Raw genomic sequence first — 144,179 nt, 5'->3', positions numbered from 1 at the left:
CCAGGGCAACAAAAAAGCTTCAACAGGTACAACCACAATAAAAAGAAAATTAGGGAAATGTGGGCTCTCTCCAGAAGGAAACCTGTTACCTGGGGTATGGAGAAGGCTGAGGTACTCAGTGAGCTCAGACTTCACTGGCTACTGCTCCAAGCACATCACCCACATCAAAGGCAGGGACTGGGAGAGTGAAGGAGATCAGGAGAAGATCAGGTTTGAGTCCACCCAAGGCACCTGAAGGTGCACAAGGCCATGGGACCTGATGAGATCAATGTACAGGCCCTTAGGGAACCAGCAGATGGAATTGCTAAGCTGTCCATCATATATGAGAAGTCATGGCAGTCCCATGAGGTTCCCACTGACTGGAAAAGGGGAAACATAACATCCATTTTTAAAAGAGGGGGAAAAAGGAAGACCCACAGAAATACAGGCCAATCTCACAGCTGTGTCTGGCAGGATCATGGGGCAAATACTCTTGGAAACTATGCTTAGGCAGATGGAAAATAAGAGGGTGATTTGTGATGGCCAGCATGGCTTCACTAGGAGCAAATTTTGCCAGAGAAATTTCATGGCCTTCTATGATGTTACAATGTAAAGTTATTTTCTTGTTCTCTGTTTGAATTTTGCCATAAAGACAACACAGTCCTCTCCATGTGGTTTTCCTGCCATTTTTTCCCCTAGTTTTCTAGTCTGCCATCTGTTTCTTCTCTCAATATAGCTGAAAACATTTTTAGTTCTCTGCTTCTTCCATATAGCTCTTTTAAAGAAATCTCTTGCTATCTTGCCACTGCCAGTCACTTATCATCCCCTGAGAACTCTGAGGTTTCATTTTCTTTTTGCCTCCAACTGTCTGTCCTTTCTTACTGTTCTGCCCAATGAAACCCTTACACTGACACTGACTAGTGAAAGGAGGGGAGAAATACAGAACAAAGAAGGTTATTTGCAATTTACTGGAAACTTGAATCATAAGGAAAAAATACACATGCAAAGGAGTATATTATAGCCAGGAATCGCTGCTAGTCCAACTCAGCACACAACAACCAACGCATTGCAAAACCAGAAAAGCCACTACACATGCAACTATTTAAAAAGAAGTCTGAATCAGTCAGCTTTCTCAACATGACTACACAGAAAGGCAATGTTGTCAGGCTGCCCCAAAGTTACAGCGATTCTGATCCAAGAAAAGGCTGGAAATGCACTCAGAAGTCAAGCATGCTCCTTGAGAGCACTGAGTCATACCACCCTCCCACTGGCAAGAAGCTCTGCTGCCACTTTCCCCACCTCTACAGGCTGGTTTTGGGACCTGGCAGCTGCTCCCACGCCCAGAACAATACCCCATCGTGCCACAGACAGCTTGCCATTTTGCAAATTTGGTACATTTTAGTTCTGCTTTTATGATGCAAAGGTAAGTAACATTTGATAATGGATTGAACTCAGAATGACTTCATCTTCAACTGTCACCATACATTGACTCAGCAACTGAAGAAGGACAAGTGTTTGTATGAAAAATTATGCAAAATTGTGACTATCATTAAATGATTATATCTCTGGGAGAGAGAAGTCACATGTTTTTGATTTCTGCATTTATACTATAAGCAATTAAAACAATAATTGTAATTCAGTCTGAGTATCCATATCCATTTTATAAAAAGCAGAAATTCAAAAGCAGAATTGATGTTTTGCTGTTGAAGATGGAAAAATCCATTATCAGGCTTTCATTTACTTTATTTAAAAATAATTTAAAATCCTAACACATAGTAGAGTACTACACCTTGAAAAAAAGGACATTGATTTGTAATCAGCTATGAACTTCTTCCCAACTATTTCCAATGAGCTACTGCATAAAACAGATCTAAACTGTGCCCTCCCTTACACACTGTTCCCCCTGTTCTCTATTCCAAGTTTAAGCAGTTTAGAGTTAATGGTGTCCCACAGCATAAGTCTGTATTTTAGGACACCAAATCAGGTTAAAACCACAGCAACAAGTAGACAGAGAAATTATCTAACAGCAGTGCTACTGAACACTGGTTGCTAAATGCAGACCAGGCATTAAGCATGGGAGAGGAAAAAGTACAAGCTTGGAGCCCTCATTACAGATTCTGCTTATTTTGAGAGGAGCAGCTTAAAAATTCAAACTAGGAAATCATGTTGGAGGGAAGGGAGGCTTTCCTGAGTCCAGCAGGGATCCATGCTCAGGCTCATGCTGCTCAGTGTACTCAGAAATGACCTGGAAAAGCAGTAAACCCTGAGCCTTCAAGAGCTCCAAAATCCTCATAACTATAAAGACTGGCTACAACTGACTGAAGAAGGACCTTGCAGAAAAACAGAAGACAATAAAATAGCAAAACCAAAAGTCAAACAAAAAATAGCTACATAATGAATTGTGAATTCGTTGCCAAAAAAATCTAGAATGAAATACTGAAATTATGTTCACTATTTAAGTTTATGATTAGACCAAAGTCAGTGCAACACTCATTACTGAAAAAAAACCCAAAAACTGGGAAAACAACACAGAAACAGAAGAGGATTTTTTTAAATGTTTATTTTATATACATATCTGATATTTACAGTATAATTCAGCTGCACCTGCATCTGGTGTGTAATATTTTTCCTCCTTTAAAAACCTCTTTTCTCCCCCAAATCTCAGAAAAAAAGTGTACAGCCACACTGGGAAACAGTTTTGAAAACAATCTTCCAGTTGCCTCTTTTTTCCCATGTATAGAAATTGTTACTTCTCTGATTATAAACAACGCATATAATTTTAATAGATGGCTTTCTAAATAGACAAAGGTCTAAAAAACTGGCTTTAGGATACAAATATTTTCTTACTAAAACTCACCAAGAGCCATGATGAATTAATAGAGTCCAACTTCTGTTTTCTCAAAATGATCATATTCCAGGGAAAAAAAAAAGAAGTATTTTCTTTTCAGTATTCCCTCTCTTGCAATACATTTAGCACTTCTATTATGCAGAGATACCAATTTTTGCTCACATGTCTGACAAAGGGACTGGAGTAAGCATTAATCTGGAAATTAATTTATATTAAGTTGTCACCATTAACAAGTCCAAACATAAAGACAGCTAAATGTGCTTGTGCAGAGACTTCCTAAATGCAAGAGAGACCAACATCAGCCAGACACACACTTACCATTCCTGACTGACTGTAGCAGCAGCTCTCCTAATCAGAGAGATGAATGGATACGCAGTCTGTCAGAAAAGGGAACAAAGACCTGTGGCTACAGGCAAAAAGCTCCCTGCTCACTGGGCTAGGAAGCTTAATTTGCATTATTCGAAGCAAAACAGCTCTTGTCAGGAGGTTTTTGACCACCCATTCTCTTTTACTTCACAGTGGAATTAGGTGATATTATCTATAGCTAATTGTTTGGATCCCTAGAACAGGCTGAGCAAGCAGTAACACAGGCTGGGCCACACTGGTTTAATACAGCTTTGCAAAACAGAAGGCTAGATCATCACCCTGCTCACATCCCCAGCATAAAACAAACGTGTGTCCTTTTCCTCAGAGTGCTGTGTCAGCCTCTCCAAGGAAGGACAGCATCCAGGAGGATCAGACTCAGCATTAGGACTTAAGCTTTCCAGAGCTGCCAGAGCAGCGGTTCTGCCTCTCCAGGTGGACTGGCACTCCTGCTTTCAGAGGAGACAGCTCAGTTTATGTACTGTGAGAGATGGTGACAGCAGAGAACTTGCTAGACATCTGCTGTATTTACCTCAGATCTGCTAACTCACTGCTTAACAATTCCCTGGCAATTTCTGGCTCGTTTGTACCCATGAAAAGAGCTCTTTTTCATTTAAATGAGTTTATGGGGTAAGGTTTCCACATGGTGGAGGCTAGCAGGTGTCACTCTGAAGGTGTATCTATTACACAGGTATATGTTTACCCCTTCCCTGTATCAGTCCAAAAAAAAGGAAATAGTTTCTGACAGGAGGACATGAAACCTCCCCTTTGCATCATGCTTTGTCCTAGGCTGTGGCACATGTGCTCTGCAGGCTGCTCAGCTTGGCCAAAAGGCAGCACAGAGGGTAACAAGGAACCTGCTGGAGAAAAAAAACCAAGCCAACACCTGTAGCTGAACAGGCACAGGAGAAAGGGGCATCTCTTCCAGCAGCACTGTCACTCCAGGAAGCAATCACTGCTGCTCCATCACAGTGCTGTTCCACACCCATTCCCCTCCTGCTGTTAAATCCAAGAACCCCCACTAATCCCACCTATCCAAGAGCAGAGGTTTAAAAGCCATGCAAAACACCACTGTGTCCTTGACCAGGCTGTCATCTAAGAGCTGAGAGCACAATATCTCCAGGATTAATTCCTGCCTGCTTAAAACTGAGGGGTCCAGGGAAAGCTGAGCTTTGCAGGAAGCCATGGGCTTTTCCAGCTGCTTCCTTGGTATTTAAGAAACATCAAGCTTCATACTCCATTTGTTATTTAATCTGTTTGTACGTAAATTGTTGGTAATCACTTAAAAGGAGCTTTTCTTAAGGTGCCTTCCAGTCAATTTTTACCAGGAATTATTACCATCCTAAAATTCTGAAAGTCAGAATCCACTTTTCAGGTCTCAGAAATAATCATCATTCCCCCACTGAAGGGCACATGAGCATCTATCTCAATGCTCCCTAGAAATGGCAGAGGGAGAATACTACAGGAATTTATCTTCTAAAAGGACAGGCTCTGATTATTTCCCTAACATCTAAAGTTCTTATGGCCTGTGGCTTTTGGGAGCTGTACTTTGGTGCTCAGAGTACAGAGTTCCACAGAAATGACAACTAAGCTGATGGGCAAAGCATCTAGTTGTACTAAGAGATATAAATACAAGTCACAGAATACAAGAATTTTATTATTTAAAATAGAAAAAATAAACTATCTACACGCAAAGTACAAGTTGGGGTTTTTTTCTTGCATATTTAAGTGCAATACTAGCACTTGACAAGTGCTAAATTTTTTTTTTCCCTCTTAAGTTTCTACTTTTTCTTCCTTGGCGTCTATATATTAAATTGTATGTACAATTCCTTGCAATGCAGGAAATGCTGCCAAATGTTTCCCTGGGAAAAACCCTAGGGTGATAAAAGTTTGGAGGAAATCTGGTGAACAAACCAGATGTCAACATATTTGCATGAAACCAGGCATAAGATATGTGAAACAGAAAAACTGAAATTACTCTGGGGGGACACAAAGGCATCCTTCCAGTTAAGTCTGTTAATAGGGAACCCTGGCTGCTGAGTACATCCAACAATTCAGCTTTCCAGCAGGAAACATTACCACTGTCAGAGACTTTCTGAGCCTCTCTGTTAGGGAGTGCCATATTTCAGGCATTCAGAGCATAAAGCAATGACAACAATGCAGAGTCACATGAAGTTGTTCCACACCAGCTGTGTAAGTTTCCTGAAATCTCATTCACCTAAAGGTCAAGAACTTTTGGTACTGTACATATGAGGCCTTTGAGAAATTATTTGGAGTTCAAGTGCCTGTAAGATTTTCCTCATGATTCATTGCAAAGCCAACACTTGACTGACTTGCTTGGCAATGTGACACGTTATCCACATATGTTCTGCTATGCAGGAAATGCATTTGGTTTTTTCTGCGGGTTTTGGAACCAAGTAGCCCCCTGACTTAGAAAAAAACTTCATGGAGGTATGATGGACTACAGCAATTTCTGATTTTACCAACACAAATTAGATTGTTTGTAACAATCCTGACTCACGAAAATATCCACCTTGAAAGTTACTTAAAAAAACAATCAAAATTCGGATTTTCAATTCATATTTTAAATCAAAAAATTGAAGTAATCTAACCTGAAAATATAAAGGATTTGGAAAATGGTATTCTGCCAAGCCTAATCCTAATGTGCTTGGTTTTAAACATACATAACCCAGCAAAATGTAGCCTCTGGCTTAAAAACAATCCTGTATTAAAGCCATAGGTAATCTGTCTTACATAATGCTATTTGCATTTTGTAAATCCTGTTAAAAATACTTGTGACATCAAATCAATGTCTTCTAATCGCAAATGCAGCATCCAAACCAGGACTCACATAGTAGACTTTTATTTCATGAAAAGTCTTTGTAGCATTTGTGGTACACATAAACAGCACAGTTGTATGAACTGAAGTTTAGTATTTTAGTACAAATATAAATTAAATTAGAGAGTTATCATCACTTATCCTTGGAAATTAAACTAGAGTCTAATATTCCAGTTTGGTGAATTACATCCATGGGATGTGATGACAAAACAAAGTTTTGCCACTAATAAAACAGATAACTTTATGGTAGGGAGTTAATACTAAACCTTTTGCTAATTCACCTCATCCCACTTAAATTCTGAACAGCAATGTAGTTTGTAGCATAAAAAAGTCGCAGAATGTAGGCAGATATCCAAGTACACTGCACAGGCCCCAGGTGAGCCTTAGAAGTTCCTAAAGAGTCAACTTCACTCCCCCAGCTGTGCACACAACACATATTCTGAGCAGATAAACACCTGGCTTTGGTTTAGTACTCTACAGCTCGCTAAGTAGATGTGATTAAGCACCTGAAGTCTACAGAGTTCTCTTGAAGAGCTGCAAAAGTCAGATGTGGTGGGGATCACAATTCCTGAGAAGCACAAACAGTGATAATTCTGCTGACCTCCTCCTCAGCCAGGTGGCTGTGGCACATATTTAATGATTGATGGGGGATCCATCATCAAGCTCCCCATAAGAAGGGCTGATTGAACGGGGCTGCTGATGGTTTATTACAGAATACAGGCTCACTGGAGAGTACAATCTGGCAGCCTTTCATTCCCTGTTGCACAGGGGTTCAGGACAGATGAAAACTTTCACATACCATGCTCTAGGTCCTGGCAGTCAGAACCCAGAACACAGAACTGACTGAGATCCCATGAAGCCCAGCAAAAAACAAAAAACCCACAAAAACAAAACCCCAAACCAAAAAAAAAAGCAAATAAAACATAAACAAACAAAAAAGCAACCAAACAAAAAACCCCCAACAACAAAAACACAACAGAACCAGGATCTCCACTTTTTCTGTGACCCAGTCACTAGGAAAAAAAATGTTCTTTTTCCAATACTCTGAAACATTTGTCCACAGAAGAACAGCAGACAAACTTGTTCTGAAATGGACAGAAGACATCAGAATAATTTGAGTAGTTAAGGTTGGAAAGGATTTCTGGAAGTCACCTGGTTTAAACATTTGCCTCCCACTCTGCTCAGCAAAGGAACAAATTCAAAGTTAGATACAATATCCTAATGATTCCTTAATGCTTTTAAGGAAAGACAGACAACGATTTCATTGGACTGGTCTTCAGTGAGTTCTTATTTTTCAACAAGGTGCAAAATGCTAAAAACAAAGTTCTGTTGGGCAGGTCTACCCCATACCAGATAGTTCAGATTCTGGTACAGCTGAATTTAAGTTATGAAGACAGGATTCCACTTTATTATCCATAAACAGACAATGAACACTATGTTTACGGATATGTTCAATTATTGCAGTAACATTTGTCAGAAAAATATCCTGGAGTCCAACAGGGGTCCAAGCCCTGCTCTGGTTCAGTTTAGTCTGATGATCTCTTTAAATTTGAAAATACAAGTGCTGCATGTCCTACCAAGTCTGGCACACACTCAGCAGAGTAACAAGTACCCCAAGGTCTCATCTCCGATTGTAGCTCAAAGCAGGTGCCTCAGGGAAAAGGATACATGTGTGGCAGTACCCTCCCAGCCTTCATCACCTTCCCAGTGCCCAACTCTACTGCTATATAGTCTTGATGAAGTACTAACATTTGTACACCATGCTGTCATCAGGATAAAGGCATCCCATTTCAGAAGCTATAGCAGGCTGTTTGAAATATTACATGCTGTTAGTGGCAATGGCTGTAAAGTTAGCAATTAACACTAGCACAGAAACCACTTAAGACATAGTGTGCTTCCAGGAAAACAGCACAACACCACAGAATTTTTCCAGAAAGCTTGTAAAATGTGTATCCATTTCTTTATCCTGATTTTACTACCAAATTTTGGTCTAAACCAATATATTCTATATTGTAGCAAGATATACAGAATTTATAATTATGGAGAAAAATCAATTTAAATTCAAAACACTATACAGTTACCACGGCTGTATCTGTGTGCACACCCAGCACACTTACTCACCAGCCTCCAGCATGGACCAGGAACTGTTCAAATGAAATACCTCAAATCAGTCCCTTGTAGCATTTGCACAGCATGATGACTGAATAAACTCTCACCTGCCTTTATAACAAGGCAGCTGATGAACAGGACCCCTTCAGCTGGGAATAATGGACAGTCCCTGAAGTTTCCCTCGGCAGCTCCAGCTGTGCACAGGCCAACTGGAGCTGCTTGCAAGCATGAACAGCATTCCCAGAGACTCCCTCAGGCAGCTGAAACTGTTCCTATTTACACGGCAATCTCCTGTAAGAGACTGCAAGACAGCCAGGAAATACAAAATGGAATAGAGTTTATGGCAAACTGAAAGAAACAGATCATGCATAATCAGCAGAAAATGTTTTGTGGAGTCTCATTTAATCCAGACGAAGAGACTTCCACCACCAGGTGATAAAGGACCATCAAACCCTATCCAAGAGATTAGATTCCTCAAATGAGCATTACTCAACACAACAGAAACGAGTTGATTACCTTTCCCATTCACTCTTTAAACAAACAGCTGTCTGACTGTGCAACAATATTAAGAAAGTTATTTGGAGACAAGGGATTACATTGTCTTTTTCAAGGAAACACTATGGTCATCTCACAGAATTTCTCAACACGTTAAGCCTACCTCATCTGCATCTCTGTTGCTTCCTTAATGGTTTCCAAATTTAGGATTCTGGTGTAGTCCCTAGAAATACTTGTTTTATCAAAGTTGCAGTGAACTAAATGACAGCAAATTATCAAAAGCCCAATTCAGGCTTCAGAACAATCCTAGAGGTATCATTCCCATTTTACATAGATGGTGGACCAAAAAAAGCCAGTAACACTGAGATTTTAATGTAATTTTAAAATAATGACACCAGATGGAAAAATAGAACTCCAGTCACTCCAGCTATTTCTGAAATAGCTGAAGTGAATTCACTGCAAATTCCTGCAAGTACTTTAAATTACTACCCAGACAGGATCAGAACTGTATTTCCCAAGTGAAGGTTGCACCTACCACTCGCATCACAGGTTCTCAGTCAGTCCAAGCATGATCAGCTTCACAACTCTGGCTTCTCAAAAAACCCAGCCATCACAGACAAGTTTGTTCTTAGTCTGATTCCTCCATATACACTGTTAGGCAATTCCAACAGTTTTCCTATTCCTTAAAGACCAACCATTACTGCTTTGAATGACAGTGATGAGCAGCCGTAATCCCAAACACAGGTTACACCTTAGGACCAGTGGGGGACCAGTGCTGATGTGCAAACACAGTCACCACCCCAGAAGGTGTCACTCCCACCCTCATTTCCTTCCCTACAAGCATAGTTTTATTTCAGTTATCCAAGGCAGTAAAGGATCAGATAATTATTAGAAGTTTAAAAAAGCCACAGGGATAACACATGCATGCACGGAGTAAGTTACAGAACTCTCAGCAGTGTAACATGCCAAGGAAGTCACCTGGACTGTTGACTATGAATTGACACAAATCCCTTCACTAACACTGACCTCAGATCAGACAGCACAGTACAAAAAGTTACTCTCCTGCTCTCTTACCTATGTTTGCTCACAAGAAGTCAATTTGGGGCACTTCTACATTTATAGCACAGCTAATACATAGCCTGAAAAATAAATAGAAATAGCCTTGGCAGAAATCACAGCTTGGAGAATCAACATAAATACACATAATGGAAAGCTCTTTATTTAAAATTATTGTATGATGATACTTCTAATGATTGCAACTTGCCAGTGTAACATTAAAGGTACCACCAGTTCCTGGGACAGTTGGCTGGATGTGCAAGGGAAGCTCCACCCAAACCCACCCCCTGCTCAAAGTATAACAAAAATGAATGAAATCTCAAAACTCATCACCTTTTGTCATCAAGCTCTGTACCTAATCAGTAACTTCACTACAACAGAATATCATCCATTCATGCTGAAGTCAGTGAGGATAATCTGGCCATGCTGGCTCTCCAAACTCAGTATTAGTGGCATTGTCCTCAGCCATCTGCAGGATATTATATTTTCTTTACAGTATAGTTGTTAGCTTTCCAGTACTGAAGCTACTAAAGTTATTCAGAATTAAACTAGTTTAATCTAAGCTTTCCTTTCCACATCACCAATAAGATTAATCACCTCAAATGCAGCTTCACTAACAGCAAAGGAAACTTTTGATGAGCAAGGTATGCTACATGAAGGGCTTCTGAAAGTGGAATACTTATGCTAACCTGTGTCTTTTCACACAGAGTTTTTAAACTGTGGTATTGAACACTGACATCATAAAACAGCAACAAAAGTCACCAATATGAATCTATTTAGTGGAGCAGTATTTAATATTCTTGAAAAGCATTAAGTGTTAAAAAACTGTACTGCATAATACCCATCAATTGTGTCTAGAAGCTGTAATCATACATTACAATCTCATTAGGACTGGTAATGTATGGACAGAGAGCCACAGTCTCAAACAACACACAGAAATTTGCAAAATAATTTTATACGAAAACTCAGAAGTTATTAGACAACAAAGATTTTAAGATACTTCAAAGTCTGACCATTTGATTATATTAAGAATGTAAGCCTTCTTAAAAGGCAACTGTAAGTTTTACTTTACATTTCTGTGCCTACTAACACCCAATTGCACTCAGAGTAAGATTTACATACTAATTACTTGCCTATGCCTGAATAGCAGGTATTTAAAAATCTATCACTGGATGGTAGAAAAAGCAATGAAGGGATAAAGAAGAAAAGGGAGTAAAAAATGTTGCTCTTCTGGGTCCTACTTACAGACTTGCAAGTGTTTCATTTTGGGCTCTGCTCAAGCCTTTGTTAGAGGATTAGTGTTCAGAAATTGAATTACATTACTAAGGTTGAGTTACATTTTCAGTTCTGTCTGAAAAGGGATGGGTTGTTCTTTCCAATGATATTCAGTGTTAAAAATTACCAGTATCTCTATTTCCCATAGTAATATTCAAATGGCAATATACTGCAAGTACTGAAATGTTTAAATTCCAAGTCATATTTCAAGGCCGTCAGTTCAATACCTTTCATAGTTAATTATAAAAATAAATTAATATTAAAACTGAGGAGAATTACTGAAATTATAATCAAACACTTCCTAATTCCACTAATCTGAATTCTATTTTTGAAAAGGATCAAAAATTAAAGTAGTGCACTAGCTCACCATAACTAGTGAATTATAAATTATTTCCCATTACCACAGATATTTATCTTTGACTAATAAAAGCAAATATTCAACTATTTTTAAATATAATTGCAGAAACAGAAGCCTCACTCCATCCTCTCTACTATCCAGGATAATCCAGGCACTCAACTTGAGGGATCATTATTATTCTGCATCTTCAGAGAGATATGTTATTGTACTATTTTGCAACTTTCATTCCAGTGTTCTGTCACAACTCAGATGTGTGCAGAATAATCACTGGAGCATAGATCAAGACTGTCACAGAAAGGTCATTTTTACACTTGTGAGCAGCAAGTAAAGGAACAGATGAACAATCTTTAGGAAAAGAATCTTACAAATCTTTTTTTCAAACTTACTTCTTTACTAATTCAGACAATACTTCAGAGTTTTGAGCACCACTCACTAAAACTACAGCTTGAAGTTTTGTTTTAGCAAACAAGAAATCATAGTACCTATTTGTATGTAATTAACCAGGCTTCTTCTCTTTGCTCTGTTTCCCCTCACTTTATCTTCACATTTTCTTCTGGTTTCAGCACTTTCTTCCTTTTCTCTCTTCCATTTCAATAAATATGTCTTTCTATTGACAGTCAAACAAGGAAGCTAACTATTAGTTTGCAATTTGAACTTTCCCATTTATAATAATTTTTAAAATTGTATTGATTTTCTTTAGCTTGCTGTCTTGAGTACGATTAGTAATTGTTGTGCTGTCTTTCAATACAATCTCAGTTAAACTAAGCGGGTAGGGGAATTCACAGGAATGTCTGACTCTTAGGACAGCTTCACCTCAGGAAAAAAACCACACATAAATGTCTGGATAACATAATGAACACAACGACTAATCTTCCTACTAAAGTGAACTTTGGCATTGGCCCTGGCAGCCACTTAACTTCCAACAGATTGTGATGCTGCAGATGCTCTCAGCAATTGTGTTTCTGCCACTGTATCCAAGGGATAGAATTGAGCCCTTGTAGAGAGCTATCAAGCCTCATAACTTTAGCCACTTTACTTTTTTTTAAGGTGCAAAAATCAACCAATTATTGACTGCAACTCTGATTTCATTTTCAGTTGTGTTTTTAGGTTTCTAGACATGGGGGATGGGGGGAAGCTACTACACATTATTCAACTGAATGAGTTATTAAGATTTGTATATTCATATTTAATCCCATGATACCCTTTCAGATGTCTGATCCTGTCAATTCTGGATGTGACGAGAAATCTACTCCTGTATTTCAATGCCAAGAAGGTGAGAAGCTTGTGAATGACATAAAACTTTAGTAGTAAAAAGTACCAGCATAACTGGTAGAGTTGAGACCCCCAGAGAGCAACCAAAGGTCTTTTAAGACATTATTGTAAAAAATATTGTGGCTTCAAAACAATGGGTTAAAGGCTTTTCTTCCCTCACAAAAGCAGTCTAGGTTTTTGAGGAAAATAATTCAAAGAAAAGACACTATCACTGTAACTTGAGACAGTGCATGAGCAGTAAAACCCAAAATATTCACTTACTTTAATTAAACACCTACATTCCTATCAAGTAAGCTAAGTAAAAATTACTAGACATCATTTTTCACTAAAATCTACACTATAGCTTTCCTGAAAAAGGCTACTTTATTGAAGCATTTAAGGTCTGTAATATTAAATACTTTCCATAATACTCTGAAGAGCAAAATTACACACTTTAAAGGACATATATATTATTAATAAAATAAAACTACATGCAAATCCTGGGGTATATCTGGGAAAACATGAAATTTAATTCAGAGAGATTCTTTATTCTTTTAACTACAAGGGAGAAACTATTGAGAAAGGAGTCTACTTTTCATTGCCAAATGGAAAACATGTTTAAATTAAAATTACTGGACTCAATATAAAGGCAAATGAGTCGAGTTAAAGAACTCATTATTTACAGGTCAACTGCATGATCTGATGAACTACTCTGACTTCCACTGCAGAAATACAAAACCTCAGGTGAGTTCTAAGCAGACATATTTACTTTCATCTTAAACACTAAACAGTATTATATTTCTGTCCGTGTATGAAATTTTGTGCCTTTTCACTGTTTTATTTATTCAGTCATTATCTCATTGGATTTTTATAGGCATAGACTCCTTTCTAAGGATTTTGGGTTGGAGTCATTACACAGTGTCTGCCCTCTGGTGGTCACACTCTTCTTCTATGTTCCAAAATTTTTATCCCTTTTTAAGTTAAAAATGTACTTCATACAACTACCACCAACAAGGTCTAATAGATATTTAGCTTTTAGTCTCCTTGGACTGGCTTGCTTTCCAGTTAGCCAACTGTCTACATTTCAACTTTATCATGCAGAAATAGCTCACGTGTAAGTTAAGACATTCCTCGTTTTGTCCCTGTCTAGAACCAAGTTTAGATATCATTTTTTAATTACTCCAGCAACATAAAAGAAGAAAAACAGAACTGAAGTTTCAATTTACTTTGAGATTATAAGTTTGGTGTTGTCTGGGAAAGATGTTAGACTTCATAATACATTGAAATATTGGCTACTAGACTCCAAGGTCCATAAACACATTAAATGCTTCTGAGGGAAAGCAGGAATATTTGAAAGACTATTTTCATATTACAGGTGTCAGAACTGCACTGTACAGAAATTTCTATAAAGACACAATCACTACAGCAGGAAAAAAGCACACCAAACTATACATAAGGTACATACAGCTCCAGTATGAATGGTGAGTTCCTTCACAAGCCCAAAGGTGTCCCAAACACCCTTGCAGTACTACTGAGACTGAGTTGCAGCAGTAGTGATAATTCTTATCTGCCTTATGCCCTAACCAATCCTAGGCCAAGGAAATAATAATGACACCTGCAGCAGAAAGAAGCTTGGAGGACTTTGGATTGTCTGTAAGAGCCTCAAGGACATAACACAGAACCACAGAAACACCACATTGGAAAAGGACTCAAGGACCTCTGGTTCAGCTTTTCTTGGCAAAAGCACAGTCTAGACAAGACATGCCAAAAGTCTGTCCAGATGCATCTTAAAAGTGTCCAGTGTTGGGGAATCAACTGCTTGCCTGGGGAGATTATTCCAATGGCTGATTGTTGTCATTGTAAAAAACTTCCTCCGTGGAGAGAACACAGCTCTTCACAGCAGCTGGACCAGAACACAAAACTCACAGCTCCAAGACTCAAGAATGCCTGGAGGCTTCAGGGTATTCGGCACTGCACACAAAACCTACATTTTTGTTCTCTTTTCATGAAGAGCTCTCTCTTGCAAACTTACTCAAATCTTGCACAGTTTTGAAAGGATGGGAAAGGAAAAGGAATATATTTTGCTTTTCTGAGCTTCAGTAGGAATTACTAAGTCAGAAGAAATTAAAAATCAGTAAAATGGCTAGCACAGCCTATCAACATCTCATCTCACCCAATGGGAAAACTGGGTTTTGATTTTTTTGTTGCCATGTAACAAATTCCACAAAATATACCAAATTCAGCTGATCTCACAATTTAAAAATTACTCCCATTTCAAAAGAGCACCAATAAAAGAGGATTTAACTTTCTATTATTTATTTAGCTTTTCCAGAGACCACTGGACTGATCTACAGGTGGTGGTGGGGCTGGGTGGAGGGACTCACAGCTTACTTAAAGTGGCAGTAACCAAGTCACTAAACCTGTTTATCACACCCAAAGAAGAGCTGTGGCCAAGCTTTCCTCTTCCTGCTATCACTTGAAAATTCTAAGAAGGAATGCACATCAAGGACCTCCTGCATTCTGATTAGAGATATGAACAGCAGGAGGGTGGGAAACTCTACGTTTTAGTCCTTCTAAACTGGAGAAACAGCAAAGAGAACCATTGATCTTGTTACAAAGAGAAACTCGTGTACAAGCCTACTGATGAACACCACTGAACTTTTAAACATTCTTGAAAAGTGGTCTTTGTTTTTCCTTGTCTTTTGAATTTTGTTGGTTTCTACTACCCTGCCCATGCTGCAGCACTCAGTGGGGAAGGCTCCCCTTGGCAGGCCCTGTGCTCTGGTCAGTTAAATCCATGGAATTGTCCTCCACCACCAGAACTGTTTCCTGACTCCAGGTCTGGCGCTGAAAGGCTGGCTCCTGCACTCACTGCTTGCACACCACCTCTGCAAATACACAGACACACACACAGCCCTGCAGGGCTGTCACATTGTAAAGGCAATAAAGGGCATTGTAAAGGATTCTTCTCCATGAACCCTCGAATCATGCTGGACAAACACAGCAGCACTGAAAACACAGAGAAAAGAAAGTTTGAAGTCAGGGGCACAGATCAGAAAAAGACAATCCGTACTCATGTATAAACACTGTCATGTCCTCACTTAGGTAACAGTCTAAAGGAAAATGGTATTTTTTGGTTGGCTGTCCAGAAAAACCTAATTAGTGGACAAAGACTAACTCATGCTATTGGGAAGTTATGGATCAGCTTTTTTTCCCCCCTCAAACAGTAACAATTACATACTTTAAACCCAAGGAAATTAAAAGCCATGTATACCTAGTGATGCAGAAAAAGTATAAGGGCAACTCAATTCCCATTGGGATGCATCCAAATTCAGCAGTCTTACATGAGTATTTACAGAATTTAGAGAGACAACATCTGTACCAATTCTGTCTGATGTAACTGACAATTTAGACAGCTAGTTCCTTTCTAATGAGGCTGTTTTTTAAAGTTATCACGTCCTCATAACTTGAACTAGCCTTTTTTTTTTCCTCTCTTGGCTATTTTTATGCATCTGAAATGCTCTGCATCAAATGCTGCTTTTTTTATATAAAGTTTAGTTGCTTAAAGGAGAATGGGGGTACTGTGAGCTCTTACAGAAACATTTTATAATTCAAGCTGTTATGCTTCCATACTAAAAAGTTAACAAGGGGAAAGCTGTAACCACATTATGAATTGAGCCATTTCAAAACCAAAACAGTGTAGGAAAACAGTGTATTCACCAAATGAATGCTAAGATACATCCCAATTCATACAGCAAACCAAAAAAAAAATAGATTGAAAGCTTCTTAACAACAGTTAATAGAGGATCCAGATGAACATTTCTGCACTTATTCAACATCTACTAGAAGGGAGAAGCTAAAGATCAATCCAGAGGAGTATTTGCAATGCAATTAGGCTAGACAAGTAAGCCTGAATGTATGCCAGCTGCAGGGGTCTGCCCTTAATTCACACAATCAAATGTCTAGTGTGTCACACAGTGTCTAGCATCAGTATCTCTAGTATTAAAAGTCTCATCAGATATGCACTTGTTTACTGAGTGTCTAATCAGGGTCTGAACACATATCTAGCTGTACCTTCTAGCAGTCTATATGCCAGTCCATCACCATCTGTCAGTTAAAGCTCCCACAGACAGAAAAAAAATCAATCCTAACAAATGTGTTCCGTGCTCAAACTAAGCTATCATTCACATTTCAATATAAGACTTGAATTCCTTTTCAGTCTTCTTCAACTCTGACCCAGCTCTACCCCCTCCTTCACTGAAAAGGGCAAAGACAACAGCCCAGCAAGTGGGACAGGCAAAACAGACCTCCTTTGTTCACTTTTTCCCTTTCAGTTTTCTATTGAGGTAAATAACTGAAAGCTCAGCCAGCCTCCAGTAGCTCAGAAGAAAGCAAGATAGCCAGCTTGCAACTATCCCTTCCTGGTTAACAAACTGCAGGACAAAACTTACGGTGCATCATGTAATCTTATTATTGGAGATTAACTCCTTACAAATTCCCTTAATATCACATTTATGAGACAGCATTCATAAATGCAGAAGTTGCAATGTCCTGAATACTGAATTGAATAGGCAATACACACACTTACCAATTTAAAATACAACAAATTATCACTGCAGAGAAAGTATTTAAAAAATTCTGTTAATACTATCAGCCCACTCAGGAAGGCAAAATCAAATTCATTGCATATTGCCCAACACAATACCTCCTACATTATTCCCTCAGCTTTCATTACCAAGATATACTTTGCTCTGTATGCCTTCCCATTTTACCAATTCTGTTCATAAAACATGAAGAAATTAACAAGTCCAGTGAAAACTGAACAGCACAATTTCACTAAACTGTGTCAATATAATGGAAGTTAAGTAATCACAATTCAAGGTGATTTGAGACAGATTAATAAAACTACAGAATAAGAGCAATTTCACTGATGCAGTCAAAACAGATTTAATTTTTAGGCTGATTCAGCTATTTGAGCTCAATCAAAATGCTCAAAAAATGCCAAACCCTTATTGTATTCAATATCATTTATATCCAGATACCATGGCGAGTCATTTCGCTAAAGCAGGAAGAACAGGCAACTTGCATTACCTGACTTGAAATTGGAATCCTCAAAATAAAGTCTGACAATTAGAGAGACATCTCATTAACCACAAGAAACTCTTAACTTGGTTACTAAAGCTTCTGCTGTCACCTTTTTGAGCACCAAAGAGAAACACCACAGTGCAACAAGCTAGCAGGAGGTATCAGTATGCGTCACTGGATTTATTTCATTTTCTTAAAATAAAGACCATTAAAAACAGCCAAATTTTCTAATTACAGCCTTTTTTGTCAAACAAGCTGTGGTATATATAATAAATAATACACTTTCTCCAAGAAGATATGGAACAGTATCTAAGGCTCAGATTCTGGTGATCTCATTCACCTTGAACATTATTACTTTTGAATAATTCTGCTGAGGCCAGTAATGCTAAGGACAGAGCTAAGATACTATTATGAGTATGATTAAGATGCTATTAGGAGTATGATTAGTTGTGGATTTATCTGTGAGTTGTGAGGAAGGTTTTAGCTCCATCCTTAGCACCAGCTGGTGCACACTGCTCCACCCTCCGATGCGGTGACACAACTGCACAGTCTGCCTTTAGCTACCCTGCCTTTGCACAACCCAGAATGTGAACCCACCCAATGGATCCCAAGCTCTGTCCCCACCAAGCAGCCTTCTGGGTTTGCTTCTTTACATTCAATATTCTCAGAATGTAACACTTTCCCAGTTCTATACTGATTCAGTCTGACAGCTAATTTTAGACACACAAGAGAATTTCAAAGTACTTTGAAATTCAAATAAGTAACTTTCACAGACTTCAGCATCACACTCATTAGGAGCTCTGGTCACTTGCATTGCAATTTCTATTCAAAACTAAACAAATGCCTGAGGTATAGACACACAAATGATAACATCAAACACATTAGACAAATATTAAAAAGGTGCTGCACCTGTAAGTCAGTTTTCTGATTTCGAGGTCCTTTGAGCTGTGTAACACTGAACTACCTTTCTCTTTCCAGCTGATATCTTTTGCCAAAGAACAGCAGCAAGACGGCCTCTTGGCATATAAGCTGCTCTCAAACCCAAAAGACAGTTCAGATGCTTTCTGATGTCGTACAGTGACCTGTTTTATGCACAGACCCATATAACTACTATCCATAAATTATCATATCTATTACAATAAATTATGGGACATGTCAAAATTATTAATAGTGCACTTATTGGATACAATAATTTTTTCAGTTTTCATCTACCTTTTCCACAATATACTTAAGAATCAAAATCAGACAGAGAAAGAAATGCATAAAGAACATTACAAAAAAGAAACCCAGGTGTTTGACACTGGCTTTTTCACTCAGTAGGAGGTTGTTTTGAATAAACACACAAAAGCTAGACCTTTAGGGATAAAAGAACATCACCTCATGATCTATAGGTTTCACTGCAGAGCTATATATCAAATTTTCCATTGTTTTATCCAACTGCACAGAGAGCTAAGCAACAGCACTCTTTTCACAGAGTACTTGTCAGTATGGAACAGGCTTATTGACTGGGCTGAAGCACACTATGATCTTAAATATTTAAACAGCTTGGCATTATTAATCAGGTACTGTTTACACTTAGACTCCAAAGCCTTGGTTTAAACACATTTCAGACTTCAAAACTAACACATCTATGCTGAAGACCTCAGCGTCAGCTGAAGGTTTGGTTAATTATTAGTTTATAACCAAAGACACAAGCACACTCGGTGCACAGACCTCACCACGATAGTCTGCATAAATCGCCTTCAAGAAGCCAAAATAGGGAAAAACAGGAAAAGTCCTTAATTCAAACGCACTGTAGCTATTTAATACCTAAATAAAATCGCAACTGTGAGGAGCCGGGAAAGAAAAAAGAAAAGTACGGGCGATAAATAAAGGCGCAAGAGCCGAAAGGCGGACGGCGGCAGTTCAGCACCGACAGCTCCTTCCCCCGCACACGCCCGGCCCTCGCCCCCGCCGGGTCGCGCACGAAATGGCGACCGAGCCCGCCCGGGGATGGCTGTGGGCGCGCCGCAGCCGCGGAGCCCGGCCCGGCCCGGCCCGGCCGCCCGGGAGGTGCCACCGGCCGCCGCCGCCGCAACAAAGCCCCGCAGCGGCCGCCGCGGCACCGGGCGGGCTCAGCGCTGCCTCCGCGCCCGCCCCCTCGGAGCAGCCCCGGCACCCACGGAGGACGGGCGGCTCCTCGCTGCCGAGCCGGCGGTGCGCGGGGATGGATGTGACACCGGCGGTGTGCGGGGATGGATGTGACACCGGTGATGCGGGGAGATGTGACACCGGCGGTGTGCGGGGATGGATGTGACACCAGCGGTGCGGGAGGGATGGATGTGACACCAGCGGTGCGGGAGGGATGGATGTGGCACCGGCGGTGCGCGGGGATGGATGTGACACCGGCGGTGCGGGGGGGATGGATGTGACACCGGCGCGACAGCGGGCGCGGCAGCTCACTGTGCGTGATGCGCGGCGCGGTGCCAGAGACGGCCCGGTCGGTACTCACGGGAAGGTGCGGCCCCTCTGCCCGGGAAGAAGAGGGTCAAGGGAGTAGTCGCGCTCCTGCTGCTGCTGCTCCGGCTGCTGCCCGCTCGGCAGCCCGGCGAGAAGAGCCGCGGCGGGCGCGCTCCCGCGCTGTCCCCTCCCCTCCCCTCTCCGCCCCCGCCGCGCCGCGGGGAACGCGCGCTCCCGCGTGGGGTGGGGGGGGGCCGGGGAGGGCGCGCGCGTCTGCGCGTGTCGCGCCGGGGCGGGCGCGCGCGCGGCGCGGGGGCCGGGGCGGGGCCGGGGCGGGGCGCGGGTCGCTCGCACCTGAGGGGGCGCGGGGCGCGTCCATCTTGGGCATCCGTGCCTCCTGCCTCTGTCGCTCCCTGCCGCCGCCGCCTCGGTTAAAAGCGGAGTGGAATCGCCACACCAGCACCGCTCAGGGGCTCCCGGACCGAGCCAGCCCTGAGCCTCCCCAGCAGCGCCCGTGTCCGGCAGGCCCCCGGGCCCCGCCTGTGCCTCCCCCGGCCGGGGACAGCCGAGCGCTCCCCGCGGCACCCCCGGAGCTGCCCCCCCCCCCCCCCGGCACGGGCGGTGTTTTAAATAGCCGCATTATTTTAGCCCGGCAGTGCCCCTCTAAATAGATGGTTTCAGCGAGTTCCCAAACTGGAGACAAGGATATTAGTTTACACTCGAGAATTGTCCTGTTGAACTCGTTAAATTTGCAGTTCACAAGTTCAGGAAGGCGGGCGCTTGGATGCGATCCCTGAAAGGGAAGCTTTGCGTGACACCATTTGGCGAAGAGTCGGGAACGGGGCTTATTCCGAGTAAACCTTTCTGCTGGGCGCGCCTCTCACAGAGCTCTCCCCTTTCACGTCAGTTCATTTAACGAACGACATCAGAAATTATTTTAATGTAATTTTGAGTCTGCCATGGGCTGTGCTCAGTATTGCTCAAAATTAATCCAACTATATTTTTAACATAGCAAATGTGATTAACTGCTGCTGCTGAATTTGCCTTTGGATCAGCCGCTGTAGGAATATCCATTGTGCAGTGCAAGGTGGCAACTTTCGCAGTGGTTAACCATTATATATTTCAAGGAACAGCTCTCAAGGTGAACTCTACAGTGATAACTTAATAGTGCAAAATGCAATGCCTAAGATGAGCAAATAGCCCTTACTCTGCATCTCTGCACAAACCACATTATGGCTCTGGCAAGTTAAATCTGAACATCTGACCTTCTGAAAACAGCACTTGAGATGAATAACAGATTCTGTAAATGATATAGCACATAAATATAAATATCCAAGGGTTAAACAATAAGTCAGACATTACTGCTTCAGACTTTGGAGATATTCAAACTCCTATCAATCTGAGGCCAGGATATTAATGTCCGAGACCAGAATATGCAAAGAAGATTAGATGAATGTGAAGAAAAACCATTTTATATAGAGAGATGTGTTCCAATGTCTTTTAATTTGTTTGCTAACATTTTCTTTTTCGCTATACAATTCCCATGTTTCCAGCTGATTTATTTAACTACAAAAACACTACAGTCTAAGTAAAGGTGCATAAATGTATATACAGATGGCCTTAAAATGCTAGGATAATGCCTGAATTTTCTTCCATGATATTGTCTTCCATCAGGAGATTGTGTAGCCACTCCTGGCTTTGTGAAAATATAGGTATAAAATGCAGAGAGAAAGCTGAGAAATTATCTGTCTGTTTGCATCCCTGATTGATTCCAAAGGCAACATGGTGAGCCAAACTTTCAGGAGGTTGACTGCAGAACTGCAGGACACTTGAGGAGAAAGATCTGGGTTGAAAGTTTACCTTTCTTGAAATGTAGGATCAAAGATCTGGTCAGTATTTGGGTGGCCAGCCTACAATTCTTTATAGGCACAAACCACTGGGCTATGGCAAACAACTTGGTGGAAATTTGACCACAAGACCTATGTAAATGAAGAGATTTTACTGTTGCAGGGAGGGCATAAAAAACAACTCTACCCTGAGATAATAAACAGCTCTGCTGATGTATGGTGAAGCTGTAGTGTTGTAGTTGGTATGATTACACCATTGTGATTCCCCTCAGAATTTTAAATCTATATTTTTTTATATTACATAGATAAACAGATATACACATTCAATAGCACAAAGTAGATCTTTTGAAATTGTGGCATAATGATTAGAAAACAAGTAAATTCAAAGGTTTATACAGCTAGGAGCTACTGGTGGTGGCTTCTGCTAGTCTGGATGGCTGCTACCCATTCTGACAGTAGGATGGTGGCACCAAGTAAAAAGAAGCAGGTGAGCTTGGTGATATAGAAAACAAGGGCCATTATGATAAGCAGAAGTTTTATGGCTGAGGGAATATTAGCTTTCAGAGTTCTCTGCGGCCTTGCTCAGTCATAGTCATAATATTTATGTCCTTTATAGTCATCATATTACTTTTTGTAGCCTTTCTTCTCACTTTTTCTGCTGCAATTATATCCATGGATGGGCAGTTCCAAGCATACTCTTAGTCTTCATTTTCCTTTTTTACCAACCTTGATTTAATTAGCTATCATCTTCTGCTTTCTTCTGTACTGACCTGTTGGAGTTATTGTAGTATTTGTTTAGGGAAGCACTGATCAGGAACACAACACATTTATTTGAAATACAAATTGATTCACAATTGCAGTATTGTGACAAAGGAAAAATATCAAAAACTTGTCTGTGATGGGTATCAGTTGTGATCTGGATCTTGAAGAGTGTTTTTAGGAAGTTACAAATAAAATACTCAGAGAAATGATACTTTGGTAAAGGCTAGTGTCATTGTAAGGGACCCCTGGCTGGGTGATAAGTTACATAGACTCCATGTATTTACAGAAAGATCAATAATGTTTATTAAGAAACTTATATTTTTATACCCCAGCTTGCTACAGGTGGACCTAATTGGTCCTCCAATCTAAACACTATCACCATTGGCTAATTAAGAAACCACCCTCGGGTAAACGAATCTCCATAACACATTCCACATGTTCACAATACCAGGTGTAGCAAGTTAAGATTAGAATTGTTTCTCATTCTTTTCCCTGATCTTCTCACAGCCTTTCCCCAGAATAATGCTTGGGAAAGTTGTGTTTCTCTCTGTGGGCATAGGGCTGCTGTCACAGGCCAGTGTTAGCTGAAAATAATTCTTTGACATTTTCTTCCTAAAGCAGACATTTAAAAGGGATGTGGCAAGACATGTTGGGTTGTTCATCTCACCTAACTTTAGATGTCTACTATGTGAATGTCTGCATCTGAGCTAGTCAGTCTCTCCATGAGCATAAAGGGAACCAGAAATAGGCACTTCTAGTGTATGATTCATCTAAGCTATTTTAGATGTCTACATTGGAATAAGCCAAGTTGCATCCTAGAAATGCCTGTTTCTCTCCGTTGGCTGTAACAGGACCAGCGGGTGTCTCATTTAGCTGTAAATGTCTACATTGTAAGAGTCTGCATGCACTCAGCTGAATGCCATCCATGTGATTTTAACATGAGTTATCCCACTGTCCCACTGTCCCACTTGTTCTGAGGCCATACAATGGTGAATGGAGCATGGTGTAGCCTGCAAAGTACTTTACAAAGTAAAAGAGTGAGACATACTTCACTGAATGTATTTAAAGCCAATTAAATTTAGACTAATTATATTCAGTAGATTTTGGGGGCCCCAATCAAACACTGAACAACTTTTGAGATTAATTTAAATCTAGTTTATTTATGGGCACTTCATATTTCTTTTGGAGGTTTTTTTGATACTATAGTAGTAAAGTAAATGCACTTAACTGCTGGACTAATACTCTTCAGAAGCTGGTATTTATTTACTACAGCAGCATAAAATTAGAATATTTCTAAGTAGAAAAGAGACCAAAGACAAGCTCAAAAGCTTAAGTGATAATGTCTAATGTTAAAAGCAGCACTTTTTGGTAACAGTAACAAATCAGCTTTCACAGAGCACCAGGCAGAGGATGTGTTTTGATGTAAAATATGTTGAGAACTAGGGTAGCAAGAGGATTGTACAGCAAAGGCATTGCACGGAAGTGTTGTGATGTGCTGTCAACAACTGAAAAATAATTTAAAGCTTCAGAGCTATTCTCTCAACAGACAATTTGTGACTAGAGTTAGGTACTTCCATGTCCAATTCATAAGCTGTCACCTAGATTTCCCTTACAAGAAACCAGAGCTCTCCTGGAAGCCAAGAAGGCTAGCAGACTAAGCCAAGAGCCAGTTGGAGACAGCCACATGGAAATGCCGTGGTTTGAATCATGCCCGTGTAGGACTTATGCTACAGACCAAAGCTGGTGGCAAATACTGCCAGGAATTCACAGGGCAAAAACTTCCTTCAGGAATTAGATGCTTGAATGAAAAATGAAAGAACATGATCCTGTTCTTTGAGAAGGAGGTGGAGAGGAGGAACTGTTGATGCTGTCACCTAGCACATCTTTCATTAGAGTGCTGATAAAGAAAGCGGGGACTCTGGGCTGAGTTGGTTCTTTCACTTAATGAGCTTCAACTTCTCAGGCCACAAACTTTACAAAACATCTGAGGATGAAGGTAGAGTTTTCAATCCACCCTTACTGGATAGCTAAACACTGAGAGCAAGTAAGATGACACACATAAAATACATATCACACAAGCAAGAAAAGTGTAATTGATGTACTTGGCTGTTTAGGGGGAAACTTGATTTTAACTCTATGTCTAGACATATTTTACTGATTTTTTTTTTGGTGTCTTCTTTGTTGTTGTTGCTGTGTTATATTTTTAAGTGGCCTCGGTTGTCCCCAATAGCTTGAATGTCTAGGTTGTTCCTTGACTAATGATTAGAGTATTCTCTCTTGTGCCTATGAGTATTTAGTAATTCCATGGAAAGTGAAGTACCTTCAGGAGAGATGAGAACATAACTTTATTTAGAAATACTCAATTTCTTAGCTGCTAGTTAGCAAAGGCTGGGAAAAAAAAAGAGTTAAGCATGTCAAACACCCTGAACAATTCTAATTGCAGGAAGACAGTTCCAGCAGCTTGGTTTTGTGTCAAATTTAATCGATCAGGTGGATGTTCTCTGAGAATGCTTAAGAGATCAAAATTTTCAGGTAAAATGGAGAGATGAACTTCTTACATTTCCAGATACCATCATATGCAGACAACAGTAGTTTTGTCCTTGCTGAAGAGGTGATTTCAAGGGATATAAAGGACCATTGGAACGTGTCAGAAACTTGAGAGAGAAAGGATTATAAAATTTGTATTTAATACAAATTTTCTGTCATATTACAGAAACTACATCTTTTTGTGACAGCTGTGTTCAACATGGTGAAATGGCTTAAAGTCAATGGAAACTTGATATTCATTTCAACAGGACCTGTGTTTTATCTGATATATAAATAAAGGAAGGAAGTCCTTCACACGCAGTGGGATTAAACTGTCTGCAAACACCAAACACTTTCTGTATGTATAATTAGACTTCACATTTTTCCATTAGAAGAGGTTGGCTGAGACAGTTAAAAATCTCTCAGAAGCATAACTCAAGATTCAAGGTTCTTGAAAAACTACTCCACAAAGATCAAAAGTCTACAGACACAGGCAATTTGTCCAAAGGACTTCTAAAGTATTGAATACTAAGCAGCTCCATTTTCAAAAGCAGGAGCCCAAAGTCAAGCTTGATGTTATGATTTAACCTGTTTCATCCTTCAGCAAAGTGTCTCACATGTTAAGAGACTTTGTCTTCAGTGGAGTTTTATTCCATTATGGAAATGTTCCAGGAAGAAATGCCAAGATTCTGGAAATGCCTAATAATAGCTATTAGAGCTATAACTCTTGCTTTAGTGAAACTTTATTCCTATCCACCAAGTATTAATGCATTTCTTTATTGTGCATATCTGTAATGTGAATGAACTTAATGATTTTCACATACACTCACAAAAACTGAGCATGTATTGAAGTCTTTTATGATAACAGAGAAAAAGAGAAAAGCTGGTGAAAAAGTAAGGGCTGCTCCTTTTTCCAATACATGAACATAAATTTTGATCACATGTATGAGCCTTAGAAAAAAGGTAAGGTTTTGCCTGGGAAACTGAGAACACAGAGAGGGAAAAATTTGTGAAAAATTCTGTCAATTAAGTCCTTTTGAAGTTATCCTTTAGTCTTGAACTACAAAAATACCCAAAGGGCTCTAGTAACTCAGGATACACCTTTTCTTTAAATCTGCTGTAGCTTCTGAATGAAATTAGTTTTAAATTACAAACACATCATTGCCCTAATGGCTTATGTTTGGATTTCTTTAGCAGTGAGAAAATCTCTGGATACATTGACTGGCTCTGCAGCAGAGGGATGTCAGGTCATGGTCCTTGTAGCTTTCTGAAGCAGAACAGTGAACAGTCAGCTTTATTTTTTTTTGCATAATCAAACATATTCCAAGATTTTCTTGGTCACCATATTAGGATAAAAATATATTTTTAAAGGTACAGAAAACTACCATTATTTCAAATGAAAGGTTTCACTCTTCATGGTTTTATTTATGGTTGTTCAAAATACCACAGAAAAAACCTGATTTCTGACTCTGAAAATGTGCAATTCACATTGACAAAGCACCCAAGGAAGGAGGAAAAGCAATCCTTGTGCAGCCCATCCCCTCAGTTACACTGAGTACTGTTGTGTGGTGTGCGAGTATTCTCAGCTTTAAATGACACTGAGATTAGTTAATAATTCCTAGGGTCTGTCATAGTTCAGGCACAAAATGGTGTTTAGAAGATGTGATTGATGATCACTGGAACAGGCAACCGATAGCCCTTTTGAAACCAGGAAGAGGAGCTGAGATCCCATGGGAATATTCTAGTTGTATGGACCTCTAGGTATGAACTGGGAATTTAGAAGAGTTCAAGAAATCTGCCTCAGATGAATAAAATACTTCAAATTACTCAGAAAAAATATTGCTGAAAATGGTAATTAGGGAACATAAGAAATTAATTAAACCCAATGCATTTGTGCATCACAAGAAATGTAATGACACACATTTAACAAAATAAAGGAATTTTAAGATTTTGAAATGCTGAGATTTTCCAAATGCTGTCAGGTACCTTACTGCTAGACATAATTTCCACATGCTTTTGAGGTTGACTTGAGATGCAACAAATTTGCAAAAGTCCTGTTTCATGTGCAGTGACAGCATCAACATAAATAGAAGGAATACCTTTCTTCTATCTCCTCATTCCTAACAGAAAATTGCACTGGTACATAAAAAGCAAGTGGAACTATTTACTTTTACTATTCTGCCTCTAGCAGATGGACTTCTGCTTGTGTTTTTGTATTTTGTTTAATCATTTCCAGTTCACGGTTTATTGGCATAGCATTCCTCAGTACAGCACCAAATGCTTCATTATGTCCTCTTCTGCTTGATCCCCCTAACCCTTTGCCCTTTGCCACATAGTCCCTGAGCTTTGTTATTTTTCCATTCTTTACTGGTAAGAGTGTATCATTTTCCTCTCACAAAGTAGAGGAAAGCTACACAGTTTCTAAGAACCTGGAAAAAGAGAAATTTCTCTGTCTCACTACTTACACTTTACTGGAAGAGCTATTATCACATACAGCAATTATCACAAAGTCTGGGTATCTACCATTTCTGTGGGTGTGTCACTCAAATACACAACACCCTGTAATTATGATGTATGATCCCTGGTGTTCACTCACTGGAAGTGAGCCCCTTTTCCCATTTGTGTTCTAAGACAGACAGTCTTTCATTCTGTAAATACCCTTGCTCCTTCCAAAGTGCTCAGGCAGGGCTCACATTTAGAGAATTATCACTCACCTCTTCCAGTGCCAGAACCTGCTTCCCTGCTGCTGTGATGCTGACTGCTACAGGAGTCCAGCAGTTTCCTCAGCACAGGAGTTCCTTTGAGTATTTTGAAAACTTTCAGAAGCAAATTAGTGTAGCTACCAGCTATATGGTCTCAAATCAGATGGCTGAAGTGACCACAAAGCACAGACTGTGTAATAATCCATCATTCACCAAGAGTTGTGAAAATAGGTTTTCCTGGTTTACTCAAACTAATACCAACTGGAGTTTTTTTCTGTTTTTTTTTTTTTTTTTTCATTGCCAAACAGTTGGGGGAGGGGATTGTCCCATTCTGCTCTGTGCCTGCAGCCTCAGCTCCGGCACTGTGTGCACTTTTGGGCACCACAATATAAGAAATATATTAAGTTGTTTGAGAGCATCCAAAGAAGGGCAGCAGAGATGGGGAACAGTCTAGAGGGGAATAGGGGAGGCCTCATAGCAACTTACTGCTTCATCATGAGGGGAAGAGGAGGGATGTGTGCTGATCTCTTCTCTCTGGTGATCAGCCATAGAACCCGAGGGAATGGCATGAATGATTAGACTGGATATCAGGATAAGGTTTCTCACCCAGAGGGTGTTTGGGCACTGGAGCAGGCTCCCCAGGGAAGTGATCACAGCACCAGCCTGACAGAGCTCAAGAAGAGTTTGGACAACACTCTCAGGCACAGCGTGTGACTCTTGGGGCTGTCCTGTGCAGGGCCCAGAGCTCAACTTCAAGATTCTCCTGGGGCCTTTCTGACTCAGCATAGTCTATGATTCTCTGATTACTTCAATAATAAAGGCAGAGTGGAAGCAAGCCTAAAAATGTAAAACGTTGCTCCTTGGTGCTGGAAGTCCCAACTGGTGATGAGCAAAGTGGTCTAGGCTGGCACTGGCTCTCACACATGTAGCTGGCAGACTCTGATGACTCACCAAGAGGCAATGTGGGTCAACCAACCTTAGGATCTAGGGAACTGATTCTGTGATTTTTAAATCTATGTATGATCTTCTGTCACTGTAGCTATGTGATAATGATTTTCTCATTTCTTGTATCATCTGTTGTTCTAAGAAACATTTGTGCTCTGCTGAAAGGTTTAGAAATGCTGTAACACTGACATTTTGAACTATTGCTTTTTTTTTTTTTCCTGTAACACTTTTATCAGTTTATGTTCTATGGCAGAAATTCAAGAATTAACATGAAGAGAGCTATCTTAGGCAAGCCCACTCTTTTCCAGAAATAAACAGAGGAAAAGATGAGCACAGAGGTTGTTCTATAAACCATTTACAATTGTTTATAACATCAGCATTGGGTTTCAAAATTAGGCATGTGATCTTTAAAGACAGTACTTTACATCACAGCATTAGAAGTAGAAGGGTGTCAGAAGTCAGACAAGTTCCACAGGGCAGAGCTAAAAAATATGAGTTCTTCAGAATGGTGAACAATGACATAGAAAAAAATTGATCTATTTTGAGAAAGAAAAAGGGAACATCTTGAAACAGTACTCAGGTAGAAATTCCTACAGAAATGCTATCATACCATTTACTCCCTAGGGGAGTAAATCCAGACTTGGATTCCCAACAGCTATTGTTCTAGACCTTGAAAGCAAGATGAGAGTAAGGCAGGATGGCTTTTCTGAGCCAAACTTTAAATCCTAGACATCTTCACCATGATGAGGAAGGGCAGATGCAGTTGAGTGCACAGCTGACTACTCGCCACCATCTTCCAAGACATCTTGTTTTAGTAATGAGACATATGCTTAGAGATGAGAGAAGACATATACCTGGATGAAGATGTAAAACACTGACATTGAGCCTTCTATGACCTGATTTGTTGACCTTCACAGCAGTGACTACAGAGCAGAAGTTAATGCTAAAATACAGGCTAGCTGCAGCAGTTATTGTTTAAACAAAAGGAAGGCTGCAGTGCTATATCTCTATAAAGCTATTTGAGCATGTCTGCATCAGATTAGAAAATTAACTGCATTCAATCATTTTCTAATCTGTTGTTTACTGTTGTGGAGAAAGGGTTTATGAGATTCAGTGTGTTTGTTTTTACAAATACAGTCTGACAAGGTGACTTACCTTCTGAAGAAGCTCTTTATTCTCATTTCTTGTTAGGTAACTAGGGAAGAAAAGCTGTCCAGAAACTGTCATAAAAAAGTACATATTTCTGAGCACCTAATTAGAACTTTTCTACTTTGAACAGGCTTTGGCTCTGCTTTGTGCAGTTTCATATTCCTTCATTATCTTCCCTTAGAAGGCCTCTGGCTGCATCCCTAATGCTTCCAGGCTGTGGAGAAAGACTCAGCTGTTGTCCAGAGGGTCCACGTTCCTCAAGGAACACGACTTCACCATTTTTGCGGTCAGAACACCTCCTTGTGCCTCCTTGTGCAGTGATTTGAGGCTGCCAGCACATATTCCATGCCCCCTCCATGAGGTGTGCTTTCATAGAGCCACAGATAGCACTTCTCTGAAAAAGCATGGCAGCACAGGCACGTATTAGGACCAAGTAGGTTTCACCACCACCACCAGCAGAGTGCCCTTTCCCATAACAGAGAAATAAATTTGGAGTAGCAGCCTGCCTATCCCCATGTCACCCCATGGTGACAACCAAAGTAATCTAAGTGGTTTGTAGGGTTAGCAGAGCAGCATCTATGCTGATCCTTTGGGTTGTTCAGGAAACACTCCTTTCCACACACATGGAAAGACAACCTGGTCTAATAGCCCTCAGCCCAGCACTGAATCTGGCTTGGAAAATGTGTTGTCTCGTTGTACAGTAGCTTTCTCTGGGACAGGAGCTGGCATGGGAGTCTTCTTTTCAGGAACTGTCCCAGGCAGAAAGGAAAAGGCTTGTCACCATCTTCCTGCTAAGAATAGCTTCTTATTTTACAAACATCCTTGTATGTCAGCTGGGCACTTGATACCAGCTCTGTTAGGGATGTTCTCCATAGAAAGGTTACTAGAACAAGGTCAGATGGATTGCTGTCAGATGGATTTTATTTCTTCTAGAGACTCCACACCTTTGAAGTGCTTTTGCAATGGGGAACTTACCATTGGAACCTTCTGCAGAGGGACCTCTTGACACTATTAGTCTCTCACAATGCCTTCAGGGTTTGACATTCTAAGCCCAACTGGAAACCAGACATTTCAAGTATTTTGGGACCTGAGAACTTGTCCTTTCCAATGCTTTTAGTGACTTCGAGCTGACTGTGAGCTATTTTGACCATGGAGTATTGTTTTCTGAGGCCTAGCTGCAAGAGCTTCTTCTTTACAAGGAGCTATTGTGAGGGAGGAAAGCAAAGCCATTGTGTCCTCGATGGTAATAATGAACTAAGTCTTCTTCCTCATTATCTCCAGATGGAAAGAGAACTATCTTGTTCTGTATGCTTTCTAAAGGCCTGACTGGTCAGAAAGACCACTAATGTGAAGTGGCTTCAGCTCCAGTGGGAAGGAGGAGTATCTGTTGAATGCCCAGTTGCTGCCCGTGTCCAGCAGCTGCAGTGTCCCGTGCCAGCAGGGCCATTTGCAGGATGACCAAGCTCCCATGCAGCATGAACAGTGTGGTAATTAATGATGCTCTTTCTGGGCATGCCACAGTGACAGCACCTCACACCAGTGACCAACTCATACTGACAACAGACAGCAGCAATCGCACAGTCATGATCTAATGCATGCTGGATAAATGCAGTTCAGGAAACCAATCTCTTTTTTAACAGTGTTTCTTTTAAGTGGAATATGATGCACCTACTGTAAATGTATTGGTTTGAAAAGAGGTAATGTTTTCCTGAGAGGCTGCAGTATGCTAAGCCCTGCATAATGGATGAGGAAAAGCTTTCCATTTCTCTCTGTCTGAAGTAGATGCACTCTACAGACTGGGCATAAAATATATGGGAACAACATCATGTTGGAAGTATTTTGTCTTGTTTTTTTCTTTACTATCTCCAATATACAAAACCATATATATATATATATATATATATATAAACCCACACAATAAACAGCTGTCCAGAGCACACTTGCTTCCTGGCAATCTCATCTAAGTTTTCCTTACTAATCTGCAGCTCCACCCAATGATTTCTGACATATCTAGTACAAATTATTTAAAACTTACTCTGCTATAGAAATATTATTGGCTTTCCTAATGTATTCATAACCAGATTGTTTAGACCTGCTTGGAATGGACACAGTGCTCAAGTTTGGAAGTTATGGCATGCTTATGTCTTAGTAGATTCTATAAGGAAATGCTTTGAAGTCAGATTTAGCAGTGTCAATGATTTTGCCCTTTGACTCCTCATATTAAGCAGTACCTGAAATACCTACCTTTCCTTGTGGGACAATAAAGACATGCCCTACTCAGTCTGTAAACTTTCCAACATTCCTGTTTTTATTTTTTTTTCTTAGCAATATAGGTCCTGTTGTCCCATTGTTAAAAGTTTTCTGACTGCCTGACTCACTTACCTGAAAATACATTCAAATGAGGTTTACAAAATGACAGGACCATATTTCTGGTTTCCACAGACCAGCCAGTGAGGAAGCATGGAACAGCACCTTTTGTCAAAATGATACCCTGGACACATGTCAGATTTTTAAGGAGTTACATTTGGGGATTTGCTATCCAAATTTTGAGACATTCTAGAAGACCATTTCCCTGTGGTATTAGTGTGATGATTATAATATCATTCAATTACAAAATAAGGGTGTAAGAACAAAAATCTGTTCCCTTTCCAGTTTCCAAGGTATTTAAAAAGAAAAAAGAGCTTTTAAATGCTAACAGCATAACTTTGCTGAACTCAGCATTGCACTTCAAAGGTATTAGTTATCTTTCCAGTTTGTTTCTGTGGTTTTATGTGAAAATGTTATATTACAGCTTCTTCCTGAAAGGTAAAGATATCAAAATGCTCCTGTGTACTTTTTATGCTATGGCAACAATATGGGGAGATAGCTGTTAATGATATTGATAAAAGAAACTAATAAATAAAATTAAATCATAAATAAAAAGCAAAATTGAACTGTTTCCATAATTAACAGGCACGTACTAGGAGCAGACACAACTGCAGCTATGGGAATGAGGAGGCTGAGCAGCGAGCACGGGAATTGGGGGCAGCACCTCCTTGAGTTCACTGCTCAGCAGCTGGAGCAAGGACAGAGCCTACTCATCTTGTTCCTGCAGATGGAGGAAGAGGCATTTGGCATGCTTATTTTTCTTTGTAAATGAGTATGACTGCACCAAGAATATATCTTACTTCTAGCAGCAAACTGTCCTTCAAACAGACCGATTCTGCAAGGTCTGAAAATCTGACTCCTTGTTTAAGCAACCAAGTGAAAAAACCCAAACAACTGAGTTTTCTATCTTGCCTTATGCAGTTGAATGTAAAAGTCTATGGGTTTGTATCACAGCCAGCCTGGGTGCAGTCCTTAAGCTGAAAGATGAGGCCTTAACACATCCTCCCCTGCAACAGATTATGTTTGTATTTAATACTTGTCATTCTGAGAACAATCTTGTAATGTAAGTAAAGTAATTTTTACATTACTTACTTTAATGTAAGTAATGTAAAAGTTTGTTCACCCAGCAGAATATAAGTATTTTAATCTCTGATGAAAAATTAATGTGACCAATAAATAGTAAGCACATACCAGATTTTTCTTTCACCTTTCATTTGTCTTGTATTACTTCAGCCTGTATCAGCTCCCTTTACCAGCTCAGCAAGAAAAGCAAAATAAATGAAATACAAGTAATGGATCAAAGGCAAGACATAATCCTTATTTATTAGAACTAAAGGGAAGAAGCTGTTAGACATTTCCACAAGCCTATGGATTCTGTTATATATGAGGGATTAATGAGTTCTCACCTGCCATATAGGTTAGAGGGATTCAGTTGGCCATGGATTGTAGGCACAATGCATTATAGAACCCCCTCCAGGAGGCTGATTTCTAAAATTTACATTAAATCAGTTTCTTTTGCTCTTTTGATTCTGTGTAGCCATTCTGTAACATTGCTCCAAACACGTTTAGCACCTTCTACTTTCAGGTTAAATTTACTTTCTAAGTTTGAGCACTTTTGGTATTATGCAAGTGTTGTCCCTTATCCTGTCATCTTTTTCTTCTTGAAGTATTTTTAAACAGCAGCAGGTTTCCTGAATCGAGCCCTTGTTTTGCTGGATGAAACAAACCACACTCTCCTAATCTTCCTTTTGGCAGCCCTTCTTTGCATCTGTTTTAGTCTGAATATCTCTTTCTCTAATAGCACTGACCAAAACTATAATTATAGTCAACTGTGGCTGCCTGCAGCTTCTGCAATAGAATCAGTATCTTCATTTTACTGCTAATGGACACTGACAGGAAGTAGCTTAAAAGTGACATTTAAAAGTTTATTTTCTTTCCTTTGGTAGTGAAACTTCCTTCAATTAACATCTCCTTCTGCATAGATAATTAGAAACTAAGAGGTGACCTAAGAAGGCATCTAAGAAAAGCTAAGAGGCTTTTCTCTTTCTGACTTTGCATAAAGGAAGATTATTTTATGCCTATTCCTTTTAATTTCCTAGTCTGGACTCTTTCTTTCTGCCTTTCAAAATCAGAGCAAAGACATTTTGTCAATTTTGCAAATATGATATTTTCACTTTCTCAACTGAAGCCTAAACTCATCACAGAACAATAGAAAGGCTTGGGTCAGAAGAGACAACAAAGATCATCTTTAAGATCATCCCCATTGCTGTGGGCAGAGACACCAATAAAGTTCCTAATTTTATTTCCAGGATACAGGCACATTTTTAAATGTTAACACTCATCTGGTCAGACAAAGCTTGTAGTCGCCTCTGAATGCAAAAGTTACCTAGAATGCTTATCTACTTACTGTCTTCTTGTGATTGCTTATTCTAGATTCAAAACTCACACTTACCTAATTTTTTCAGGTTTGCTTAAATTTTCCTGTCTGGGGAATTCTCTGGTGCAGTGATACAGTTATTTTAGTAGCTGTGACTGCTGAGTCAATTTCAGTTTTTTAACTGGATAGCCCCACAGCATTCCCAGGGGTACTTTTTCAAAGCAGGATTCCTTTAACATGATGTTCTCCAGTAGAGTATTCCTTCTGCAGTAGAGCATTCCTTTTCCCATTGTTAACATTTTTATTCTTCAGAGGCACATTTTTCATTCTAGTCTAGTCTCTTCTCAAATCCATGTTGCACTGAAATCATATTGTTCAAAGTACTCATGATCCCACCTAGATTCATCTGTGAAGAGAATTATCATGTTCTTCAGGCCATCACAAGGATCACTTAAAACCTGCTTGTATTTGACCCAGTGCTAACTCCTCTGCTCGCTATCAATAAACCCCTTTAATTTAATATCCTGTTTCTTAATTAGTCAGACCTCATTCCACTACAGTTCTTATTCCATTTTCTGCTGTTGAAGTATCATGCAGTGTTCCACAGCCAATGCCTCAAACTTCCTGAAAATAATTTCACTTTATATAGAGTGCCACAGGAACACATCCATAGTAGTTAGGATTTCTGACAAATTGCTGATTTTTTTTTTTTTGAAGAAACAAAAAACTAATTACAGCTCAAGTGAAATACCTATTGCATCTCCACATTTTAAAATGGTTTACAGAGGAGAAAAAACTCATTAGTGCCTGATGACAGGCAACACTGAGGATCAAGTTAATTTGAAGGCATTCAATATAAGCACCTTGTGAATTAATGTACCATAGAGGCCTAAAACAGTCTGAATTAATTACTCTATAGCTCAACTCATTTCCACATGTACTTTTAAAAGCCACGCTTAAGAAAAATTCTGTTATGGCAATAGAAGGGAAAAAGGGGTGAATGAAGATACAACAGCAGCTTCCAGCAAAAACAGTATCATCACAAATCCAGATCTTACCCTATTTGAAATAAAACCCTCAGAACATGAGGTTTTATTTATTTAAAGAAATTAAATGGAAATGTTATCATTTTGTTCACTAAAGGTACATGTTTTCCTTAGATAATACTTGCCCCAAAAAACCATGACTGAAAACTTACGAATTCAGAATAATGCCTTTGATATCTCATGGATGATGCTGTGACTTTTCTCTTTGCCAGAGGAGTGTGCAATGTGTGTTATTACATGAGACCATCTGACACTGTTTGTTTTGACCTATGGTGCAACACGGTTTAACTCTGTACAACGTACCTCTATCAGAATAATGCTGACATTTCTTTTTTATATGCTTAAATCATCTCACACCTATGGGAAAGGTTTGATCTCATTATTCCTCTATTTAGTTCTTAGCAATTGGAATGCAAAAGTGTCACAGACATATTTTTATGAAAATCCTTTTCTTAGGATTTTTTCCTGCTGAGAAGCTGAGAGGTTTCAGCAACAAAATGTAAACAATGGTTATCTGCTGCTGCATCAGGGGTGTCTGTGACTGGCCCACCTTGAATGTTCACAATTAATGGCCAACCACGGCCCAGTTAGCTTGGACTCTCTGTCCGAGACACAGACCTTTGTTATTCATTCCATTCTATTCTTAGCTTAGCTAGCCTTCTGAGATGAGGCTTTTCCTTTTATTCTTTAGTAGTTATAATGTAATATATATATAATAAAAAAATAAATCAAGCCTTCTGAACATGGAGTCAACATTTTCGTCTCTTCCCTCACCTGAAAACGCCTGTGACCACTGTGACAGAAAAGGGAGGCTGTATAAATGAAAGCTGGATTATGATCATAAATCCCTGCCTTGTGTGGCAAACTTAAGGAGAGAACTCAGGATGAAAATCTGAGTAAAATGGCCCAGGTCAAAATTAAAAAACATATCAAATTAAAGAAAAAAAGAAAAAGAACATATCAATCAAATGTTTTCTTGCACAGTCAAGAATATAGATGTAGCACCTCCAAGGATCTCAGCTGTCTGCCTCATAGTTCCTTTCCAAACTGCAGCCTACTAACATTTTCAATGTTTTAAAACAAGTACAGAAGGTGAGTATCATAATAAATGTTATTTTTAGTAGACAATGACAGGTGATTAGTTCCAAACAGCAAAGTGACAAATGCACAGATTTTGGTGAAACTGGATGCTTTAGCTACTGCATAGAACTTACATTTTGTCCAGTCAATATCTCATGCACTGTAGCTGTCTACAAGACAAACATTCCCCCAGACACCTGGAAAACAATCTTATTAACAGGTATGTGCCAACATGTGACAGCAGCTGTGTCTACCTTAAATTTCACTGAACTGTTTTGAAGAACTCCCATGTACCTTCCTGTTGTTGAAGATGCTGTTTGAGACACTGGCTTGTCAGAGCTCACAGCATCCCTCACGGCATATGCAGGAAGTATGCCCAAAGGAATGGGCGATAGGCCTGGACTAAGTTCCAAATGTTAACTTCACAGCTCTGACTTTATTTCAGGAGAATGCACATATGAAAGTTAGAAGACAAAAAGACATTTATATAATTTGATGCTGCAAGTTTTAATTTTCTTCTTGACTAGAGCTACGCCTCAAGTCTGGACCCAAAATTTAAGTTTCCCTAAGAAACTTTCTCATTCATATGAACTATTTCAATATTTTATTTCCTTTATCCTGTAACTGGAATAGCTGCTTAAGTGAAGTTTTGGGGCTTGGGATTACTTTCAAATAAAGAGTTAATCAATCTGAAGTTATTCCCATAAAAACAATAAGCAGAAAGTTCTCAAAATACCAGTTAATGTTATAATTTAATAGGCCATTTATAGTCATCCAAACATTTTACTCAATACTGTTATGTACAAAATCCACTAAAATAAAAAAACAAATTTAAATGTTATCTTTCAGATGTAAAAGTGCAATTAACACAGGCAGAGTTTTTGCAGGAATATTACATTTCTATTAAATTCACTGCCTACATAAGAGCCTAACAGGTATACTGCCTACACTAAAGTGAATGAGGATTTTTTTAAAATTAACTTTGAATAAGCCTGGTAGTTGATAAATAAAGGTTTCCTGCCACAATCATAGCACATACACCCAAAAATGCATTGCACAATTGTTTCCATAATTTTCAGTTTTACTGACTTTAGAAATTAAAGTAGAGCAACAGAAAGATTCATTAAGTTCCAAGAGTAATTGACACCTTAAAACCTTGTAATGAGTGTGCACTAAACAGCCATTCTGAATGGCTTTCCCCGGAATCCTGATAGCTTTCCAAAGATGTTATCTACCGTGAATCAATGTTCTGCCTTTACAGTACCAAATGGATTTTCTGGAACAAGATTTACATTTATCTCTCATGCATTACTTATTCATAATTTGGAAAGAAACGGCAAGCCTTCATACATGTCAGCCTTTAATTTTAACCAGTCCTGAAACCTCTGCAAAACTGATTTTTCTTGTGTTAATATTCTTGCAGCTTTCCTCAGTTTTTCTTCATTTCGTTCTAAATAACGAATTCCATCTGTCTGCAGCTGATTGAGTTTCTCTTTACGGCTTTCATCCAGAGGTATGTCTTCATTCATAAGAGGGTTAAATCTGAAATAACTGTCTGGAGGTAACAGTGCATCCAGCATGGTGTGGACTTCTGTATGGAAAACAAATGAAGAAAACAGTTCAATTCACATGAGAGAATCAAACAGTCCTGCAAGTGATCTGAACAAAAACTGCTCTGGAATGACACAGTAAGAGTAAATATGTGCTTCTTTGCTGAGTAAACATTTTTCTACCACTGCCTCATTGAAACCCTTTTCTCATTAGAGGACTTGTAAATGACCTTGTAGCTCTGTTTACTCTGGAAAAGATTCATCTTTTATTCCAAGACAACTTCACTGGTATGACAATTAAGCGAGCTTTGTAGCTATCTAGATTTTTAATTACATTCCGTTCCTTAACAAGAGCCTATCCTGAAGAGCAGGAATGTAACTTCCATATTCCCATTTCAGGATACCTGTGATTTGTTACACTTAGTACTAACAGAAGTAGGTATTATGAAAACAAGTATGTATTATGAAAACAGGTATGTTCTTCTGCAATCTCAAAATAAAAATATATACAACTAAAGCTTTATTTTGTTTACAACTATTAATATTTTTTTAATATATTGCTACATATTTGAGGCTTGAATTTAACATGCATTTAATTTAAAATATTCAAGTTCAATTATGTGACTTCAGTTAACTAGTAAAATAAAAAACTATGTAATGCATTTATATATTCTTTTTTATAACCTGCTTCTTTCTCCCTTTAGATCTTTTTGTTGGCTCACTTACAATTCCATTTCTATCACTTCCTTCAGCATTCATTCTATCTTCTTTGTATTCTTAATGCGTTCCTCCATTCTTTTAAACATTTATTGTCACATAAAAAGTTTGAAGTGAAAAAAATATCAGGTATAAGATAAAAGCAAAAGATTCTTGTAAATCTGAAATAATCTTGTCTTGGCCTCTCCTCCTGCAAATTACTCAGCTATGTTTGTTCTTGTCTTACCACATCCAGTCTTTCTTGCCCTATTTAATACTCTCCCTTTTTTCCTTTGTAATAGAAGTTCCCATTTGCTCAAATCTACTCTCTTCTCTTTCAATTTCTTTTCCTTTGGTCTCTACAATGAACTTTCCTTTCTTCATTTTCCCCCTCAAATTTCTTGCTTCATTTTTCAGCTGCAATGAAACTTTCTGATAGAAAGTGGACAGCACATATTGCTTCCCACAATTCCCACTGCCTTTCCACAGCTGTGCAAAAGCGAAAAGGCAATCCAAAATCTAGTTTTCTCCTACTAGTGACAGTCAGTTGACAGAGACTATACAGCAAGGGATCTAGACCATAAGACCACTTCTTGTTCCCTGGCTTTTTGCAGTATCACTTTCCTTTCTAATGGGAGGGGGAAATTATCTGTGTATCAATATTTCCTGTTTACAAAAATAAAACAGATGTAAACTGCTAGTGACAGAGTTCCAGTATACTTCTATTTAGGGACAGAATTTATTTTAGAAAACAGATGCTTGGCTCTTCCTGACAGCAATGGAAGTCATCAGCACTGGAAGATACAGTACAGTCCTTGGAATAGTACAGGTATAAAAGCATATTTTCTGAAGGTGTTGAAAATAAATGTTCTATATTAACTACTAAGCATTTCTACATTATGGGAAAAACAAATAAAATTAAGAAAATATTATTTTAAAATGAATTCCTGAATATGCCTTTTATCCTAGAGCTCAAGTAAAAATATTTATCCTAATAGTAATACTGGTACTAAAACTATACACAGTAAATTTCAAGGAGACCTGCTTCAATTCAGTTTCATGGGGCTGGTAGAGAAGAGAAGAAGAAAGAAAAAAGTTTGAAGATTGTTCTCTGAATTGGAGCTATAATTCTAAGAACCATAAATAACATTGAAGACAGTCACAGTACAAGTATATCTTAAGACACCAACCTTCTGTATCAGTTGCACTGTTGATAACATTCGCCAGTTTGGCTTTCAGACTGGTGTGTGTGACGTTGGTCTTTACCTCACTTTCATACCGCCCAGTGCCCAACGAAATCAGACACTGCAATGGAACATTGGGCCAGAGACACTTGCACTCGTGAACTGCCAGTGCAGAAGGATTGTTCAGGAGCAGACCTCCATCCTGTAAATCAACAAGAAATACAAATATTGGTACTATACATAATATATGGTCACAAAAGAAACTGCAACTGTAAATTAAACTAGCATAGCCCTAATATACAAAACCAATGAAAACTCGTAAGCATTAATTTCCAAGTTTTGTGAAATTGCACTTGAATCTGTTTGTATGATAAAGCATTCCTAGCTTGGCCTCCCAGGCACTGGCAGAGCAGCTGATGGGGCTGTGGTCAGTTCTGCTGCATTATACACAAGTGGTATACTGAAACAGCACTGTTCACTGGAATCTCTAGAGAAGCTATGACTTCATTTTTGAAGACCTTTTCAGTAAGACAGATACACATATTAACAATTTCTTAATCAAAAATCTGCCTCTTGAAATGCTTATTAGTAATATTACATGGAAATTTTCTGTAACAAAACCCAAATCACTACCTGAAGATTCCAAAACAAATTAAAAAGGAAAAATCACAAGAGCTAAGCTTGGCCAAACCTTACTTTGTAAACATAGTCATTACACAAGATGCTACAGCTTTGATTTAAGAGTTGGAAAGTCATTTAGGTTGGAAAGAACTTATTGAGCTCATCTGGTCCAACTGCCCTGCTCAAACAGGGTAAGGTACAGCATGCTGCCCAAGGCCATGTCCAGTTGGGTTTTGAGTATCTCCACAAATGGACACTCCAAAATCCCTGTGTGGGATTTTGTGTTCTAGTGTTTGAGCACCCTCACAGTAAAATATTTTTCCTGTGTTCAGATGAAATTTCCTGTTTGCATTTACACCATAGTCTCTTGTCCTACCAGTGGGCCCTACTGGGAAGACCACAGCTTCCTCATCTTTTTTCCCTCCCACTCTTGACTGGTACACATTTCCTTCCAGAGTCTTCTCTTCTCTTGGCTGAATAGTCTCAGCTGAATCAGTCTCTCCTCACAGGAGAGTCCCTTAATCATCTCTGTGGCCCTGAACTGGACTAACTCCAATGGACTCATGTCTCTATTGTACTGGGAAACCAGAGACAGCACTCCAGATGTGGCCTCAGCAGTGCTGAGAGGAAGGGCCATCCCCCATGACCACTGGCAGCACTGTTGCTAATGCAGCCCAGGATGCTGTTGGCCCTTTTAACTGCAAGTGGGCATCACTCATGTTGAGCTTGTTGTCCACCAGCACCGCAAGGTCCTTCTCTGCCAAGCTGCTTTACAACTCAGTGCAATGAGGCTATTCCTCTGTATATGCAGGGCTCTGCCTTTCGCCTTTTTCAACTTCATGAGAATTCTTCAGCCTGTTGAGGTCCCTTTGAGTGGTGGCCCAACCATACATGTAACAGTCATTCCTTCCATGCTTGTATCATCCACAAAATTCCTGCAGGTATCCCCTGTCCAATCATCCAGATCATTAATGAAGACACTAAATAGAATTTGCCCCAGTACAGGTACACCTCTAGTGTCTTGTTTCCAACTGGACTTTGTGACACTGATCCCAGCTTGGGCCTAGTCATTCAGCTAGTTTGTATCCACCTCACTGTCTCTACCTAACCCAACTTTGTCAACTTGTCTCTGGTATTATGGGAGGTAAGTGTCAAAGGCTTCACGAAGTTGAAGCATCCAACGCCTTCTGCTTGTCTGCCAATTGCAGATGGCTGCCAGGATTGCTCAATCACGATTAAACTACTTTATAAATCCATGCTGACTACTCATGAGCACCTTTTTGTTCATGACTTTACAAGTCCTTTTCTGGAGGATTTCCTCTATCATCTCCCAAGGGATTGGGACTGAAATCAACAAGCCTGAAGTTCCCCAGAGCTTTCTTCTTACTATTCCTGAAGACATGAATGGTATCTGCTTTGCCAATAGCCATGATCATTTCAAAACAATCAAGTCACAATGGCATAGACCAGCTCCATCAGCACTCACAGGTGCAGCACATCACACCTTATGAATTTACATATGATGAGGTCATTTAACTGCTCCCTAACGTGACCCTCCTCCCCCCAGTACAAGTCCTCCTTGCACCAGACTTTTACTCTAGCTTTGGTCCATCATCAACCAGAACAGCTGCTGCCACCAATGCACTTGAAAGATCTCCTGGGTGGCTTGAGCTCTGCTGTACTGTCCTTTCATCAGGAATCAGGATGATTCAAGGTCCTGTCAGGACCAGCCCTGAGGATAGCCCTGAGGATATGAGGCTTTTTTAAGTTGTCTGAAGATCAGACTTCAGCCCAATACTACTAGGAACAAATGCTACTCTGGAATTGAGGAGAGACATCTTTCACTAGCAACATTTTAAAAGTGTAGGTGATGAGGCTGGGATAACATACTTCAGGAGTAATAAGAATCAGTGTTAATGACAGTAAGCCTGAGAAGCATTCAGACAATGAGATTTTGATCCACCGAATCTCAAGAAGTACATTCAGCACTTCCTGGAAGTAAAATGACACTCACTCCAACCAAGAAGTAGATGAATTTGGAATTTGAATTAAACAGAATTTTTTTTTTTTTTTTTTGCTGGGAATCCCTTAAAACCGGCAGTTACAAAGGCAAAACTTAAACTTGAGAACATTACCAATAGCACAGATGAAGAGAGCTGTATCCATTCAGAATCCATACAAATAAGTAAAGTATAAAAGAAAGAGTATTTACTATAATAGGTATAATGCAAGCACTCCCTATATTCTGAAGTTCCCTTTTCTGACCATATCTGACCATCACATTACTAAAACAACAAGGAAAAGCAACTCTACCCAGGAATAGCTTAGAATAAAAAAGGTTTTGGATGAAAAACATTTTATAGAAACTCCTTGTAACTACAGCTGTGCTAGATAAGTAAAACCAGGATTACTGAGCTTAGTTTTTTGAGTTTGCTTTCTTTTAATTAACCTTTCATTTCAACCTACAAAAAGCTCTTTGAACCCTCTCTGGATTATATCCGCCTTGCTCATAACATTAAATACACTGCTAACATGAATGATCTCTCCAGTGCCTATTATCCTTTGCTCATGTTTAGTCTAGAAAACTAAATACAAGGATGTTTTTGTCCTTTATATAATTCCCCATGAATCTTTATCTAAAATCTTAATAATTATTATAGTGCTGCTTAATTACTTCTTTAAATCCTAGATTTAAAACAGGCTTACAAAATAATTTCCACTGATACTGTCAATATAATTAAACATGACTGCTACACCATGGGAAAATTCGTGTTATCAGAAGTTTGAGGGTATACCCTTATACTAGAATACTACAATATTTTTGTAACGCTGACAAATAAAAGATCAAAGGAACATAAAATATACGTACCAAATGTGTTTGTAATGATAACTAATGGCTTTGTGTGATGATTTCCATATTTAAATGTTCTCCAATTTAGGTTAGTTGTAATGACAGTAAATTCCTAATGATTTGCAGTTTAGACACAACTTCTAGTATTTATACAGATAATAGACACATGTCAGTTTTTGAAAGTTAGAAGCAGGACTAAGAAAGGCAACTGACTTGTTTCTTCTCCTCCAAAGAAATTATGGGTGATAGTAACCATGTCCTAATCAATACTTCAAATAATATTACTCTGTTAAAAAGCAATGTACATCACACTGCTTTTGCTTACAATGACCAACTACTAAAGGAGCAAATAATGCTGTTAGTTAAACTGTACTATTAAGGACTTGGTGAAGGAAATACTGCAGTAATTTATTTAAATCTGCAGCTCCAGAAACAATACAGCTTATTATGCAAAAAGCTGAAATTCTTGTGAAAAAGTATTTTCACCATATTAAAAATTAGCTATGATTTCATTTATGTGCATTCAAAGAACATGTAAACAACAAAGAACTTTCCATTCTGAAAATTAAAGAACATAAACTAACCCTTCTGTTTCTGAATAATTCCTCTAACTTCATAAAACTGGAAAAAAGCCCATCCCAAGATGGGCTAGAAATACAGAAATATGAAAGCCAGATCTAAATATTTAAAAATTAATTTTAAGAAATCATGACATATCCTTCTCCATGCTTGTCCTTAAAACACATGAACAGAATTCCCAAATGATTGACTCCACAGTTTTGTACAAAAGATACTGAGATCACAAGAAACTTCACTGATCCTTGTTTTGGAGAGCTGCTAAATCTGCTGTCTAAATTTTTTCTCATTCTGTTGAATTTATTCTATAGCTATAAAATACTATATAAATGCATCTAAATTATTTATAACTTACTAATTACAATACTTTATTGTAAGCATCGGGTTTTTAAAATATATTTATAAAAAAACATTAACCAAAATGCAATAAACATAAATACTGAGTGATGGTCAGTAGTATGGAATGTCTTGGTAACTAACAAAAGCTTTCTCATCCATGCTAGATTCCATGAGCTTTCCTGCCACTCTGAACTTCCGTGCAATTAAACAACTGGAAGTAAACAAGGCAAATTTATCTGATCTATGGCTACAGAGATGCAACATCAATCCCTGTTTGTCTCAAAACAAAATAATGAAAACAAAATAAGGATCTTTATACCACATATGATGGTGCAAAAAATCTTGTTGATATAAAGTGATATTTTCACTTTATACTATAAGCTTCAAGCTACAATTCAAATTCTACAAAGCATTGCTAACTTTATGCACAGCCCTAAACCTTTTTGGTTCCTATTAAGTTTAGCAGTTCCTCTTGGACAGATGGAATGTCTTCAATGTGTCACTCCTTTCCTCTATATTGTTAGCTATGCCCCTATGGAATGGTACTGCCTGTGTGCACACAGAGTCCATACAAACAGAATAGTCAATAATTTAGACATTGTTGACATACACTGGGTCTAAAAGCAAAACCAATAGATCAAGAGAAGTGCTTATCCCTTTTTATTCAGTATGCACAGGGCCAGACTAGGGACAGATACTTTGTACAGCTTTGGACACCCACTTAAAAAACACTGAAGAACTGGAACACATACAGTAAAGAAACACTAAGATGGTTTGGGGCCTGAAGCACATAACATACAAGACGAGATGCAGGGAAGTAGGTTTGCTTACCCCGTTGAAAAGAGAAAGCCAAGGAGGAAGCTAATCACAGTGTTCCACTATCTAAAGCAGAAATACCCAGATTCTTTCAAAAAGTACAGAGTAAGAGCTGGAGCATCTGTGGAAACTCCATCCTTTGATATTTTCAAAACGAAGCTGGGCAAAAGCCTGAGCAACCCAACCCACCTTTGAGGTTTAGCCTGTTTTGAACAGGAGGCTGGACCAGATAACCACCTGAGGCTCTCTCCTCCTCCTCTAGTTTTCCTAAGGCTCTACTCTATTTAAAGAAATACTGCATGAATCACAGATGTACGTAATTTTAGCTGTTAAACAAAATTACCTCTCAAAATCTATTCTTATTAGAATTTGAATTTTGTCAGTCCAGTCTCAGTCTTGTGGAAAATGCAAAATTTGTAGTGCAAGGAGAGGTTCCCGTTGCCCATTTAAGAAAAATGTCTTCACCAGAAAACATCAGAACACACTGAAGAGGGAAGTGGTGGAGTCACCATCCCTGGAGGTATTTAGAAGACATTCAGATCTGGTACACAGGGATGTGGTTTAGTGGTGGACTGGGCAGTATTAGGTTAATGGCTGGACTTTGTAGGTTTTTTCTAACATAAATGAGTCTATGATTCACGCCTTGCAATCTTTAACAGAAAGGGTAACTTACAGGAACTCTACAAATGACTAAACTGTTGACCTATATCCACAACAGGTGGAATTGGCCCAAGCTTTGATTCAGAACTCAGTGTTGGGCAAACAGGGCAGATCCCTTTTTTCTTTCTGTTCTCTCATTCTTGGATTAACTGGCCTTCCCTACATTTCACCCTCTCTTCTCATTTAGCTAGATCTCAATCCAATTGCAAACTCTCTTTTTCACTTCCCAAACACACATTTGTCATCCCTTCCTTTCTCTGCTGCTGTGCTCAGTGCAGCAGCAAGTGCCAGACACTGCTTCATCTGCTGAACTTTGCAAAACCATTCTACACTTGAGTCGACTTAATTTGCTGGCAGTACACCAAACACAAAGTGCTGGAGTAGGAATGCTAATGCAAGGAGATACTAGAAAAGGGGGCATAACTCTCCTGATGTCATCAGGCAGGCAAGCAGCAAAGAAAAAGGCTTCTTAAAAATTTCTAAATAAAGAAAATAGATATTTCTAAGTTAAAAATAATGGAAACAATCAAGTAAGTTAATATTAAAATGGAACACAATAATAATAGAACTGCAAAATTGCTAGTGATAGAAAAGCAGTGAACTCAGGGACTGTGACATTGTTTTCAGTCTTTTGTCAAATGCTTTTCAGGTGGTAAATATGCAGTTGTTCTGTTTTATTTAATATCTTATTCCCAGATGAAGCCAATGAAATTTTTTCACATGGATTTTTTCACAAAAATTCCTTAATACAACAGTAGCCATATTTTTAGAGCTTTTGGTAGGTAACAAGGAGTCTAAAGCTGTAGCTAGTATTTTTTATCAGTGTTTTGATAGTTGCAAAATGATCAGGCAAGGCTCCCCCCTGTTACTTGACTTACAGATCTTCAATTATTTAAAGCAGGAAAAATGGACCTTTTGTAAACAAATGCTCCAATAAAAACTCTAATGGAGATACCCTGCTTGCACAGTTCAAGAGGTAAAGAAAGGCCTGGTTAAATACTGTGAAACAGATGAGTGCAAATTCTACAGTCAGAAGGAAAAGAGACTGGGAAGTCTGCAAGAAAGTATTCCAGAGCACATGGGAGCCTGGTAGCAAAGGACTTTCTGAAAATCTTGTCCTATTTAAATAATTATGGTGAATGGGCATGAAGTCACCAGTGACATACTTAAGTCAATACTTTGAAAACAATTATTTGAAATTAAAATACTAAAATTCAAAAATTGTACTATACTTTACCATGGGAGAGCAGTTGTTTCTCACAAGAACATTCTCCACATTCATAGGCTCTCATTGCACTTCCTAATTCTGTCAGACTCAAGTTGAGCCTTGTAACTGTTCTGTATAACACCTTGTGTGCTGCACAGTTTCATTTAAATTATCCTAAACTTTGTGAATAAAATAATCTAGCACTGAATGAAGGATATATAGTGTATGAAAGCCAAGTCTGAGATTTGGAAGCTGAGTTTGTTGGCTCCATAGTAACCACTTCACCTCACTGCCTATGCAGACATGCTTTGCATTTTAGTTCACTCTTACAGACTTGCTCTGTTGTTTACTTTCACTGTCTTTGTGAAAAAGCAGAGACAGAATTAGTACAAAGCTATCACAGGACAAGACAGGCTAACACTCTGAGTGGACTTCTGAAAAGTATTTTTTAAATTGTATGCTTAAAGTCAACATAAATATCATAAATATGCAGCCTAAGGATAAGTCTAGTTGCTGCAACTGAGTTCGAGTAGTTGCTGCACAGTAATAAGGGGTTACTTCTTAGAAAAACTAAAATAGCTACTTTAAAAACATTTACTCTGTTTCCCAGAAGTAATGGGCAAAATCATTCTGTAAAATCATCTCAATACATTTATGTATGTAGCAGCGAACATCCTCAGAGTAGAAGACAGGAATGAGAAAGGGGAGAATTCTTTCACTACCTAAGGTAAGTAAGGTCCATCAATCCAGGCAACTTCAAGATTCACATCCCAGCCTACTCCTCTCACTGCTCTGGGCACCCAGTGTCATTATGAAAATGTCAGTAATTGTACCCTAAGCTTCAAGGCTTGCTCAGTAAAGCATCACTGGGCTAAAAAGTTACAGTTTTTGACAAGTGCTTTGTGAAAAAGAAATCTATACATTCAGATTAAACTGTACAATAAACTAGCTCCCTATAGCTTCAGCACAAACATAACCTTTTCAATAATGATCACTTTTCAATACAAAGATTAAGTGATCATGCTGTTCTGTTGCATATATACAAATATGTTTGAAATATACATGAATTATGGCTTTCTTCTTGGGAGTAATCAGTCGGACTGATTGCAGTATTACTGAGGATGAAACTGGTGAAGAGAAGCTCCCAGTAAGATAGGCAATCTTTACTTTCCTTGACAAACTATTTGGCAAAATATAGAAAGTTTTATAAACATGAAACAGGACAGAAGCAGAACTGTTTTCATCTTGCTGACAAACAATGGATGGTGGTGTCAATATTTCTAACAAATCTCTGTCTAAAATGTACAGTGACCAAGAACAATTAGATTTTGCTTCATTCTAACAGTATGTTCCACTTCGCTGTTTGAGTGAGAAACTTATTTAAATAACTTCAGTCATTTTTTATAAAGCACACAATGACCTACAGTTGTCTTCTTATACAAATATTTAATCCAATTTATTCAGGAAGATTCACCCTTGCTTTATAATCATGCTGAGAAGCAGACTCCTGGGGTCAACTACATACAATTATAATATATTCTGCACTATGCTGATTCCCAGCAGAGGCCCTAATTGGTGACAGATATAAATGCCATTCTCTTACACACCAAATTTCTAACAATTACAGAAAGAACCAATTCCCTTACTTAGGGAGAGCCAGAATGCTCCTTTAGATTCCTGAAATAAGCATCTTGTGCTCATTATTTTCAAATGCTGTCTCAAAATCATGATTTATGTTTAAATAAAAAAAATAAACACTTAAGTTACTAGAAAAATAAACACTTAAGTTACTTGTCATAAAGAGTGCAGTGAAAAAGGGATTTCCCTTGAACTGGCATTGGGAAAAATTCTAGAGAAAACATTTGTACAGAATATGAAAATTAGATGCAGTGGCATTTATATTATTGAATGACACCAATATTAAATTTCCATGACTGCATTATTTTAAATTCTTTATTTTTTAAAGAAAATATGAAGGTGCACTAGCTGTATCTCCTGCCACAGCAGTTACAGAGAGACATGATACTAAGATTACATGACAAAATGTAAAGAATAAATTCAATAACATTTGAAAATTTACTGAAAAGTTTCTTTTTCAGTTCAACTGTTTTGCCATACAGTATTTATAACTTTTCCCCCTAAAAAATAGCAACACCATAATACAATTGGCATACACCCAAATGTCATGATCAATGCTTCCGAGAACTGCCAATACTATTGCTCTTAAATGCAAAATATTTGATAATATATTTTACATTCACTAGAATGAATGCCTGGCTGAGGTTGACTTCTAGGTGATTATCTTGAATTATTAACTCATCCTAGTGAGTCTATAATTCACAGAAAATGACCTGCTGCTCTGAAGACATCACTGAATTTATGGGTGTATGTCAGATACGGAAAATGTATCCTTACAGGGTACTGAGGAAGTTTGCTAAATATTAGTAGACATCATGAAAGGAAGAATTGTTTGGCAATAAAATATATTGTCAGAGATTTCATTAAAAGCATAAGTTGTGCATGACAGATCTAATGACATTAATTCTGCAGCTCAAAACAGCACAAATCATAAAAATAGTATGTATTTTAACCATGCTTCCCAAATGATGAATTGGCTGTGATAGTGATATTACAAGCAAAGATCAGAGTGTGTAACCTAATAAAAACTGGGCCCATGGCTGAACCTACACTGACCCCAGACACAGGCCCAAACTCAGGGTCTCTTATGATACCTTTGAAGCACAGGTAAGCTAACAGTACAGTTAAAAACCCCAAAACCAAAACAACCAACAAGATCCCCCAACCCATGGGTCTGAATAAAATGCTATATTCAGATAACTCCAGGATACTCAAGTCTAGAAGTTTTGTCCTTGCTGACAACATTCAAATTAGGAAGCATGTAAATACTCTATATGCTATGGCAGAATATACTGGACTAAGGAGAAAGCTGCACCAAACAATTACATTAACATGAAACCTCTACAACTGAGCAAGGAATCCCAGATATGGAGATAGCCAAATCTTTGTGAAATGTGACCATGTTAAATTTTCAAAATTTCTAAATTCTTTAAATTTTATTTCCCAAGATAACAATGAAAATATTTAGACTCAATACATTTTTACATCAGTAACTTGATCAATGTTATTGTTATTACATATTGATATTAGTTTTCTTAATTAATTGGTCTACATTTTTAGCTGCTAGCTTATTAAACAACAGTAAAATTTCAGGAACTTCAAAATGCATTGAGAAAAATACAGAAAGACTAGCAGTGATCCATAGAGAATATAGGTGGCTCATTATTGGATGTATCAATTAAAAATGTTACTTAAAACATGTTGGTCATTCATCTGTTCAAAACCATGTAACTAACAATCAATGCTGAAAGCTAATTCTACAGTCAACTGTCAAATCTAAATATATTACAGACTCCACTAATTTCTACCTTTCACATTGCAATTTCAAACTGAAATTGGATTTCCAATTATAGCCCTTTATTTATAGAATTATGCAAGCTACCTAAATTTCTTAAGACAATTTTATCCTTTACATGTTGACTCAAGCATTACATTTCATTTCACTGCAACTGAAATGTATGTTTGCAGCTAAAGGATTTGATCTTAAAATGGACAAAATGTATGAGATAAAGTGAATTCACTTAAGATAACTGCTATGAAGGATTCAGGATTTGGACATGAACTACCTAGTTCCTGTATCCACAGTGGGGGCAGGTGGATGGGGAATAAGGACTGAAGGAAAAGTTCTGCACTTTCTCAAGTCCCCTAAATTAAGAAGTGCATGGCTAAATGACAAAATACAGTTGGTATCAGAATCATCATGAAAAAGCTCTGAGTAGGGAACTAATACACAATGATTTAAACCACCAACATATAAACTGCAAGGCAACATATAAAGGCAAGTGCAATTCTAATCTGTATCTTCGCCTGAATAAGGAAACACATCATACTGTTAAGGTAACACGGGTTCCAGCCTGACCAAGTTAATGCCTCTGAAATTTGTTTCTGATTTAGAAGTGCTAATTTTGACTCCAATATATCATTCAATGTTGTGAAATGTGTCTTGGGTCATGCAAAAATCACAATGAATAGTCCACTTGCAAGAAGGATTACTCAAAATGCAGCAGGTGCAGCGGAAGACCATTAGGATAAACAAGAGAACAGAGCCTGTTCTGAAAAACTGAGACAGACTCATGTATTTAGACTAAGAAAATTTTAAAAAAGATGACTGTCTTTATATAAGCATCAGACACATTAAGCACCAGACCACTATATACATCAAAATCAAGCTTTCCTTGAGGGAAGAGGCAAAAGTTTATCAATAACCACACCACATCCTTGGGCTTTTATTTGCAATGAACATCACAAGGCTATTTTCTTTGGAAATATGGCTCCATTTAAGTCCATGTGACAAATACACAACCTAAGAAAATGAAAACTATAAAGAACGGAAAAATTTTTCTTTTTGATCTAAGAAATAGTGGCTGCAACATCAGAACATGAGTGTAGAACCTAGATTGTCTGTACAGAGCTTACTGAATGGACTCCGTTCACAATCCTCCACTCTACGCAGCCTCCTCTGACCTTACAAGATTTGTTTTACAGCAAATATTAGCTGGTCAACAGTGTCGCTGAAGATGGACTCAAAAGTCTAAGCAAAAAAATAGTTAAATGATTACAGCTTATTGAGAGCAAGGTTTTGTTTCTTCTTTTAAATAAGCCCTCTGAAGACTATATTAGGAAAAGATCACTCTGAAACAATTGAGATAAAAATTAGAATGCTTCCAAGTTAAATGCCTAAACAACAGACACACTCAATTTCATTATACTAAACAAATCTGCCAATAATATGTCACTTAGCAAGCCCCTGCAGGGAATCTTACAAGCAGTCTGCTCTGCAAAATACCACTGGTACAGTAACCACAGCAATTTCACAAAGGCTGGTAAAATGCACAGTGCACGTCCACCTTCAGAGCTGTTATCCAAACCTATGGAATCCATAAGGGAGAAAGAAACACAGATACCCATGTAACTTACATGTGCCAGTAAATTCCCTCTTCCTTAAACAGTAAGCAACACTGCCTTGATTGCTGTAGGCAAACGTGCATGGCAAAAAGTAGACAGAGAAACAAAGAAAGAGCTGATTCTATCATTGTGAGAACAAGATACACCTATTAAACTGCAGCCTGCATAAGCTCTGGTGCATACTGATCACCGTGGCATATCCTAAGAATGAAAAGAACTTCAATGTGACCTATATTCTATGTCTTCTCAGAGCCTGGGAAGCACCCTGGAATCTAATTTTAAAAGCTACCATGTAAAACCAATTAGGGTAGGGTGCACTAAGTGAATCACTTTTGAAGGCCTCTCCTGTAACAAGCTATAAGGATGAATTGGCTTTACAGATTTGTTACCTAAAAAAATAAAAGTTTGAAAAATATGTAGAAACCATGAATTATCTTTTTCCAATGAAGATGTGACTTCAAATTTTAGTTATAATTATTGTACTACATATATTTTTTTATTTTTAGGTTGTATTCTCATCATATATCCTGTTACATCTGCTTTATTAAAACTCCACTAACAGACCAGGTGCCAATTTAACTGCTTTACTATCTGATCTTGCTCAAAGAAAACACAGTTATTGGAGCAATATTATATATCAACATCAGCACTATAATAAATGGAATTGTAATACAACAATGGATTCATGGGAAGCCATCAAGAAAAAGGTGATCAAGTCCTTTGCATTCAATTCGGTGTATTTTATTTGAGAAAAATATGTGGCTTTGTTGAATTTACCACCATCACATACACAATCCCTGCTGCCCTTTGAATTAATCCTGTGGGACGAATTTAGTTTGTACTGTAAAAGCTATTAAATGAAGTGTGCATAATGATTTTCTTAAATTCTAAATTGCTCCTTAATGAATTTAATTAATAATTTCCTCAGCATACTTTATTGTCTACTGAAGTGACATTATTGAGTACCTCAAATATTTTTCACAGTACAAGAAAAAAAAAGGCAAAAAGGATACAAGATAGATACAAGAAATAACACCCCTCTGAGGGAAGCAGAGGGGGAAAAATGTCACTGGATGTAGCAGGACTGAGGTTAAGAGCATTCAGTACTTCAAAAATACATTTTAGAATAAAGGAATTAACATGTGGCAATACAGCTTCTACAATGTAACATCATGATTTGGTCTCTCTTAACTCGCAGGGTTCCTGGAGATGTTACAGGGATTAAATCCCTTTGAATGTTAATGTGCTCCTCTTTTGAACCACAAAGAATATTAAATCCTACTCCCCTCATCTACCAACAGCTGCAATGTTTTTTCTTACTTGACAGAGCAGAACCAGATAGCATGGCATGATTGACCCAAATGTAAATATTGCTGTTTGCAATAACTGATGGCTTTTTGCAGAAATTTAACAAACCAAGTCAATAGCTCACCTGCAGCACAAATAAATGTTCAGGCACCTAGAAACCTCTTTCTAAAGAATGACATCAGAAAAACTGTAAAACTGATTTATTACCTTATTAACAAAATAACATGCTTTGATAACACTGAGAGTGCCCAGTACAGGAAATCCAAGTGAAATGTTTCAGTGAAAGGGCATGTATGTGCACACAAATACACACTCACATGTAACTCTACAATTATGGAAAAGCAAGTCAAAGCCAACAGTTCAGTTCAGCCATGACTCCATCACAGACATCTGGAGTCATATCCAAGAACTTTAAGAATTCATCTCAACCCTATACATAACTCTCATTCAGCTACTTCATCCAGTTTGTGAAAGGACTCTGATTCTAATAAAAGCTAGATAACATAAGACATGAATATGCAGGATGACTATTAAAAAATCCACTAAATTTCCATTATCAAAATAAGTATTTTCACACATTTGAAGAGTCTTCAGCCAGATGAACTGCTAGAGTGCTTCTCATTCTCATTTAAATGCACAACTGAAAGCTAATATGGAACACGGTCTCTATATAATGCCTAAAGAGTCACAAACTTGAAAGCTAGGAAACAAATATTGTACTTAGTATTCTGAATTTTCACATACATTTTGGATAACTCTGTTCTTGGAATTGTTTAGAAACATCAACACTTCAGAGGGAGGCTATATATAAACTAGTAAGAAACTAGCACAGTTAACGTTCAGAAAACAGATTATGATGATTAATGGAAGTTCCCAGTCAATGAAAAAATTCTTAAAACACCATCTTTCTGACACTATACTGCAATTTTGAAGCCTTTGGCATAAATTATTATTTACACTTAATGCACACTGTGCTGATGCCCTTTTCAAAAATCACAGTACTATCAAAAACATCTAACAGTGTTATGCTTCATTTATTCATGTAGTTCAAAAGCAGTTCAATCTGTTAGGCAGGGTACATACAGAAAAGAGCAACAATTTCCCTATACGCTACATATATACTACTGGTCAAGGAACTTAAAATTACACTTGCAGTGCATTTTCAGAATAAAGAAGCTTAACAAGAATCTACTATTCCCATATTTATGATAGGAACTATAAGAACAAAGAGTTACCAATATTAACATATTGGTAAGAAAGCTATTTTAAGAAGGAATATGACTGCATTTGGGATTCTATTTATTTCAAAATATATTTATTTAAAATATATTTATATTTATTTATGTATTTCTTTCAATTCATGTTGACTATTTCAGCAGAGGTAAAACTCTTGAATATCTTGCTTTTTCCTATGAGCTACCATTAATTCCCAGGAAAATAAAAGTAGCAGTCTGCTACATGCACAGAGGCTCCTACCCCAGGGTTAAAACAAGGCGATTCAAGGTTGTTTCAGAGTGTGCAGTGGATTTATAATTTCTGCTAGAAAGCTGCATGAAGACAGTTATGGAGCATTTGCCTTGTAGTAACTTGGTACCTGGACATCCAAGTACCCCCCATACAAATCAGATAATTATGGAAAAAAGATGTGGCAAAAAAAGTGATAAGAAAAATGCAATCTGGGGAAAGAAATGCATGTCACACATGAAAGGTGGTTTCTATAAGAACTCAAATACATTTAAACATTCCTGGCAGGGGAGAAGAGATTTTTCAGATTATATGAAAAAGTTTGAATCCAGAAATTTAGCAACTTGTTCTACTACAATAAACGGCTTCAGTACTGAGAACATATTTAGTTCTTTACGGCTGACAAAGGTGAATTACATCCTAAGCAGTAGCTTTCAATAATTACAATACATAAAACAGAGAAGAATGGTGAACTTGGGAAACAGGGTTTGTAAGGTCAGATGGAAGGGCTTTGTCCAAAGACTCTGGAGTAAGGAAAAAAATGAGTAGACTTTATTCCAGTTCTGTGTGTCTGAAAACACTGAATCTGATCACTAGTGACACCAATTATCCACTCCCTAGTCCAGCAAACTGGACTTAAAAGTGAAATAAGGACCAGCCTTACTGCATTTCACACAAGTCTGGCAATTCAGAAACTAAGTTAAGATGAAGAACTGTGTAAAGCACTGTGTAGAAGTTGTAAAATCATGTTGTTTATTTAACTATCCTTCATATAAAAGCACAGATCAATTTCCAAGTACTTTCAATTCAAGGAAAGAAAGGGTGGAAAGGTGAAAGAGAAAGAAAATATGGAGCAGCTTGGAACAGCTCCCAAGGCTAAAGCAGCTCCCTTTCCAGTTTTGCTTGTCCAGATGGAGGATGAACACACTTCAGGATTTCAAGCAGTGCTTTGGCTTGGAATCTGATGTGTTATTCCACTTTTAGTTCTAAAAACCTGCCAAAACTTATTTGCTTATTTCAGATAGTAGTTGATTAAAATGTTTTGAGGCTAACAAGATGCACTGTACCAGGAAGGTTGTGGGGTGCAGTCAAGGGAGGGAGGGAGGGAGAGTGTCCTAAATGAAAAAGGGAAACAATAAAATGAAAGAAACTTCAGAGTCTCCCTTCCTGAGCCTGAACCTGAGCCCTTCCCCTTCACCCCTTAATTTCTATGCAGCTTTTAGATAGCTGAATTATTTCATCACCTTATAAATGTTGAATCAAAATATGGAAATATGCTGTCTTTATTCAGATAAAATTCTAGCTGTTTGTTTGCTTGGACACATGGTGTTTTTTTACCGCCTCTTAATCTAATGAATTTTTCTCCATTTCATCTTACACTCATTTATCTGTTAGCCTTTAAATTTCAGTACTACTCAAGAACATTACAATGCTAAGGATATTACACAGTGTTCTAATGGACACCATCAGAAATTCTGTAAGTGATCCAGGTACATCTTATTACTCAAAACATGCTACTTGTTTTCCAGCATTTGAGACTACTGCCATCATATGAATTAATACAACAGAAATGCAACAGATGCTTCCATTAAACTCAAGTGTCAATCCTGTGCTCTCTTTGTTGAAGGTCTCTGGTTCAGTCACCCTTTGTAGTCTTTTCTGCCACAGATCTGCATCAGGTATTTATTAAAATAAATACTAATAGTTTTTAATTAGTATGCATTGCAAGAAGTATTCTTTGAAAACCTGAAGAACAGCAGAATAATACAGGGGCACTGGAGGACTAAAACCCCATGGTTAAAAAACTACTAAAGAAATTCATTTGCTTTGTTCTTTACTTATCAGGGTCACCAAGAGAGGCTGTAATATAATAAAACAGCATGCAGTGATGATAGGAGACACTGCTTTATCCTCAAGGGAATTTCTTTTGCAGTTGTCCTCTTGGTTTAATCTTACTTCTGTGGCATCTCTTACTCTTCTTACTAGCTTAGAACTAGGGTAAAGCTGAATAAGCTATCAATGGAAAGAATTAAAAAGTAGACCATAAACTGAATTTGTGCACTAATAAAAAGAATGCTGAAGTGTATCATCAGTTTTTTTCACATTTTACAGTACTGTTAGATTTTTAAGTTACACCACCTATTTAGTGAAATAATGCTCAGCAAAATACCAGTTGCAAGCAGGAAGTCAGAGGCAATTTACAACTCATATAAGGTTTCATCCCAGACAGAGAAGAAAGCAATAGCAGAACAGCTTAGGTTTGTATTGAGAAGACTAAGATTTTTAAGCCTTTCTAGTTCTGTAAGGGCTATAGAAGCTAAAAATATCTTTTCTTACTCCACCTGTCCTAGATTTCCTTTGTACTACCAACTCATATGCTTAGTTTTGATTCAGAGATTCAGACCATGTTTTTTCTCAGGTGTAAAATTGGAAAATATTTACTCAAGGAGAAGATTTCAACTTACCTGATGAAGATCACTGCCCAAAACATATTCCTGGAAGTAACCTGGTGCAGCAGATGATGCTCTAATTGCTTGCCACAGCTTATACTGACAGCCTCCCATATAATGGGACTTAATGCCAGGAAAATGGTTGTAGTTTCTAAACACAAATGCTTTCAGTGGTGTTCCCCTGTTTACAATGGTGCTTACTGCAGCTACCTAGCAAATGAGGAGGAAAAAAATTAGTTATATATGATGATAATAACCATAATATGAGAATGAAAGCTTCCCACCACATGAAATTCAATGTATACATTAATGCACTTTTGGAATCTTACTCAGTTCATTATTTATTTACATTTTTTAATGTCTAGCCAAATTTTAAAAGGGAGTGTAAAACACAAACAAGAGACTCAAATCCCTAAATAAAACGCTATTTTAAACCTTTAATTAATTGTTTCCACTGGTTAGTCTGTTTCTACGAATATCTACAATATTTAAACAAAATGCAGGTGTCAACTATGTGATTTTTAAATACTTTTCCTTTTGAAATAGTATTTCATTCTCAGAAGTCTGTAACCAGCAATACAACACTACCATTAAATATGCATGTCAGAACTGTCAATCCATTTCTTTCTCCAAGAAAATGATTTCTTCATATTGCAACCGGAGTTAAAAAATTGTAGTAAGAATCTCTCCTGCACAAGAATCAAAGTCTTTCAAGGCTTTTTTGTAAAGATACTAAAATGTCAGTAACAAAAATCACATATGTTCACCTAAGTGAAAAGGCAAAATGGTATTTCCATTGAAAAAAACCCAACTATGACAACAAAAAGAATGTATCTTACAGATCTAATCACAAGGAGAAAGTACATGTAGTGATGGATGAGTGTTAGAATGTGCAAGACCTTTAGAGGTGATGCAGCCAGCCTGGCTGGCACTGCCAGAACAGCACTCTGCAGCAGCCAAGTGGGTGCTCAATTCTATCTTGTTTACTGTTTTACAGAGTAGGGTGTTTTCATGAAACGTTACTCAACAGCACAGCTGATGCTGTGATATCACTGTATGCATTTTCACCCTTCATCTACTTCACTTAAATAATTTTATTCACTGTAAATTCATCCTCACAGAAAACAAAAGTGTAACTTCTACATTACAATCCAAAAGCAAAACTGCCTGATTCATCCTCCATCATTTGATGGAGGAAGTTTCCTGTTTTTATCAAAAGGAGGGTTTAGTTCTAAGCACTACCAGTAGCAGTAAGAAAAAAACTTCAGAAAATAGAAAACTTATTAAAAGGATGCTTTCATTTTTGACAATACCCATATACACTCCATGATGCAGTCTATGTTGCAAAGTGCTCAGCACCTTCTGGAAAAACCCATCTTGTAATGAATTTAGCAGCAGCAGAGCACAGAACTTTGTGTTTTATTTTGATTTTGCTGTGCCTTGTAAAGAGTGCCACCACTGACAGCACTCTGAAGAGATTAGTGGGAACAGCTAGTTTCAGCTCTATTTATATTCACATTTTATTACTGAAGAACATGGAAGGAAGCCAAAGATCCCAGTTCAAAGATAACTTTCAAGTCAACACAGGATAGCTGCTCTCTCAGAAAGCAACATACCACACCAGCCTTTTCATGTCCTTGTTTTAGACACGGACTAGGAACGCAGTCAGTAAGGCACACGTTTCTATGTTTAGAAAAATGGGAATATCTTCCATTTAACAGTAAAGCATTGAATATAGTGCTATGACACCAAAACACCTGTTAATTACAGATTGTTCTGAAATATATCCTATTATATTTCGCTTCTTTCTTCACACCCTATCCTTCACCAAAAATAAAATACCCTTGCTTTCTCATCTTTCACTCTCATGCTGCTGTATGTAACACCCCTCCTATGACTTAGTGCCTTTTCCATCAGATAGGAAGAGATCTTGGGGCCCAAGAATGTGAATGGAGAAAACCAGGTACTCCAAACAAAGTGAGAAGAAACCCTGCCCTCTTCCAATACAGTAACACAGATCACAGCTGACAGGACGGAATCTCCTGACGCTAGAATTTTTACATGATAAAAATGAACTTGGCGCAACACCAAAATGTTGACCTAGTATATCTATGCTTACAAGTTTTTTAAAATCTCTGCAATATATTCCAACTACAAGTAATAAAAATACCAGAGATTGCTGCCAAAATTTAAGAACCTAACTAATTTTTATCCTTTAAAAGGATGGGTTATCCCATATAGAAGCCTGACAGGCACTTCAACACTCATGCTGTCTATCCAATGTTCTTCTAGGTATAGAATTTATTCAGAACTCTTAAGAGTACTTGTGAAATATACAATTAGTATTTACCTTAGAAAATTAGTACTTACCTTTGGACATTTGGACTTTCTAGCAGTTTCAATCATAAGATTTGAGCCCATTTTTTCTCTAAAAAAAGTGTAAAAAATTCAAAATGCTCCATCAATTTAGCATGAACAAGACAAACAATTTATCACCTTTATTTCTGAGACCTTTGCATTTAAAAGAACCAATGTTTGTATTTCAATTTAACAATCCCATTTATACAAGTGACTTCAATGGACCGACACTTCAAACCTTCTAGCCTGCTGGAAGTAAGTCTGAAGAGTGACTGAAGAGGTCTTGATTCAAATTACCCAGTTCACATACCTAAACATAAATCATTACGATTACTCAACTACATAGTTAGACAAAATACTTTACCACATTTACAAATCAAAAAGTCAACATCCTTATTAAGTGGTTCTACAGTAATGAAAAATTACTCTTCTGTAGTTACAGAAACAAAAGCTGCAGAGAGAAAGATGTGATTCCATAAGATTTAGAAGAAAGTTAAAACATCTACATATAGTCTTCCATAACAGTAATCCAATATGCATTTACCATTCCTTTCTGAGGTAATATTTGTTCACATGAATACATTTTCATAAATCATGCTAATGGTCAGCACTGTAATTTCTCATCATATCAGGGTCAGTATTCCCATTGTTAACTAGAAGATAGTCCTTCTGCACAGTAGAGGAGACTGGAGCAAATTTGCATACTAGTCAGTGATCTCACCTCACCACCTACTTCAACTTTGATTTGCTTGCAATAAAGGTATAAAGGTATAATAGAGAGTGGGTGGTCACCAGTAATTATTCCAAACAGGCTTTCCTTTAAATCAGCAAGCTTTCTTCCTCCCAAACACTGGTGGTGCATCTGTCTTACTTTGCAATTATGGTTTTCTATACTGCCACACTTTTAAAGTAAAGATATTCCATGTGCTGTTACTGTAAGATCATTCATCTACAGCTTGCACCCATGACAGGAGGGAGTAGCACTTCCACTGCTAAAAACAACATCTCTATCTATCTACTCAGGTCAGAAGACAAAAGGAGCTTTAAAGGCTGCCATAGCAGCAGTCCTCCATGCAGACAGTAGACTGTATGTGCAATTAGGACAATTTGCTCTTCTAGAGGCTATTTGTGCTCGAAGGATGGCTGCATTCATGTCCTTGAAGGGGAGGAAGGAAGGCGGACAGGTTCCAGTCCTACGATGGAAAACTCCTGCTGACACAATTCTTGTACCTGTAGCACAGTTTTGTTTTTGCTTTGATTCTAGTCTCAGAATCACCAGCCAGAAGGGGAGGAGTGACATCTGCACTCATTAACTGATTACAGAAGGAGATGAAGGCAGACAGAACCATGAAGTAGGAATAAAAGAAATGGGACTGACAGAGGTGAGATATCAAAGCCATCTACTGATTTGCATCACTTTCATCTATTTCTGCAATGTCTGTATTAGGTATTTTTCCCAAACCCTGAATGCAAAGATTAAAAAAATGCATAAGCAATATCCTCTGCTTAATTATGGGAACCATCAAACTGAATAACTACCACATCCTGTTTTCTATGAAGGCCAGAAAGTGATACTCCAGAGCAGGTACAAGAAATCCTTTCAACTACTGTGCAACTTCAGACATTACAGTCTGAGGAGAAAAGTTTAGTATCACCTCCACATATAGTTTAATTCTGTTGCTACCATTAATACTGTAATTGCATATTAAATAAATGTATTTGTCTCATATTTGTATTGTTTAATATTCTTTTATGAAGTCACAGCGGAAGTAATTCCACAGTTTATTCACATACTGTGTTAAAAAATAAAGTGAATAGTCCCCTGTCATTCAGGGGGACTACTGAATAGCCCCCCTATTTCATTCAAAGAAAACTGGTAATTCTCAAGATGCCTTACTATCTCAAATTACCACTTTAACTCATTTGCTTTTGTTAATGATAGACACTTAATGTGTGCTGTCTTTAGGCCACTGGTTACTTTTTCCCCAATCTTGCAACAGAAATATTCTCTAAAATGGGGAAAGTAGGACTGTAAATAATATTTTAAATGAAACTGTATTGTAAATTAATATAATGGCACTATATTATTTTATGTATTTTCAATCTCAACTGTCACACACTGAATCATCTTGTCTGACCACAAGCATACAGATGTTTCATTAAACTGCCCGTGACAACCCAAATCACTTTTGATATTAAAGTTATTTTAAATCCTGTAAGCATTTTACATTTTTCCACTCATCAGTTATTATGCCATCCTGTTTTTCCATTTATCTACTTTGTGTCTGTCTGTGACCTATGTCCTCTAGACATGACCTACTTAAACAACGAGTCTCTTTCACAAACATTGCTCTTTCATTGCTTCAAGTCACCAATATTGCAACACTTATTTCAATATTGTTATGAAGAACATATTGTCAACCATATGCTGGAAGAAACATTCTAATGGGCTACAGCAGTGATGCAAACATTTTGGACAAAGAGCACTCAATGCAAAAGGCAAAACTGTAGCTTTCACCCTCCTCTAACAGCAACAGTAGTACCAGAAAACTATGACATCTTTACCAAATCCACAGAAAAGACTTTCATACCATGTGCTGGTATGGAATGTGTTACCCATCTAGTGACTAGAGAGCAGTGCCAATTTATATTTCACTCTGCAAAACAAATACTGAAGTATTATTACTTGTATTCCCAAACACATGCATTATCCATTTTCCTACCAAAAGGGAACACATAATTTTTATTCTACACTTCATACAGTGACTGCTTCTCAAGACTATAAATTCCCAACATGAGATTTTAGCTAGCTTGTGAAAACTCCTAGCTGCTCACCAAATTTCTCCAGTAGTTTCTTAAGACAGCATGCAAGAAGAAAATTTTATATGTCAACAACAGTCAAAAGAAAAGAGAAAATTTGGAACTAAAAGCCAGGTTCTTACAAATGTATTCAATACAGCATTATATATACTGATATGTTGTAAGTAAAATCTTCTGCATAATGTAAATCATTAAAACCAGTCCTCAAATTGCTACTCAAGAAATACATAAGAGTTAAAACAGACATACATAGAACACATGAAACCAATTTCCTAAAGTACTCTGAATGAAATGTGAGTTAACCAAAATTAGTTGTCATTTTCTGAAATGCAAGTTATAATATACCCCATGAATGCACAGAACATTAGACGGATGAAACATCAACTTAATTATTTTCTGCAAGAATACCTTCTGACAGACAATACCACCACTGATATTGTGGTAGGACTAAACACACATTACATGTCTGTACACTGTCAATGGATTGTCTCTATTTTAAGCAAGGCTGACAAGTTACCATTTAAACTACAAAAACACACACAGCACAAGTAAAGCTTTTAAATTCAAAACAAAGCGTACAGCAGCTTCCCCATGCTGTAACAATGTTAGACTGGACCTTCAATATTGCTGTAAAGAGATACTATATAACCCTACAAATCCCTTCTCAGCTCCAGGCCCCCACACCACAGGGAAGCCTCTAGCAATCCCTTCAACAAAATGTTGTGCAGGCATAGCATCTCCCTTCAACATTGCAGGTGACTAAGAAGTTATTTTTGATCAGCACATTTATTTTTTAGTTTACTCCATGGATAAGATATTAATTGCCTGCTTTTGTCTATTGCACAGGAGTAGAGTTCTTTACCTCCCTCATGTGCTACATGGAGCTGCAGAAAAACAATAGTATTTTAATTAAAGCCATGTAAAATACTTTCACATTAGGTTATTGTGACTTTCACAAGACTTCATTTAATTGGGTGGGCAATGAAATGAGGGAACACAGAGAAAAATCCAATTTCTAAAAAAACACCTTTAGATACCTGAGAAGAAAAGCTAATGATATTAGTTTGATAAATGTATTTATTTCTAAAAATACACAAGAGCACAGAGAAGAAGTGCTTAGAAGCTTGTTTTTCCACTTCATCAAAGAAGTAAGAAGCTTAAAATTCAGACACTACTGGTATTCCCACTATTATGTCATAAAAACTCTTTTAATCCCATAAAACACAGTAATTGCATTCCCAAAGGAACTTGCTATTACTTATCAGGAGGAACCTTTTACCGTTTTACATTGTCCCTCAGAAAAGATTGTTCAGTTCTTTCAGTGGCAGGGTCAACTTATGCTGGTTGGGAAGCTATGACATTAGCTTGCTAAAAATGATAAACAATTGAACTATCAATACAAACACAGATTAATAAAACTAGGAAATAAAACCTGTAATATAATAATTCTTTCTAGTGGCTTTTCCTGAATAGCCATCAATGCAAGTGAATACACTTCACAGGCAACTCTGACACTGCAGATAATTTTTCACTGCAACCCTTACAGCTCATTTCCCTTTCAAAGAAAGGGGCAATGGACAAAGGCCTCCAATATAGCAGCAAACATTAAAAATCTCTACTACAGCATATTATTTCATTTCTCACCAATCTCCTTTACTAAAAAGGGCACAGCAGGTGGTTAGTAAAATTTGTAGTAAATCTGTAATGAGTCAGATCTAACAAAGCTTGCAAGCATACAGGAATATAATCAGAAATCAGTGCAGTAAAGCTTACTTTATTCCCCAGAAACATAAATCATTACATTAAAAAGCTTCCAGCATCTTGGTAAATATGAAAACAGCTATTTCAAAAGAATGAGTGTATATGTTAATCCCTTCTAGTTGTTCTAAGAATCTGCACACCAGTGAAGCAATAACAAAACCAAATGCACTCAGTCATTGCACTAATTATTTTTTATCTGATTATCTTTTACTTACTTGAGCATTTTTTCCCATATATCACTGTCATAGAAGGCGTGGTTCCAGCCCATTTTGACTGTTCCAACAATGACATTCTGCTTAAAAACATCTGATCCTAACTTATGGTACAGCTCTTCACAATCATCCAGGGGGATATGGAACAACCCCAACATAAAAGCTAATATAGCTCCTGAAAAAAACAAATATTTTGCAATATTACAAAAACGTATCCTGGAGTAAGATTACAAAGATGGATTACCAGTTAATGTAGTTCATAGGTTAACAGAATATCTGTCTTGAAACAGCAAGACCAACTGACATTTATTTCACTAAATTCCTGCTCAGAGATCACAAACCATGTTTTAAAAGAACATACACAATACAGAAAAAGTCAATTTTCAAAAACAGAAATATGAGAAGTTAAAACATTGTATTATTTAATTTTGCAGATTACAACAAGCATATGGCAGAAAGCTAATGAAATCTACTACTTTACTTGGAAAGAGAAATGAGTAAGAGAAATCTTTGCTGTGGTACTAAAAATTTATTAGGAGCATTATTTGCTACCATGCAAACTCTTAAGTCAACAGAAAAATATTCTAAGAAAATTCTGCAAAAATAAAGGAGATTCCAGTAGTTTGGATTACATTTGGTTCCAACCATTTATAATCTAGTTTCATACATGCTGCCATCTAGTGTGTCCCTAACAAAAATTATGACCTACCCTTGCAAGAACAAAATAACAGCACTCAAAAAGCATTGCTGCTAAAAACCCTTAAAAGAACTGTGGAAAAATACAATTAATGCATTATTACAATTCTCAAATATATTAAATTAAAAGGGACACACAAAACTTTAAATCTAGTTGTGCCATACTGTGAGAACATGTAATTAAGAATCTGAAAAAAATCATGTGTCCTAATTATTTCTATCTGGAAATGAATGCCATAGGCTTGAATAAAGATAATTTTAAAAGGTGCCAATTTTTAAAAGAGTAAAAATACAATGCATGTGCAGAAAAAAAACTACATGCAGGAAGTTACAGAAGGCTTTAAAAGAAACATGACTTCCAAGCCCTCTTTCACTCTCACAGTGCCCACCAAATGCGATAGCTGAGCATTAGTGGATTGATGGTCTCAGTTTCTTAAAAGGCAGCTCACGGCCTTAAGGCAACCTGGGCCTACATGACACAAAGTTTCATCACACTTGACACAAAGTTTCACCGAGAGAAACAATCTCAATTGAAAATCACCAGACGCCTGTATTCAACGCAGACTTAACACCTAGCAGCAGAGAAACACCATTTTCCTGAGTCATGCAAATCCTCTGCCACATTCTCTTCTTTAAACTCTCCAGCACCAGTTCTGCAATAACATACATTTGCTGTTTTGGTGAGCAGATTCAAAGTATGCAGATCATTGCAATGATCCTTCTCCGTGACTGCCTGCATTTATACCCTCTGATCCTCCAGTGAAGAGAAGCATGGCAAAGATAACTACAAAGACAGTGATGCTGAACTCACAGCAAGGGCATTTCCAAACTTTAAAGGCAAAACAGCTGAACAATAGCAAGAAATACAAAAACTGCAGCAGAAAAAAGAAGTATAGTGCACAAGAAGCATCCTTCCTACCATTTAATCCATCACTCTTGTAAAGCACAATTCATTCAACTGCAAGACTATTGGCATATGTACTGTCAATACAAACAGAACTGCCAGCAGTGCTGACAGACATGCACAGCCTCACCCAGACATGTCTTTCCATTTATTATTGCAAACTGGACAACTGCAGACAAAAACTTAATTGTGTAAACAAAATTTAAAAGAATATGCTAAGTACTTACTAGCAGTCATTCAGAAATTCCAAAATTTGAGGAAGAATTAAAAACCAAGTTAGTTCTAGTGACAGTAGTGGGAGTAAATTAAGAACACAAGGCCTTTCTACCCAAGGTAAAACACCTTTATTCAATAAAGACAACACTGGAGAAGTGTTTTGTAGGGAAACCGTCTTCCAAACAAACCACTTACTGCTACACTAACTAATGAAGGATTTATTTGGAAGAGCATTAAAAACATAAAGCAGGGAACTATATTGTGGCTACAAACAAATTCTGTCTAGGAGACCCAAACACTCTTCTCTGCTATTTTTAGTCTATTAAGCAAATCTCTTGAAACATACTTCACCTACTTAGGGTGATCTGTGTTTAATATAGCTTTTGATCGAATATAAGTATGACAAAAAAATTGAAGAATGTGGGTTTCTAAAGGAAACTGAGCTAGTAAACTACAGCATACCTCCTATGTTAGAAAACATACTTGTGCTGCTACTGGTCTAACAATTTCTGAAGGAGATTACTGTCTTTAAAGGAGAAACTTATGCTTTGGAGTCTCCTGCTTTCTAGGGAGGAGTAACTTATCACTGAGTCACAAGTGTAAATAAGTCTGGGTGGGGCCTGTAGACACCATCTAGTCCAACCTCCTGTTCCAACAGGTATAATTAGAATAGGTTACTCAGGACTTGTTCAGCCATCTCCATGGACAGAGATTACAAAGTCTGAACAGGCAACTCTTTCCAGTGTCTGACCATCCCAGCCAACAGACAAGTTGGCTTTTCCCTTACTCCTGTACACCTTAAAAATTATTCTAGATCCATCTTCTCTTTATTTTCCCATTAGCTGAACCAGGATAAAGGCCCACCCTTAGCCTTCTCAGGGCCAAATAAACCTGGTTATTGCACTCTCTCCTTTACATGTCATGAGCTCCAGCCCCCAGGCTCTCTGCCAGACGCACCCAGTAGAAAAACACACCCAAAAGATTAATGGTTTCTAGAGGAGCCCATAACAAGACCTTTGTGGCCAAACAGAGACACTACAATTGTTGGGTACATTCTCATCTATGCAAGCCAATGTAGTCAGCTTTCTTTGCTCTAGAGTACAGTGATGACTCACAACCAACCTGTTCCCAACAAGACCAGGTCCTTTCCTGCAAAGCTGGTTTCCAGGCTGTCAGCCCACCTCAGTCAGAGGGCTTTGTATTTGGCTTTACTAAACCTGCCAAGCCATTTCTCCAGCCTGTACAGACCCATATGAAGGGAGGACATCACAGCATCGACCACTTCCTCTAATTTAGATCATTCAAGATCTTGCTACAGGCACATTCTGTCCTTCTGGCAGATAATTAATAAAGATGAAACATTGCTGCTAACTTAATAAAGGAAACATGGCTGACTCAGCACCAGTTCTTGAGGACTATTACCTTAGCAGTCTGTAAAGCTCCATAAATACCTATGATAACTGTTTCTATGTGCAAATTGAAGATTTCACATAAATTGAAAAAATAACAAATCAGTTTAAAGCCAAAAGTTTGTCATGAACTGTCCAAAGTTCTTCTTCAGAAGCAAAAAGACTCTAGAAATCACAAATGTACTTTCTCAGCTTACATTTTAAGTTAGAAACTGAAAAATCTCTATTTATTCTCAGATGTTGATAGCAAAACTCCAACTTGTGACTAAATAATTACCTGTGCTTACGCCACAGATGTAGTCAAAAAGTTGATGAACCGGCTTTCCAGTTAATTCTTCTAGTTTCCGTAGAGTCTGAAGTGCAACTAAACCCCTGAAACACAAAATTCCCCTTCACATACAATGGCAGTCTTATCTTACATAGCTCTAATCATTTTTCAATCACCTTTAGCTTCATTATAACTAATTGTAATTGAATAACTGCAACAGTAACAATCCTGAGTATTTCAGGAAATAAAAGAGTTGCAGAACACAGTTGAAACAGAATGATGAATAATAAATATGAATGACATACTCAGGCATACCAAAAATAATATTCAACAGTTACAGTCATATTGTTTTACAGCAAAGGCTTGGGAGGTGATCAACTTCTGTGGATATAGACTAAGGACAGATTTTAGTTGCATTCCCACTACACAGCACTTAAATTTGGTCTTAACAAGGCTATATAATGCCCCTTGGGGCATAGTATTTTCCAGTATGAGGTTTGCTTGGCCTCAATTCAATGTATCTGAAATAATGGGAGAGATTAGTTAGAGACCATCAGATTTGTGTTTCTTTATCACAAAACAGTATCTGGAGTGCAGCAGTGTGAACTCTGTTGGGATAGAGTGAGATAACTGTGTTTGGCAAAATGAGCACCAAAACAAACACCATTCAAGCAGAAATGCATAGAAAAACAATACCCATCCCTTAGATAGTCAAATGTGACAGAAAGGTAACTCATAAATTGCCTCTTTGGGCATTTATCTATCAAAGAAAGACTGGAATTTTACTTCTAGTTACAGCATGAAAAAGCTTACAAGTATGTAGTACCCCAAAGTTTTACCTTGTTCCTCCTCCATCAATGGTGAGGATTCGAATTCCCCAGCCTTTCACAGGGTCTGTATAGCCAATCAGAGCTAAAGTTTCTCTAACAGCAGCCTGAAGACTTTCATCATTAATCTGTCTCAGTCGCAACAGGCATGAGATTAATTTTTCCTATTGATAAATACAAGGATATTTCATTCTAATCATATGTTTAAACCAAAAGAATCCATTCTTAAATTTACTAGCATAGCATTAAAGCACAGAAGTAATATACCAGTTAAAGTTGGAAGAAAATGTCTTCAAATCTGTATTTACCCATGTTTTTCTCTAACAAGGGAAAGAAAGGATGTCAATATTATGCTGTACACACCTCATTGCTATAGTAACTACCTATCAGAATTAAACAAGCAAGATGTTATGTAAATATTTTTAATAGCTAGGAAAGCTACATGTACCAGTTTTGTTTTATTGACTTGTTATCACATCAGCCAAGTGCAACTCGAGTATGAGGCACACCAAGTACAGGCAAAACCCCAGATTTGCTTAGTAACTACTGCACTGCTTCAAAACAAGAAATGTCTTCTAAGTACACTAATACCATAACAAAATCTAAAATGCTTTCCCACACAGAGTATTTTTTAAATGGACATTGCCACAAAGATACACAGCATTGCAATCAAAATGGGAGTAGTGAATACACTCTTCCATAATAAAGTAATTCACATATATTTATGTGAATCCCTGACCTATACCCTGCTCAGATGATTCATCTGCCCTGCACTCCATTCCCAAAGGCTACTTCTTCCAGAAATTCTACAATCTGTGTCACAGGTTTGTCACATCTTGTGGAAAAAGACACAAGGTTGACAAATGCTGTGATTTAGCTAATACTTCTAGAATAGTCTACCACCCACCTCCAGCCCTCTCAATGCAGGGAAGAAAACAAGTAGGACTAGATTGCATTAACTTATTTGACGGTTCTTCTGCCACCTCTCTTGGAAGAAAGCATGTAAACAAGCATGGAAAGTACTGTGCATTTACAGAGCAACTGTACAGCACATTCCCATTTGGGTAAACTGCCACAGGGGACACCGTGTACGACCTTTATCTACCACTGGAAAAAGCTATACTTCCTATCCACATGACCATGTCGTATGCTTCTAAATTAAACACTGCAATCTTAACAGCCTTTAGCTAAACTCACAGTAGCTTGTATATAAATCTGCTTCAAACAGCTAAAAAAGTTATAAAAAGAGACACTCAAACTACAATCCTTGCAAACAGGAAATATGACTAGTCCACAAAAGCACAGAAGGAAGTTTTATGTTGTTCTGTATCAATCATTTGTCAGATTGATTTTTATGTAAGCATAAAAACTGTTGGCACCTTAATTGCAACTCCTCTGCTCTCTGGAAATTCTAGAAGATGATAGGTCAGTTCTTCAACCCTGTTGATGCAGACTTTTATATTAGCAGATCTCCGCAGGGCTTGAACTAAAGCTCGAGTCCTGTTATCAATACTCACTCTTGCAATGATCTAAAAAGACAAACAGACAACATAAAACTACTCTGAGAAATGTGTAAAATTTGTCAAGACTAATTTCCAAGTGTTATTTTAAGATTTCTCAGAAGCAATGAACAGCATGTTGTACTAGAGAGCTCCTATAGATTCCAAGTAAGCACTGCTAAATTGTCAACAAAAATCTTTTGATTCTTTATTTAGTAGAAAACAAAATCAAGTTTACAGCAAGAATACCCCAAACAAATAGGTCAATATGTTTTCAGATGGACTTTCAAGGCAACTCTCTGTATTTAAACCATTAACAAACCATAAACTGTAAAATTACTGTAACTACAAAAAATACCACAATTAGATCTGTCTGTAATTATGGACTCTATGCATATATGAACTAAATATATGTACCTACAGCACACACACACAGAGGTGTGTATATATACACATACTTAACAACTCTTCATATATAAACTTGCATAAACTGATCTATACCTGCATAAAACACTGAATACTTCAACACAGATGTATCTATACCTACTTTTAAGTACATATATATGTTTATAAGTTTACCTATAGTATGCATAAATATAGATAAAATCTATATCATTTTATATATGTATTCATTTATAAAAGTGCACAGAATGAATCAGAGAACAGTTTGGGTTGGAAGAGGCCTTAAAGATCATCTAGTTCCAACCTCCCTGCTTTGGGCAGGAACACCACATATATACTTATATATAAGTATATGTATGTAAGTATATATATGGGTATATACTGATTTACATAATTAAATGTGTGCATGTCTATGCTTAAATATAGGTATATACACTAGTGTAGCACATATACACACTTGTATAAAATATATAGGTATATACAGTAGTGCAGCACATATACACACTTGTATAAAATGCACACAGAAATAATACATAAATTAACACAAAACAAAGACTTGCCTTTTCTCTCTGAAGAGACAGATGCTTTTCCCTCTCTTCTGCAGTCTTGGTCTCTTTTGCTTTGTCCTCATCACTCTTCTCAGACACTTCTTGTTCCTGCTGTTTACTCTTTTCTGGTGGAACAACTTTTGTATCAGATCTTAACTTTGGAACCAACCCTCCAATATAGCTGTCGACAAAAGCTTGTACGCTGTTACTGGGATATGAAAGAAAGTCTGTAAAACTTTTTTTAGTGGAAACTGGGAGAGCAGTATTTGTCTTTTCAGTACCCAAGATCTCTGCTTCAGGAGCTAAAGTGCCTGCTGAATTCACTCTCTTTTCTTCGCTTGTTACAGTATTTGCTGATGAATCAAGCTTATTCCTCTCCTCACTTTCAGAGTCCCGTAATAAAGAATTCTTTTTTCTTCCATGCTCCATAACAGAATTGTTAAAGTAAGAGTTGATATGATCAGCTACGAAGTTGTAAGTCTCTCCAAAATTTGTAGAAAAGTAGCTTACATGAAAAAGGTGGCTTTTAGTAGATGCTGAAACTTCTGGGGTATCTTGACAAGTGCCGTTTGTACCTACTAACACAGATTCCAAGTTTTCACTTGCACAAGTGGATTTCTTTGCAGGGCCTCTGTTGCAATCGTCCTGAGTTTTGACATCTGTAACTTGCTTATCATTTTCTAGATTTGTGCTGATGTTATTTGCATCTGCACTACTTTTATTTGCTTTACCCAAAGTACCTGAGTGGGACTTTAATCGAGCTATCCGTGACACCAGCTCACTGTGAGTGCCAGACACTGCCTTCGAAACAGATTCTATGGTACTCTTAATTCGTGACATGCGAATGCTCACCCTGGCAAGTCCTTTAGAAGAAGAAATTAAAAGTTTGGAAACTCTGTAATATAAAAACTCATGGCTACTAATGTACTTGTTATACCAAAATGTTCTGCTTTTGGCCCAAGGCTGACTTGTATGAAAAACTCTCAGGTGTGCAGCATGATTTGTCCTCCAGCAGGCTTTAGGTCTACAGAAACACAGGTATTTGTTTCTCTGCTTCCACCAAAGACTTTTTGGATTAATCAAAAAGAATAAATATGCATCCAAGGATAAATGAACTGTCATAACTTATAAATAATTGCACTTTTTCTATGTTGCTTTCTACTTCATTCCAAAAAAATATATGTCAATAAGTAAGTCCCGTAATGTAGTGTTGTCTGAAAAAGAAAATAAACAAAACAAAAATTAAAACCAACAACGGAGACCCCAAACCAGAAACAAGTTAAACTAAAATCACAGAGGTGTTTAAAACAGATGAAGCTTCTGTATTATTTTGGTAAAGACAGATAAACATTCAAATCAAATAAAATAATCTCATGGGAAAATCCACTGCTCAAGACATTTGGTAGCTCACCCCATCATTTCAACACAGCTCACCCCTTACTCCCTAAAGGACAGTTTAAGCTCATCTTGAGCAATATGTGATACCTCTCAAAAGTACTTAATGACATATAGAAAATTGATTGCAGTTTCATCAGCAAATTATCTTGTGCAGACACAACGTTTCAAATGTCATTATATTACCACCCCTTAGCAGAATACCTCACAGGGGAGAAGTGACACCAAGTGTTGATCAAAGTTCAACAAAACGTGCCCATCCTAAGAGCCAAGGGTAGGCTATACTCCTTACTCTGCAAAGAAAGGTGCAACTGGTGGAGCAGCGTTTCACACAGCACACCAGAGTTGTGCTGATATCGCAGGAGCAAAACCATTATTGGCCGGAAAAGCAAGCCCAAGCTTCTCCAGCGCCCGTGACAAACGCCGAGAAGGGCAGCCAGGCAGGCACGCAGGCCAACTCCTGGGCAGGCCGACTTCACAGTGAGCGCGGAGGCGAAGCCCCGCCGGCAGCACCACCCTTACTTACAGTCTGCTCTGCCTACGCCGTGCCCGTCCCGCCGGGTGACCGCCGCGCAGCCGGGCTGCGGGCCCCAGGCCGGCCCGGGCTATATAAGCACGGGGGCGCCGCCTGTCCCGGGGGCAGGCGCGGCCGCTGTTCCTGCCTTGCGCCATTTCCCCGAAACGCAGCCGAGAGCGGCGTTGTAAACAAGCACCGAGTCCAGGCCCCGCTGTCCCCGGCCCACCTCCCGTTACACGAGCGAGCCCCGCGTGCCCGGCACGCGCTCATCCCGCTCCCCCCCGTCCTCATTTGCCCCACGACTCGCTGGAGACACGGCCCGGCCCGGTGGCGGCGCGGCGCGGCCCGTGCCGGAGGCGGTACCTGCTGGACAGCGGCTCCCGCCTCCCCCCTCTGCCCGGGCCGAACGACAGGCAGGGGCCGCGCCCTCGCGAGCGGTGCCGCCCCGGCGGAGGGGCGGGAGGCGCCGGGGCCCGGCACCACAACACCCGCGGCGGGCGGCACTGCGCCTGCGCCGCCCCGCGCGGCGGAAACAGCTGGGGCGCGCGGCAGCGCCCCACGGACCGCCGCCGCAGCGTGGGGGGGCTCAGGGGGTGACGCGCGTGACGCGAGACGGCTCGCGGGGCGGGGCGGGGCCGGGCTGCGCGAGGTCGGGGCCGGGGCGGGGCTGCTGCGCCTGCGCTCGCGCCGGGGCGGGTGGCGACGTGCGGCGCGGCACGCGGAGGGCGGGGCGGGGTGGTGCCGGGCGCTCGCGGGGCTGCTGAGGGCGGGGGTGGAACTGACGGGGAGCGATATCCGAGCCCCGGACCGCTGACAGCCCCATCCAGCCTCCCTTTGAGCACTGCCACGGTCAGGGCATCCACATCCTGGGCAACCTGTTCTGGTGCCTTTCCACCCCCACAGGGAAGAATTTCTTCCTACTATCTAACCTCAGTTTCCCGTCTTTCAATTTGTGCCCATTTCTTACTGTCCTGTCACTATAGTTTCTGTCCTCTCTGCCTTTTCTGTCAGTCCCCTTCAGGTACTTGAGGTCCCCATAGAACCAGAAAGCAGCCCGCACTTTCTCAGCCTGTCCTTTTAGGGGAGGTGCTCCGGTTCCCTTACCAGCTTCATGGGCCTCCTCTGGGCTTGCTCCAGGATGTCCATGTCCTTCTTATGTTGGGAACTCCAGAGCTGGGTGCAGGTGGGAGTAGAGGGGCAGAATCCCGTCCTTTCGTGCTGCTGCCCACGCTGCTTTCGGTGCAGCCCAGGACGTGTCTGCCTTTCAGGCCGGGCACAGCGGAGCAGGTTGTGCCCCACGCTGCTGTCAGCGCTGGGCTCTTGATCCGCACCCTGTGCAGTCACTGGGAGCAAGGGGCTGGGAAGAGGAGGGTCCCTACCCAGCCTTTGTAGCTCCTCTGTGCAGGTGCCTTGGGAATATGCTCTCCCCGATCTCCTGTTTAATGGTTAGGCAACAATGACAGCATGTTTTTCATCGGTTGGACAGCATTAGGGGGCACCTTGGTCTTCCCCAGCTGGACTTCAGAGCAGCAGCAGGCCCTGAGATTCCTGCCTGCATGGCCCGCTTGAAACACAGCTTTAATGAAGTTGCTAAAACTTCAGGTGTCCACTGTAAGAGAGGATGGATGCACTGTGTGCTCAGGTGGGACAATGGAGGCCTTACCATCAGGGTTAAGAAGGTCATGTCACACAGTTTCATATCCCAGTTGTCTGCTTCTGTTCTTCCTCACAAATAAAGAAGTAAATTAATTTTCTTGCCTTGAATTTTATTCCTCAAAGGAAAATTTATACTCCTTACATATTGTAATTTTTATCATGTATTTTTTATAAATTGCACAGGTTAAATTCGCCACATCTCCCAGAGCAGGACATCCCTATCTGGATATCAGGTGCCCACCAAAGTCACTCTGTCACTCACTTCCTCAATTGGTCAGGGGAGAGAAAATAGAACAGGTTTGTGAATTCAGATAAGGACAGAGAGAGATCACTCACCATTTACCATCATGGGCAGAACAGACTTAGTCTGGAGAAATTAGTTGAATTTATTACCAATCAAATCAGAGTAGGATAATGAGAAAAAAAAAAATCAAGTCTTAAAACTTTCCTCCTACTCCTCCCTTTCTTCCAAGCTCAACTTCCCTCTCAGGTTCTCTCCCTGCTCCCCATACAGCAGAGCAGGGGGATGAGGAATGGGTTCTGCAGCCAGTTCAACACATACTGTCTATGCCACCCCTTTTTCCTCAGTGGGAGACTTCTCAACTCTTCCCCTGCTCCAGCATGGTGTCCCTTCCACAGGAGACAGTCTTCCACAAGTTTCTGCAGTGTCAGTCTTTCCCACGGGCTGCAATTTTCACAAACTGCTCCAGCAAGGGTCCCTTCCACAGGGTCAGTCCTTCAGGAACAGACTGCTCAGAGTGGGTCTCCTGCAGGTTCTGGCAGCAGACCTGCTCCTGCTGGGCTCCTGTCTCCATGGGGCCACAGGTCCTGCCAAGAGCCTGCTCCAGGGCGGGTTTCCCATGGAGTCATAGGCCGCTGCCTGCTCTGGTGTGGAGTCTACCAGGACCTGCAGGGAATCTCTGTTCCAACACCTGGAGCACATCCTTCCCCTCCTTCTTCACTGACCCAAATGCCTTCAAAGTTGCTCCTCTCACGTCTTCTCATCCCTCTCTCCCAGCTGCTGTTGCACAGAAACTTCTACCCTTTCTTAATATATTATCAAAGGAGCACTACCACCATTGCTGATGGGCCCAGCTTTGGCCAGTGACAGGTTCATCTTGGCGCCTGCTGGAACGGACACCACTTGATGATTTTTGCAGAAGCCACCCCTGTAGTCCCACTCCCCATTCTTCCCCACCAAAACCTTGTCACATTAACCCAATGCAATAACAATTTTACACTCAAGGCATATCACTTCCTTGGTGAGGCACTCAGTGACCACAAATTACTCACAAGCCATGTATGATTAGGATCCTTTTGCACATTACAGTGGCAGTTCACACCCAGGTGCTCATCTGTTCCCTATTAATGTTTCCAGAGTTGCTGCGTTCTGTCCTGTTCTGCTGGTATGGTCTGCCTGCCTTGTTTGTAGATTACTGCACATCCGCTTGTATTATCCAGGGGTGGTATCCTTACATTTTCAAGATTTATCTAGTCTTCTTTAATTTTTCACAGGATTTCATTATATATGCTTAAGCTTATTTTTAAACCAAATACTTCAAACAGTAGTGGGGTCTGCCTTAGGTGCCAGATGCAGCTAAGCAGGGAGGTTTCACTGCCTCTGGTGTGTGAGTTACTTCATGTAAAAGCCTGAATGCTGTTATGAGAGCAACACAGTACAGATAGTTTTAGAATGTGTAGCAGTGTCAGCTTTAGCAGCTTCCCTGGGTGCGTTTGCTCTCCTGTAAGCCCCAGGGCTCTAGTGTGTTTGCCAGTGTGCTGAACCGAGTGTCATCTCATCAGATGACTTAAGAAGCAGTCACCCATCTGAAGCCACAGTCTGAGCTGGCTTTAAGCAGGGTGGCTTGCTTTCTTACAGCAACAAAAGCTAAGGCAAAACAAGACCTACAACTTCAGTAAGAAGGAAGTTTGGACATGATAAGCTTCATCCTGCCAGAGCACATCCTGCCTCCCTTTGACTGGCAAATAAGGTATTTGAGCTACGAGGCAACTGATCCCTTTTAGCTGTATGTCCTTCCTTAATAGTCACACTTTATCCCATAATCTCATTGTAAAATTCTCTCCTGTGCCTGCTCAGACATTTGCCTCACCACTGAGATATGTACAATGAATAGTGTGTTGATTCACACCTTTACTAAGGAAAAGATTCAAGGATTTCACATTTCTGGCCCAATCACAAACCCATGTGTTCTTGCCATATTGCTCTCCCCAAGGATGGGCAGACCTGTCTGATCTGGCATGTTCAGAGGTGTGTGATCCATCAGCTTCTCAAAACAACCATGAAACAATACAAAATAACTGAAAAACACTGGACAGGAAAAGATAAATATATGTATTCCCAGGCACAAATTTTGCATCATCTCAAATGTTTTGCCAATTTAGTATTCACTTTACTGTAGTCATGACATTAAGAAGAAATTATCTCAAATATATTTAAAAGATAGATTGATTTTATAAGCTCTCTTAGTAGTCAAAGATGAGTTCATTGTGTTTGACTAAATACCTAGTTTTTAGATAAGAGAGAAGAGTTCACATGTGGTATTCAGTCAGAGGCTACCTCTGTAGTTGTTTTCACTTAATATAGATATAATCTCATTTAAATGATTTGGAAATATATTTAAATTTTAATAGGATGTATATAGGCTACTTGAAAAATACTTCCATTTCAGTATTTTCCCTGGAAGTATCAAGAGAGAAATCTGTTGTTGTTGTTATTATTGATGGGTTTTTGTTGATCTCTACTAGGTTGCATACCCAGCACTCAAGCTCTCTCAGAGTGGTCCCATGAAACATGATTGTATTCAGTTTAGGACAATACTGAGAGTGGTTTGATTTTAATGCATTTATTCTCTGCTATTAAATTCCAAAAAATCAAAGGCTTTCAAAACATTTCCTCATTATACCTGTTACTACATGATTTTATAGGTAGGATGAAAACTTGTAAATCAAGTTACACATCAGTTGTGGTGAATCTTCCTGTTTTAAAGAAAGAGAGTTGTTTGGTGTACGTGATTTTTGTCATGTTATGGCCAAAGTATTGTGGTGTCAAAAATTCAGGTGAGTTACCTGTGTTCATTTATATGCATGCTATACTTTTCAATGCCATTAATTATTTCTAACATTCATAGTTGTATGTTTGTCTTGGACTGCTGCTTGGAGGGAAAGTCATAATGGGTTATGAGGCAGTTTGATAAAAATTGGATATTTACCAGAAATAATGGTTCCAAAATTTGTCAGTCTAGGAATCTCACTCTTGATCTATGAAATGAGGGAGTTTTTATTTTGAGAAAATAGCTTTGCACATACTCTCACTGTATGTTTGATAAAAAGCTATTATATGAATAGCATTTTTATATATAGCATTATTTTCTTTTTACTTGTCATATTGTTTATGGATGGTATTTTGAAAATATAAAACTATCAGCTAAGAGACTCAAACAAATTTTAAAAAAACCCAAGTATTTCAAAGCACTGTGACAAGTTAACATATATTAGTAGAGCAGTATTCTACTAATAATGGTGTAGAGGAAACATTGTTTTGTATTTTCATCAGCATAATATGACATGGACAGAAGCTAGCAAATATTTTAGGCTTTGCAAACACACGTATTCTGCCTCTTAACACTAGATGGCAGACAAAAATGGGAAAACATTTCATTGTTTTCAGGGATAGAATATTGAATAGTTAATTGCCAGCTTGAATGAACATTCACTGAAAACTCCCGAAGTAATCAGAATTAAGACAATTGAACACGTGCTTGTGACAGCATGGATCTTTCTGCAACCTTTCATTTGAATGTGTTTTTTGGCAAAAACACTGAAAATAATCAAGTGGAACTTTCCTGCATTATTTTCATATTGCTTTTTTATCTGTTACTTCACTTCAATATTTTGCTCTTTTCAAAGAGCTGAAAATTCTAGAAGCCTTAGAAAGGGTTAAGCAACTCAAATAAAAGAGAAATTTAAAAAAAAAAACCTGTCCTTGCCAGGTAGTCACATCATCGTGAAATTGTCTTCTGTAAATCCAAAGAGCAAATGATGTAAGACTTTGATTGCAGCTGCTTAGTATCTTTGACCTGCTTCAGTTACCCAGAGTAATCAGGCTGCTTTGCTCCTTATTGTCATTGAATCTTAGACAATGTATAAGTAACATGTTTGCTAAGGGAGCAACCCTCTTCATAGAATATTATAGTGTGCCAAATATTATGTAAACAGTTCACCTAGAAGCCAGTGAATATTTTGTATCGTTATCCCCTTCCTCTCTCAGATACATCCTCTAGAACATAAGGGTCAGAATCCCCAAGATTCTGAATCTTACTCTAAAATGTCAGTTCTCCTAGCTAACTGTGATGTGCATACACAGTACTAGAACTGCAACAAATGCCACCAAATCCCACCTTGTCGTTCTTCCTCAGTGTTTGATTTCCTGTGTCTACACTGCTCACAGCTGATGGTCTCTGCCCTTTTGTGCATTCTAGAAATCTATCTGCCCAAAACAAGAGTATGCCAATCAAATAATTATAAACTAGATATGAATAATGTAGTTGATTACTTAGAATTTAAAATTCAGACTTGTGTTGGAGGTCATACTATAAATTCCTCTTCAGCCCCCTGTGATTATCATAAGAGTGATTCTGTCACCTTTCATCACTCAGAAAGTGACAGATGTGAATTTTGTTACCGCAGCATCTGGTTGAGTGTGTGATTGTGCAAGTGTTATGTTGCCATCTTATTGCAAACATTCCATACCTTCTTGGTGATTTCTCATGGACATCTCCTTGCAGCACTGACCCCTTCTTCCTCACAGCACAACCAACAAACTCCATCTCTCTCCTCACTCAGCTAACCCACTCGTTTGTAACACTCTTCTTATTGGACACAGCTGTGGCCTGTTAAGGGCAGGCCTGTTCCTAATTTTTGGTGATTAGTGCGGCTGCAGCTCCTCAGGTGTGAGACTGCCTTCTGCACTAATCTCTTACATTCTATCCCTCCACAGTGTCACCCAAGGTTTTTTTGTGTAAATGGAAGGAGATCAAAATGCAGGATCTCTTTAGGTCTGCTGGTGTTAATTCACTGTCCATAGTGTTTGCAACTGCTTGCTGAGTATTTCTGGAGACACTGACTGTCATTTTTATTTACATTGTCTTTTAATTAAATTATTGATGTGGCTGATCTTTGCTCTGGACCTCTCTGTATTGTACTAGGTACCATCTTAGCATTTTTTCCTTTAACAAAAAGCTATGTTTTTAATTTCATATTTGTGGAAAAAGTGCATTGTTATTCTTTATCAAAACCAGTTCATCATAGTTCCTTCTCCTAAAGTTACACATATTTCTCCATTTTTCTTCGCTCTGACTAGCCTTGGTGAAGCTGATTTTCTGTCAGTTGCTTTCCACGGCCCTGGTGGCAGGTGAGCTATCAGGCCATTTAACACCCTAATAGAGAACCCAGACTGTCTGGAATGCTGAAAATGAAAAAGACAGTTTTTGACAGAAGCCTGTGTAACTGATTTATAATTATTTATTTCTGTCTTAAAATAGCCTGATGGAAGTTGTACGAGAAAGAGTAAAAGCTCTGTACTCTATGGGCAAACACTTTATTAAAGTTGCATGACACTTTACAGCAGCAATAGGAAAGAAGCATTACTTAGAGAATGGCTTACAAATTGTGGAAGATAATTCTAGCACCATAATAAGAACATGAATTAAGCAAACTGGTTCCAGGCTTTGGACCCAGTAGCACCCTCACTCACTGCTGTCACTTACAGCTGTAAAATCAGAAACTTACCTAGTGAATGAGGTCAGCAATAGCAAATAATAAAGTTCTTACTAAAACAGGTTTAAAAGTTATTGTTTCAGATGTAATCTCCCTAGGGATTAAAAAGAGGCACGTAGTACTCTGCGTAGTTAGTGGTGCTGGTTTGTGGTGAGTATCTGGGATGTGCCTAGTTACAAGTCACAGGGGGCCCATACGCATTTTTTTCCCCTCTGGCTTTCATTCCTGTAGCTAATTCCTACTGGAGGATGCACTCAATTTAGAAAGGTCTTGTTCCAAAATATTGCCTAACAGTAAGTATAGATGTTTGATGTGTTGCAGTCCTACATTCTAAGGCTGTATAGACCTGCATCTGATTTGATGTAGCCTTTAGTCTTACTGAAGCAATACCCTCTTCCTTTAAATACACAGTAAATTTACTCATTTGGGAAATGAACAGAGTTTCTTATAAAGTGGCAGACATCCAGGTCACGTGTGAGCAGGACAGCAGTGTTTACACGCACATAACACATGTACACCAAACACAGATGTGCACAGTTCCCTTCTGGTGTATAAACAGCGCTAGCAGGACAAAATATTGTCCTGTATTCATTATGATATTGATTGGAAAAGTTAAGGGTGGTGTCTAGTTCATCTTGACTGGAAATGGATGAGATTTCGGGTTGTCCTGACATTTTCTATAATCTTTTGGCTTCACTAAGAGCTCTCCTTCCTGACCAGAAATGATTTTGTCTGAATCAAAGCTTAACTCTTTCTGAGGAATAAAGTTATTGATGCTATTTGTCATTTTGTGTCTCCTTGTGGTGACAATGGCATTGGTAGCTGCCTACACTGCATGACTCATTATATGCTGTCTGTAATAATGTCTGTGATGTATTTGTCTCTGTCTTCTCTAGGCACATTGCCTTTAGATGCAACTTTTTAATTATATAAGGTTGAGGTGTACTGTTAAGCTGGGTCCAAAGAACCTTGTATATTAGTATAACTACTATGCTAATGGTGGGATTTTTTTTTAAAGAATCCAGAACTGTAGGAGATTGTACAGCATCACTAAGGTGTACATAATTTTAGTTCAGTAAAAAAGACTTACAGCACAGTAGTTTATCCATCGTGTTCTGGAAATAAGCAGAATTACATTAGTGAAAAATAGGGACCTACCTTGCTGTAAATGCATCTGTGCTACAGGCTAAGTATTGAACAGCATTAATGTGTAACTGTTACTAATATCCTGTAGGAAAGAATCCATTTGCTATCCATTGCACTACTTCCAGAAGCAGTTCTCATAAAATTTTATGCTACTGATATGTATTTACATTACTTAATACATCTCCTCAAATGTAGTCTCTAACAATAGGGCAATTTCAATGCAATGCTATAGCGACTCATTTTATCTACCCCAGAATATACTACTAAGTAAGTATTTTATGTAAAAAAGTATTAAGAAGTAAATGTTCCTATCATCTTCTTGGTAATTGAGTCTTTTACTGCACAGTCTAGCCCTTTTCTCCCTATAAGGCCTATGGAAGCTCTTTGTACATTTTAATGTTTGAAAGTAAACAGAATCACATCAGCAGTAAGGAAATATTTTTTGATTTCTCTAAGATTCTCTAAATATGTAGCAAATCATGCAAAGGTTTGTTTTTCTTAGTTAGTTGGTTTTCATGACTTGTCAAGTGCACTAATGATAGTCTACTAGCTCTTCACATCTGCAGAATCTTACTGAGAAAAGAGGCAGACCTGGGTTTCTTACATCAAAAGCAGACCGCAATATTTCCCACTTGATCTTTTCGTAAATAGGAACATTTTAGAACTTGCTTATCCATTCCAAAGTAAAAGACTGCAGACCTCTTCCTTCACAAGTTGTATTTAATAAGTAATGTCTGTCAAAAATTAAACAGTTTCTGAGTTTTAGAAACTGGTTGAAGGCATTTAACCCTAAAATGCATATATTCCTGCTTCCACATATATTCCTCACCTGACTTGGCAAAAGTAGTCTGCAATGCACTGCAATTCATGCAGTTTTTGGAAGGCAAAGATTGTGATGGTACTTGACACACACACAGGTCACGTGGAATTCATAGGTCAGGGGAAGTGTTTGCTCCCCACCAGCTCAGCACACCCCACTCACCACATGTGGAATAGTTCCTCTGGAGCTCCTGCCCAGGAGAGGTGTTGATGAGCATGAGTGAGCTCAGCATTGCACTGTGAAGATGATCAGAGGGCTGGAAGATGTAGCCTAGTGGGGGAGGCTGAGTGAGCTGGGCTTGTACTCTGCACCAGGGGGTGCAACAATAAAGAGGATAGTAAAATAGCTGTTTCCTTAAGGTAGGGTAAACCCCTGAAATATGGGTAGTGAGGAAATCTTAGGTCCCTTCCAATGCTGGGAACTCTGTTTTTGTGCAGTATCTGAGAGACATTACATGGATCTTCCCCTGCACAGATGCCGTCTGTGGAGGGGTTCCACATTCTTCCCACAACGTGGAGCCTTTTCTTTTGTGTGGCAAACAATCAGGCTGGGATGTCATCTAATTCAAAATATTCACCACTGTCAGCACAGGCTTTAAGTACAAGGCTCAGTAGAACAGACATGTACTGTTCAAGATCACTAACTCCCTGAATACAACATTTTCCACAATACTCTCAGTGTAGCTTGGTCTGCCTGGAAGAGAGACAGCTTTAGAGGTGCTAACAGTGCCCATGCAGTGCCTAGGAGGATGCTGGCAAGAGGTCCAAGCCAGGTTTTTACTTAAGTCATGCCAGAAGAATGAGAGAAGGTGGCCTGAATAAGGGGAGGGTCTGGTGACACATAAGGAAAGCTTTTTCACAATGGAAATAAGAATTTGTAACCAGTTACCCAGGGAGGTTTGGAGTTCTAAGCTCTTGGTGGTCTTCAAGACCTGACTGGACAAACCCTGGGTAAAGTGGTCTGAATTCAGTGTTGTCCCTGCCTTGAGCAGCTGTGTGATTCTGAAATTCAGATCAAATAGCGAAGTTGGAGTCCTAATCTGTGAGCTGAATCTCTAGCTAACAAACATTAGATGACAGTCCACCCTGAGAAGTTCAGTAGAAGTTAATTAAAATAATTTAGAAAAAGAATTTAACTTGGACAGATACAGTTTGCAATGAAGCAAAGCTGGGCAATGGGAGGAAAATATTGGCATAAAAGAACAGCTAAGACTGCTTAACCATTTTCACCGATTATCTTAATTTTCTTTTTTCAGCAAGTTATATTCCCAGAGTGGATTAAATTTCAATTTAACATTATCCTGACTATCTGCTTGCAGGGATGGAAAATATGGAAAGGGAACAATCATAAAGCTATGAAACCATTAACATATATTGTACTGATTATATTCAAGATGGAATAGAGTCTTACATCACTAGGACAATTTTTACAAGGAGGGCCACCACCCTTTTAATAAACATAGAGAAGGTTACTTGTTTCACAGTGTGCTTGCCCTTTAGCCTGTGTCCACATCTGGATCCAGCACCTGGGCTGTTGCCCAGACACTGTGTGCTGTGTGCATGTGTAGACCGAGGAAGAGTTGTGTGTTCCCAGGGATCTTGTTGGACCATTCTAGGCATAGCTGATAAAACACATTTGCCTGAAATATGTCTATCCATACCTTATGTGTTGTGAAAAATCATATAAATAACTATGATATTCTGGTTAGTCTTCCAACACTATCCCAGAATTGACTTTGGTTGCATATACTGGGCTTCTTGCATATAATTTCTTGATATTGAAATATAATAATGAAATATAAATTTATGTTTATCTTCCATGCCTGACCCCAAACTTAAAATTCTCTTCAACATGTTCCTGTCTCAACCCACTTAATCCTAGCTCTGCCGAGATGGATGTGTTTACATCATATCTTGCTGGAAGAATAAAGATCCCACTTGCCTTTTTGTTAAGTTATGGAGTGAAGATGGTCAAGGTAAATGATTTTGAAGCACACACCTTAGTCTCCCTTGAAGGATAGAGATCAGCCCAGCTGCTCTCCAGCATAGTTTTTTGCTGTCAGCAGCATTTCCAGGGGTTTATTGTTTGTGGTCAATTCAGTTACTCTTCTGCAAGTTGCTGGGTGAAGGGAGAGTGAGGGTTAAGGCAAACCCATTTTTTCCCTTATGATCTTGCTAAGCCTATTTCCCGCTAATTGAGCTAGATTCCAAACTGAGAGGGAAAACTAAAAGGAAACAACTTCAGGAATCCAAGTTTCCTACAAATAGGCCTTAATCTAGGGAAAAAAATCAGGTATATTAGATTAAGTTGTGATTCTTACTCTTTGCAACACAGTCTTAGAGAAAAGCTTTTGTAGACTCAGGCAGCTGCAGCAGTGTTCAGCCAAGTCTAGATAATGGATACTTACAGCTGCTGTCAGTGGAAAAGCTTCCTGAGATTGTTCAGCTTCTCTGTTGTCTGTTCTCACAGTCTTACCCTTTCATGAGCTATTAAAATCCATTGCCTGGTGGCAGATAAGGGGGAAAGAGGGAGAGCGAACAGGTCATGTAGGTTTTCCAAACTTTTGTAGTCTACCTCAGCATGCTGTTTATGAATTTTGCCCTTCATGTTTGTTGGTACATGAAAACCCTTAGTGGCATAGAAGTGGTAGTCTGTCTGTGAGCTTCCTGAGCTGGTCTTCTAAAACAGTTGTGATCACAGTGATTAATCAGCCTAGGTTTAGAATTATGTACTATATATGCAGCATGGATATTGCTTTTCACCTTTCTGGTTTCCTGCTCAGAAAGACTTCAAACTACCAGTGTCCTGACTGTAACCAGAAGGATGTGGGTGCCCTAGCTTCAAGTAAGATTGCATACAAATATCTGTTATTTTTCTATTAAACTGATCAATTTTATTTAATCTCTCTCTTTTGTGATTAAGAGGGCAGGCTGAAAGATAAAAAAAATAAATCAGTTTAAATTTTCTATTCTTATCTGCCACAAGCTTAATGCAAAATCATATGGGAATGTTGAGGAACAATGAATTTCCTGTGTTCATGATACAATTTACATTTACAAAAATGAAAAGGTTTAGATACTGAAAAATGATCTCACAGACTTTAGCACTATAATAGAATAGAGACCTTTTTGTATTGTTTCATCATAGAGACCTTTTCCTTAGTTGGATTTGCCACTGAATTTTCACTTTTTTTTTTTTTAAATTCTCAGTAGACTCACAGTCCCAATACAAGTAATTTATTTCACATGTGTTATTTTTCATTTTGCTGAGAAAAAACTCTAAGTCTTGACCATGTTTTGAAATAAAAATATTAATTTTAGGGCACTACAAATATTTTTCTTTTTATTTTAGAACCAGGTGACTCCAAAAGAGAGAAGGAAAAAAGGGCTATGGAAAAATGCATTTCTTTCTCTGTGCTGCATTTAGGATGTGGTCATGCCCCAGGAGCCTGGAGATTGCTGTTATGATGTGCTCAGGGATCCAATTTTATCTACGTATAAGCCTTCCTCCCACTTCTCCTAAAGTGTGCTCCTCTGGTTTGCGTAGACAGATTTTTGCAAGAACTCTCCCGAGTAAGGGCATTTGAGTGCGAGTCTGGCCACAGCTATTTACAAGTTCGGGTTTTGACTGAAGTGAGTAATTGAATCACATTGAGCCTCTGAAGTTTGCCTTTTATTTATATCTTCCCCCCAATTGTGTGGCTCGCTCTGCCATTGGCTGCTGTCCCTGCAGCCTACCCGAGGGCTCTTCAGTTACATAAGGCTCTGTCTGCTGGAGCCTATATAAAGCCTTGTGGCATGCCAGCAAGAGGCAGAATCTTACCACGATCCAAGTCCCACTGCTTTAGTTCGCATGAGCAGGAAGATTTGCTCGAAGATACCCTGAAACTGGAACCCAGGCTGGTCTGTTTGCCAGCCAGTGCTTCACTGCTGTCAACCTCAGTGGCAAGTGGCAGCTACCGTGAGTAGCTTCTGTGCATCATGAAGAATTTTTCATTTCCTGTGCAGGATAACACACATCAGACCGAGAGTCCTCCTCCTCACAGATTCCTGAGTTTGACAAATCAATCAGATCCTATTGGAAGACCAGAAAGAGATGAGCAATTAGCTCAAGTAGAGATTGCTGTGCTGGGGGTCATATTTCTGACAGCGTCTGTGGGCAATTTCATTCTCATACTGGTGCTGTGGCGAAGAAGAAAGAAGCTGTCTAGGATGTATGTGTTCATGCTTCACCTCAGCATTGCTGACTTAGTGGTAGCCTTTTTCCAAGTGCTGCCTCAGCTCATTTGGGATATTACAGATGTTTTCATAGGGCCAGATTTCTTGTGCAGAATTATCAAGTATCTACAATTGCTGGGCATGTTTGCCTCTACATATATGATAGTGGTCATGACAGTGGACAGATATCAAGCTGTTTGCTACCCCATGGTCACTTTCCAAAAGAAGAGAGCTCTCTGGAACATCCCCATTTGCAGCAGCTGGTCTATAGCACTGATTCTTAGCCTACCACAGGTATTTATCTTTTCTAAGACTGAAATATCTCCAGGTGTCTTTGAATGTTGGGGTGAATTTATTCAGCCCTGGGGGCCGAGGGCATATGTGACTTGGATTTTTGTAGTTATATTCTTCATTCCCTCAGCAATCCTTATCACATGCCAGGTCAAGATTTGCAAAATAATCAGAAGAAATATAAACGTGAAAAAACAGAATGAATGTGAAGCAACAAATCAGAATCAAGTCCTGCCATCCCGAGCAAGCAGTGTGAACTGTATTTCAAAGGCTATGATCAAGACAGTAAAAATGACAGTGGTGACAGTTGTTGCCTATGTTCTGTGTTGGTCACCTTTCTTCATTGCCCAGCTGTGGTCTGTGTGGTTCCCCAGCATCCTGACCGAAGGTAAGATGCTCTCCCTCCTCAGCCACAGCTGCGGAGCAGGCTGGCACACTGCTGTCGAGTGCTTTATGCTTGCATTTTGCTTTTGTGTAAAGGTTATGTGTGGTCATTTGAGGAGGATTAAAAAGAAATACCTGGATTGATTATCTCCTATATTTAATTAGGCACAGGGAGCTTCTTGTGTTATGTGATCAAAACATCATGCGTCTGCTTTGTGTGTGTGTCTGGAGTGATTAACAATTTAAAGATTCATGAACAGCATGGGGAAAAGTATCATGTGCTTCAGCAAAGCCTCAGACTTTTAGAGGTTTTAGGTATAATAGCAGTATTTTGGGTTCTTGAGGTGAAAAGAAGCAATTGACTATTCAAAGTAATAAAATTGTTTCTTATTTACTGGGTAGAACAGTGGAGTTATAAGACATCTGATTTTTTTTACTATTGAAATCATTGATGAAATCTCTGTAGTAAACTATGAAGCAGCCAAAAGTTGTCAACCATCTGTTTATAAAGCAAAAAAGCAAGCCTGAGAGAGTTATCAAACACCATGTTGTAAACAAGAATGGGCTTGTCAAATTTATGCTATTGCCTCTTTGTGAAAGGCTGACTCTATATGTGACTTTAAAATCACCTAGTCTAAATAAAGAGGGAAAAAAAGAGATAAAAATATAATAGTCCTGCCTGATAAAAACAGTAGTTTCTGAACTTTGTTTTAAGAATTCCTCCTGTCAGTGTGAATTTGAGTCTTATTCTACATACATTTATGTCAAAATATATACCTGTATTTATTTGTATCTGTTTAACAGCTTAGTAATTACTTTTAAAATTAATGCAACTACCTCAAAAAAGAGCTATATGAAACTATTTAACTCTGAATGCATGCAATGAAGTGTGCTTTATGCCTTCAGTAATTGCAAATTGCATTGATATGGGAATTTCCTAATATTAGATTGGTTTTGGCATAATAATAGATGCAGCAGAAAGCAGCAGACTGTGAAAATGTGACTTATATTTATAAGAGTGCTTTATTTAGTCTCTCATTCCTTTAACTGCTTTCTTCTAGGTTCAGCATTCACCATTATAATGCTCCTTGGCAATCTAAATAGTTGTGCCAACCCATGGATTTACATGTATTTCTGTGGCCAGATTCCACATTGCGCAAGCAAGCAGCTGGAGAATACCTCGGCTCAAGAGGAATCCGTGTTCACGGGCAGCATTCACCTCGCAGACAGAGACCCTGAGGAGAACAGTACTTCTGCATAAATGCTGAGGGCTTCTTGTTGTTTTGTTACATTCCCTCTGTTCACAAGACATAGTGATATTTTACCATCATCCCTTATTTTGTGGATAAGGAAGATGAAAAATTGTTTTTTGTTGTAAAAATATATTTCTCTGCAGTTCTGTAGCATATTCAGGAAGTTTCTGTGTTGTGCAAGCCTGACTCAGTGCTTCAATTGCCACTGTCTTATAACAATGAATTCCTGTAAAGACTGACAAATATACATAAAAGTATCTTAGATATTTTGTGTTCTAAAGTACTTCCCCATCTGTGATTCTGGATTTCTAAGAAGTAAAATTTTATTACTAACTGGTTCAAGAAATTGAAACGTAATTAAAAAGAAACCTGATCTAATTAAACTTGAATATGTTTTCAGATTGAACCATGAATTGTTCATCATTCTGTGTGATTGAGGGACAATCACAAATCTTGAGAAGGCAGCACAAAGTCAGAAAAAGCTTTTGCCAGCTCTTACTAGCACTTGGTTTAAATTAACTCTTTATGTACATTTATAAAATGCCAAGCAGTTTAATATAATTAAAAAAAATAAAAATTGGTGTGCTCGTGACATTGAACCCCTACTTCAGTTTCAAATTCCGTTGTGGATTTCAGGTATCAGCAGCATAACAGCAGTTCAGGTTTTTTGGCTTCACACCATGGGATTTGATTTTCCATGCATTTCCTGATGTTTAAGCAGTTAACTGGACACCTACACACACCCCATACACACACATATACATACTCTAAATAAAAGTGGGTGCTAAGAGAGACACTTTCATTTGGCATTCAGACCCATTTGCTCTAGCATGAGATTTATTGACAGAGAACCAATTATTATTATATTCCTTAGTATCCCTTTAGGTTGAAATTCAAATATTTCCCTTTGCTGTAAAAATAAATCTGCATATCTTTATTTCAAATGCCATTTGTTTGCTGGTTTGTGGGTGTTATATGCAGGTAGCTATTTATTTCCTTTCAGTGTCTGCAATCTGATCAGAGGAATATGGAAGGAATATCAGCAAGGCTCTTTCAGGTGAGAATGGATCTGCAGGGACTCTGTGACACTTACATCTGGTGACATGTAAGCTGTCTACATTATACTGTGTTTCATCACATTTCAGTTCTCTGAGTGCTAGCAGTCTGAAATTTCAGTAGAAAAGCTATAAAATTGTGGAGTTTTAATGGTCTTTAAATTGTAGTCAAAGAAATATTGATTTTAACTAAATACTGATCACATAGTGAGAAATTCTGCTGTACGGTGAATAGTAATGCTTCGGGTTAATTTATGCTGAAATGACTGCATATTCAATGATTTCTATTCTCTGTATAATTAGAACAGATAAGGGCAAGAACCAAATATTGTTGTTCCTTATAATGGGAAAAGTTGGTGCCCCAGCTCAGCTGACAAGTACAGGTCTCTATCTGTTAGGAAGAGGAAGAAGGTGGGTGAAGATAGTACCAGAGCAGGAATGGGAAGGGTTTGTATGAAGGTCTTACTATAATTACAGCTGGTAGATTTTTCTTGCTGGTTTTTTTTCCTCTCTCCCTTCAATTAGTAGTTAATAATTCTACCCCACAAAAAGTTTCCTGTTAGAGCAAATCTGTAACTCAGGTGAATGTCCTTATCCGGGGTAAGAATATCCAAGATACAATCCATTCTATTGATAGGATATTGATACAGACACTCACTGACTTCCTAAGACTTTCAGTCAATTAGCTCTAAGTGAAGTTTTCCCTTTTGACTTAATCCAATGGTTAATGGTAGGATTTTTGGGGTTTTTTTTCCGTTTCCTTTGATTGTAGTTAGTTACACAGCATAATACGCAGACTTGAAAGGAACTGAAAACAGAAATGCTTCAAGGAATCACCCATGTCACTCACTACTGTATTGGCAGCAAAGCTCCTCAAAAGGCACTAATTTGCAAAGAAAACAGGTATTCAGATTGTGTGCAAAGAGTCATCCATATCCAGAACTGGTGGAAGCCACAGACTTCTGTTCAGGCACTACAATGGAGTCATTGTGCCATTTGACACCACCAGATCTGATCTGATCTCTGGTAGAAGTTTAAAGGTATAAATTCTACATTTCTGCATTGCTGATATATTTGTTGCCATCTCTATAAAGAATTTGGTAGAGCTGGATTTTGCAAATAACAGTACCTCGATGTGTTCATTAAAAGTCTCAGAGAAATGTTAACTGTCTCTATCTCAGATATTTTAATCATGTAGTGAACGAAATATCAGAACTTCAGAAGTTCAATGGTGATTTTCCACCATCTTTAATGTTCAAAACACTTATATTTTTGCCTCTCAAGTGTTTTCTTTCTGATTTTTTCATTTTCCTTCCTCTGACATGAGTCCCGCTCCTAAAAAGAAAACTATAGGTTGCACTATAGTGCAAACTACAGGCTATGGATACTTGTAGTTTCAGTCTCTCAGGAGATATTTGAACACAGGTATTCCGGCTATTTCTCTTAGGAAAATGAAGTGGGCTGCATTTTCCAGATGTATGTCCTCATTCCACATGCCCTGCCCTGCCTACCCCATGGGTAGCACTGACTAGCAGTCTCAGTGGCGAGTTTTGTTCAGGTCCACTGTTTTTCCATCAAAACTCATTTTCAAATGATGAGAAATTCATTTGAGTAAATTTTTTCCTTTCCCTTTTTATGTTTAAAAATCCTTATAATGTGCACCTTTCAGAACTTCTCTTATTTCTTGGAAAAAAAAAGTAATTTAAAAATAAAATAAAAATTTTCTCTTAGTAAATTTATCCATCAATGCTCTTGGGAGCTGTTGTTTGAACATCTTGTGCCCTTGTTCTACTTTATATTTTGAGTTTTCATCTGAACTATATATTTTTCAATTCACTGCACTTAGATTTCCAGCAGGTATTGCAGTATCTCATTAAGAGAGAGGGTTGACTTTGGCACAACACTATAGTCTAGCCAAGGTTTTTAATCCATATGGGAGAGTCACTAACTCAAAAATATGAGTCCCTAGGAGCACTGTGGAGACCCATAAAAATGGAAAAAATCCAATTATCAGATGAAAGCCTTTCTCATCAAAGCCTAGGTTCTGTTTTCTCACACAAATAAATTCTGAGTAAAAAAACCCCTAATGTTCCCAGTCCTGAAATGAATGACTATGTTGTTGATGCTGGCACTGTGACATGCTTTCTGGTTATCTGGGTGGGGTTTTTTTTTTATTTTCCATGATTTTGTTACTACTTGAGAAAGGCACAGTTCACTAAAAAGAATTAGATTCTTGCTTAAAAATTAGTAGTTTATACTTTGTGGCACAGATAAGAAGAATGAAAGACAATGTAATCTATTGGTTCTGTATAGATTTATTATAGGAAAAAGAAACTACAAAAACAACCTAGTAGAATGAAAAGAAAATCCCAACATGTTTTGCATTATTATCAGAATATTTTGATCATTCTTTTATTCTACAGAACTGCTTATGTATTTTCATAGCCAGTCCCAGTTCACATTCATGTAAATGGTGAATACTGAAGATAGAAGTGGTGCATGATAATCTTTTTAATCTTGCAGTGAAATAATGCTGAGGAATTTTAAAGATGGTGCCAAAAGAATGTCCTTACAATTTCACTTTGATCATTTAGTTCTCACAAGAGAAAGAGTTATAGAGTGGAATAAACTGCTCCTGTGTCTGCGTTGTTGGGCGAGGACTGGCAGAGTGACATGGAGACACAAATTGGAGCTGGCAGGGTTTATTCTGTGAGCCAAACTTGGCAGTAATCTCTAGTGTCAAACACATGACCAGGACAAAAGGGTCCTCAAGAGGTTGTGAGTGTTAGCTACTTTTGGCTTAAGGGTGTCATGAACTGGCAAAGGCAGAGCAGAATGACCCAGCTAATCAGTTCATTTAGGAAAATTCATTTTGGGTTGGATTCCTTAGAGTAAAAAAAAAAAAAAAAAGAAAGAAAGTTGTTTTCTGACTTCATAAGATAGAGATTTGGGCCTCAATGCCCTGGCTATCTACAGGAAACATCCATGATTATGAAACAGATTGTTCATACAGCAGTAAAACAGGATTGAAAACAGTTCAAATGGGAATTGTGTTACTTGTAGTAATGCAGCCACAAATAATTTATTCTCTACTGAGGATCTATTTGTGATGATCCATAGTTGATCCATAAAGATTTAAATTGAAAGGAAATCATGTAGTCAGAAAATCAGAAATAGAAACTGATGCAATCTATCCTACCAGATGAAAACTCTGACTTGCCATTCCAAATTGCACCTCTTCAGCCCTATGTGAGCCCAGCAACAAGTCCCTCTCTGCTCTCCTGGTCCCTGGTAGAACTTCATGATCTGCAAAATACTTCCCAAACTACCTGCCTTAATCTCTTGCTAAGGTAGCAAAGGTTATCTCCACTTTGCCTCTCTGAAACAAAAGGACAGAAACTGTCTTTTCCCTGGGCTTATATGACACTCCTGCCATTACCACTTGAGGACTTTCTAAAGGTCATCTCGTTGAGGGGGCAGATTCTGGGCATTTTTACAACCCCTCCAAAAATTGTTATTAATTTGAACTTCACTCTTTAGGAGCCAAAGAAAAAACAGACTTTGAGTGAAACTAAGCAGCCATACCCATTCCCTCGTGCCTCCTTTTTTGCCAGTGCAGCAGACCAAAGCATATGCTTTCTGCCAGTAGGTTGTAGCAACTAATTTAACTGAGCTATATCATCCATCTCCATAATGAACTTTGGGGGCAATGAAACTCTAAGCAAAGACTTCTTGCCTTTCCATCCAAATCTTTTCTTAGAGATACAGAGCAAACCAAGTGCTATTGTATTCATCAGGAGCTTTTTTATATCATGGCTCACACTTTGAATGATCTTTAGCATTTTGAATTTGTGTTTCTTGCATCCATTTCAGCATACCAAAATTGTTAAAATTGTGTGTTACCCAGACTTTAGCTACAAATCTTCTGAATTCTGTGGTAATGCAGAAATCAGTAGGAATTTGTGGAGGAAATGTTACATTGCCATCTGGGGAAGAAGTTTAAAAAAGGCCAAACAAAAACATTTTAACTTGAAGAACTCTGGAAATTATGGCTGGGGAGGTGGATATAACTAGAAAGACATCTCCTTACATGCCAGTGACCACTTTTCAAGACAATAGATGTAGTAATAAATACTAAGACCCAAGAAATATGTGATATTCTTGTCATCATTGCTATGATTTCCCTCATTGTGATCATCATCATGATCATCACCATCATCACTATTATTTAAATGAAATAATCATATATTCTGCAAAAAAAATTTAAAAGAAAACAAATTTAGGACAGTGTGACGTATGTAGACCAGTTATGAAGCTGAAATATGAGAACCATGATCTCAATCACAAGTGTACATTTTATATATGATGCTGCTATTTTATTTAGCTAAAAGGATAAAAATATTTTTTTAGTTCCAATATTATTGCTGTGCATTGAATTCCATAAAACTACCTTGAGATGAATTTCGGCACAAAATGTTAAAAATTTGTTTCATGTTTATACATTTACTTGGATACTAAACCAAAATTTTTGCTTTCAGATGCTGTTCTTGTATTCCTTACCTTTTTCATGAGTTCAGTTATTGTCTCTGTCACTACCTTTGAAGAGATACCAGGAGTAAATTATCTGCTAGCTATCACAGTGCATTGGAAATATTTGCCCATGTCTCTAAATGTGTTTAATAGATGTTTGACCTCAAATGATTTCATGCTGAGTAGCTCCAGCTTTTGACTTACTGATGGGAAAAATGGTACTTTTTCATGGAGAATGCAAGCCTTCTGGCAAGCAGAGTCATGATTTGAATGCACTGCCTATTGATACATCGAATACAAATTACAGTCTGCTGGGAATATGATTCATATTCCTGATCCTTTCTTGACAAGGCTCATGTTCTGAGATGATATATGTTTATCTTTAACTATCTCTTCCCAAAAAATATATAAGAAAAACCTCAGAAAAGAAGTTATTTTTTAGCTCAGCCACTGTGAGTACCAAATCTTGGAGTTCAATGCATTTGCTGTGAAAGATGAGGTTAAAAGAATTATTGTAGCATTTGGATTTGTTTTGTTTGCATTCACACAAAGAATTAATGCTGGATTTTGTGGTCCTTACATGTGAGCTCTGGGCTCATAGACCCATAGAATCATTAAGGTTATAAAAGGCACCACAATCATCAAGTTCAAACATTAATCCAGCACCACCATGTTCACCAGTAAACCTTATTTTCAAGTGCCACATCCAAATGCCTTTTAAACCCTTCCAAGGGTGGTGATTCCACCACTGCCATTCACAGCCTCTTCCAATGCCTGATGACTCTTCCAGTGAAGAAACTTTTTCCTAATATCTAATCTAAGCCTCCCCTGACACAACTTGAGGCCATTTAGTCTGTTCCTGTCACTTGTTACCTTGGAAAAGAGACTGTTCCTCACTCCTGCTGGAATGTTAGCAAGCATGTGCATAACACACCGGGTTAATGCCACGGATCTGCCACAGGACTGCTCTGCAGCCGCTCCTGTGCATCATGGATGAAGCATGCACAGCATGTTCTGTACACAGCTTTTAGGAAATTTCCCTCCCAAATGCTCCCCAAGCAGGAGTAAGATGGCACTAGGAGTGCTCATGAGCTAATGTTGCATACTGTAAGAGTGAAGCACTCTGGATTTATATTGTGAGGCAAAGAGATGACCAGAACGAGACCATTTGTGTTATTAACAAGGCTATCTGCCCATGGTGATATGAACACAAACAGGCAAAGTGCTCAAGGAGCATCTCAGGTGCATGTCCACACTGAAGGCACCAGCACAGGCACATCCATAGCTACTTCCTGGGCTTTTTTTGTGTCATGGAACAATGAATTGAGCACCCAGCTGGGCATGAACACACCGAAACAAGCAATCAGTGTGTGAAAGCTGACATCACTGGGGACAAGTCCTGCTGGGGTGCCACTGCCTGTTTCAGGAGTTCAGAGGGCAGAGGTGCTTTGTGGCCAAACACTCTCCCCACCTGCACCTCTTATTTATTCCATGAGCATAAAAGGAAGACACAGCACATAGTTGCATCTCTGCAACTTAAAAACATATAGATGTACAAATATCTTCATCTTTTGACTCCTTTTACTGCAATGTCACCTTAGTCTGATACTTCTGGCATTGCTCCCAAATGATTCTGCAAGAGAATGGAATTAAGCTGTGATAGAGGTTTTACTCTGCTAAGAATGAGACAGTTGAACTCATATTACTTGCAATTTAAGCAAGCACCATGAAGAGCTGAATTTTGTATTAATTACCTGAGGGACACTTAAAAATTAGATTTTCAGTCACTGAAATTAAGAAACCAGACTGAGTAGCTAACTTATTAATTCAGTAGCTTCAGATTTTCCTTTAATAAAGATTCTTTCCTGTAAATTAAAGCAGATGAGAGGAATATCATAAATGTAAAATTAGTCTAATCCTATTGAATTTTACACTGTGCCAAGGGTGCAAGATCGAATTAAATCATTGATAGAAGACAAAGAATTAACTTGAGACTTTGATATTTAAAATAAATACAATATTTTATGTGCACCATCTGTAAAACAACTGGAGGCACAAAAGGACTATCCATAGAAAGCTATAGAATGTTATTTTATAAATCAATTTCTAAGGTGAGTCCACAATTTTACAATAAAAATATCCATGCCAGATATAGATACGTTTATATGTTAAAATTTAATCTTGTGATTTGATGCAAACTGCATCTTGTAATACTCTGGTTTTTTTAAAACTGTGCTCTGAAGATGAAATATTTTCTCTGCCTTCAGGTTAAGAAATCAATTACAAGTTTATGAATGCAGTTTTGTCCTGGAGGGAAATGTGGAGTTGATTCAGACAGAAGACTCAGAACTGAATTGCATTCAAATTATTCATGAACATTTTGCATCTGTAAGAGAAAGGAACTGTGCAAGCAGTGCTGTTTTTGTAGAAGTTTCAACATTTCTCTAACACTGAACATCATGAAAATATATTGTTAGTATGTTAAGTGGCTAGAAAGTGTCATAATTTGGTAGTGTATAAATATCCCTTACCTTCCTAGTTAATTTTTGGCACTGTATAATTTCACTTTTTTTTTTTCAATTTTTATTCACCTTGTAATAATAAAATAGAAAAATGAAAAAGAAATAATTCTGAAAATTCTTTTCTGAAAATTATTTTGAGCTCTCTTTCTTTAAATTCAGCTCTTCATAAATTGCTCCAGAACTCTCAAAATTAATATGTTCGTTTTATTAATTCAAGTTATTTTAAAATGTCTCAGTTCTCTGGTGTCAAAGGTAATGTAAGTGTTTAGAAGAATTTTCATTAGTGGCAAAAATATTTAGACTTCGCTCTATCTCCTCCTCAGCTGGAAAAGGGAGGGAAAATAGAATGAAAGGCTTGTGGGTAGGGATAAAGACTAGGAGAGATCATGCACCATTTACTGTCACGGGGAAAACAGACTCAGCTTGGGGAATGAATTCAGTGCATTGCCAATCAAAATCAGAGAAAGGTAATGAGAAAAAAACCAAATCTCAAGCCCCACCTTTTCCCCTCCATCCTTCTTTTCTTCCCAGGCTCAACCTCACACCCGGATTGTCTCCCTCCTCCCTGCAAGCAGGACAGGGGCAGGGAAATGGGGGTTGCGCTCAGTCCATCACACATTGTCTCTGCTGCTCTTTCCTCCTCATGGGGAGGACTCTTCACAAGTGTTTCCCTGCTGCACCATGGGGTCCCTGCCACTGGAGACAGTCCCTCATGAAGTTCCCCAATGTGAGTCCTTTCCTTGAGCTGCAGTTTTCACAAACTGCTCCAGTGAGGATCCCTTCCAGAGTCGGTCCTCCAGGAGCAGACTGGTGGAGTGTGGGCTCTCTGCAGGGTCAAAGTCCTGACAGCAAACCTGGCCACCCCCAGACATGCTGCACACTCAGACTGTGAAAGATCATCCACACATCAATGTGCTTAATGTATTTCAAGTAATGAACATGATAAATCAGAAAAATGGTTTGATTTAAAAAAAAAATTATCAAATCCAAGGATCGAAACCTGGTGCATATACACATTTAGACATAGAAACAAACAAATCCTCCACTTAGCAAAATTGCCATTCAGGAGAAATTGCTGTTCAGGAGCAGGTACTTAAAAAGCTTTTTCATGTCTTAGGCTATTTAGGACTAGACCACTTACTACAAGAATAAAAATACAGTAAAGTGCAAACATTATGATTGCTCAATCATACAACATCCCTATAAACAAAAGTTTGTCTCATTTGTCTGTATTAAAGCATGATTTGGCAAAAGGGTGCATTATGTGGAAATCTGCGGTTTCCTTTGTGGTCTCTGGGGAAAATAGGACTATTTGTCCTTGAGTAGGCTTTAAAACAATATTGTCAAATACTTTAATGTGTCACATGCAGAATGATGTTTAGGAGCCAGTTCCATGCCTTGTGACATTAGCACAACCACATCCACGTGTGCTGGCAGTTGTTGGGTTGCAGTGTGAGTGCCACATTTGCTGCCTGCCTCAATACCAAGCAGATACATTTAAGGAAGCACAGATGGCAGCCAGCAGGCAGCTACTAGCCAAGCTTTTGTGCAGCACATATGCTACAGAACAGCAAAACTATAAGAGAGATGAAAATGTAGGTTTGAGGGTCAGCGAACAATGCCAATTTGTATGACACAATTGCAAAAGCTTTTGTGCCAATTTTTTCCTACGCCCATGAGAACATCTACAAATTACATAATAACTATTAAAGTTTACAGCTTTCCCCTGGGCAGAAGAACAATTCAAAATTTAAGCTGTTTATATTACTTTTTTTTAAATGTCTGTGGTTTGAAGTTGATTGCTGCTTGAACAGCTGGTACCTTTTTTTTCCTAAGTCTTGGGAATTTTTTCTGAAGTTTCATAGTGTTCTGTTCAAAATTGAAGTTTCAATGACTAAATCATAATGTCAGAGCCAATGAGTATGAAGTGAGTGACAACAGCCTGCCATCTTTTGGGTCTCCTAATCTTAGGTCTGTATGAAAACATTAGGATTCAATGTATTGCAAAGGTCTGAAAAAACCCTTGTGAATTGTCCTCAGGGGCTGCTCAGGTCCCTGGCGTTCTCTACATAATATCTGGAGGAAGAGGTGATATACATTTTATTCTGCAAGGGATATGTGGCCATATAAGTAGATTTCTGGTCCACACTAATGTGTTTTTCAGACAGGGAGAGACTATTATATAATCCAGTTATTCTTTTCATTGAACCCTTATCACATACACTATGAAAAAAGAAGTTTAAAACAGTCTATTAAATATGATTCTACTGTGTGCTTTACAAACAGATAAACCATTCCTTCCACATCGTATTCACATTGTTAAGACTAAATACCACATTAGTAGGTGGCCAAATATAGAAATTATGGACTCTTTTCAGTCAGACAGTAATCTGAAAGTGTGACTATTTTCTTAACATAGTTTGTTTGCTTTTCACTCTATGCATGAGCTATTGAACACAGAGGCTTCCAGCTGTTCTGTCCTTCAGCAGTTTCAGCCCAGATACAAAACCATACCTCACAAATAACATTACCTAAAATTAATTCTAGCAAGTAAATGAGTGAAATCTTTTTTGCCTTCATCAGCTCCCCACAGCTCTGTATCTTCAAGTGACAATCCAATGCAATATACAATATGTATTTTAGATACCCACAGTGATGTAGTTAGAGGAAGAGGCCAAGATAGGTGTCTTTTTAGAAAAGGCAGCCTTTGAAGTGTAAGTCTAAAAGAACAGCTTGTTTATTGAAGAACAGAGATTAATTCACAGATATCATTTTAAATACAAATCAGTTATAATATATTCTTAGAGGTCCTTCTGTTTGTCTACCTGAATATGAAAACAGTGAGATTGAAATGGGTAGGAAAAAACAAAATGAGACAGGGGAAAAGGAGCAAAAGCCTTTAAAATATTCTATAAAAATGTGAATACAATAATCATGGAGAATAAACAGAAAGGGGCCCAGGGATATCAGTGAATGCACTTGAAGTTCAACGTAGCTTCATAATTTCAAATGCAATTTTTCATGTAAATCTCATTATTTATTTATGTCTATTGTAAAAGCAGATTGGTGGCTTATTCTGAGAAACATAATATATCAAAAACATTAGTTCTTCTATAAATTGTTCTTAAATGGGAACCACTAAGTTTGAAGAGTATGGAGCTAGTAAGGTTGTCTCAGATGTAATTTTAATATCCTAACAAGCCAGCCTATATCAAAGGAACTGGGTGTTAGGTAAAAGTATTCATTAAGCATGCCATACTTGTCTTATGGAATGGCAATTAGATGAGCAGAGGCTTCTCAAAGCAGTAAGTATCCAATTACACATTGAAGGCTTTTCTTTGATCTTTGTTTGAAGAAAGTGAACTGTGCAAAGTAGTTTTACCCCTAAATTTGTGAATGGGTTAGATTTTTTTGGTAGCAATGCAGTAGATGGCTAGTGATATTCATCCCAGTTCCACCACCAAGGAGAGATAAAGATGGAAAGAAATAATGGTGGAAATCACAAGTAAGCTCAGACACTATCCAGTGTGGAGGCAGAGACCCTGAGGCTTGGCTGCAGATGGAGTCGGAACAACTGTCCAAACAAGACCAGTAGCAGGGCTGAATATTTGCTGTGGATTCCTGGTCAAGCACGTGACTGCTTAAGGAAAATGGGCAGGTTTGAGTAGGCATCAGAGCAGCTCCTTGCATCCTCCATACCTGGTTATTCCTCAGATTTGAGATATGGATTACTTTTAACTTTCCTTTAACATTGCCAGAGAAATGTATGTGAAGTATTGACTTTTCATATATTTGTAGGTGTCATAATAAAGGAATTTAGAAGAGTCCCTGGAAATTTCTAATTTTCACTCTATGAGGAGTTTAATATGGATTTTGTTTGCTGGCTTTGTCTGAGACAATCAAATCAGTTAGGGAATTTCGTTCAAGTTAAGTGAAAAGTTGATTGAAAAGCTTCAGCTAAAAAAGCATAAGAAAAAAAATGTACTATGACAAAATGGTCAGTTTTCATGGAAAGACTATCAATTTATGAAAAAAATAAATAAGGATTCACCTAAAAATTAAACATGATTAGTCAATTTAATTTTTCAATAAATTGGAAGAGTCTTTCTGTTTTGAATTGATCTCAATATTATTTTCAATGTCCTATTTAAAAAAAATGCTTTAGTTACTCAATTCTGTATCTGAGAAAACAGTTGGCCCAATGCATTACCAAACACAAAAGAACTGGGTATGCACAGATTTCAAAATCATCTGAGATCACTGTCTGGGTAGTCACACCCCAAACCTTGGACCAGCTCTTGAAAAGACTAGAGTTGAGTGGGTATTCTGCAAATATAGATAGCATTGTAACCCCTCTAGAACTATAGGTCTGTGTCAGTTTTTGTGCCTCCTTTGTACTGTTACAGCCACTTGAGCTTCCAAAGGATATTTCTGCTAGATGTACTGTCTTTCTGAATAGCTATTAAAACCTGCATTGTGTAAAAAAGAATACTGAAGTTAAACTTCTTGGACTTCAAATGCAAATGAGCAAGAACTTAATAACCAGGCAATCTATGAATCATAAATCTTTTATGGAAGAACAATATAGAAAAGCCTCTGGGCATAAATAATGCCTTCATGTTTTGAAATATGTTATACCAAGTGACTTGCTAGCTGTATGAACTGAGGACCCTTGTAATTTTTAGCACACAGATACTTCATATTATAATAAAGAAAATGGCCTGATATTCCTCCCACAGGAAAGGCATCCCCTGGGAGACATCATAGTTTGATGAACAGGCACATCACTGAGAGGTAAGTCCTGCATTGCAACATGCAATCATTTCCTCCAGAAATTTTTTCATCTGGCACTGGACACTGCTCCTTTATGAGGAACATGCCCATGAAAAACCAAGGATTTATACTGTCTTTAAATGAGGAGGATATTGTATCATGGAATCATACAATTATTTAGGTTGGAAAGGACCTTTGGAAAAGATAGAGTTCAAACCCCTGCTCAGGATAAGTACAATTAGTTCAAGTTGCTCAGGGACTTGTCTAGCAAAGTGAGCAGCAGAGATTATAAACTTTTTCCATTTTATTTTGAACTCAAATCCCTGTTTTCGTAACTAGGCAAGACCTACTTATGGAGAATTTAAGGAAGCTTATATAGTCTATTTTTTCACTTATTAAAACAATAATATTTGCTTGTTAAATTTCCCAAGCACACTCAAGTTATACCAATACACAAACAGTTAAGAAGCTTCCTGCTGTAATGGACTACATCATGACTTAGTCTTTACTTTTGCATTTGAACTAGAGTTACATGAATTATTTATTAGTATACTGCAAAGTTCTGACAATGTAGTGGAAAATCGTTTACAGATCCTTCAGCTCTATAAAGCCTTTTGTTTTGTTTTGTTCTCAGATTGCAATTTATGCTATTTCTATTTATTTCTGGGTTTTGTCAGCAAGGATTTTTCAGGATGGGATGATTGGTCTGGATGCATTCTCAGAGCTAGTTCATCACTACTGCTGGCCTGCTACTTCCCTACTCCTAGATTGGAAGCTTAGTGAATAAAGTGAAAACATTCAACTCTCTGGAGTTACTCTTTGTGCCTGATTGCCTGAATATGGCCCCAAAAAATCCTGCTGCTTGACATGTATTTTGGAAGCCAATATCTCATTTAGGCCACAGCTCTGCTCTTGAATCTGGGGTTTCTGATTTTGGCTCCAGCCTTCAGTTTAGGTATGCACCCAGACACATCTGACTGAGGTGGGGGGATAAGGACACCACACTCTCCTCACCCTTCCTATCTCCACACTGGTGTCCTTGCATCCACAACATGGACAAATGACCATGCCTGGATGGCTGGGGAATCAGGCTGGTGAGGGTGCACCAGCCCTGTGGAAGAGGTGGCACAGGAGTCCTAGCTGGGAGGGTTTGTATGCAGTTAGGGGCACAATAGAGGGAAGGAGCAGGAGACAATCTTGAATCTTTGGAGATCATCTCCAGAGAAATCACCTTTCTGTTAACTGTTCAGACAGAAAAGGCAGGTTAGCTGACTAATATAGTTATCTAAAGCTGTCCTGTATTACTTCTCTGCTACACACACAGAGGGATATAATTCTTTTAAAAGGTGTCTCAAAATTGCCCAAAATAACAGCAAGATGGGTAAGGGATTGGTATGCATGCTACCTTGAGGCATCCACATAAATCCTGAGTGAGAAAAAAATACTGTGGATGATAAAAGTGAGCTTTTTGTCTGGATAAGATTAAATGTTTGGTGAGAAAAGACATGACAGGAGAGAGAGACAGAGAACATTTATTTTCTGTTATGGGGGCAGATAGCCTTAGAAGAGGACTCATTTATCACTGATTGACAAGTAGGCTAAATTTTTACAAATGGAGGAGTGATACTGAGATGGCTATATCCTTTTGACAAGCAAGTGACAGATCATTCCTTGTCCTTGCCTTTGTTTCTTTGTGATAGAATTGTGAACAAAGGAGGTATGATAAGTATTTTAAACCTTTATTGCATTTAAACATAAAAAATAATGGCTTTGGTGATTTATACAGAATCATAGAATCCTTTTATACGGCAAAGTACCTTCAAGATCATCCAGTCCAATGTCTAACCTAGTACTGCCAAGTCCACCCAGTCATATCCCTCCCACTCAGTCAGCCAAGGCTTGTTTAGGAAAATGAGGCTGCCTCTGCTACTTATTTTTCTTTGTTCCTTCCACCCACAGGTTCTTCAATTTACTAGCTTAAAGTCAACCTAGTTACAATCAGATTCTTTTGTCTGCCTTTGTTTTTTGACTGCCTTTTACAATATTCTTGTCTTCATTGTAATTCTTAGTCTAAGCATTAGATCATAAGCTCAAAACATCTCCAGAGGGGTCTTCTAACTTTCAGAATGTCTTTTCATAATCTACCTTTCATTTAATCTAAGCAAACACCATGAGGATGCTCACTTCATTTCACTGTCAGTGTTAAAGAAATCTTCACTGGGGTTTTGGTGGAAACAGATGAGAGTCATACTCCAGGCAGTAATGCCTTGTGTGGATTGTAGGCTTGACTGAGAGGAAAGAGTGAAGCTGGGAGATTGGATAACCAAAAAGGCAAACTTTCTTGTGATTTCAAGTCCATTTTGTGCATGTCTACTTGAAGTCTCCTATCTATGCACGGGTGTGTGAGGAGCAGTGGCTGAGTGGGTAGAGCTTTGGCATTCAGTATTTCTGGGATTGCCCAGGGCTACTGGGTGACTGTGGAGTCTGGAGCCGGCCTGTACCTCCAGTTTGGACAGTGGCCATACCCAACAAGAGCAAATTTCCCAGGGACCATTGGCCCTGAAATTGTGTGGAAATTTGGCCTGTGATGTCCTGTGAATCTAAAACAGCTGACAATGACATTTAGGAAATTAAGTCAATAGACCACGCTGAATGGTTCACAGGGCCCATGTCTGGAAAAGTATATAAGGATAAACTGTTCAGCCTGTATATTACCCAAAACATTTACACACTGTTCTGCAAACGGATTATGTGATATTCTACAGAGCAGTACAAATAAATCCAACTCAGGCAAAAATATGATGTGCAGGCTGCTTGAGGAAAGCCAGAGAGTGCACAGACAGATATGGCACAGGCACATATGTAAATGCTACATCAAATGCTTATAAAAAATAGATACATTGAATTTCAAGGAGGCTTTTTGGAATCCCATCAGGGTAGGGTTTACAGAGCTTTTTCTCATGCTTTTAAAGCTGGCTTCTATTTAAATTGGTGGGAACTAAACATCCACAACCCTTAAGAAGTTAAAAATGAAGAAATCATTAGTCATTTGGTGCCCCGGTTTCCAGGGAATAATAATTTTCCTTTCTTTCGCCTCTCAGCTCTCATAGCTAATTTGAGACTATCTCATGTAGAATGACTTCCATGTCAATTTACTCTAAAATCATCCTGGAGTTATGGATAGGTTGACCAGCATATCGTTCTCCAAATTCTCTTTCTTTCTTGAGGTTTTTTGAAGATATGTGTGGCATTTGCCTCTTTCTGGTCATCAGTCTGGTAATTATTTATCTCAATTAGGAATTTAGGCTAGCTAGTTTCCTCCTCTGTCTGACCATTTTCTTGCAAGCCAGGATTAATTGCACTACCACATCATGGAAATTGTTCTTGACATCAACCAGCTCCCCTGGGCATTTTTGCCTGTGAGAACAGCCTCCCAGGATAACCATTTTAACACTTCCCTGAACAAGCATAACTCCACTAATCCTGAAGTCCAGGGTCACAGTTTTTTAGAATAATTTAGTCTGGAATCACCTCCTGGAAACCATCTGGTCTCGTCCCACACCCAGTGTGGGTCCAACCTATCCTGGGCTGCTCAGGACCACGGACAGAGGTTCCACAAAATACCTGGCCCATCTGTTCCAGTGTTTGACTACCTTCAGAGTTAAAAATATTTCTGTCTATCTACTCAGAATTTGCCTTATTTTAACTTGTGACCCATGCCTCCCATCTTATCACTGAATACCTTCTGGAAGAGTCTTGCTTCATCTTTCCTATACTCTTGCACTTGTTACTCCGTTAGCATTCTCACTTGCTCCAGGGTCCACATTGTGGTCAGTGCAGACCTCGATTCCATATCTCCAAACAATTATTCTTTGGCTTTGAGTAGAATATCCATAGGAGTACCTACCATGTGTGAAAAAAAATCTTCCTTCAAACATTCCATAAATACCTCTGTTGCATGGGTGATGAATACAGAAAAAGTTAATTTCTTATGTTTAACTGGAAACAGAATGACTAAAGCTTGACTAAATTTCTAGCTTGCCCAAAATACACTATTTATTAGCCTGTGGCACTGACATGAACTGCATGGATATGAAATATAAAGTTTCAGAATTTAACTAGAAACTGCAACTACAGTTATAATCTGAAAATATTTTCTGTCTTATAGGCAATGATGAACACTAAAGTCTATTTGAATTTGAATTGAGTATCCTTATTAGAAACATTTCATTAAAAGTCATTGAGAATGAAAGAAACCACACAAGCTGATCATTTTTATACCCTGAGAGTTTATCTCAAAAGGGCAGAAAAATTCTTCTTGTATAATTAAAGTTTTGCAGTCAACTATTTAAACCAATAACTATAAATTTATTTCTGACTACCATTATTATTATTATTAGGCTGTTGTGCAGAATTTAAAATAATGATGAACACCACCTACTGATGTTTTAAGTGTTGTAGATTGTTGTAGAGGATTTGCTGTTTAGTGATTAATTAGGACTAGGAAATCAGATAAAATGCAAGGCTTTGGCTCTTCACATAGAAATATGCATCACTGTAGACTTATCTTGCTTCCTCAGCAGTCCTTAGTGAGACCATGGCCGAGATCTCTCCCTGAAAGTTCTGCAGGAAAACAGTGGAATAAAATACGGCTCCCAGGCAACCTTTTATTCCTTAATCATTTCCCACTAGAACACAGTGGAAAACACAGCACAAAACTATATTTGGATATGTTTAGCCAAGAGATTTATGACTTTTGGGAAACTCCAAATAGTACACAATGTGATCATGCCTTCCTCAGCAGCACAGGCTGCTTTGGGCATTTCTGATCGGCATTCAGACCTTTACACTAACTTGCCACTGCTGAACTCAGGGTTTTAGTTCTTATCTTATTACACTTCAAGGTCTAAGTTCAGATAATCTGAAATAACATCAAATGCTTATGGGTAAAAACATCTGTCCTTCTTTTTGTGCTGTAGCATGAGTAGTGTGTTTCATGGTTTATAGATACAACTTTTTGCACAATGGTAAATACTTCAAAAACTCAGGCAACTCAAACTAGGCTTTGAAAATTAGTGCCTATTTCTCCTCTTTTTCTCCTTGTGCCTCAGCTCCACATCTCTAAAGCAGGGCTCCTAACACCCGCTATCTCAACAGGATGCTGTGAAAAGGCAATTATATGCAAACAATGCTCACATACTGGAAAGACAAATACTACAGAGGAAGTCTATGAAGAATTCCCATGTTCAATGCAAAGTTTGATTGGTGTGTAACACCTCAAGATTTAAGCTGATCATCAAACACTAAGCTTTTGAACTCTGTCTATGTGTCAAATGGCACAGAGATCTCAGAAAAAATAGCAGCAATCATACATTGAATTTAATCCCTTTTATAGGTACAGGAAAGATATAGGCTTCTACATTGTCTACCAATGTGTGTGTCATGGTGTGCATTATGATTATGCAGATTAGCTAGTCCATTCATCCATTTAATTTTGAAGCCCTAAAGCTCTTGTAGTCTAGCATTCATGTCTGTGTGTATATGTGTTTAGTGGAATAAAATGACTGTCATTGTATGTAAGGGACTATATGCAGATGAGATGTTCCTTCTCAGTTTTGCAATTTGTGTCGAGATTATTCTCATCACTACCTAGCCAAATGTAAGCATAGTCTCCAAAAAATGTATTCACAATCTGATGATTTTCTGGATCTACTAATGTTTGTTTCCTTTGTTTTATTTTTCTAATATTTTCTGTTATCAGCTGTGGATCTGTCATTTACATTTAGTTCAATTATTATTGCTCTAGCAAAGATTTCATAGCAAGATTTAATAGATTCAAAGATTAATTGCCAAATCATCACTATTGAGATATTAATTATTGTAAACTCTTTTGGAGATATTCTTTCTGATCAAATATAGTCAATTCCAAGCCACTGAGACTGGAGTATTTTTCCATGGTGCAGGAGGGTTTATCAATAAAGTATTCATTGATACTGACAGGATGTATATGTGACCTGAATGTATGTGCTTTTATTTGAAAATGTCCTTATAGGTGGGGGAAATGAAATTTAATGAAGGCAATTGGAACTTAGGATCTGTAACAAAGGGATCAAATGGATCTCTGCTTGGGTGTATTTCACCCTGAAAAGATGTATAAATCTTTTCAAATTCACGCCTGTCAATGATGGCTCAGTATTTTCCTGGTTTATGACTTTGGATCTTCCAAAATCTAAGATGTTACTTTGCCTGTCACTATGCCATTATTACAATAATTTATACATCCTGGTGTCAAGACACTGGGTGCTATTTGCTGGGGATCTTGGAAAGTTAAAGTGGTATTACATTTTTATTTTCAAGTATGTCAGGTGTGTGCACTATAGGGAAAAAAATCAATCCCATCTGCTTAAAAATACTGCAATTAAAACCCATGTCTGATACAATTTGTTTGTGGAGAAAAAAGCTTAATTATATTAATATTTCTTAGTTGCACCTTTGTCCTGCATCTGCATCTATTTATTTCTATAGTGTTTATAGCATTCTTCATGGTGTCTCAGAAAAAAAAAGAACTGTGCCACCCAAAACAGTCATTTTAGTCAGACATGAAAATTATCTTTGCCTTGAAATTTTTCTGAAGGAGATATCACGTTCACAGCAACTCATCTTTTATTGTACTTCTTATAACATTAATCCATTTAATTCAGATTTCAGTTGACTCTAGCTCAGAAAACAATATGATTTGAGACGAGCCCTGTATTATTCCTCTCTGATACAAGTTTTGATAGTGTTCATCTGAGGGAGAATGAGGAGTTTACTCTGATGTCCTTGTCAGTATTTTTGCCTTTCTGGATGCAGTAGTGTTGCAGCTGGGGGAGCCTGAGGTCTGTGTCTGGAGAGGGATATGCTGGGGGCAAAACATGGCTACAGAGCAAAGTGAGAACGTGGTCCTTGGACAGAACACAGGTCCCTGCAGCAGACAGCATCAGCACAGGAGGTAAGGCAGGAAAAATGTCCAGCTACACAAAAGCATGTTTTTCTGTCAGGCTTAGTTTGTTTCCAGGGTGAAATGCCCACGTATGACTTGTGCCTTTTTATTGCTAAGACATGTTTAAATGGAAAAGTTTGTATGGGAAAATAGAAATTAATTTTTCATTAATAAATTCATTAATTTAATTTTTCATTAATAAAAGGACCCTGAGACTCAAGTGCAGTAAAATGTTGGCATGGAGGAAGTGACTCCTTCTTCAGCTTTTGTGTCAGCTGCTTTTCTTTGTGACTTTTACAGACTTTAACACCAGAACAATTTTTTTTCCACTGCATTTTATACAGCAAAATCTTTTCAGTATTTTTGGTTTATAAAACTTCTATATATAAAATTTACTGCATGGAACAATTTATAGAGGAGAACATTCCTTCTGCTTCATATCTTGTGGGAGTCTCATCTGAGTGCTCATCAACTCTGCCTGTTACTAGAAACAGCTCTGTAGGAAAGAGGGGACAATTTTACTTTTTTTTTTTTACTGCCCAAGTAATTTTTCTTCTGAAAGATTTGTCTGTGGACTCATTTTGATTGTATTTTAGTTGAATTACCTGATATATTCTGCAGGACTTCACTAAAGATTCCCAGGAATGATTTCCCAAGTCACCAAACCTGTCACATCTCAGTGCAATAGTTTATTCAAAATAATGTCTGCTCGCTCACAGTGCAGGAATACTGGGCCAGTGGAGGAACATATATTACAAGACCTTCAGTAAATTGGTACATTTTGCTTTCATATGCAAACTTGCCATTCTTATAACCCTAACTTTTTCTATTGCCAGTGTGAAATTTCCGGAACATTCCCTTTATCCTTTGGCAGCTGCTGCTGAGCTTCTTTATAAATATTAATGATTTCTTCTCATAGACAATATTTAATCTGCATAACTCCACAGGTGTATGCTGGCAAGTTCATTTATTATTACTTTTTGCTTGTTTTTTTTTCTTTTCTTTTTTTCTTCTTTTTGCCATCAGAGAAGGAGAGACTGTTTGTTCACTTTATATTGCTTTGTATATTTGTATTCGGGGTTATGTTCTTGCTCCTAATCTTTCTCACAGAAGAAACTGAAAATCAACCTTTTCTCTGCTAATCCTATTCTGATTTGAAGGTGGTTGGTATCCCAGCACTGCTTTGTATCACAACTTTACTGATACAATATCTCCTCAGAAGTGCCAGGGCACTGTTTTTCCATAGTCACTGTGGCAGTATTTCCCCATGTGTTATTCTGCTGTCTGTGAACAGAAATTGGTGCCTGCAGACCTCTGTGTGGTTGTTAGGCTGGGTTCCCATGGGAGATGGCTGCCACCAGCCTGAGATCTGCTCCTTTTTCTCCCTCTTGCCTCTGTCCATCTCCTCTCACTTTGCAGATTTTGTTTGTAGCAGAGAAAAAGCAGACACAGATCACAGCAAGGACAATAGCATTGTTTAAAGATGGGAGAAATATTATGCAATGATATTTGTGCATATGAACTTAACAGACAATGGTTATGCATTACTTACCCTTAATTAACATGCTCCAATCAGTACCAACATCATCATAAACTGAGACAAGTAACAGGAGCTTTGAACCAAGCACAATGGAAAGTACTAAGGGGAAAAGTGTGATGGAAATCATCCTTCCAGACATTTTCAGTGTTGCTACCTGCTGCACTGAAGAGAGAATCCAGAGGCCAGTTGCTGCTTTTTCTATCTGCCTCCATGTACAGCTTGTTTCCTTCCTTCCTCTCACACTTCTTCTCCCTTTCTTTCTGTCTTCCCCCTTTGTGTTTTCTCTCTATCCTTTCCCTTTCCTCCTCCCTCAACCCTGCTTCCATCATCCTGATTTTATTCTATCTGAGAAGTAACTTGCATTCTTGTAATTGATGTACAGCACCAGCTGTGAACCACCCTACTAAATCTTTGTGCATATGAAACTTGAAATTATTTGTGCAGTGGCATCATTCAATAATAATAACTGATAATGTTTTAAAGTCTGTCTGATGTGTTTTACAAGAGAAAAAGCACTCTCAGTTTAGAAGCAGCTGTGGAATTTGAAAATACCACTTTTCTCCCGAACTCCAGCTGTTTATTACTGGTCAGTACTGGGAAGAATGGGTATCTGGGCGTGCTGCTCATGATATGCCTGACTGAGTGCAGTTCAAACCTTCCAGCTGATGTTACAAGGCTGTGTCATCATCAGCCACACCTGCACCCTTTGTAGCAGATTCTGGCTCCAGAAATAGCCCCTTTCAGCAAGACATTATTTTCCAACTAACGCAAGACTTTATTAGAGACAACATTGACATACCTGATCTATTCCAGCGATAAGTCACTGCTGAAAGTGATTAAAAATAAATGTGCACGTTTCAGTGAGTGTGTACTAAAGAGGATCCACACTCTATCCCATTGTCCTTCCAGTGGGGGCTGTAATCTCACATCTCTGAGACCTGTGTGGAGGACAATTAGTGAACAAACAGAAGGGGCTTTGATTACTTAGGGATTACAGAGCCTGGGAAGTGTAGCTAGTGGGGAGTGTGAGTGTTGTGAACCTGGAGAGATCTGTGCTACACCAAGAATGAAGAGGCCATTGCTTTGAGCTTTCTATTTCTTTTTCCTGTGAAGAAATGTCTTTTCTGAGTAAAATCCCCAATTAATCCTGAACCTTTTCTCATATAGATTCCATCTAGCCACTTTTAAAAGGAAAAAAACCCTGAGTGAGTCCTATCAAAGGATCATTCACCTCTTAAAATCTTCCAACACATTTATTTCTTTTATGGTATTTTTTGCCTTCTCTTTTTGGACACTGTATGAGCTCTCACTTTCTTTTGTCATTTCCCAGGGTAGGACTGACACTCTGCCAAGAGCTAGACAGTGCCATTTTCTTGGTAGTTTGCTTTTTTTTATTTTTTTTTTCATTAATAAGGACTAATTTTAACACTTTTAATGTGTTTTGAGTCTGTGGTTTTCATTAATATTTTTTAAATGCCATACTATTTCGTTGTGCTATTTTCAAAGTGCTGCTTATTGTTAACATCAGAATTATAATTTTAACATTGACCTAATTTTGGAATCCTTCCTGATCAGAGCGGGTGAAATATCCCTGTCTGTCATGGAAATAACTTTTGGTTGACCAAATTATTGAAAGTAAGATAGGGTCTTACATGTTTCATGAAAGTCAGTGGCTTGACAGAGGAGAGACATTTTCCTGCTGGCCTGATGGAGAGGCTATAGAGAATCCATGCCTTAGATACAAATCTATAAAGCATCAGACTTCATTGGTATTACCACTTGTCTATTTTTTGTTTGATTTTCTGATCTTTCCTCTTCTGGTTCAGCTGCTCAAAATGTGTTATTCACAGTGATAGTGTTGGAAATCCATCTCCTGCACGTGCCTGGGTTTTTGTGCAGGCATCCTTTGAAGCTGGTTGTTGCAGTTTTCCTTGTTGTGGTAGGGAAAATCTGCCCTTTCACTCATGCTGTGAGATCCTTTTCATTGTCCACTTCTATTGTCAAAGACTTGGTTCTCTAGCCCATAATAGCCAAGGCCTTGACTTTGTAAGGAGTTAGTCTTTTATTCACTTGTACTTATGTGCAGCAAGTGGGTAAATAAAGTTGCAGTAATTTTCAGCATGGCCTCCACATTGACCTCCCTCAATAATGCCCCAAACTCATATCAGATCTCTCCTATGGTGTTTCTTTCCATCAGTAAGAGAAGAAACCAGATACATAATGCTGAACATATGGAAGCTTCCCCTTTTAAACTGTTTTAGAGACTTGCATCTCAGACTGAAGCAGGAGCAGCAGCTGCCTTTATTCTATTTATTAGAAATAACTGTTTTTTTGTAGTCTGAAAAAGACCTGGTATCTAATTTTGCTCTTGTTGGCTATGTTTTTTTTCAGTATGTCTAGTCAGACAGCACCCATGAATGCATTTAATAAAAGCATTAATGGATTTAAGAGCAGTGAGGGAAATTTAGGGTGGGTATTGTGGAAATACCTTCTAGTGGGAATATTTAGACATGGGATTAGGTTGCCTAGGGAGGTAAAAGAATTTCCATCTCTATAAACTTGCAGACTCTTGTTTGACAAATATCTGCCAGGAGTTATTTAGTTGATCCTGCCTTATACAGAGAGATAAGTAATATGACCTTTAAAGTCCTTCCCACTTCTATTTCTTGTGCTTGTTAGGAAAGAACAGCATGTATGAATTAGGAGCCAGGAACACTCATGCCTCCTCCCAGAATCTGTAACAATCTTAATAACAGGGCTGTATAACAAGGACTAAAACACTCATCTCCATGAAGCCTCAAGGTGGTCTGCAATAATCACGTGTGCTTTAGAATACAGAAGAAGCACCACCATTAAATACAGGAGTTAAATGTATTTTTAGACATATAAAGGGACATGTTGTTAGTAGCCTAGCAACAGGCTCATCATCCAACATTGTGGTGCATTTAGAGACACACAGATGTGCTTCAATGAATACTTTGAAGATAGAAGAAGTAAAAATAAACTGGAAGCTCTCCTACTTGCTCATCCCCATCAACATCAGCAGAATCCATTGTAAAAGTTTCCGTGGAGTGTGATCTGCTGGCTGTTTTCATGTCAGCCAGGGAGCCTTGCTGATTTCTAACATGATCTTCAGATCTGGTGGGGTAATGTCAGTAAGGAGGATACCATGGAGTAAATAAAATAATACCTCCTGATAAATGAGATCCTGGATCCAAAGACCATTCATTTGTTCCCTTAATTGAGTAGCAGTGTTTTCCCAAGCAGTCATGACTTTTTTTCATTTTTGAAAATCTGATTTTTTATACAAATAAAGGGGGGAAGGAGGGAAGAAAGGGGGCAAGGAAGGAAGGAAGGGGGGGAGGGGAGAAGGGAGGGCACCCTGACAGAATCTAGATGTAAACGAGCCATTTTGTTGTTCATACACAATGACATACAGTGGGGTTCAGATCCTTCTCAGATGGCTGCAACCAGTTGGCAGTAAATGAGGGCAGGAATTAAAATAATCCTGTTTTGCTGTAGAAGACCATGGCAATGGTCTGAACAAAGAGTTTGAAGTAAGGATGTGAGAATATGGTGTATAATTTTTACAACATCCTTTCCCAAAAAGAAATCATATTTTGGACAAATTAGTTCTAGGGCTGAATGCAGGAAAGAATGTAGCCACTTGAGTATGAGGGATTTCTAAGGGATTTTAAAAGATTGTGTCTAGAGGAGCTGGACAAAGAGACAAACAACCACTTCTTTCTTTCTTTCCCCCTTATTCTTACACACAATTAAGGAAAGGAAAAGGGAGGCAGCAGTATCATTAGAAGCTATTTTTACAAGAGAGTTGATATACAGGAAGGTAAATGCAGTAGATCTGGTTAGAAGCATTTGGGACTTGCAGACTGAAGTTTAAATGAACAGCCAGCAGCACTCCTTGGGAGTGTTTTCTTGTGTTTCAGAAGAGGGTGACATCTACAAAGGAGTATGAGTATGCCTCTGGTCAAAATTCAATGGGCAAAATGTGTTGTGAGAGGCAAGTCTGTACTTGGGAGAAAGCTCAAGCCAGCTCCACAGAAGCAGCAGGGATCGATCCTGCCCTAAGCTGAAGTGCACCTTAGGAGCAGTAATTCATTTTACTTCATCTACTCCTGTTGCTGCTCAGGACGGATAGAAGGATGTGACTTCATTCACAGGTACCAAAGGATTTGACCTGCTCAACACACATCATCTTGTTTTCACATTTGCATCAACTCTTGGTAAACTTGGGTGCCATTCTGACAACTGTCTCACAGTTAGGTCATTTGGGCTCCACTAGATGGCAAATGTTCTAATCTAAAAAGGTTTTTGTCACCTAAACCAGATGGCATGATTAATTATGCTATGAATGTTTTTAAATGTGGAAAGTATGAAGGTATGGCCATTATTCAGAAGGATGTCTGGAAGAAACCATACATGACTAAGAGGTTCTATGGACTTTGGGTGTGTAATTTTTATATTTTATTTCAGCAGGGATAATTGCAATTTTTTTTTGTCTAGTTAGTTTTTTTGTGATTGTATAAGTGAGCTTGAGTTATTCTGCTAAGTAAGCAAAACAAGAACTCATTTTAACATGGGGAATTACAGGTAAGAGCAAGACCAACTGAAGAACTTTGCAGTCCTTGCTATGAGTTAGGCGGTTGAAGAAACCTGAACCACAGAGAACTGGTATGAGGCACCTTGTGTGTGTCAAGGCCCACACAAGCCAACCATAAAATATTGAAATATTCTTTAATTGTGTTCTACAATTGTTCCTTAATATTCGTTTACACAGAAAGCTTGCTCATTCTGGCCTTCCTCTTGGGGAACTATCTTGTTATTATTCCTGTTACATCATATGCCTGACACTCCTGATCATGGATTCAGTGATTGCTAACAGCCAAATATTGAAGAGAAGTGTAGTAGATGTCCTTAACTCACCTGAATGCCTTCTAAAAGTCTTTTAAAAGTACAGCTTTCCACTGAGGTTGTACTTAACTCCCTTTCTGTAGTCATTTGAAGGTGCCAAACAGAAGATTAGGACTACTCAATCTAGAGGTATTTTTCCTGTCGACTCTAAAGCGATAGATGCTTCAGGGATCTGGGAAAAGTCTGGCTAAGAAGATAAGTAAACAGGGCTCCTGCCCAGCCAGCCTCCAGCATTCACTTCTGTCTTGGATCTTCCTGACTGAAACCTTCAAAGTCAGGCTTAATGCAATTGCACAGCTGCTTGCACAGACCATAACCACACCCCAAAAATGTAAGACTGGAAATCTTGTAGGATTTTCTTCACAAACAATGATGAGCCAGATATCAGCTTCAATGTTTCTTTCTTCTCCACTTTTCAAGCATGAGTAGGATGCCAGCCTGACTCAGGACCTGTGGCTGACTGCAGACCCCCTCACTGTGGTACACTGCTCTCCTGAAATGTTTTAAATACTGCAGCCTGTGCTTCAGTGTGTTATTTATAACCAGACTTACAAGAATGTTGCAAAGGCTGAAAACAACATTTTTGTAGAAGTGTTTCTTGGTGCACATGTTGAAATCAGAATTAAAAAAGAATGGCAAATGGAGGTTAGAATGTCACAGTACACAAAGTACAGAGTGGGTCCCTGAAAATCCTGAAATATGAATTTGAGGGTCAATTGTGCTAACACTCCTCCTCAGCTTCCTCGCCTCCTCCTCAAAGCCTGCCATCTTTAATCTGTTTTGAAATCAAAAATTATGCTCCTTAAATGTATATTGGCAGATTTAGGGATAAGATGTTTCTAGTAAAAAGACTTCTTTTTTGCACATGAAATCAACAGCCCTGACTATTCCATGGAGAGTGGTTTGATGGTTAAAGTCCACACCTATAGCCACCTTTCTTTTGTTTTCTTCCTATCAGAATAAAGATTAAATTTTTTTTTCACCTCCCAAGGAAAATTTGAGGGGAAAACTCCAGCATCCATCTATATAAATGCCACTTGTTTTATTTTTGTGAAGAGGCTTAAGGGAAGGGATTTTCAAAAGCAGCTTAATAGCTGCCATAGAAGCCCCACAGATACATTGCCAGATAAGAATGGTAAACTAAAGATCTCAATAAAAATAGTCCCTAACAAAGGAAGAAAACACAGCTGGTGTCTAAGCAGAATGGAAAGAACTGAAACAAAAGAATGTGAGAGCAGGAAAAATATTTCTTCCAAAGCACAATGCATCTTATTTAGTTAAACAACTATTATGGCTTATTTAACAAAGTAGTTATTTTTACCTTCTCCCCCTTCTTTGGCAAATCTAGCTCTTAGGATAGGAATGAGGATAGGGAAATTGATCATCCATGGCAAACTAGTGAACTGAGTCAAAGTTTCTGATAAAGATGTCCCTACATATGCATTAGCTAAAATATATATAACAGGAAAATCAGTCTCAATGGCTTGGAGAGGTAGCAGGTAAAAGTTAGGAGTGGTATTTCTAATTTTGTCAGGTCCAACTAGGAAAAAGTTCCAAACTAGCTTTAAAAGAGTAGTCTGCATATGGGAGGGCATTCTTGTCTTTAAAACTGATGGAAGAAATGACGAAGAGGATTTTGCTGTTGCTCTTGGGACCTTCAAGAAACATGGCACTGCTGTGTCACTGATTAGGAAGGTGAATTATGCATCTTGCTTTTAAAACCTGGGTTTCTCTGCCAGTTTGTGTTGTTAGTCCCCCCTTCTAGAACACAGTTCCCCATGAGCAATGGCTCAGTGACATTCTTGAGCACATCAACCACCAGTGGAATTAAGGAAGGAGACAGGTGAATAGGTTCTGCCATACCTGTGTTCACTGGCCAAAAAACCAAAAGGGCGAAAAAAAACTATATAGAGAATTTATTCTTTTTTTTTTTTTTTTCCTTAACACTTGATCTAAATCGTACTAGAGCAACTGGAAATAGTTCTAACTTCAGGACTTAGATGTAAATATCTGTTTCACAACTGAGAATATTGGCTTGGAACATAGAAATCAATTCAGGTTCATGAATGATTTGGTATATGTCTGATGTATATGTTTGGTACATGTTAGATCCAGATTCTGGTATATGTTTGAAAGTGTCTTTGTAAAAATGAAGATATTTTTCTATTACAGTCCTGTATGGAACAAGTAGGAGACAAAAAAGGTGTAACACCTTGAAGGGTTAAATGAAAAGAAAGCTTTTAAAAGTCAGATGTTAAAAGGCCCTAATTACAGTCAGAGTTATAGTGAGATGCAGCATGTCTCTGTGAGTGAATAATTTTTCTCTGTATTTTAATAGCTTACTATAAATATTACACTTCCCACGTTACAATTTTTATCTGGGTTTATAAATAGAGATTAAATCTAAATGAATTACACCTGAATAATTGCAACAGGAAAATGTTTTTAAATAGAGAAAAAATGCACTCTTAGAGTTCATTGTGAATATTATGGTATATTAATTCAAGAGGGAAGAAAAGGCTTCAATATATTTCCAGTACTTTAGAAACCCTTATTCTTGCTATCCTTCACAAGTTCATTTTCATGTGAATTGAAGTGGATTTTTTGTCATGAAGGTTTTGTTTTTTTTTTTTAATCAAAAGTGTCTACAAATTATCATTTTTCTTATACATGAAAGTATCTAAACACAGGAGAGAAAAATAAAGAAGCTGAACACATGCAGAAGCACTCGCTTGCTCCTTCTTACATATTCTGACATTCTATCAGCCTCAGATGCATATTCACCAGCTGCAGACAAGAGGATTCTGATTTCCAGCTGTTGGCTGCCTGCCGCACAGATCCCTGTGCCTTCCCTTAAAACACTAATTGTGCAGGTCTCCAGACAAGCTGCTCTCAGAGGGCTGATCTGCCCTCCCCAAAGAGGCAGTGATTGTGTTCCAGGCTTAGGGGAGCAGTGAGCATCCTCATCCTGGCTGCCCCTGGCCAGGAGGTGCAGGCCATGACCTGTGCTTCACCTCTGGCCCCTTCCATGCCAGCCCTGCCCCAGAGCAGCAATATGGAAAAGCCTTGAGTCTGCCTCCCTCTCCAGAGCCACGAGTCCAAGCAGTGCCTCCTCCTGCTCTCCTGGTGGCTGTGTCCTGAAAGCCATACTGATCCTGGAGGATTAAAGCAAAGATCTGTCTTTTATAAGGCATTTGTCTAAGGCTGAAGGAATTATAGGCTTTGTGTGCATTAGGACATTAACAGGGCCAGGGCTGAGCTCTGGTATGTGCTCACCATCTGCTAAAATGTTTGCACAGACTTTGGCCCAGTTCTGCCTTCGGTCAGCTAAGTGCTTCCCAAAGAGTCTCTGGGCTTGAGGTGCTTACCACAACCCAGCAAAGGGCCAAGCCAATATATTAAATTGTATGTGTGATAGCAATATTGGGACATTTTTTATTACATATGTAATAAATATAATATTAATTATGTTATAAATATAATGTAATTAGTACATTATTTATTACATATGTAATGTTATAAATATAATATTATAATTATTATAGGTTATAAATGTAATATAATAAATATAGTGAATATATTTATAAATATATTTATATAATGCACACACATTTATATACTAGCTTAATAGAAATACTGTTTTTATAGAGTAATACTATTAGTAATTATCATATAGATAATTACCATATAGCTATAAAAATCTATCAATGTGTTAATAATAATAATGTTTAATAATATGATAGTACATTAATATTGGTCTCTATGTAATGCTTACATAACTGCTTTGTTTGGGGGTAATCAGAGGGTTTAGGTGTATATCTGCACTCTAGTATTTGTCTCAGAACCGAGGAACAGCTGCTATTTCATTTTACTCCCATTAGATATGTGACCACAAAGTCCAGCAACTGGTCTGCAAATAGAACAGTGGTTTCTAAACTGCTGTGGGTTATCTCTGTCCTCTGGAGACATCTGCCACTGACCATGTACTGAAGCTAGAGATAGCTGTGCTCAGTTTATAATAAAATCCTCAACTCTGCTCTCATAATACTGGTATCTAGCAGTGACTTTTAGAGTCACTGGAGCACATTCCTACAGCCATGGGGGCTTGTACTCACCTTATTACTTCTTTTCTATTGGGATTCTCTTTCATCTGGTTTATCCATCCTTTTTTTAATATTATCATTATAATTTTTAAGGGTGCAATTAACAGGCAGCATTTCCATCTACAGACAAGAAACATGTGGGCTCATCAGCAACTCTGCTATGGTCAAAATTTGCAACATGGTTAAGAATATCACATGGGGTTGCTTCTCAGATTCATAATCCACAGGAAAATTAGGGCCAGAATCTGGTAAAACAATGTTTTGTCAGCTTTCCTAAAATGTGCTTTAATCACTTCCCTTTATCAGGTCTATGCAGCCCTTGTTTGCTAGGAGAAATTAGCTGGAACTAATTTACAAGCAATGAGTAATAGGCAATTTATCTAGTAGCTTACAACTGTTGCCTGGATACAAATCTCTTCCAATGTTTTTATATATAAAATGCTTTGCAGCAATTTGTTTTGATGACAAATTGTCAAACAGAACACCAGGGCACATGACATAACTACCTTTACCTCCTCATGATGCAAAATACTGTCCCTGTGCTGTCACTGAATAGGTATGATAAGGAACAATATCTTGCCAAGCCCTGTTTGAGAGAACTTTGTACTTAGTTCTCGTTTGCCTCTAGAGCATTACAGACATGAGGGTACAAAGATCAGAATTTCGTTTTATCAGATGACTAAATAGCAGCAGCTGCTATTTTTGCAAGGTAAAGCATTAGAGAAAACTATTATAAAAAAACCACAACCACCCATTCAAATACCCTGAGTTAATAAAAAGGCATTCTCTATCTGTCTTAAAAACAGAACCGTTGGAATTGATTACAAGGATATTAAAAATCTGTGAGTAGGAACCAAAAAAATTGCAAACCAGATTATTGTATACTCTGAAGATGTTTTGAACCAGCTTTTTTCCTTGTTCTAATATGTGTCTCCCTTGCCAAAATCAGTCTGTGTACAGATGTATGCAAACCAAATATTGGAATTCCCAAGGTGAATGCTAAGCTGCACCTACATGTCCAGCTGCTGAACTGTGTCCCAGAAACACAAGATCCTGGTGGGAAACAAGGAAATCTCCTTTGCAGAGATTTGCTGCTCACTCTGATTACACCCACACTCTCTTTCTGGCAGAATGAGTAGTTTTATCAAACTGTAACATGTAGAGTCTTAAACTAGAAGATCGACTCCTCTTTTTTTTTGGCTTAAAAGATAAAAAAAGGTGGAAAATAAAAGTAGTAGGAAAGCAGCTCACACTTGAAGACAGATGTGAATCTTCTGTTGCATTTTTCCCCATTGGCTTATCCCTTATATTTCTGAGCATCATCAAAGAAAGGACATTGGAGTGCACTTTAAGAGTCTGGAACCTCTGGGTTCAGATTGAGGAACTCAATTGAGGAACTCAATTTTGGTAATTTGTAATATTGCTCAGTTTCTCTTTCCCTGGCAACTTCCCAAACAGAGCACAGGTATGCTGGGCAGAACAAGCTGGTTCCCATGCTTCTTCACACTACTCTGGCTAAAGATCATTTATGGCTGCTTATCAAGAATATTTTTTTGTATTTTAAAAGTTTCTAACAACCATGAGTTTCCATATTAAAACCACTAGTTAACATTTTTAAAAACCGCAAGCAAGAAAGCAGGGAAGAAAACTAATGCATGAGATAAAGTAAATTTTACCCACTGCTTCCTTTGGCTCAGGTCTGCTGCTATATGTCTCCTCTAGCTCTAAAAGATTCAGATAGTCACAACCAAATCACTTTTGCCATAGTTATGCCCTCTCAGCTTCCCTCATCCGCCCAGGTATGGCAATAGATATGAAGCTCTGGCACTTGAGGGCTGGGGAAATGGCACTGAAGGTCATCCAGGGGTTTATCCCAGAGCAAATCCGTCACCTCCACACGTTATAACCATGGCTGCTCAGAAAGAAGTGCAATTGTTTTAGGTAAGGACTGCGGGAAGGCTAACAAGACAAGCATCCTGCTGTCTGTTTAGACCACCCAACCATGACAAAGCGGTAGATGAAGTGTTTTATAAACTGCTGGCTGATATTTCACAAAACTGAAACTCAACGCAGCAGAGAGGAGGCAGCCTGGGGTGTTCCTGAAGTGTGTGGAAGAGAACTTCTAACATATCTGGTAACTGAGCCCCACTAGACCTGCTGTTTATAAACAGAGAAGTGGTGGTGGGAGGTGTGGTGGTCAGAGGCCTTCTTGGATGCAGAAACCATTAAAAGATTGAGTTTTGATTCTTGGTGAAGTAAGGAAAGGGGTCAAAAACCCCTCTACCTTGGGCTTTCAGAAGGAGGACTCTGGCCTGTTCAGGGCACTGCTGTAGAGACTCCCTTGGGAAACAGTCTTTAACAACAAAGGAGTCCAGGAAGCCAGGACACACCTTCAGAAGGAAATCTTAAAGGTACAGGAACAAACCATCCCTATGCTCTGAAAGATGAGCCATTGGGGCAGAAGACCAGCCTGGCTGAACAGGGAATTTTTCCTGAAACTCAGATTAAAAAAGAAGGTTTATGACCTTTGGAAGAAGGGTCAGGCAACTCAGGAAGAGTGCAAGGATGTAGCTAGATTACATAGATAGAAAATTAGAAAGGCAAAAGCTCAAAATCTGGCCACTGCTGTGAAAGATAACAGAAAGTGTTTTTATTAAAAGGAGAGCTAAGGAAAAACTCCATCCTTTAGTGAATGTGAAAGGGAACATTACCACAAAGGGTAAAGAAAATGTTGAGGCACTTAATGTCTTCTTTGTCTCTGTCTTTAACAGAAAAAATGAATTCCCTCAGGGAAACCAGCCCCCTGAACTGGTAGACAGGGAGCAGAACAGGCCCCCTGCAATTCAGAACAAAGTGCCAACCTGCTCTGCCACTTAGGCACTCACAAGTCTATGGGGCCAGACAGGATTCACCCAAGGGCACTGAGGGAGCTGGTGAAAGCGCTCACCAAGCTGCTTTCCATCATTTATCATCAGTCCTTGTTAACGGGGGAGGTCCCAGATGGTGGGACATCTCCCTTCTTGCAAAATGCAGTCAGTTTTGCACGACTGATGAAAGAGCTGCTACTTGGCACAAAACATTCAGGACCTTGTTAGAAAGGTTTTCTATGGAATATAAAACCTTGAAAGATTCAAGTATACACAATCCTCTCTACCTCCAGAAATACAACCAACAGTGTGTTTCCCCTAATGCATGTGGGACAAGTAGCCAAAAGCAATTTTCTGGAGTGGTGTTTTTTTGCAATTGAGCCTGTAAAGCAATTTTACCTGCTTACCTTACCTTCTGTTTTGCCAATTAATTTTAGTTTATCAATAACTTGGGTGGTAACTGCTACTGTTTAATTACTGAGGAAAGAGTAACTTCCTTATTTTAACTTGAAGTTAAGGAAGTGTCTGCTTTCAGGAATGGCAGATCAAAGACACCACTTGCTTAGCACCTGTCATCGTTTCAGAGCATCAAAGCAAGTGTTCCTTGAAACTGCAATCATTGGCCATTTCTCTTTTAGGTAAGATATAGTTTCCACAGCTTGAAATGAAAACCCATGTCAAAGCTGAAAAATACTTATCCATACTGCTAAGTGTGAGAACACAGGACATTTTATTAAAAGAATATATGTTATGGCCAAAGTAAACTATTCAAAAAGAATCTCAAAGATTGTTTAATGTTGTATAAACCAATGACTAAAATTTAAAGATGAGATATTTAGATGCAAAGCAAAAGCACAGTCCTTTCCTTCAAGTAGCAAAAACTGCTAGTAAGTGATCAGACAGAAAAATGGGAAGGGAATAATAGAGAAAAAAGCCCATTGATTTTATTTATGTTGTTCCAATTTTGTAAGACCCTTTTAAATGCAATATTAAAGAATGAAAAAAAGAAGTATAACCAAGTGTGAGAGAGACAAAAACATGTTGTCATCTCATTGCAAGGGTTCTGTACTGTTGTCTCCTTATCACAAAAGTTTCATACCTTCTTGGTGTTTCTCATGGGTATCTCCTCCAAGCACTGACTCTTTCTCCACAAAGTAGCCAACTGACTCCCATTCCCTTCACAATCAGCCACCCCACTCTTTTATAGCACTCTTCTCATTGGTCACAGCTGTGGCATGGTAAAGTCAGGCCTGTCCCCAATCTTTGCTAATTGGCCAAGCTGCAACTCCTTAGGGGTGAGATTACTTTCTACACTATCTTTATTTTCTTTACTTTCTACACTATCTTTATTTTCTTATATTCTATCCCCCTGCACAAACAGCAGCTGAGGAATGCTGAGAGTAAAAAGGCAGGGGGCTAGAGGATCTGCTGCCTGGGCACTGTGGGACCTGGAGTTACTTGGAAGCCTTGTGGGACCACATCCTGCAGCTGATGGATCCATGGAGAGGTCCCCAGGCAGGAGGGAGCAGGGGAATTTGCTCTGAAAGATGCTGAAGGTTTTACTGGCATGATGAAGCCACTCAGGAATGGGGAAGGGTCTGGAGGGAACCTGTCACTCTGCCACTTGCCCCAATGCCCAGCATGGCTGGCTGTGGTGGGAGTGGGTTGTCAAATGATGCCTAGGGGTGCATGCTTTTCTGGTTGGTTTTGTGGATTGGGGTTAGAAGGCAAAAGAAGGCAGTATTCCCAATTTTTTGAGAATTATTTTATTTTCTTTATATCTGCAATTGATCTTCAAGACTATTGTCAGTTTTTGCTAAAGCAGATTTTAGGGGCTATATTCTTCCCTGACAGGGACTCTTTTATGGTCTATATTAGCCCTGTTTTAAAGAAAAGAGAAGCTTTTGTCCTCAGGAAATTGAATGTTTTCACAAAAAATATTTTGTTTAGCTAGTAGTTTTTCATATCTTCCTATCTCATGATAGACTGTATCAGCAAAAGTAAGTGAAGACACAACTTGGAATTTACAAGTGACTGTAGCAAACTTCAAATGCTACTTCACTAAGTTTGCTTCCTTCAAGTAAAATATACATGGAAAATTGACAAGGGTGTATCCTGTGAGAGACAGAAAACCTTAGTCCTAATGGTTGTGTGTTAAACTTCCATGGAAAGTGATGAAGCACACTACATAGTTGTGAGCTTATTACTGTTCAGTTTCATGGCACCATTTTTTTTTCTTCTGCCTGTTTTTGATTCAAATTTTGAGTGATAATTGTTGTGCCACTTTGAAGACTTTATGACAATACAATGGGTTTAACACTGCGCACACAACACTTTTTTTCCATATTCCAAAGCATACAAGAACAAGACAAAATTTTTATTCCTGTGAAAAATAAAGCTGTGTCTTATGGCTCCTTAACAAAGCATCTTCAGAATCATTGCTGTCATACTTACAGATAAAGCAAGTGACTTTTTTCTCATTAAAAAGAATGGAAGACATGCCCCCAAGTTTTGTCCTACAAATATTCTTTTAAAGATTGCATGCATTGTCACAAATAGTCCTATTGGAGTAATCCTTAAATGTATTTTACAATGCATTATTAATAATTATTAACTTCAATGTATGCAAAGGTCTTTTAGGTTCCCCATATTTGAATAATAACTTAGAGGGTACTAAAATAATTACCATAAATCATTGTCAGAACACCAGATGATTGTAGCAGCTCAGGCCAGAGGTTCACTTAGCCTGCCATTTTGTCTCAACAAGGGTCAAAAGCACAAGACTGTGGCAAATGCAGATGACACTTCCTACATTTCTGGATGTATTTTGCTTACTGAGTGAGTCCAAGCAGTAGAAGGTGCCCAGATGGTGCCTTTCCACCTCATCATCCAACTCCTCCTGCGCCAAGTTGACTACTTGTACCCACAGTGTCCTCTGGCCAAGTCTTATGAAACTGCCTGTTCTAAAAAAGTTCTACCTCCTTGCATGATGCACTACATCTGATGAGTTCAAACATTTGTAAGCTATGGAGAGGAATGCCTGCTCTACAGAAAATTTAATGGAAAAATGTCACTAAATCTTTTCCCTCTATGTTATGTGTTTTGTTGTTGCTGATGTCTGGATGGTGTGATACCTGTAAGATAGAAACCTGTCATACACTGCAGAGTTTTCAACCAATTCAATATATATCTCCATGGCCAACATAAAATCTGAGCAGCCACTACTTTTCCAAATAACAAAAAAATGGTCCAGATTGTCACAGTGGTCACAAGGGTTGCAGGATGACGAGACAGGCGAGAATGTTGACCTCATGTTCAGAAGGCTTGATTTATTGTTTTATGATATATATTACATTATGACTATACTAAAAAGAAATAGAAGGAAAGTTCTCCGAAGTTAGCCAAGCTAAGAATAGAAAAGGAATGAATAACAAAGTTCTGTGTCTCAGCAGAGAGTGAGACCCAGCTCTGCCGTGAGTGGTCAGCAAATTCAAACATCCACAGGACACCAATCACGGATCCTCCTGTTGCATTCCACAGCAGCAGATAATCATTGTTTACACTTTGTTGCTGAGGCCACAGCTTCCCAGAAGGGAAAATCCTAAAGAAAGGATTTTTATGAAAAAATGTCTGTGACACCAGATTAAACACAAAAGCAAAGCTTGACCCGTGTGGAAAAAACCCATATGGCCTATTACACCAGCTGGAGCAGGTCTCAATGAGTGGTCTTCTCCCTTCCATGTACAGACGGATCCCTCTCTGGCCTCTGCTGGGCATATTCTGCTGCAAGCAAATGCTGGGGCTTTTCAGGGGTGGGGAAAACTTGGGTGCTGAAATTAATGCAAAATCTAATAAAATGCTATAAAACACAATTTTTAAAAAGTGGATAGCACTTTATATCTACAAATTCTCATTTTAGAAAGTTGTTATTCTTTGGTCATGAGATTCAGATGCAAGAGGAAGGACTCAGCAGCCTGTGGAGCTGTAATGGGAAATTACAAAGCAGTCAGCAGACATCTTAGCACACACATGTTCTTCTGAAGGTGGCAGCTGCTCTAGTCTGATTAGCAGCCATGAAACTGGTTGGTTTTAAGCCAGGTTGATAAATAAAGTAACTCTTTCAATAACAAATCTGCCTTTAGATGTTAGAATGGAAATATATTCCAAAAACTCTTGTTTATATTTTAGTCTTCCAGCATGTCTGTTAGACTAAAACAAGGGTAACACCCATAATGCAGAATGTAGTGGGGTGAATGTAGTGGGGTTTTTTTGGAACAATGAGAAAACAAATTAGTTAAAACTGTAGAATGAGACCAGAATAACGTTGGTTCAGGTAGTCAAAAGCGATCTTCATTTCCCCTCAGTTCTAAAAAATATTGGTTGCTTTCAGCAGTGTCCAAAACTGTTTTGATTTCCTTTTTGGCTAAGCTGGGCTTCTGAACAGCATGTTTGATTCTCAAATCAGAATTAACATGTTTCCAGATAGAGTGATTTTATAGGACTCTCTAGGTTGCCTACAGGAGCTGCACAAGCTGAGCAGGCTAAAGAATGGCTCCTCTAATCTTTGGCACACAAAGGATTTTATGAAGGGATAACACTGACTTCAAAGATAAGCAAGTTGCTACAAAAATTAAATCCCATTCAGTATGATGACAGCTGGGGAAACCAAGTAAGAAGATTAGCTGAAAATGTAGTAGCGGTAAGACTTAGCAAGTCAGCAACTCCTAGTTGATCCTGGAAAGCATTTTGAGATGGTGAAGAAAATAACAGGGCACTCCCAGGTACCCCTCTTCATAGTATAAACTTTATTTACACTTAAATGGCAATGGCAAAGAATAGAGAAAAACACTAGAAAATAAATGAAATTTTACACAAGGGGCCAAGATATCTGCAAGGTAGTTTGTTCTCAGTGAAAATTCAACCAAAAGAGAGCATATAATTAGTGCCCACTGAAACACCATCTCCCAGGGGTCTGCGAATTGTCAGAAGCTAAAGCCTAGCCACATCAGCCTGGTACAGATCCCCTGGCCTGCTGGAGGTTGTAAGCTCCTCTCTGCTCCTTATGCTTGGGTATTACCATGCTGAGTTGATGAGAGTGGCAGCTGCTCCCTTGGATATCGTGGTGTGCTGCTGGTGGTGATGTCTGATGGGAGCTGCCCAAGCAGAAAGGCTCTTTGTGTGGAAAATAGTGTCTGTCTGCAGCCTACCAGACTGTGCAAGGGCAGCTCAGGCTGTCAAGTGAGACAGCTTGCATATTGTAATTGCCATGCTGCTAAAAGCAGAGGTTTGCTTTAGAATCAAGTGCTCAAAGTTATTAATAGTTGTGAGTGTGTGACCCAGTGAAATAACTGGAATGGCATATGGGAAATAAGAGGATTTATCAATTACAAGATATTTCTTTATAATTTAAGTTCTCTGTTACATTTCAGTCATTCCTGGGCAAACAGGGTTCCAATTAGTTCAATTTCCCTGGGGAAAGGATCTGACACTTTTCTTCCCTAAGAACATATTTTCACACTTTTAATCAGAATATGCTGAGACTGCCTTGAATCACAGTAGCATGTCATAATAAAGCCTGTAAAATGGCACTCACAGGTTGGCTTTCTGGTTTTATACTCCTTGGGGTTTTTACCTGTAAGAAAACAAACTTAAACCTGTACAGAAATATATATATACATATACACAGATATAAATGATTGGCGACAATTTTGGTGATTGACTTCTGAGACTGATTTCAGACACTGGCCAATAAAAGCAGAGTTTAGAGGCAACTGGCAGCCCTGGGGGATGCTATCAGAAGTAGGAATTGCCCTGTTTATTCCAAAGAATATAAACTGATATCCAGGCCCCTTTTTACTCTCCCATTGATATTTCTCATTAGGATCAGCAGCACAATCTGAAAACAAAGCAGAGCTTAGTGTGGAGGGATTATGCTGTTCCACTGCCACTGATTCAAATGGATGTTCCTGGATTTCCCTTAATCATCCTGGGTGTCTCCAATGCCATTGTAACTTCAAAGCCTGAAAGAGGCTCTGCTGCCCCCTTGTTTTCCAGCCTTTCACCTACTATTTCCTGCTAAATATGGCAATGGGAAGGATGATAAAAGAATTGCAGAAATATTAGAAAGTATCTATGTGTTAGCAAAAATAAACTGTTAGCACCAAAGTATATGCTGTACTTATGAGAAGCTGTGTCAAAGACTAGAGTACATTTTCTCTTTGCATTTCCCCCTAACTGGAGAAGGTACAGTACGGTGCGTCGTCTCCATTATTTCTGGTGTGTTGCATCATGATGATTCACTTCCTATTCAGCAGAAACAGAGCTCTGCATGCAATCTTAAAATAAAAATGGCATTTTTGCAGCCTTAGAGTACAACAGGGACATGGATGGGAATCATTGTCATTCTTGTTCCATATCTTTTTTTCTCCCTTGATGACAAATTTTCACCAGTAGCAAAACCAAAGGAAAAACTACTACTTTTACTCCTACTCCTACTATTACAAAAGTAATTTAAAAGGCTTCCACCATAGAACAATGTCTGCCTGGCCTGTAGATTCCTGTGTGAACACAAGCACATGTTTGAGCCAGTATTATATTCAGAAGTTATAACTGGGAGCACTTGCCTTTTGTTTCAGGCAGTGTTAGTTGGCAGAAAGGAGAGTGTTTCAGGGTGGTGCTGCGGGCACAAGGACCAGGACCCTTGTGCTCCCTCCCCCTGCTCCTGGCAGGGAGCTGCCCAGCTTGGACAATCCCCTTGCTTCAGTGCTGGGAGGGGCTGCTGGGAGAGGGAATCACAGTAAGTGACCTCCAGAGCCCTATTAGAATCCATATTTTTGGGATTTTATGGTTTTGTAATTTGTGCGTGGATACTTAACTAGGTCTAGATCCTGGAAGATGTAGAGTCTTCTCAGCTTTCTCAAGGCCATTCACATCCTTGTCTGGTTCTAGAGCTATACAATAGTGGTGGTAAAATCATCTGTCTTTTACTTTTTAGTTCATTCTTCTATTAGATTCAGAACTGGCTGTTTGGAGGGTCCACCACCCCTGAGCCATCCTCTCTTCATAATAGTGATAGAAATTTAGTCAGTGGGCAGTCATATTGTAGTTGTGATGAGTCATGGGAGATGGAGTGTGGGTCAAAATTTGACATTTTGTGTTAGTTTGGCCCTCACTCTCTCAAACCCTTTAAAAGTATTTTTATAGCATGTTTCATAGTCCCTTCAGGATCATGAGTTAGTTCCTCTTCTCTTCTGTTTTTCATATTAGATTTATGTTTTGGCTCAAATCAAAACCCAATGTTTTTAGTTACAAAGCTTTTAATCAGTTTTAAGAGCATTGTTGCCCTTTGCATCAAATATTAAAACAGAAACATGATATTCATGGAATTAAATCATCTGAGTATTTATTACTAATATAACATTTAGAAGAACAATATTGACCCCTTAGGAGTTTTGAATAAAGACAAAGTGTGATGCCTAAGGCATATTGTATGTGTGATTTGGTGAAGCTGCTCTAAAAGTAAGCAGTTGGCAATAAAGGAATAATGTAGCTTGCAAATGATAAAAAGGCATGAGGGTCATCTTTGCCAGGATTCCTGTTCTTATAGGGCTGCATTTTGCTTATGGTGTTTGTGGTAGGTTACTAGTTTGGTGTTTCAATTGTTTTCACTCTGGAAGGGAAGGTTTGCATTTTTTTCCTTTGGGAGCTACCGTACAGTGACCTTTTTCAACATCAGATGTGACAATAGACTGGACAGAGAGCAAATATTTGTCCTTCACTGGGGTTGCTCTGAAGCCCTTTGCAACAAGAAGGGATCACAGCTGGCTGGCAGGCAGCTCTGGGCATCCTGACTTCACTGGGAATTTCATTTTGTGCAGGCTCTGATATATTTGAGGGAGAAGAAGGAGTAGCATTTCAGAGGAAGCACTGAGTATGTTGAGGCCAGTTCTTCTGTTATTTCAGGTCAGCATTTATTTAATGAGTATAGTGCCTGAGTGCTTTGTTATTACACCATGCCAGGTGACACAGCTATCAGCTCTCTCTTCCAGCATTTGTAGCATCTTCCCAGACCTGAGTCTGTATAAGTTGTGTCACCTCCTCTTAGCAGGTACTGCAGTCCCTTTGGGGGGCTGCTTGTGAGGCAGAGGTGTGCCTGGGCTGTGTGCTGTGGCTCCAGGACACTGGCACACACTGCCAGCTGTGGCGCAGCAATTCCTGCCTCTGGCCAAGCACCTTGGAGCTGCAGAGAATAGAAAAGATTAGTGGCATGATTTGTAAAGGCAGCCCAATGTGTAACACCTACATACTTTGAAAATGCAACCTTTAGTCTTTAGCTTCTTCTTAAGGAAGAGAAATACTTGAGAAAAGTGCAGCAACATGAAAAGCTGTATGTTTGGAATTACCTACATCTTCCCCTGAGAAAGGGAGCTGGGGGAAAGTGCAGTGGAAATTTGTGGGACATGTTAGAGAGCCATGCATTTAGGAACTTCAGTGAGAAGTGTCCTACATCTGACCAGGTCTCTGGTGAGTCTTCACATAGCTTGGGGATCTAAGACAGGGCTGCTGGCCTGAGCCTGGCTCAGGGAATTTCCTTCATAACAGAAATTGGCTTTTGCTGTAAAGGACAGGAAATGGTCTGTGTGGAGAACAAAGAACATCAGGGTTGATTCAAATTTTTAAAATTCATGACTCTACTTCTGTTTGTGGTCTTAATCATATCCCTTGAAAATCATAAACCTTTTGGGAAGAAAATCAGAATGAACAGTCACTTAATGCTTTTAATATCCCTGCAGCTCTGAAATGTTATTTGCTGCTGCATTTTCTCTGGAGAACTGCATAAACATGGTTGTTGTGCAGGTGTCAGCATTCATTTAAAATTGTTCATTCCCATTTACAGCTCTTCAGGAAGATAACTTGATAACAGATAAACTTGCTGTTTCAAAATCCATCCATTTGCTCATTAGAAAGCAGTAAGGGGTATTTCCCAGAAGGTTATTGATCCTGTCAAATGTAAAATACTGATATCAAATACTGCAATTTTAGAGACAGACCAGAAAGACAAGACAGGACATATTATTCTGTCATATAATATTTCATTACTGCTCCATGTTCTATTGTTAAAAACTTGTTGTATAAGCAATAAAATGCATTTTTACAATAAATATTGAGAACCAAGAATGTATTGGTTTTTATGTTTACAGGGAAAAAATAATAGTGTGTCTGGGACTTGTTTTAGCAACATTATTACAATATCTTTCTGCTTTATGAAGTGAGTACAGTATCTTGAGAGTTTTTGGTGTGTGCATGTGTGTATGATAGAGTAGAACTCTTCTGCCTCTGTATCAGTTGCCTTCACTTCAGCATTGTGTTCATACCAATGCATGACACTCACAGCATCACTACATCTCCCATTAAGTTTACGTTAAAACGTCATACTTTAAATTGTTCTTAAGTATACTTATTTAAAACCCAAAGCAAAACTTTCATTTCTGGCTAAAACATCATTTGAGAAATGTGCAATATTTCTTTAACAGTCAGATTATTTTTTTCCTGTGGTGAGTAATTACAAAATTTAAAAAACCTGCAGGTGTTTAGAACAGGCAGTTGTCACAGTGACTCCCAAAAGCTTTCCATCTTTTATGTCTCTTATTCTGGGGATTAGATCAATGATTTGCACTATTATATTATCTATGCAGCTGTTGATGGCAAATTTTTAAAATCTGTATTTATTGAAGAAACAGATCAAATACCCAGAAAAGCTCCATAGCTGTGTTTGTAGTCTGCCTTTTTTCTTCCATTTCCATATATTATCTGCTCTCAACAATGAGGGAGCTGAAGCTGCAGACCCCCACAGTGACAGATTATTATAAGCAAAATCCTTTCAGACGTAATGGAGAGTTAATTTTGAATAAAGTAGGTTAAAAAGCTGTCCTACTCATTGAAAAAGAATACACCTAACATATTTACATTCGCTGGTGGAAGAAAATTGACCTTACCAGGCAGGGTGCAGTCAAAGGAAGCTGAGGATTTCAGTGCAAGAAGCCATGGGCATATCTACACCCCACAAATTTAACATGTGAGCTTGTGGTAAGACAAAGAGATGGAGGCTGTAAGCAGTGCCTGTTACAAGCAGCAGGCTCCTGGCAGCCTGGTGAGAGATTTTGCAATAGGATGCTGTGTTCTTGAAGTCCTGAAATGAGATTGGTCCAAAAGGTGAACAAAACCAATAAATAAAGGTAAACAAAGAATGTCTGCAATCCTTCAGTGCGCACCAAACTCCATTGAAAAAGCTGTAAATTCATTTCAGATGTTAAATACAGAATAAAATTTATTGAAATCTCACAAAATGGATACTTGAAGAAGCAAATTTATGGCTTTAATGTGAAAGATGTAAAATACAATTTCATTTGGATTTATGACTGTGATATCATTATGGTGATTTATGTTTAAAAGCTGTGAAATTAGTAATTTCAAACAAAACTGTGGCTGAGCTCATATTTCTGTAGCAAGTCTCAGATAATGTCAGTGTCTAATATATTTTTAAGTAGAAATCTATTTGGGATTTTTTTTATTGATTCTAATAATGTTCAAAAATAAAAGGTAGTTCTGTGCTCATTATCTGTATTTTTTTTTTTTTTCCTTGCAGGATTTCCTACCCCAGTAAGTCTCATAGCCTCAGATTATTGGTTCCTCTTTCACTACAGTAAGTGGCAGGAAATAAAGGAATATAAGCCAGCATCAGTCCAGGTTTTGCTTCTTTATAAAGTCCCTGCTGGAGGCCTGAGCTGTGATTCAGGTCAAAGCAGATGTCCTCTGAGCCAGCCAAACCTTCAATGTGTGCTTTCCTCACAGTGGGAAACGCAGTGTTTCTGTGCCAGGTGGGAGGCTGAGCTCCTTGGGAGAGAGTCCCCACCTTGTTAAGGGGCTTCAGAGAGAGCTGAAGCTCAGAGAGGGGCTGCTGCACTGCCAGTGAGGTGGGGATGCCTTTCTGCACATGTTGGCTGGGGCTCTGGCTTGAAAAGAGCCGTGAGTTGTACTCATCCTTATCTGTCAGCAGCAGAACAGTCACCATTTCCTGCAAACAGCCTGTCAGTGTGCTGGAGCCAGCCCTGGGGAGGTTAATTCAGTGCTCTGAGAGTATTCATAGTCTGTCAGTGGGCACTGAGGCAATATGGGGCTGTCACTCCATGCCATGGCTTAACCCCAGCCAGCAGCTAAGCACCATGAAGCTGCTCGCTCCCTCCCTTGGCTCCCTGCGGGATGGGAGAGATAACTGGGACAAAAAGAAAAGGTAAAACCTGTGGGTTGAGATAAGAACAGTTGAAATATTTCAAATTTTCCAGCTTCTTGTACAATTCCTCCCTAGCAGAGCATGGGAAACTGGAAATGCCTTGACTGTGAAGCAGTGCTTCGCATCAATTAAAACATCACTGTGTTATCAATATTATTCAATATTCAACATTATTATTATATTATCAATGTAATAATACCAACATTATTATTCATGATGAATCCAAAAAATTACTACAGTCTCAGTAGCACTATATCAGCTACTGAGAGGAAAATTAACTCTAGTCTAGCCAAAACAAAAGGAGGACATATTAAAAAGGAAATAGTCTGTAACTCCCTCCAGCTAGAGCCAGCTTTACATGGTACAGGACTTCTCACCACATAAAACACTGAATAAAGACATTTGATGTAAGATTAATAACAGATGCTGCAAAGTATAGGATCTAAAGGGCTTTATATATTTTGGTTGCTGTGAAACTATCCCTCTCATGTCTCTATTATCTCCAGTCAGTAGCTATTCTTGTCACTGAGAGCTCCTAAAGCCTAGTGGTTTCTTAGTCTACTGGCTCGGAACGAAGGTCAGACTGCTGGTGTTTGTGCTCTATAATGTGCTCACCCAAGCAGGCATGGCTGAAAAGGACCCCTCGTGGTGTTTGCTGCCACTCCAGAGAGCAGCTACAGCAGCAACAAGTTTGTTTTCAGGCCCGAGGGGCTGTCAGAGGTCAAATGTGTCTGACTGCAACCAGTTTGTGCTATTAATGGAGGAGGCAGAGCTCTCATAACTGATGTGCACCTTGTGAGGATGTTTTGCAGCACCAAGACTTCTGCCTTCAACATACTTTCACTAAGGCAGCCCCTGGTGAATCAGTTTTCCTACTTTCCTACAAATTTCTTGCAGAGATAGAGGTGTCTTTCAAAATCTTAAGAAAAAAAAAAGGATTGTATCTGTACAAAAGAAATATCTGAGCAAAATCCCTTCTAGAATTTTCAAACATCTTCATCTTGTCACTGGCTGTACAGGAAACTTGAGGCACAATTTTGAAGGACTGTTGTGCCCCACTCCTTCATGTTAGACTTCAGTCTTTCTAACTAGTCCCTGTCTGAGAACTAAAAGTAATTTACATTTGGAAACAGGTGAGATCTATATTGGGGAACTTAGGTATTTATATTATATTAGGTAACTATAAAATAGATGTATCTATCCAAATCTGAAATATCTGTCTAGAACATCCCCCGGCAATATTCAGTAGATGAACAGACATTTACTTTGTTAATTTCTTTTTCTTGCTATAAAATATCACTTAATTTTGGTGCAGCTCATGGTGGAGACATACAGAGTCAGGTGAGAGGATTTCTTTCAGGAGGCTGTGGTGGAGGGGCTGACCACCACTTGCTGAGGACTCAGAAAAGCTGCAACACGTGGCCCCACCAGCCTTGAGGATCATTTATGCTTTTGAAGACAGTGGTTGCCATGACACATATCCCTTCACTCTCTGGTTTTGCAGTGCCACTGCTGCTGGCCCATTCCTTTCATTCAGAAAATCACGTGTACCTCTAACCTTTACTGTAATGCCCAAATATTTGTTAACATTTTGAAAGTAACAACGAAAAAAGGAAGAAACTTACTTGAATGTGAACGACCAACACTCCCCTATTCTGATCATCTCAAGTTGCACATTCTCAGCAAAATTCAGAGGGGATTATGCCACACATAAACTGTTGTGCACACATCTCCCCAGTCTCAAAAGCATGGCTGCAGTACTTGAGCAGCAAACCAGACACCCCTGATGAAGGATATGATTAAACACTCACACTATTATCCTGATTTATATGCAAATAAGCACCACTAAACAGTTTGTGGGATTCGAACAGTAATCACTGACCCACTTCAACAAATGAGGAATGCAATCATGCTCCACGTAAGGACAGTGAATACATTTCTTTTTTGCCATTCATTTGAGCAGAAGGCTCTCGAATTTAATGTTTTATGTTCAGAATATAAATTAGTTTTCTCTTGTCTGAAGGTTTATTTCTGTAAGATTGAAGAGAACGTCACACTGTTTTGTTCATATGCTACCTTTCCTTATTAAAGATACATTTGAAATTTAAACATGCATCTGAAATAAGGAAAAAACTCCAAACCCCGCATAGTTAATCTGTTTGCAGTTGTTTAATCACAAACAGAATAAAATAAAATACTTTTTTTTCCATGTCCACAGAGTTATCCCGTAGCACCACCTGCTGTTTAGAGGGAGCACTGCTGCTTTAGTAATATGCAATAAATATTATTTTTATATAGAAATGTACATACATTCCCTAGGCATCTCTACGGTTCAACCTTTCTGAATAGCTAAGAAAAAGGCTTCTAAAATGCTCTTGTGCCATCAGAAGTGTCAATCCTTTACAGGAAAGGCGGGTATTTGAACAGTGATAGACTTTTTGCAATGTACTCCGTAATATTCAACAATGCCAAGAGATATGCTTACTGGGAAACATCTATTTAGATGCTTTGCTCTTACTGTTTTCTTTGTGGAAAATCTTTTGGCTGAAACTCATGCCTTGACAGCAGTAATATTCTGGTAAATTAGAAATCCATTACACTGGTTCTAGTAAAGGATAAAATAGAGCAGTGATTTTTTGTAAGGGGGAATAAAATTCTAAAGCATTTACAGAAATCTGCTTGAGGTTGCAAAAATTTAGTAAGTCAGAAAATTGTCTCATAAATGAACAAAGGATAATATATTTTTTTGTCCAAATCTAAGCTCATTTTAAAGTAATTCATGAGCATGTAATTTGCCCTTTCCCCTTCCTCTGTTTCTCTCCCCTCTTGCCTTGGTGCTGGCAGATCATGACATCCAGTGCATTACTTGGTTTTCTCTGCAGCTTTGAGCAGTGCCTGGCATTGGGAACACAACAAGGGGGACGGCCCCCACAGCTGGTGCTGCAGTGGCGCAGAGATGTCCCACAGGAGCACCTTTGCCAGTGCCAATGCAAAGCCCACTCCTTCCTCCCGTTTCCCTGAGTGTCTCACCAGGCCCCAGTGTGCAGCTGCTGGTTCAGCTCCAGCCTTACAACACAGCAAGAGGCTTCCTGCTTGTGGAATCCATGGAAAGGAACCAAGTAATTCACCTATGTCTTATGCCTTTCCTCAGTGTTGGATGTGGAATTTGTCCAGTTCTGCCTGGGTGGTTAAAAAACTCCTGCTGCTGCTCACATTGTCTCCTGGGCTGCCCAGAAAGGAGGTGGGTCTTTTGTGGTGCCTACTACTGTGCAGCTGCAATCTCTCACAAAAGCAAGCTCTGGATCTCATTGCTCTACTGTCATTATGAGTAAGACTTTAATGCGTTAAAGACTTTAAAAAGTCTAAGAGCAAAGAAATTTCAGCACTTTTTCAGTGGGTTTAGAAATAACACATTCTGCCAAGCAGTCTCTTACCACTGCCATTGTCATAATTAAGTAATTATGGCTGTAGGAATCCATGGAGTGCAGACAGCCCTGCCAGCATGAGCCCTGGCCTGGTGATGTGATGGGATCCCTGGTGTGTGATGTGGTCCCTGGGTGTATGATGGGGTCCCTGGGTGTATGATGGGTCCCTGGGGATGTGATGTGGTCCCTGGGTGTGTGATGGAGTCCCTGGGTATGTGATGGGTCCCTGAGTGTGTGATGGGGTCCTTGGGTGTGTGATTGGGGTTCCTGGGTATGTGATGATGGGGTCCCTGGGTGTGTGATGGGTCCCTGGGTATGTGATGGGTCCCTGAGTGTGTGATGGGGTCCTTGGGTGTGTGATGGGGTCCCTGGGTGTGTGATGGGTTCCCTGGGTATGTGACAGATCCCTGGGTATGTGATGATGGGGTCCCTGGGTGTGTGATGGTGTCCCTGGGTGTTGGACCATCTCCCTGTGACAGGGAAAGGCTGCTAAGCTGTCCTAGAGCTTTGCTGAGGCAGCACTGGATCTGCTGAAGTGCAGGACATGGATTTGTGTGTATGACATTAACCTGCAGCTCAGTGGCATCATCCAGGGAGAGGAGGCATCGAGTAGTGCATAAAGCAATCAGGAACAAAGTGTGTGTCACTGTTAAACTTCAGTCAGAACCTAAGCAAGCCTTGTGCTGCCACTTGCACACTCTTCCTGGTGGGATGGGGAGAGAGAATCAGAAGAATAAAAGTGAGGGGATTTGTGGGTTGATTATAAAGACAGTTTAACAGGGAAAGCAAAAGCTAAACATGCAAGCAAATAAAAAATGGAATTCATTCACCACTTCTCATCGGCAGGCAGAGAGAGTTTAAGTGGCAAGTGATTTAAGTGGAATAATTACAAATTCACTGTGGTAAAAAAAGCAAAAAAAGATCAAAGACATTGAATGAGAAATCTAGACAGACTTCTAAGGAATGCTTGTGATGCATGCAAGAGTGCAGTCAATATTTGCACCTCTGATGCAAGAAAGCACAAAAGAGAAACTCTGGACAGCTGTTAGTCTGAGAGGAATAAAAAATCCCCTGTAGCTGTCCCTGCATCCAGAATAAGAGATAAATTTCACATAATAAGAGTGATGAATTCAGAAGACAGAAAATCATGGCAAATGGGCACCAGTTTATTCCAGACAGAATGCCACTTTTTGTAGGTAAATTTAATAAAACCGGTGGAATTTAAATAAAGACCCAGGAGAAAGCAAATGCCAAACTCCTACAGTAGCCAGTGGAAAAGAAATAGAGCCAAACAATTCAACAGGTGACTTAAGAAAACAGATTGCATCTGTTAAATATGTACTGTTGAAGTAATTAGTTACATCAGTGGAAGTGGAAAGTCAAAAGATTTTTTAAAAAATTGATGTAAATGAATATTTATTGAAAAGATAAACGTGCACATTTGACTTGGATCAAGGTAAGCCCGATACATTACAAAAGGAGTAATGATGATTCAGTGCACTACTCAGATGCAGAGCTGCAATTGTACAGAAGCAGTTTCCACTGGATCCTAAGGAGTAACATATAGCACAAGTGCCCATAACGCTTAGTGAAATAAAATTGTGTGTGTGCACGGCTGCGCTCTATGATTAGGAAACACTGAAATAGCACTGCACATGTAGCATCTAATTCAGAGGGGTTTATGCTATTTCTCCTTACCTGTAATAATTAGCCCACATAATTAAAATAAATTCATGGTTAGCGTATAACTGAAGCAAAGGACCCAGCCATTCCTTCCTGCCAGCAGCAACAGCCAACTGCAATGCTGAATACTTTTAAATGAATTTATCCACTCTGGGCCCATTGGTCCAAAACACACTCTGAAGGGAAATCTGTAGACCTGGTGAGAGGCTTGTTGAGTTACTGAGTTTTTCTGCCTATAATCTAGGACTGAGACAAAGTTCATTTCTCCAGAGCAGCCCTCACGGTGCTGCGCTGTGCACTGGTGGCTGCAAAGGTGCTGGTAACACAGCAGTGTTTTGGCTGCAGCTGAGCAGAGCTGGCACAGCATCAGCACAGCCTCTCCAGGTCCCTGGCCAGGGGTGGGCACGATCCCAGGATGGGACACAACCAGGACAGCTGACCCAAGTAGTCCAGAGGGATATTCCATACCATATGGTGTCAGCTCACATTTAAAGCTAAGGGAAGGAAGAGAAAGGGGAGGAATTGGTTATTCACAGTATTTGTCTTTTGGAGCAACTCCTATGCATGCTGAAGCACTGCTTCCTGGGAAGTGGCTGAATGTCATTACCAATGTGAAGCAGAGAATTAACCCTTCTTTTTCTCTCTCTTTGCTTGTGTGTCTGTCAACTTTTGCTTTTGCTTTAGTAAACTGCCTTATCTCAGCCTATGAGTTGTTTTCCATCTTGTTTTCTCTCCTCTGTCCAGCTGAGAGAGATAGAATAGCTTAATGGGCACGTGGCATCCAGCCAAAGTCAACTCAAGAAACTCCAGAAAAGAAAGGGAAATTTCCCCTCACATTTAAAGAAATCTATGCCATGAACAGTATTCTCAATTTTAATACTGTAAGCCACTAGTAAAAGCAGAAATATATCAGCAATAAAAATCCCATGTTAAACCCCACAAATTTTGGTGGGAATAGAGCTTTGCTGAGACAAGAGCTCATGGTATTGCAACTCTTTTGCCATGTCTGAGTTCTCACTGCCATTCAATGACTACAGTAAACTTTTGAAATGGGTTGTCAGTCTTAAAATATACAGCATTAGCAAAGGCTTTGTAGTATATTAATGAGACTTCTAAAATTGCCAAATAATTTAGGAGTTTCATGTAGCATTTTGTAAATCACTTAGAAAGATCTCTTACTTTGTAAAACATTACAAAATGTGCAGTTCAGAGAGGCCACCTGGACAATGTTCCTGAGACGGGATCAGAAATAGCAGTAATGTTTCCACAGTATACAGGACACCCCTTGTGATTTCATAGCACACAAGGCAGAAGAGGAATGTTCTCTTGTTCCAGGGAGGGCAAAATGAGTGAGTCAGAGACTTGGTAAATAACTCACCATATTGTAAGGGACCTTTGTCCTTTAGCAATTTTACCAAGAACAGCCTGTGCTTCAAGCTGAAAGAGGTTAAGGAGTTGCAGGATAAAGCAAGCCTAATCCAGGGGTTACTAATGCAGACTAACCTCCTACAGCACCGTGCTTTAGCAGCCCAACTTCTGCACTTCAAGATATTCCAAGTCTCAAAAATTTTGAAATTGGAACTTATCATGTAGTTGGAGGCCAGCTTTGTAGCTAGTGTGAACTGATTCTCAATTCCTTATGAACAGTTTAGAAAGTGTGTAAAAGACAATATAAATAATATTGAAAAGGAACCATTTGCTTCAATCCTAGACTGAACTTGTGGTGGTGGGGATGACACCATTTTGAATAAAGAAATTCTCAAGCAATCTAATGGTTGTAGAATATAATACACTACAAGAGTTCAGCTGGAAGGGGTGTAATAAGGAACACCCAGCACAGCTATGATGCCAAGTCAGTAACCAGACAATCTAGGACTTTTTCACTGTACTAGAACAAACAGCAAGGCACACTGACAGAATAAGCAGAAGGTATTTAAGCAAATTATTTTCCTTGAAATTAATTATGGTATCTGTCTACTATAGTGACAACCCATGCCCTAGAAATAGTTAATAAAATCAGGAAAAGGGAGTAAATTTCTAGTTTTGTAATTCTGTTTCTTGCAAAGTAAAATTCTGCTACTTTCACTAGCAACCTGCTCTGCAAAGCATTGTTTCCTTCAGTGTATTATTAAGGGTATACGCATTACCAAGCTGTAGGCTGGAACAGGATCAGTGCAGACAGCACTCACTAAATAGAGCTTTCCCTTTTATTAACTAGCAAATACATCTGTGATTAAGATTGCTTTCCACTTGAGCTGAATCATAACAAAAAAAAATTAAAAATGAGATGGGCCTGTCCACTGGAACCGTATTCTTATGAGAATTTTTGTTTCTAGAAACAAATGAAAGAAAACACCCTTTATGCAGAAACAATTTTAATAAAATCAAAGCATACAAAAAACCATCAGAAGAATTGTTATAGGAACAGAAAACTAAAGAGCAATTTTGACCTCACTGGACAATGCATATGACAGTGTACATATATAATTGTTCATCCTGTATGCTTATTCTGTCCATTCTACTGCTGTCCTCAATGCAGGCATTGCATGTTTCAGAGAAGCCTGCAGCTAAGAAAGGGTTAAATTATCTTTTACTGACTTGATTCACACATTTAAGGAAACTTCGCCCAATTTGTTTTTTTTTTTTTAATTTTACTTGCCAGTCATGTTGTACAGACAACATTCTACCACTTAGCTTTGTTTGATGTAACATTTTAAAGAATGCTATTCACATGATTTTCATTAGATCTTTAAAACACCACAACTGGAAAAAAAGTTAATTTGTCCAAAAGTAGAGTCAAAGAGGTTAAAAAGATATTTGGGAACCATCAACTGAAAATCTTTACTGTATCACAGTCACTTCAAGTGTTGTAAAGTAGTTTTCTACCAACTTCAGCTTTTCTTCAGAAAGCAGGTTTTCTTGCTTCAATTGTCTAATAAGAGCTTCCAAGGACCTGAGTCTCCCCAAAGTTTTTACCTCTTGCATTTCAAGTAAAGTTATCTTGGAGTGGAGTTTAGAAATTTTTTGCCAAAGGTGATCTCTGTCTATGTCTTGTCTGCAGTATGAATGCTCAGTCTGCAGTATTTCATTTCCATCATATCCAATCACTTCTGTCTCCTCTGTGTCAAGAAACTCTTCCTTAACAGGCAGACAAGAAGTATTTACTCTTTCAGGCTCTTCAGGACTCTCAGCTGGCATAATAATAGCAATGACAGACTCTTCAGTTCCACTGAACTGTTCAATAGTTTGTGTGACTGTACTCAGTAAAACTGCATCTTCACTTGTCTGCACTTCAGAACAGACCACGTGAGGGACAGAATTCTCAACTGCATAGTCAGTAACCAACCCTAAAGCACTGTTCAGTTTCAGAGATGAATTCAAGCAGTCAGAGTCTGTAAACTGCAGGACTGTAGCTGTACAACCTCCTGAATCCTCTATAGAAGTATGAACACCGGTAGCCTCCATGCCCTGGACTGCTGCTGTCATTAGAACAGGATTGGGCTGATGTACGTACTGCCTAGATGAACTGTCAAGGATGACATGGTCTGCCTGAAAGCCACCTTCATGTGGAAGCTGCAGGTTTGGAATTTGTAAAGGTTCACTCAGTGCAGTTGAGCAAACCACTTCTGCTTCTTCCTCTACATTTTGTGCAATTACAGAATTTTTCTTTGGTGTACAAGGTTCAAGTGGTACAGACTCTTTCTCTGACACAACATTTGTTTCTTCCTGGTCTTTTTTCTGTACGTGCTGTGAACTGTTCTGAGAAGAATCTTTTTCCTGGAGGAGAAAAAAAAACAAAACAAAACAAAAAAAAAAAAAAAAAACAAAAAACAAAAAAAAATCACCACCTTATAACAAGAAAATCACGGAGTATTAAAAAAATAGGCAGATCTCATTTCATAGCACGGTATTGCAAAAGGACTAACTTAGATAAGCACTGCTTAAAAATTACATCAGAGGCCCAAGAATTCATGTAAGCATCTTTCACAATTTTGCTTCAGGCTCTACATTTAAAAATCCTATTTTAAAGCTGTAAAAGCAATAGCAGTGTTTGGGTTTCTAGTTTTGTTTTTTGTTTTTTTTTTTTCTTACTATGGAGTTTTTTATTTGATTTATTGTGGGATTTTTTCAAACTCTAGGGAATTCGGATATGAGATACAGTTATTATTCTCATAAGAAATTTAACATTTTCTATAGTAAATGCTTCTGCAATCTCCAGTTAAAAAAAGATATTGAACCTCCAATCAAACTAGGGGAAGTTGCTCTTCCTTTACATTATGGAATCACATACACATGCTTTGTGTCAGGCCTGCTGACAAACTGTACTGATGGACAGGAATTCTATTTTTAAAATAAAATATAATTATCTGACAGATTAGAAAATCTGTATAACATCAATAGTTGGTTAGCTTCATACTACAAAACAAAAAAAAAAGGATAGAAATAGATGACCTCATCATCTGGGGAAGAGAAAATGGTTGGCACAGCGGTGTTTTTCAAGTAGCGTATCCCCCACCGCACGTCCAGGGAATCGGGGGTGAAATGGTCACTGCAGAGGAGCTGGTGCTTGCTTGGAGTCCAGGAATCCCGCTTCATGTTCCGCAGCCACTTCTCAAGTCTCTCTTTGTCATGAAGTGGGAATCTGTTGGGGTCACGAGACACAGAGTACTTTGGACCTTATTAGCATAAGAGAATTGATAGACAAAATGCCTTGCTAAAGCAAATAGAACTTTGAAAATTAGATCTAGATAGAAGAAATTAGATCTAGAAAGAAGATTTAATCAGACAGGTTTACCAGAAAAAGAAAATCCTAGTAAACTCTGCAAGCAAGAGATGTTGTTATATGCGTAAGTTATGTATGTGATTTTAACCTAATCATTCTAGTACACTGTTGTAATCCTCTCAGCAGTGTTGTTGTTTCTTCTCTGCCAGGGCTCCTCTCCGAATGCCTCACCCCCCTTTTATCCCAGCTACCTCCATGGGGTTCAGCTGCTGCCCAATTACAGGACATCACAGCTGCAGCCCTTTTACAATAACTAGGATCAGGGCAATACAATACAGAGATCACTGCCATACATATGTTTACAATACATATATTCAGTCAGGCCCCCACAGTACACATTACTAGTCTCCCTAAAATAGTATACAAGCGCTTGTATCCCACAATAAAATGGGATTCCGATCACCAAGTCAGTCTCCCCATCTCTCTCCATCATTGTCAAAAAGAATCTTTTTAAAGCAGCCGAAAAGACAAACAAGAAAATATACAAAACCCCCTGTTATTGTTGTCTTTCTTTGTTTTAAAGAAGAATATTAGAAGGTAGCCTTCCTTTAGAAAAGATTACAATAATTTTTTTTCAAAAATTTTAAGTATTAAATGCTTATCTAGATGTCATGTACATGTTAACCCAATCATTAT

The 144,179-nt window shown here is 38.8% G+C and overlaps 3 protein-coding genes across 5 annotated transcripts in view; 1 reads left to right on the top strand and 2 right to left on the bottom strand.

The window, feature by feature from the left end:
• Positions 1-37,634: 37,634 nt before the first annotated feature.
• Positions 37,635-73,970, bottom strand: PNPLA8 (patatin like phospholipase domain containing 8). The gene is made up of 10 exons (XM_054277452.1): positions 73,859-73,970; positions 71,596-72,797; positions 70,514-70,663; positions 69,147-69,298; positions 68,317-68,411; positions 64,818-64,989; positions 60,034-60,091; positions 57,679-57,873; positions 40,335-40,530; positions 37,635-38,489 (listed from the first exon to the last, which is right to left on the bottom strand). Exons 2-10 carry the CDS (start codon positions 72,703-72,705, stop codon positions 38,215-38,217), a joined length of 2,403 nt encoding a protein of 800 aa, XP_054133427.1. The 5' UTR covers positions 72,706-72,797; positions 73,859-73,970; the 3' UTR covers positions 37,635-38,214.
• A 12,766-nt stretch (positions 73,971-86,736) lies between these two features.
• Positions 86,737-89,265, top strand: LOC128936593 (arg8-vasotocin receptor-like). Of its 2 annotated transcripts, XM_054275661.1 has the most exons (3): positions 86,737-87,424; positions 87,572-87,809; positions 88,867-89,265. In XM_054275661.1, the coding sequence occupies exons 1-3, from the start codon at positions 86,894-86,896 to the stop codon at positions 89,064-89,066; spliced, it is 969 nt and encodes a 322-aa protein (XP_054131636.1). In that variant the 5' UTR covers positions 86,737-86,893; the 3' UTR covers positions 89,067-89,265. The 2 variants fall into 2 exon arrangements, with proteins under 2 accessions (XP_054131636.1, XP_054131626.1); XM_054275651.1 differs by having other exon boundaries at positions 86,737-87,809.
• A 51,705-nt stretch (positions 89,266-140,970) lies between these two features.
• Positions 140,971-144,179, bottom strand: part of THAP5 (THAP domain containing 5) — a 6,474-nt gene continuing 3,265 nt past the window's right edge. The window contains exons 3-4 of one of the 2 annotated variants that reach the window (XM_054274425.1): positions 143,213-143,402; positions 140,971-142,537 (exon numbers count right to left, since the gene is read on the bottom strand). In XM_054274425.1, coding sequence (XP_054130400.1) covers positions 141,602-142,537; positions 143,213-143,402 — 1,126 coding nt within the window. In that variant the 3' untranslated portion in view covers positions 140,971-141,601. The remainder of the gene's footprint in view (positions 142,538-143,212; positions 143,403-144,179) is intronic. The other variant, XM_054274417.1, reaches the window with a different exon arrangement.

Source organism: Melozone crissalis, unplaced genomic scaffold (assembly GCF_028551555.1).
Source record: "Melozone crissalis strain CALT ecotype California unplaced genomic scaffold, PUWL_Pcris_2 ptg000004l_1, whole genome shotgun sequence".
Lineage (NCBI taxonomy): Eukaryota > Metazoa > Chordata > Aves > Passeriformes > Passerellidae > Melozone > Melozone crissalis.
The sequence above is the reverse complement of the archived record's forward strand: the minus strand, read 5'-3'. Positions and strand labels throughout refer to the sequence as shown.

Bases quoted from the DNA above. Each gene is read 5' to 3' on its own strand.
- PNPLA8 (XM_054277452.1), bottom strand. From the start codon at position 72,705: ATGACAGTTCATTTATCCTTGGATGCATATTTATTCTTTTTGATTAAT. The intron at 69,299-70,513 runs GTGCCAACAGTT...ATTTATCAATAG, and splicing joins GCAGAGGAGTTGCAATTAAG to GAAAAATTAATCTCATGCCT. The intron at 40,531-57,678 runs GTAAGTTGAAAT...GTTGATTTACAG, and splicing joins TGGGCAGTGATCTTCATCAG to GATGGAGGTCTGCTCCTGAA.
- LOC128936593 (XM_054275651.1), top strand. From the start codon at position 86,894: ATGAAGAATTTTTCATTTCCTGTGCAGGATAACACACATCAGACCGAG. The intron at 87,810-88,866 runs GTAAGATGCTCT...GCTTTCTTCTAG, and splicing joins CCCCAGCATCCTGACCGAAG to GTTCAGCATTCACCATTATA.